At 43.2% G+C, this 136,645-nt stretch overlaps 17 protein-coding genes, 1 long non-coding RNA gene and 1 other non-coding gene across 34 annotated transcripts; 13 read left to right on the top strand and 6 right to left on the bottom strand.

The window, feature by feature from the left end:
• Positions 1–5,515: 5,515 nt before the first annotated feature.
• Positions 5,516–5,654, bottom strand: LOC127769083 (small nucleolar RNA Z247). The gene has a single exon (XR_008016653.1). It is a non-coding gene; the product is annotated as a small nucleolar RNA Z247 (small nucleolar RNA).
• A 22,129-nt stretch (positions 5,655–27,783) lies between these two features.
• Positions 27,784–29,921, top strand: LOC127765871 (uncharacterized). 2 transcript variants are annotated; one of them, XM_052290836.1, is made up of 2 exons: positions 27,784–27,921; positions 28,084–29,896. In XM_052290836.1, the coding sequence occupies exons 1-2, from the start codon at positions 27,879–27,881 to the stop codon at positions 28,767–28,769; spliced, it is 729 nt and encodes a 242-aa protein (XP_052146796.1). In that variant the 5' UTR covers positions 27,784–27,878; the 3' UTR covers positions 28,770–29,896. The 2 variants fall into 2 exon arrangements, with proteins under 2 accessions (XP_052146796.1, XP_052146797.1); XM_052290837.1 differs by having other exon boundaries at positions 27,801–27,915; positions 28,084–29,921.
• Positions 29,922–40,167: 10,246 nt separating this feature from the next.
• LOC127766949 (uncharacterized) lies at positions 40,168–46,322 on the bottom strand. 3 transcript variants are annotated; one of them, XM_052292129.1, is made up of 14 exons: positions 46,126–46,322; positions 44,426–44,548; positions 44,242–44,343; positions 44,020–44,150; positions 43,667–43,936; positions 43,326–43,504; positions 42,183–42,226; positions 41,915–42,004; positions 41,711–41,827; positions 41,496–41,620; positions 41,147–41,419; positions 40,916–41,049; positions 40,698–40,784; positions 40,168–40,602 (listed from the first exon to the last, which is right to left on the bottom strand). In XM_052292129.1, the coding sequence occupies exons 1-14, from the start codon at positions 46,169–46,171 to the stop codon at positions 40,485–40,487; spliced, it is 1,839 nt and encodes a 612-aa protein (XP_052148089.1). In that variant the 5' UTR covers positions 46,172–46,322; the 3' UTR covers positions 40,168–40,484. The 3 variants fall into 3 exon arrangements, with proteins under 3 accessions (XP_052148089.1, XP_052148090.1, XP_052148091.1); XM_052292130.1 differs by having other exon boundaries at positions 40,698–40,781; XM_052292131.1 differs by having other exon boundaries at positions 41,915–41,998.
• A 4,643-nt stretch (positions 46,323–50,965) lies between these two features.
• On the top strand, positions 50,966–52,872 carry LOC127769011 (uncharacterized). Its single transcript, XM_052294690.1, has 4 exons — positions 50,966–51,107; positions 51,701–52,193; positions 52,302–52,500; positions 52,593–52,872. The coding sequence occupies exons 1-4, from the start codon at positions 51,017–51,019 to the stop codon at positions 52,653–52,655; spliced, it is 846 nt and encodes a 281-aa protein (XP_052150650.1). The 5' UTR covers positions 50,966–51,016; the 3' UTR covers positions 52,656–52,872.
• Positions 52,873–61,201: 8,329 nt separating this feature from the next.
• LOC127769012 (uncharacterized) lies at positions 61,202–62,886 on the top strand. Of its 2 annotated transcripts, none has more exons than XM_052294692.1 (5): positions 61,202–61,322; positions 61,429–61,644; positions 61,743–62,116; positions 62,213–62,405; positions 62,486–62,886. In XM_052294692.1, the coding sequence occupies exons 2-5, from the start codon at positions 61,633–61,635 to the stop codon at positions 62,528–62,530; spliced, it is 624 nt and encodes a 207-aa protein (XP_052150652.1). In that variant the 5' UTR covers positions 61,202–61,322; positions 61,429–61,632; the 3' UTR covers positions 62,531–62,886. The 2 variants fall into 2 exon arrangements, with proteins under 2 accessions (XP_052150652.1, XP_052150651.1); XM_052294691.1 differs by having other exon boundaries at positions 61,424–61,644.
• A 5,089-nt stretch (positions 62,887–67,975) lies between these two features.
• LOC127769013 (DNA-directed RNA polymerases II, IV and V subunit 8B-like) lies at positions 67,976–73,446 on the top strand. 5 transcript variants are annotated; one of them, XM_052294698.1, is made up of 9 exons: positions 67,976–68,301; positions 68,824–69,075; positions 69,427–69,525; positions 70,105–70,369; positions 70,934–71,318; positions 71,470–71,557; positions 72,089–72,246; positions 72,440–72,543; positions 73,082–73,446. In XM_052294698.1, exons 6-9 carry the CDS (start codon positions 71,485–71,487, stop codon positions 73,191–73,193), a joined length of 447 nt encoding a protein of 148 aa, XP_052150658.1. In that variant the 5' UTR covers positions 67,976–68,301; positions 68,824–69,075; positions 69,427–69,525; positions 70,105–70,369; positions 70,934–71,318; positions 71,470–71,484; the 3' UTR covers positions 73,194–73,446. The 5 variants fall into 5 exon arrangements, with proteins under 5 accessions (XP_052150658.1, XP_052150657.1, XP_052150655.1 ...); XM_052294697.1 differs by having other exon boundaries at positions 67,977–68,301; positions 69,440–69,525; positions 70,934–71,279; XM_052294695.1 differs by having other exon boundaries at positions 67,977–68,301; positions 70,944–71,279.
• A 1,848-nt stretch (positions 73,447–75,294) lies between these two features.
• LOC127769010 (probable glucan endo-1,3-beta-glucosidase A6) lies at positions 75,295–77,707 on the top strand. The gene is made up of 2 exons (XM_052294689.1): positions 75,295–76,678; positions 77,511–77,707. The coding sequence occupies exons 1-2, from the start codon at positions 75,295–75,297 to the stop codon at positions 77,549–77,551; spliced, it is 1,425 nt and encodes a 474-aa protein (XP_052150649.1). The 3' UTR covers positions 77,552–77,707.
• A 711-nt stretch (positions 77,708–78,418) lies between these two features.
• On the top strand, positions 78,419–87,237 carry LOC127769009 (probable acyl-activating enzyme 16, chloroplastic). The gene is made up of 18 exons (XM_052294688.1): positions 78,419–78,839; positions 79,374–79,565; positions 80,172–80,286; positions 80,446–80,533; positions 81,289–81,500; positions 82,134–82,252; positions 82,428–82,577; positions 82,971–83,038; positions 83,356–83,461; positions 83,666–83,824; positions 83,960–84,013; positions 84,086–84,166; positions 84,982–85,119; positions 85,575–85,734; positions 85,946–86,025; positions 86,294–86,436; positions 86,778–86,835; positions 86,918–87,237. Exons 1-18 carry the CDS (start codon positions 78,603–78,605, stop codon positions 87,008–87,010), a joined length of 2,253 nt encoding a protein of 750 aa, XP_052150648.1. The 5' UTR covers positions 78,419–78,602; the 3' UTR covers positions 87,011–87,237.
• Positions 87,238–88,208: 971 nt separating this feature from the next.
• LOC127766462 (uncharacterized) lies at positions 88,209–88,882 on the bottom strand. Its single transcript, XM_052291498.1, has 2 exons — positions 88,673–88,882; positions 88,209–88,549 (listed from the first exon to the last, which is right to left on the bottom strand). Exons 1-2 carry the CDS (start codon positions 88,770–88,772, stop codon positions 88,209–88,211), a joined length of 441 nt encoding a protein of 146 aa, XP_052147458.1. The 5' UTR covers positions 88,773–88,882.
• A 617-nt stretch (positions 88,883–89,499) lies between these two features.
• LOC127768052 (RGG repeats nuclear RNA binding protein C-like) lies at positions 89,500–92,586 on the top strand. The gene is made up of 5 exons (XM_052293563.1): positions 89,500–89,749; positions 90,417–90,912; positions 91,006–91,183; positions 91,278–91,484; positions 91,627–92,586. Exons 1-5 carry the CDS (start codon positions 89,605–89,607, stop codon positions 92,500–92,502), a joined length of 1,902 nt encoding a protein of 633 aa, XP_052149523.1. The 5' UTR covers positions 89,500–89,604; the 3' UTR covers positions 92,503–92,586.
• Positions 92,587–93,189: 603 nt separating this feature from the next.
• Positions 93,190–98,611, top strand: LOC127768234 (uncharacterized). Of its 3 annotated transcripts, XR_008016566.1 has the most exons (6): positions 93,190–93,676; positions 93,915–93,971; positions 94,237–94,354; positions 96,116–96,206; positions 97,691–97,849; positions 97,925–98,611. It is a non-coding gene; the product is annotated as an uncharacterized LOC127768234 (long non-coding RNA). The 3 variants fall into 3 exon arrangements; XR_008016564.1 differs by having other exon boundaries at positions 97,691–98,611; XR_008016565.1 differs by having other exon boundaries at positions 96,315–98,611.
• A 5,912-nt stretch (positions 98,612–104,523) lies between these two features.
• On the top strand, positions 104,524–106,672 carry LOC127768228 (pirin-like protein). 2 transcript variants are annotated; one of them, XM_052293764.1, is made up of 7 exons: positions 104,526–104,904; positions 104,998–105,163; positions 105,276–105,325; positions 105,416–105,483; positions 105,579–105,641; positions 105,781–105,884; positions 105,975–106,672. In XM_052293764.1, exons 1-7 carry the CDS (start codon positions 104,754–104,756, stop codon positions 106,459–106,461), a joined length of 1,089 nt encoding a protein of 362 aa, XP_052149724.1. In that variant the 5' UTR covers positions 104,526–104,753; the 3' UTR covers positions 106,462–106,672. The 2 variants fall into 2 exon arrangements, with proteins under 2 accessions (XP_052149723.1, XP_052149724.1); XM_052293763.1 differs by having other exon boundaries at positions 104,524–105,163.
• A 361-nt stretch (positions 106,673–107,033) lies between these two features.
• On the top strand, positions 107,034–110,294 carry LOC127768231 (uncharacterized). Its single transcript, XM_052293766.1, has 10 exons — positions 107,034–107,332; positions 107,419–107,578; positions 107,730–107,791; positions 108,147–108,306; positions 108,386–108,506; positions 108,963–109,044; positions 109,134–109,246; positions 109,428–109,506; positions 109,591–109,641; positions 109,922–110,294. Exons 1-10 carry the CDS (start codon positions 107,105–107,107, stop codon positions 110,003–110,005), a joined length of 1,140 nt encoding a protein of 379 aa, XP_052149726.1. The 5' UTR covers positions 107,034–107,104; the 3' UTR covers positions 110,006–110,294.
• Positions 110,295–110,963: 669 nt separating this feature from the next.
• LOC127768232 (uncharacterized) lies at positions 110,964–112,033 on the top strand. Its single transcript, XM_052293767.1, has one exon. The coding sequence runs from the start codon at positions 110,964–110,966 to the stop codon at positions 111,870–111,872; it is 909 nt and encodes a 302-aa protein (XP_052149727.1). The 3' UTR covers positions 111,873–112,033.
• Positions 112,034–113,029: 996 nt separating this feature from the next.
• LOC127768233 (uncharacterized) lies at positions 113,030–113,507 on the top strand. Its single transcript, XM_052293768.1, has one exon. The coding sequence runs from the start codon at positions 113,140–113,142 to the stop codon at positions 113,485–113,487; it is 348 nt and encodes a 115-aa protein (XP_052149728.1). The 5' UTR covers positions 113,030–113,139; the 3' UTR covers positions 113,488–113,507.
• A 128-nt stretch (positions 113,508–113,635) lies between these two features.
• LOC127768229 (ALBINO3-like protein 1, chloroplastic) lies at positions 113,636–119,721 on the bottom strand. Its single transcript, XM_052293765.1, has 12 exons — positions 119,322–119,721; positions 118,492–118,602; positions 117,698–117,772; positions 117,216–117,276; positions 116,962–117,035; positions 116,773–116,877; positions 116,235–116,342; positions 115,734–115,837; positions 115,218–115,436; positions 114,566–114,707; positions 114,387–114,479; positions 113,636–114,250 (listed from the first exon to the last, which is right to left on the bottom strand). Exons 1-12 carry the CDS (start codon positions 119,655–119,657, stop codon positions 114,146–114,148), a joined length of 1,533 nt encoding a protein of 510 aa, XP_052149725.1. The 5' UTR covers positions 119,658–119,721; the 3' UTR covers positions 113,636–114,145.
• Positions 119,722–123,528: 3,807 nt separating this feature from the next.
• Positions 123,529–126,806, top strand: LOC127766908 (GDSL esterase/lipase At3g48460). Its single transcript, XM_052292082.1, has 2 exons — positions 123,529–124,176; positions 126,057–126,806. Exons 1-2 carry the CDS (start codon positions 123,580–123,582, stop codon positions 126,567–126,569), a joined length of 1,110 nt encoding a protein of 369 aa, XP_052148042.1. The 5' UTR covers positions 123,529–123,579; the 3' UTR covers positions 126,570–126,806.
• Positions 126,807–126,891: 85 nt separating this feature from the next.
• LOC127766906 (serine/threonine protein phosphatase 2A 57 kDa regulatory subunit B' theta isoform-like) lies at positions 126,892–131,560 on the bottom strand. Of its 4 annotated transcripts, none has more exons than XM_052292080.1 (5): positions 131,352–131,560; positions 131,026–131,257; positions 129,423–130,811; positions 127,404–127,778; positions 126,892–127,322 (listed from the first exon to the last, which is right to left on the bottom strand). In XM_052292080.1, exons 3-4 carry the CDS (start codon positions 130,614–130,616, stop codon positions 127,419–127,421), a joined length of 1,554 nt encoding a protein of 517 aa, XP_052148040.1. In that variant the 5' UTR covers positions 130,617–130,811; positions 131,026–131,257; positions 131,352–131,560; the 3' UTR covers positions 126,892–127,322; positions 127,404–127,418. The 4 variants fall into 4 exon arrangements, with proteins under 4 accessions (XP_052148040.1, XP_052148041.1, XP_052148039.1 ...); XM_052292081.1 differs by having other exon boundaries at positions 129,423–130,814; positions 130,942–131,257; positions 131,375–131,560; XM_052292079.1 differs by having other exon boundaries at positions 130,942–131,257; positions 131,375–131,560.
• A 499-nt stretch (positions 131,561–132,059) lies between these two features.
• LOC127765366 (exosome complex component RRP41-like) lies at positions 132,060–136,340 on the bottom strand. Of its 2 annotated transcripts, none has more exons than XM_052290249.1 (7): positions 135,951–136,340; positions 134,775–134,853; positions 134,004–134,106; positions 133,782–133,920; positions 133,365–133,453; positions 133,124–133,273; positions 132,060–133,043 (listed from the first exon to the last, which is right to left on the bottom strand). In XM_052290249.1, the coding sequence occupies exons 1-7, from the start codon at positions 136,102–136,104 to the stop codon at positions 132,957–132,959; spliced, it is 801 nt and encodes a 266-aa protein (XP_052146209.1). In that variant the 5' UTR covers positions 136,105–136,340; the 3' UTR covers positions 132,060–132,956. The 2 variants fall into 2 exon arrangements, with proteins under 2 accessions (XP_052146209.1, XP_052146210.1); XM_052290250.1 differs by having other exon boundaries at positions 132,069–133,043; positions 133,782–133,902.
• Positions 136,341–136,645: the final 305 nt, after the last annotated feature.

The following is a 136,645-nucleotide window of genomic DNA, read 5'->3' as shown; positions in this document are numbered from 1 at the left end:
AATAAATGTCTGTAAATTCATGAAGTAATACCATGTAAATCACCAGAGAAGCACAGAGGATGTGAAGAACATGAGGAATAAAAACTTGATGGAAAATAAAAATGTTGTAGTATAATGGTACATAAAAATATTACATTAGTGTGACTCTGTTGTGGATGGTAAAGTCAGGAAACCATTCTCTTGACAGTACACAAGCTGAGTATCACCTTTGCGAATTGCATGTCATGGATTGGGGAATCTAATCTCTATTCTGGACTCAGCCTACCATGGCCATGTGGTGGTAGTGCTAGGCTCCTTTCGTCAAGATGGGCACATTTCGAATTAACCATCCATTTACTTCGACGAAATAGTTTTTGTGACAGAAAAAAAAGGAGCTTCAAAGAAGCAGCAATATTCCAGCGCCCGATAGTTCCCACTTCCTAGCCAGATAAAATTAGAACAGAATAAAAAAACAGTAACGTTAGAGAGTGATTTGCTTCAGATACCTGTGATATTTCTTGGGTTAGAGAGTGGCAATTCTCTGTCGTTCCCTGCACCACAAACAGAAAAGGAGCTGTCAGTTTGCATATCCAATTCCCACTTCAAGGACCAAGAAACCTGAAGTATAACCAATCCTCCTTTTCAAGTCAACAAATAGGTCATGTGTTGATATATTTGATAAAAAAAATCTCTATCTTTCGTTTTCTTGGAAAAGCTGTATACTCTTTGATAGCTTATTGCGTGTGCTCTCAAGGAAGAAGAGCACTACAGGAAGTCATTCCTTGATATTGATATTAGGTATGCCACTCATGGGTGGCATGCAGGCATGGCATCAGCTACATTTCTGCAGTCAAAGGTCAGATCAGGATGTTATTTTGCCAAGAAATACGTAAATATAATTGACAGAGTGTGATGTTCCTGTAAATTTCTAGTTGGTGGACAGGTCGGGTAGACATGGTGTTATTGGTTGCAGTGTTCAACATTTTGGTTTATTAAAATGCACCCTTTAAAATGTACAATGCATCAACTTCTGAATGGATAGTAATGCAAAGAGTCTACCAGTTTGGTGTTCAGACCTTAGGGGATCTAGCTTTGCTAATTTTTTCAGGTATGTTTCAACTCTCCCACAATTCAAGTAACCACTATGTAGGACGGAAAAAAAATCTAAATATAGTACATCATAAAAGGATACCAGAGCCGACATCTTAATCAAAAATGGAAGAATAATACATGTTTTTGAATTTATGCACACGATACCTATAAAACTAAAATAAACACCATGCCTGAATCCTGATTGCCAATAATTGAAGTAAATAGCTGATATAACATAAGTTCACTGGCGCATGTATCAAATTATTCACACAAGGGCAATCTGTGACAAAAGGTAGACATAAACTTATCCCTATAAAAAAAGTAAATACTTAGTTTTCCCGGTCCCCTCATTTCCACTTTGGTTTACAAAGTCTGTCCAACCTAGATAAAGCAACAAAAATTTTGAGATGTCTAGTTGTCATGATAAAATTTTGCACGACAGGAGAGATGTCAAATCCATCAACGTTTTATTACCTTCATGGAGCTTAATAAACTTGTCATAGGTTGAGTACGCATGCCTCTCAACACATTCAGAAAAGCGGTATGTATATAATGAAGAAGTTTGGGAATCTGTGGATTGAACGCCGGCCTTCTCAGGTCCAGGCGGTTACGTGTTGATTGATAGCACACGAATCGGTGCGAGATTACATGTATATATAGCACACCATACCAGCCGTGATTATCTAACAAATTAACAATTAACTGCATCCTAAAACACAGCCGGCATAGTATCCTATATTGTTACAATACGGACTCAACATTTCAGGTAGTTCAACACTCCCCCTCAATCTAAACCATAAAGGTTAAGATTGTATCTAAATACAGCTAGCTGTTTTTCATTCAAGGGTTTTGTAAATCCATCTGCAACTTGATTTTGTGAAGGAACATACTCTATTTCCAACAATTTCCTGGATACTCTTTCATGAACAAAATGATAGTCTACTTTTATATGCTTAGTACGAGCATGAAACACAGGATTAGCAGAGAGATACTTTGCTCCAATGTTATCACACCATACCTTTGCTGATTTTGGTACTTCTATCTTGATCTCTTTCAACAGAGTTTGCACCCACATGATCTCAGCTGTGACATTAGCCAAAGCCTTATATTCTGCTTCTGTACTTGATCTTGACACTGTAGGTTGTTTACGTGCACTCCAAGACACAAGATTAGGCCCCAAATAAACAGCAAAGCCACCAGTGGATCTCCTATCATCTAAGCAACCTGCCCAATCAGCATCAGAGAAACCACTGACAAGTAAAGAAGAAGACTTTCTTATCTTAAGACCAAGTCCAGATGTTTGTTGCAAATATCTCAGAATCCTCTTGACTGCAGCCCAATGAACTGTAGTTGGAGAGTGTAAGTACTGACAGACTTTATTAACTGAGAAAGAAATATCTGGCCTAGTTAGAGTCAAATACTGCAATGCTCCAACTATGCTCCTATAATTGGTAGCATCACTAGGTCCAAGAACATCTCCATGATGTATTGAGAGTTTCTCAGTTGGTGACAGAGGCGTACTCACAGGTTTGCACTTATCCATATTGATTCGCTTCAATAGATCTTTTACATATTTTTCTTGAGATAACAGAATACCATCACATACCTTTGTTGCTTCTATTCTTAGGAAATAATGAAGCTCTCCTAAGTCCTTTAAGGCAAAAGACTTATTTAGGTCCTGCAAAAGAGCTGTGGTGGCATCTGGCATAGAGCTAGCAACAATTATATCATCAACATATATAAGAACAAATATAATGACATCACCCTTGCTGTAGAAGAACAGAGATGTATCAGCCTTGGAAGGCATGAATCCTAGCTCTTGCAGTTTTGTGCTTAGCCTTGAGTACCATGCCCTTGGTGCCTGCTTAAGACCATATAAAGCCTTGTCTAACTTACATACGTGATTAATCAAGGATTTATCTTCATATCCTGGGGGCTGTTTCATATAAACCTCCTCTTCCAATATCCCACGGAGAAAAGCATTACTGACATCTAGCTGTCGAAGGCTCCAACCTCTAGAGATAGCAATAGACAAAATAATTCTGATTGTAGTTGCTTTTACCACAGGACTAAAGGTATCTTCATAATCTATTCCATACCTTTGTTTAAATCCCTTTGCAACCAATCTAGCTTTATATCTGTCTAAGCTACCATCAGCCTTTCTTTTAATCTTATAGACCCACTTACAATCTATAATATTATTAGCTTTTTCTGCAGGAACTAAATACCAGGTTTTATTACCCATTAGTGCCTCATATTCAGCATCCATAGCATTTTTCCAATTTTTATCATTTAATGCCTCATGTAAATTTTCTGGTTCACCAGAAACTGTAAAGGAAGCATATTTAACTGTACCATCTGTGTATAACTTTTCTCTGCGGATTCCACTCTGTAAGCGGGTTCTAGGCCGAACTATTTCTGGTTGATGCTGCTCAGCCACAGGAGAGCTCGCGGCTTCTTCATGCGATGCAGAGGATTCAGAGACATCATCATTACCTGCCATCGTCGTGGCAGACGGATCACTCGGCTCGTTCTCAACACGCGTGCCTGAAGTTGCTGCATGCGTGTCACTACCAGACCTGCGCACACACAAGGGCGTCACAGATCCCGGCGACTGCGGCGATGATGGTTGCTGCTCTGACAGCTGCTGCGTATTTGCTTCATCCACCCAGTCCTCTGCACCTATATTTCCTGTATCTTCTGCATGCTCAACAGATTGATCAGGCATTTCATTAGGAGAATTAAACATCTGATCATTCTCAAGTTCTCCCCCTTGATGAGACGTGTGAATAATGAGATCAGAGGGCAAAAGAGAGATCTCATGACGAATACGTGCGCCAGCATTGTCATGCAATTTAGAAAAAGGAAATACAGTCTCATCAAAGATGACATCTCTGGATATATTGGATATATAGATTCTACCAGAAGCAACGTCCAGACATTTATATCCTTTATGGCGGTGGCTATGACCAAGAAATACACATTGCTTTGAACGATATTGGAGCTTATGTGCATTATAAGGACGAAGATTAGGCCAACAAGCACAACCAAACACTCTAAAGGATGAATAGTCTGGTGTTTGTTTGAAGAGACGTTCCAGGGGAGACTCAAACTCAATGACTCTACTAGGAACCCGATTTATAATATGAGTGGCAGCAAGAAACGCTTCATCCCAATATTTGAGCGGCATACTAGCATATGCTAGAAGAGATAGGCCAACTTCTACGATGTGCCTATGTTTTCTTTCGGCAGAGCCATTTTGTTGATGAGTATGTGGACAAGAGACATAGTGAGATATACCTATTTTCTCAAAAAAGGAATTGAGTTTCTGGTACTCTCCCCCCACAGTCAGTTTGCATGGAAATAATTTTACGATCGAACAAACGTTCAACCAAATTCTGAAAATCATGAAATTTCTGAAAAACTTCAGATTTGTTCTTTAAAAGATAAATCCAAGTGAACTTACTATAATCATCAATAAAACTGACATAATATTTCTTATTTCCAACAGAAACTGGAGCAGGACCCCAAACATCAGAAAACACAAGTTCCAAAGGATGACTCGATATACTCAAAGATTTAGAATAAGGTAACTGATGGCTCTTGGCCTTTAGACATGCATCACAAACCGACTCTTTATTGGACTCATCTAGACAAGGTAATTTATTCTTGCTAATGACTCTGGAGATAATGGGTGCTGAGGAATGACCCAAGCGACTATGCCATCTCTCAAAGGATGGCGTGACAGCACAAACTACTTTTGCAGATGATGGAGGAGATGCAGATGGAACTGGATAGAGTCCTTTTTGGCGTCTCCCCTTAAGAACCGTTCTCCTCGTGGCCTGATCCTTGATCAAAAAATGTTTTGAGTGAATTTCAAGAAACACAGAGTTATCGGCAGCAAGCTTATGTGCGGAAATAAGATTTTTATTGGCTTGAGGAACATGGAGAACATTATTCAGATGCAATGGGCGAGTAGGGGTATGAACTATTGAACGACCAATATGTTTAATCTCCATACCTGAACCACTCGCCGTGTGGATTTGATCATGTCCTTTGTAGACGTCTCGAGCGGTGAGTTTCTCCAGTTCCGAGGTGATGTGGTCGGTGGCGCCGGTGTCAACATACCAGTTGGAGTCACGTGCATGGGTGTGGATGGCAGCAGCAACTAGCTTGTCGTCGGGGACGAAATCTTCATCAAATCGATGCCAACAGTCCGCTGCAACATGTCCGCATTTATAGCAAACCTGGCACAATGGACGATTGTCATAGCTGCGCTGCTGCTGGTTGTTGCCGCGTCCACGACCTGGTGCGGCGCCGCGCCCACGAGTTGCGCCGCGTCCTCGCCCAGGGTTTGCGCCACCACCCCGTGAGCCACCACCGCCACGTCCACCTCTGTTCGCCATGTTCGCCGTGGCCTGCGCCTGCCTCATTGCTAACCTGTTTTCAAAGCTTAAAAGTTGTGAGTAGACTTCCGCAACCGTGACAGGTTCAACCCTGCCAACAATTGTGGAGACAACGGAGTCGAAATCTTTGTCGAGGCCGTTGAGGATGTAGGCGATCAGTTCTTCATCATCCAGTGGTTTTCCGGCTGCTGCAACTTCATCTGCGAGGGTCTTCATCTTGCCGATATATTCAGAGATCGACGAGTTGCCCTTCTGTAGAGTCATCAGCGCCAGGCGCACGTTGAGAGAACGCGCGCGTGTCCTGGACGTAAACATGTCGTCCAGGGTTTTCCATGCTTCGGCCGCCGTCTTCACAGCAGCTACTTGCGAGAGTGTCTCTCTCGTCAACGAGGAGAACAAGAAGCCGAGGATCTGCTGATCAGCAGCGAACCATTCATCATAGTTCGGGTTGGAGGTCTTGACTTCCTTTCCATCGACGGTCTTCGTGATTTCAGCAGGAGGAGCTGGGTTTTTCCCATTGATGTGCCCCTCAAGTCTGGCGCCCCGAATTGCCGTGAGCACCTGCGCCACCCAGAGCCCATGATTCGCCTTGGAAAGCTTCTCGGTGACCTGAACTCCGATCAAGGGATTGGAGCTCGCAGCGGAGTTGGATGTAGATGCCATCTGGGTGCTCTTTTCAGACGCAACCTCTTCTTCAGATGACTCGGATGCAATCTCTTCAGATTCAGATGCAGAATCGATTTCTTCTTCCGATCGCTCTGATACCATGAAGTGTTGGATATGCTTTGGATCGGTTTGGCACAAAGTGGAACTACAAATTAAAATAGGTTTGGATCATACCTTGATCTCCCGGAGTTCCCATTTCTCTGTTGTTTGTTCTTCTTTCTTTTCCTCTCGTTTGGAAGCACAGAGAGGAGAGAGATGTGCTATGGCTCTTCCCTGTGTTCTCAGTGGGTTGCTAGATCGGGTAGCGAGAGAAATCTCTTAGGGTTTAATACTTAGGTGTTGATTTCTATTTATAGCCACTGCACACAGGGGGAACCGACACTAGTGGAGGCGGTAAATCCCCCGATCAGGGACTTTCTTGAAGGGGCGATCACTGTAGCGTTTGCCCTAAAAAATCTTTCTTGCCGACTTTGGTTTAGCCGCAAGATCACATTTGTGTTCACACTAACATTCTCCCCCTTGATCGTGAGGCTAAACTTATAAGTTTATTTCTCAATAAAATAGTATACCAAGACAAAAGATTACAGTGACCAATATAAAACATCACAGAATCCAGTGACTATAGCATACCATTATATTTTAAAACAAACTTCTTTAATCTTACGAGCTCTTTGAACTTATTACATTAGGCTTATACAAACTTATGGACTCACTTTTCAATAAAACAGTACATCAAGACACTAGATTACAGTAGTCAATTAAGCACCACTGAACCAAGTGACTATGGTTCCTATTTAATTTCAAAATGAGTCCGCCTTAGTTTTATGGGGAGTCAATGCCATATAGGTTCCTACTTATTCCAGGATCAAAGGCTTTTCTACCAAACCCATGCCGGCAACATGTTCTTTAAATACAATGGGTGGTAGGCCTTTTGTAAGTGGATCCGCTAACATCAACTTAGTGTTCATATACTCAACGCTTATTGTCTGATCCTGGATCATTTCTTTCACAACATGGTACTTGATATCAATGTACTTGGCAGAAGCACTTGATTTGTTGCTACTCGCATAGTATACTGCTGGTTTGTTATCGCAGTATAATTTGAGTGGTTTTGATATGCTGTCGACCACTCTTAATCCCGGGATAAATTTTTTCAGCCATATTGCCTGTCCAGTAGCTTCATAACATGCCACATACTCAGCCTGCATTGTCGACGATGCAGTAACTCTTTGTTTGGAGCTTTTCCACGATACAACTCCCTTTGCAAGGGTGAATATATAACCTGACGTGGATTTCTTATCATCAACACACCCTGCAAGATCAGAGTCCGAATAACCAACAACTTCAAGGTTTTCAGACTTTCTATATGTGAGCATGAGGTCTTTAGTGACTTGTAGATAACGCAAGGTCTTCTTAGCTAATTTCCAGTGTTCTAGACCTGGATTAGATTGATATCTGCCAAGCATCCCGGTAACAAAAGATAAATCAGGGCGAGTGCACACTTGTGCATACATTATGCTTCCGACAGCTGAAGCATATGGTATTGACTTCATCTGCGCAGCTTCATACTCATTCTTAGGACATTGGAACTTTCCATACTTATCACCCTTCATTATAGGAGCAGGCGAGGCTGAACAATTATGCATATTATACTTCTTCAGTACCTTTTCTATATATGCTTTCTGAGATAACCCCAAAACACCATTTGATCTGTCTCGGTAAATCTCTATACCCAACACATAAGTGGCTTCACCGAGATCTTTCATTTCAAACTTAGAGGCCAGAAATTTCTTTGTTTCCAGTAGCATATTTCTGTCATTACTGGCTAAGAGTATGTCATCAACATATAATATTAGGAAGATGAACTTACTCTCTTTAAACTTAGCGTATACACAGTCATCCTTTTTATTTTCTTTAAAACCAAATTGTCTTATGATTTGGTCAAACTTTAGATACCACTGCCTTGATGCTTGCTTTAGTCCATAAATTGATTTTTTTTAGATGACATCCCATATGTTCTTTTCCTTTCATAACAAAACCTTCTGGTTGTGCCATGTATACATCTTCATACAGATCACCGTTCAGGAATGCCGTCTTAACATCCATTTGGTGTAATTCCAAATCATAATGAGCAACTAGTGCCATAATAATTCTGAATGAATCCTTAGTAGACACTGGAGAAAATGTTTCATTATAATCAATCCCTTCTCTTTGTGTAAATCCTTTTGCTACAAGCCTTGCTTTGAACCTTTCGATATTTCCCTTGGGGTCACGTTTAGTCTTATAGACCCATTTGCAGCCAACTGTTTTGGCTCCTTCGGGAATTTCTACTAAGTCCCAGACCTTATTTGTACTCATGGATTTCATTTCGTCTTTCATAGCTTTTAGCCATTCAGACGAATGTTCACTCTTCATTGCTTCTTTAAATGAGATGGGATCATTATCTAGTATAGGCTCATTCACCTCTTCACTCATAGGTTCATTCACCTCTTCATTCATGTAAGTGACATAGTCACTTGGAATCGCTGACTTTCTAACTCGTTGTGATCTTCTGACGGGCTCGTTATTTTGCTCATCTATCACAATCTGGGGCTGCTGAGCATCCTCATTATTCTCATCATTTGATACACTACTAGAAGTAGTTGCAGGAGCTTCAGCAGGTGTTGCATCATTATTTCTTTCTATTGAAGGTGCAACATGAGTATGTGTTGAGAAAACGGGTTCTTCAATTATAGGCATTGGAACATAATTCCGCTTCTCTTCCAGAACAACTTCTCTGGGTGTCATACTCCCCTTGATTATGTCATTTTCCAAGAACACAGCGTGTCTTGTCTCAATGAACTTTGTAAACTGATTTGGGCAGTAGAATCTATATGCCTTTGACTTATCAGGATAACCGATAAAATGACAACTGATTGTTTTGAGGTCTAATTTTCCCATATTTGGATTGAAAACTCGTGCTTCAGCAGGACAACCCCACACATGAAAATAATTTAGGGTTGGTTTCTTCCCAGTCCATAATTCAAAAGGTGTCTTAGGGACTGATTTACTGGGAACCTTGTTAAGAATGTGTGTAGCTGTTTTAAGAGCTTCCATCCATAACTTTACCGGCAGAGTGGAGTGACTTAACATACTTCGTACCATATCCATAAGAGTGCAATTACGCCTTTCAGCTACTCCATTTTGCTGGGGTTCGCCCGGTGCTGAGTACTGGGCCTTAATGCCACTTTCCTGTAAGAACCTCGCAAAAGGTCCAGGAATTTGACCATAAGTAGTATGTCTACCATAGTATTCACCACCACGGTCAGACCTTACAATTTTGATCTTTCGATCATGTTGATTCTCAACTTCTGCTTTGAAGATTTTAAATTTGTCTAATGCCTCAGATCTTTCTTTGATTGGATAGATATATCCATAACGAGAGTAATCGTCGGTGAATGTTATGAATGAATCAAATCCATCCACTGTCTTTTCATTAAATGGACCACAGATGTCTGTGTGGATAATTTCCAAAACTCCCATACTTCGATTTGCACCTTTCTTGATTTGCTTGGAATATTTTCCTTTGATGCAATCAATGCAGTGATCAACATCTACATCTGAGAAGTCCAAAGGATAAAGAATGTTTTCTTTAATGAGACGCTCAACTCTCCCCTTCGAAATATGGCCCAAACGATAGTGCCATAATTTCGAAGAAGTCTCATTATCGTTATGTTTTCGTTTGGTACTGATATTTGCATTTGAGGAGGAGTCCACATTATAGGTGGCATCGCACACAGAGATTTGATAAAGTTGTTCCCGTCCAACGGCGAGACCAACCTCTTTATTATTATGCATAATTATACATCTATTGTTTCCAAAAGTACAATAGTAACCACCGTTATCTAAACGTGAAACTGAAACTAAGTTTCTTTTCATAGAGGGTACATAAAGAACATCATGCAGCTGAAGTTTGAAGCCAGTATGAAGTGTGAGAGTGAAGTCTCCAATAGCCTCAACTTTAGTTTCAACTCCATTAGCAACTCTAATTCTTCTTTCCCCTCTTCTTAGGGTCCTCCTCATAGCGAATCCCTGCAAGGAATTTGCAACATGAATTGTCGCTCCTGAGTCAATCCACCAAGAATTGGTGGCATAATCAATATTCAGGGATTCATCAACAAAAGAAATAACATCAGTACCTTTCTTACTGAGCCATCTCATAAACCCAATACAGTCTTTTTGGCGGTGTCCACTCTTTCCACAAAAGTAGCACCCATCCTTTTCTTTTCCCTTTTCTTCTGTATAGGGATTTCCTCCAGATTTATTCTGCTGGGATTGACTCGAAGATTGCCCTTTTTCTTTAAACTGAATAGGCTTAGGCTTCAAATACTCCTTAAATTTCTTATACTTTTTCTTCTCAGAGTGTTTAAATAGATTTGCATGGTCAACTCTTTCTGCCTTAAGCCTTTCCTCTTCTTGTACACACATGGCTATTAATTCATCAATGCCCCACTTGATCTTCATTGCATTATAATTGATTGTAAATGGAGAAAACTCCTGAGGCAGAGATGACATAATGAAATGGACAAGAAAACCTTCAGAGATTTCCATTTCCATTGATTTAAGCTTAGAAGCCATGTGACATTTCTTCATAATATGTTCCCTCAGATTTCCAGAAAAATCATATCTTTCATTAACCAATCTTTTAATAAGAGTGGTGGCATAAACCTTAGAAGAGCCTTTAAACTGCTCCTCAATTTTAGCAAGATATTCTCTGGCTGTCTGAGTATCTGGAACTGCTCCTCTTATTGCGTCAATAATGGAGCTTTTGATAATCATAAGGCATTTACGGTTTGAAATATCCCATTTTGCCTTTACTTCATCATATATCCTTTTTAGGGTCTCATAATTCTCATTTTCCGGTCTAGGTTCAACCGGAGGATCATTATGGAGGGCATAATCAATATCCAACAGAGCTAGAGTAATTTCCAGCTTTTCTTTCCATGAAGCATAATTACTTCCATTAAGTTGTTCAATATTTCCCATTATTCCGGAAATTTGTGAGGCATAAGATGCTGCATAAGAGAGAATCAGCAGCTAAATAAGTATCTTCTTTTATTGATCAAATCCAAAACAGCTTTGGCCAGAGAAGGAAATGAACAATAAAATTTTGTGAATAAGTATATTAATCAGCTTTGGCCAGAATAATAAATACAAACCACAATTTATTAATTTGTTTAAAACTCCTTTTATTAATTCAATCAAAACAGCTTTGGCCAGATTTGAATTGAATTAATAAAATTTTGTGATCAAATAAAAGTCAATCAGCTTTGGCCAGAATGACAATTATTTGTCACACTTAATTATAATATTTATTTCTAGCGGAAATAAACTTCATAATGCATAAAACAATAATAATTTTAACTAATAAATATAATATGATCATAAAATAAATAAATAAATGAAAGAGAATTTTATCACATAACAAAATCACTTATTATTCTTATTATCATTAACTAAAACATAATAAATATCTTCAATGTTTAAACACAAATATCATAATCATAATTATAATTCTTTCAAAAAGAAAATTTTAATTGTAATATTATCTCAGCCCAATCCTTTTAATTAGGCCCATTACTATGCAGCCCACATAACCTCCTTTTTTTTTTCCCGAGCCAGGCCGCATTCGGCCTGGCCCATCACAGTCGCGCCGCCCTCCCGCCTGGGCTCCAGGCCCAAAAACCTGGGCCTGGGCTGGCGTTCGTCGCCTCCCGCGCGGCCTCGTCAGCCCGCGTCGGGAGTGAGCCGATCCGAGCCGTCGATCTGATCGGACGGCCGAGATCACTCCCGCGCGGGACAAAACCGGCGCGGCGGCTGCCCCCGCGTGAAACCCTAGCCCCATTCTCTCCTCCTCTCTTTCTCTCACACCCGCGGCGACCGTGAGCGAGACGACGACGGCGGCGAAACGGCTCACGGCGGGAGTGGTGATGGCGCCGCCGAGCCTTGCTCGCCGGGGCTGCGTGCCGCCATAGCTGGCGCGCATCCCCGTCGAGCGTTGCTCGACGGTGCCCTAAGCACCCGCCGGTCGCTCGCACGAGGAAGATCCGCGGCGGCGATGGCGAGACGGGGCGGCGACAGCTACCTCAGCGAGGCGGCGTCGGCGAGGAGGAGGAGCCGGGCCGGCACGGCGGGTCGCGAGGCCGCTCGGGGACCAAGTCCTCGGGCACGCGCTCGCCTCTTATTGCGTCGGTGGCGACACGGAGGTCGCCGCCGGCCACCATGCCCTTAGGTAAGCCCGCCGCACTCCTTTTCCCCATGATTTTAGGGTTAGGGTTTCATGATTTGGGGGAAATTTTGGGGTCTTACTGTAGCTAGGGTTTCGGTTCTTGGGGATTTGTCTGAGATTTCCATGAACTTTTGCTTCCCCTTTTTCTAATTTCTTCAAGCCGAAACCCTAGAAGGCCTAATTCCATTTCTTATGCTTCGGGATTGCATGATTTGGGCTTAACTCAACTTTAACAGAGGGATTTGGGCATGAACACGAAGAACAATTTGAACATGAACACTTATTGAGTTCCAATTTGAGGCCAACCCGGTGCTCTGATACCATTGTTGGATATGCTTTGGATCGGTTTGGCACAAAGTGGAACTACAAATTAAAATAGGTTTGGATCATACCTTGATCTCCCGGAGTTCCCATTTCTCTGTTGTTTGTTCTTCTTTCTTTTCCTCTCGTTTGGAAGCACAGAGAGGAGAGAGATGTGCTATGGCTCTTCCCTGTGTTCTCAGTGGGTTGCTAGATCGGGTAGCGAGAGAAATCTCTTAGGGTTTAATACTTAGGTGTTGATTTCTATTTATAGCCACTGCACACAGGGGGAACCGACACTAGTGGAGGCGGTAAATCCCCCGATCAGGGACTTTCTTGAAGGGGCGATCACTGTAGCTATTGCCCTAAAAAATCTTTCTTGCCGACTTTGGTTTAGCCGCAAGATCACATTTGTGTTCACACTAACATGAAGAAGTTTGGGAATCTGTGGATTGAACGCCGGCCTTCTCAGGTCCAGGCGGTTACGTGTTGAATGGTAGCACACGAATCGGTGCGAGATTACATGTATATATAGCACACCATACCAGCCGTGATTATCTAACAAATTAACAATTAACTGCATCCTAAAACACAGCCGGCATAGTATCCTATATTGTTACAATACGGACTCAACATTTCAGGTAGTTCAACATATAAGATAAACAATTCCAAGCGTTATCATTACATAAAAGGCATGGAAATAAAAATGAAGTGTTTTACTCAATAATTGGCATAGGTGCACACTTACATGCCATTCTTGGGCTCACCATGTACATCGCATGTCACGGTCGGGATTACGTATCGTCGCAGAGGGCGTGTGGTTCCGCAAGCGTCGCCGGGCGGAACGGCGGAGTAGCGCGCGGAAGCTGCGTGCCGGATGACTACAGTGCGGCGATTGGATGAGTTCAGATTGTTAGTCTGTTTATCAGTTTGTTAGCTTGTTTTTAGCACATTGGTTAATTCGTGTACGCCTATTTAGAGGCACAGTTTCGGTGGAGTTTAATTAAGCAGATTCAATCTCTAGTTCTCTCATCTCCTATTCTCTATTTGCTCATCCCTTGCTGTTCATCACGGGTCGTTGTTCCACCAAACCCCCTCGTCCACGTCTGCCAATCACACATTCATATCCCATACGTTCTTACGCCGGGGCTCGTGACAACTTGGTATCAGAGCTCATGGCAACGGACGAATCCTCCACCAACGCAGCCACCGTCGCAGCCGCAGCTGCGGTCGCAGCTCCGGTCTCCAATGCTGACATCGCCAAGCTCCGCGAGTCCATGGCCGACGTACTTCATGGCATGTCGCTCCTCGCATCCAAAAGTGACTTGGCGGATCTCAGCCGCTCAGTTGCCGTCGCCTCATCTCGCCTTACATCGCTGGAGCAGCAGGGTGCTGCATCGACCTCAACTCCGCCGCGACTCGGTGGCGACGGAATGTTCCGGCGACCACCACCACCACCACCACCACCACCACCACCATCTGGCTCTCCCCCACCACCACCACCACCGCCGCCCCCGCCGCCGCCGCCGCCGCCTCCGCCTCCTCCACCGCTGTTCACGAGACGGTTTCATGCGCCCCAGGACAACAGTTCTGGCACAGGCGTTCCTCGCTTCTATAAACTGGAATTTCCCAAATATGACGGCAAAGACGATCCCCTCAATTGGTTCAATCATTGTGAACAATTCTTCCGAGGACAGAAGACACCGGATGGTGATCGTGTATGGCTGGCCACGTACCATCTCACCGGTGACGCTCAGGAATGGTATTTTCACTACGAGCAGCATCACGGACCCCCAGATTGGTACGCCTTCAAGGAATTGTGCCATGCCCAATTTGGGCCGCCAATCCATCGCAATGCCCTGGGCGAACTGAAGCGGCTATATCAGGCCTCCTCGGTGGCTGCCTACCAGACAAAATTTCTGGCATTGGCAAGCCGGACGACGGAGCCGCTCACTGACTTGCAACAAATCCAGCTTTTCACGGCCGGGTTACGGGAGGAACTCGCCATCGACGTCGAGCTGCATCAGCCGGATGATCTGCAAGAAGCTATGGGCCTTGCCCGGGCCTATGAGCGCAAGGCATCGCGTCTCTCTGGCGGCACGCGCCCGGCGCACCGCGCCCCGTTCCGAGCTGGGCCGGTCGCTGCACCGGCGGCAACCACATCAGCCGCACCCACTGAGGCCTCGCCGGAGAACACGACCCGACAATTCCGTCGTCTCTCACCGGCGGAACTCGCGGATCGCCGGCGGCAAGGGTTGTGCTACAATTGCGACGAGAAATTCGTGCGTGGTCACAAATGTGCTCGTCTGTTCTACATCGAGTACGACGACGCCGCGTCCGACGATGACACCGCCGACGGCGACATAGCTCCGGTCCTCGACGAACCACGTGTGTCCCTCAACGCGCTCGCCGGCCTGGACGGGGCCAACACAATGCGTCTGCCCGTGGAGATCGCCGGCGTACGTGTGGTCGCGCTCGTCGACTCCGGGTCGACGCACAATTTCATCCACACCGAGTTGGCGCGTCACCTCCGTCTCAACCTGTCGCCCGTGCATCATGATCTTCGCGTCGTCGTGGCAAACGGCGACCGTCTGATTAGCCCGGGCCGCTGCACCAACCTCCGTCTCCGCATCGAAGGGGAGCTATTCACGTTCGATTGCTTTGCCCTCGACATCTCCACCGTCGACATCATCCTCGGCACCGAGTGGCTCAGTACGCTGGGGCCAATCCTCTGGGATTTCCGCAATATGCGCATGGCTATTTGGCGCAACACGCATGAGGTCACTCTGTTCGGCCTTGCTGACTGCCGGCCGCCCCATTGCGCGCTATTGGACACAGAGGACCTGCTGCCTCGACTACTTGATGATTTCGCCGACATCTTCGCGGAGCCGCAAGGCCTGCCTCCTGCTCGACCGATCGACCACCGTATCCACTTGAAGGCCGACATGCAGCCGGTGGCGGTCCGACCGTACCGCTACCCGCAACTACAGAAGGGCGAATTGGAGAAACAATGTGCGGCCATGTTGCGCCAGGGGATCATCCGCCCTAGCACCTCACCGTTCTCATCACCGGTGTTGTTGGTGCGCAAGCAAGACTCCTCGTGGCGTTTTTGTGTCGACTACCGCGCACTAAACGCCGCTACTGCCAAGGACAAATTTCCCATTCCCATCGTCGACGAGCTTCTCGACGAACTCCGCGGCGCGCGTTTCTTCACCAAGCTGGATTTTCGCTCGGGCTATCACCAAGTCCGCATGCACGACGCCGACATCCACAAGACGGCGTTCCGCACACACCAAGGCCACTTTGAGTTCTTGGTGATGCCATTCGGCCTCACGAATGCGCCGGCGACATTCCAGGCCCTGATGAACTCGGTGCTTGCCCCCTTTTTATGCCGCTTTGTCCTCGTCTTTTTTGACGACATTTTGATCTACAGCGCGACGTGGACCGAACACCTTCAACACGTGCAAGCCGTCCTCCGCGCCATCCGCGACAACAAGCTGGTACTCAAGCGCTCGAAGTGTCGATTTGGCGAACGCCAAGTCCAGTACTTGGGGCACACTGTCTCGGCCGAAGTTGTCGCCATGGACGAACACAAGATCCAGGCCATCGGCGCGTGGCCACTGCCGCGTTCCGTCCGTGCCGTCCGCAGCTTCCTCGGCCTCGCCGGCTACTACCGCAAGTTCATCAAGGACTATGGCGCCATCGCCGCCCCACTAACAGCCCTCCTCAAGCGGGAAGCCTTCCGGTGGTCGCCGGAGGCGGACACGGCTTTCACGGCGCTCAAGTCGGCGCTCTCCTCCGCTCCGGTCCTGCAACTCCCGGATTTCACCAAGACGTTCATTGTGGAATGCGACGCCTCAGGCTCGGGAATCGGCGCGGTGCTCCATCAAGGCGCTGGTGCCCTGGCCTTCTTCAGCCGGCCACTCGCACCACGACACGCCGGTCTCGCCGCTTACGAGAGGGAACTCATTGGGCTAGTTCAAGCAGTGCGCCACTGGCGCGCGTACCTGTGGGGACGACAGTTCATCGTTCGCACAGACCACTATAGCCTCAAATTCCTCCTCGATCAGCGCTTGTTCACCATTCCCCAGCACCGGTGCGTTAGCAAGCTCATGGGCTTCGACTTCACCGTGGAGTTTCGGCCAGGACGGACCAACGTGGTGGCCGACGCCCTGTCACGCAGCGACGAAGAGACGACGTCCACGCTCATGGCACTCACCGGGCCGGCGTTCTCGGTGTTCGACGATCTGCGCCACGAGATCGATTCCGACGCGTCCGTCGGGGCGCTCCGGGACAAGGTGCTCGCCGGCAAGCTGGGCGCGACGTGGGAGTTCACGGATGGCCTCCTCATCAAACAGGGCCGCGTGTTCGTTCCAGCAACTTCGCCGTCCTTGCCGGCGCTGCTGGAGGCAGCCCACACGGGCCATGAGGGCGTGGAACGCACCCTTCATCGCTTGCGTGCCGACTTCGCCGTGCCGAACGCCAAGCGAGCAGTACAAGACTTCGTGCGTGCATGCGCGGTTTGCCAGCGGAACAAAGTCGAACATCTCCATCCGGCGGGACTCCTTCAACCTCTGCCGGTGCCGACGCAGGTATGGGAGGATATCTCCATGGATTTCGTCGAGGGGCTGCCGCGCGTCAACGGCAAGTCGGTGATTCTCACTGTCGTCGATCGTCTGTCCAAGTATGCACACTTCCTTCCACTCGGCCATCCGTACACGGCGACATCCGTTGCTCAAGTCTTCTTCAACGAGGTGGTCCATCTACATGGCATACCGCTCTCCATCGTCAGCGACAGGGACCCGGTGTTCACCAGTGCTTTCTGGACAGAGCTATTCCGCCTCGCTGGGGTCAAGCTCGCCATGAACTCGGCGTTCCACCCTCAGACGGATGGGCAATCCGAGGCGGCCAACCGGGTGATCGGCACGTATCTGCGGTGCCTGACGGGTGATCGTCCGCGCCACTGGCTCCGATGGCTACCGTGGGCGGAATATTGCTTCAACACGGCGTTCCAATCATCGCTCCGCACGACGCCATTCCAGGTGGTCTATAGCCGGCCGCCGCCCGCGTTGCGCGCTTATGATCGCGGTTCGACGAGGGTACCAGCTGTCGACCAAGCGCTCACGGAACGCGACATGTTTTTGAACGAGGTTCGGGAACGTCTGCTCCAAGCACAAGATTATGCCAAGCTCTTCTACGACGACAAGCATCGGGATGTGGCGTATGGTGTTGGCGACTGGGTGTGGGTGCGCCTGTTGCATCGTCAAGCGGCTTCTCTTCCAGGGTTCTCCAAAGGCAAGCTGTCGCCTCGTTACTACGGGCCGTACAAGGTGCTGGAACGCATCGGCGAGGTGGCGTACCGACTGCAGCTTCCGGCCGGCACTCGCATCCACGACGTGTTCCATGTGGGTGTTCTCAAGAAATTCCATGGCGAACCGCCGGAGACGGTGCCTGCATTGCCGAACATGGAGTACGGCCGTGTTCTGCCTGTTCCCCTCAAGGCGGTCCGTGGCAGGCTTGCTCGTGGTGTTCGGGAGGTGCTGATTCAGTGGGATGGCAAACCGGCGTCGGATGCAACATGGGAAAATGAAACTGATTTCAGGCGACGGTATCCAGCATTTCAGCTCGAGGACGAGCTGTTTCCGAAGGACGGGAGAGATGTCATGGTCGGGATTACGTATCGTCGCAGAGGGCGTGTGGTTCCGCAAGCGTCGCCGGGCGGAACGGCGGAGTAGCGCGCGGAAGCTGCGTGCCGGATGACTACAGTGCGGCGATTGGATGAGTTCAGATTGTTAGTCTGTTATATATATATATATATATATATATATAATATATATGTGTGTGTGTGTGTGTGTGTTTTTATCTATACAACGGATTTACTTCAAATGACATGCTAAAGTTATCTTCGTTTTGTTCTAAGTTACTACTATAATATATGTAAATTACTTTTAGGTTTTACTGAATTTAGTTTTATATATCTAAGAAGTAACTTAGTGAAATCTAAAAGTAATTTAGACATATCATAAAAGTAATTTGTAATTTTTTATCAAAATATAATCATGTGAGATCTTGTTGTAAAGATTTAATTGTTACGAACACAACGGTGTAATCGGATCGTAGATCGGATGAGTAGTTGAAGAGAAAATTGTATTTGAAGTATAGGTGGATGGTGCCTCTTGGTATCTGGTTTAGCACTAGCTCTGTAGTTACGTCCTTTACAAAAACATTATAAACATACGTTTAATTCAAAAACATTCCAAACATACGTTTTGACATGTTTTTAAAGGGAACTTGTTAGCAATTGTTTTTTCTTTGTTTTTCTCTATAATTCAAAAAACATTCCAAACATACGTTTTTCTATAATTCAAAAAACATCCCAAGCATATGTATCGACGGAGTATCGGACGTATCGGATACCGGTGCGGCAAGAAAGTGAAGTATCAGTGCATCATAGATGCTGAGTCATTGCATATGGAGAAATGGAACGTGATCTAATGCTAATTTGCTACAAATCACTTATGGAGGATAATCATAGAGGTTAATAAATTCAGTATGAATTTATAGCTGAGCCTTATTTTTTTTCTTTATTTAATCTAGAGATTAATTAACCAAACATAGTGTCAACTTTTTTGTCCAGAAGCTTCTTGATTGGTCCAATGGATTTCTGTTCTCATAAATGAGGGTCTTGATAGGTCCAACATATATTACATATGTATAGATTCAACGGTGTATTTTCTTTTACTAGATCCATCCAACGGTTCTTCTATTCTGGATGATGTGGCTCATCCTCCATCCAGAAAGCTTGCTGCTTTCACCAATTAAGATTCCTGATGGCCAGTTAGTAATTTTGCACCTTAAAAACCTAAACGTTCTAAATATAAACTGAATGCTTGTAATCACAGTTCACTGCTGGAAATATGTTATTATCAAATCTCAAGGATTTGTTTGATGATAGCGAACTAGATGTACGATGGGGCTTGTTGCTAACTCTTATGTTCAGGTAAGCACTGTTGGAGTTACAGATGCAGGTGCAAATGGCGGTGGCAAGGTGCAATCTCTTCTCCAGGATATCAAGCAGGTATGCATCATTGTAACATCCTCAAATTTTAATCTAAAATTTAACTGCATTATGTTGGTTTTTACTTGAATTAATCAAAGTTTTTTTAAAAAGTTCCTTTTTAACCTTGGTCTTTGGTTCAAGTAATACCCCTTTAGAATTCCTTTAAAACCAACTTTATACCATCCTACCCAAAAACCCTAATTTTTTTAGCAAATTTCTTTCAAAATTCAAAACTTAGAAAATTTCCTTAGATTACCCTAATTCTAGTGAGACATTGCTATAGTGCAAAAACTTAGCAAAACCCATCCAAAGGCCCTAGATAATTTCTATTCCTTTTAGGCAAAATATTCAAAATTTCTGAATTTACTGTTCATCACACTCTAGGTGTTCGATAAAATGGTCAGCCCGACAACAGCAGCCCAACCTCCACCTAAACTTTGGCAAAGTCTAAGTTAGGTCCTTGGGGACCACAACCCTCTAAAACCGTGGCCTCCCCATCAATTTTCCGGAAGAAAATTTGGTAAGACTGAAGTCTTACGCTCCTGCGAATGACTTAATCTCTTGTGCGACACGTGTCCTGTCACAACCGTGGCCACCCCTAGCCGCGCTGCCTTGGCGCCCCGTGCATGCCATCCGCCGTCCAGTGAGCCCCAACCATATACCGCTGCACTAATCTCGTCGGAGGAGAAACCGGGACGGCCGCCGCCGCAGCTTAACACCGCCTGCCGCCGTGCGCGCCCACCCGATGCCGACGCCAAGACCGAGTTTGCTTCTACCGGGGATAAAACGACCAAATTCTGCCACGCGTTTGGGGTAAAAGTCGACAGTCACTTTTCCTTCTCTCAACTCGAACCGAACGCCGCCGAGCCGACTGTTTTACCCCTCGCCGCCGCCGTGCGTCGAGCCCGGGAGGACGCCAGCTCGCCGCCGCTTGTCTTCGCCCCCGGTTAAACCCCACTGTCGTCAGTAAATGTTTGAACATGATGTCCCGCCACTCAATTTGCTCTTCCCTTCCCTCTCTCAGCCCTCTGCCACCCCTGCCATGCCCGAACACCGAGCTCATCAATTGCGTTGATGGCGCTCGAGCTCATCTGCTCGCCCAAGCCCTATAAATAGGACCCCAAGCCCTCACTCATCCATCATCGATTAAGAGTATCACCAACAGTCTACCTATATGATTCCCAAAATTAATTTTGAGGGATTTTAGTTCAAAAATCAGCTCCAACAGATCCCCTGCTCTCCTACCTAAGTTTTGGAGTTCCCTTCCACCGGTTCCTCGCTCCGTTTATATGCGGGCGTGAAAGTCGCTTTCAATCACGCAATCCCACCTCTCTCCTTCATTCCCGCGTGTGGGAGATAGCGATCTTTCTGCGCGTGAAAGAAAAAAAAGATGGAATTTTTCTTGGTAGTTTAACAGACAGGCCCACTTTTAAGTTTTGGGGATTGAATTTAGGTTATCTGTTGGAGAGAGGAGTTTTTTCACTTCCTATTTTCAGTTTAGGAAACCCAAAAACAAATTTTTAGGAGAAAATTATAGATAATCTGTTGGTGATGCTCTAACATCAACCATTACCACACTACCCCCAAAGCCCTGCCTCTCCATTTGCCCCATCAACCACCACTGTCCACCAGTTGAGCACCTTGTGCGCGACTACTTCCCCACCACTCCGCCCAACCTCCGTCCTATCCAATCAACCAAACACATTCGTTGAGTCATGTTCTACAAATCCGAAGCCTAGCCGGAGCCCTGCGTGGACTTTCACCTCGTCGCGTCCGACCGAGCTCCGTCGTCCCTCTATGCCCTGTTTTTGCCGCCGAGGAGTTTTCTCGACCGCATCTCGCCGTTTCAAGCCAACTCGGTGAGTTCTTCCGTTTCTAGCATCTACATACCACCTAGGTTCCATTTTTCCAGTCGCTTTGCACCATTGCATCACCTACACGGCTATCGGCCGAACTCGATCGCCCCCGATGATGGCGCTCACGGCTGCATGCCCTCCACACCTTGCCGACGGTCGGCATAGCCATCAACCCATCCCATGAACCCTAGTGAAGCTTCCAGCACCCATGTCCTATTGTGTCTAACAACCAAATCTAAGATCACCTTCACGACACCATTATACCGCCGCCACCCTAGCCGCTATGCCGTCCACAGATGAAATTGAACCCTCCGCTGCCGCTCACCATCGCCGGAGAACCCTAGCAGCCTCCCCTCTCCGCCCGTACCCACTTTTCCCCTCTATTGCCGCCGCAATCCGCAACCCTAGCGCCGCCGGTCGCAATTGGGGAACGGCTGGCGGTAGAAGAAGAGAAGAAAGAGAGAGACTGGCCAGTGGGACCCACGCACAGTACTCTTTAGTAATTTCCCGGTTTAATTTGAATTCGAAACTTTAGAAGCCCATATCTTTTAAATATAAACCCAATTCTAATGAAACTTGGACCAAAATTCTTCTAAAATCATTCTCTACCTTCTAAAGCTTTTTTTTGCTATTTTCTCATTTTATGTTATTTTGCCCTATTTTTGGATTTCATTTGAATTTCTTTTGAATTTGAATTTTATATTTAACCCTAGGTCTTGAGGATTCTTCTGACTTACTAGATAATATCAATCCATCTCAGTACATCAAGCAAGGCAAGTTATTGTCCACCTCTTGATCATTTTAAGCCTATACTTTACAAATTATTTATTTATAACCCTTCTATTCAAATATCCCATTTTATGTAGGCATAATTCAACTATAGAAACCCAGATAATTTAGCTTTGCTTATCCTTGCTTACAATCTGGTTAAAATGCTTTATACTTAGATTGGGACGGTACATAATATTTGGTTGATTTCCGGGCGGCTAGTACCGTCTCGGTTTCCATATGCATTGCCAAGTACTTGTGACAAGCGAACAAGTACGACCGCAATTCTCGAATGTGTACAGACCTAGATATTATGTTAATTAACAAAGTGGTACATCTAGTTTTTTTAAAGTTCATAACAATACCTTCAGACTTCAGTCAATTATATGCAACTCATAGGATGACTGTATCAAACAAATAATTACTTGAATGTATTTTAGTTGATGAGAAAAAAAATAAGTCAAATATTTAATACATGCAAATATTTATGTTACTATGTTTGGGAAATACAAATAAAATATATGTTTCAAATAAGAACATGGAATATAATACAAATATGAGTGAAACGTGAAAACATAAACATGTATATATATAAGTTTTGTTGCATAGAAATATATGGCAATGTAAATCTTCTAATAAATACTATCTATTATAGGTTTCACCTAAAAAATAAAATAAAAATTAATAGTTCTATCAAATGTATATTTTTTATAGTGCAAATAGAAGAAGTAGGGGGCAATTGCATCCATACCCCCACTTTTAATTCCAACAGCTGTTTTACCCCTACTTTTTAGGGTTTGCAATTTTACCCTCACTTTTAGGGTTCTCTACATGACACTGACATGTGGGGTCCACGTGCTGACTCAGCCAGTCAACAGGGTTGAACATGTCACGTAGGACGAAGCTGTTGGAGGAGTCGATTTGCAACGGTTTTATGAGTTGGAGGACGGGTTATACTTGGTTTTGCATGTTGAGGGATGTGATTCAACAGGGGAAGGAGTGGAGGGAGGCAAAGTAGACTTATTCCTTCACACGTACTGGAGCATCTCCGTGCGGCGTAAGTTCATCTGAGATCCCTTAACTTGTCAAGGAATTCGATATACGTCCTTCAACCGGAAAACCAGATACAACGGATCCCTCAACTGTCAAAACTGGTGCAATATATATCCCCTAGTTGTTTGGATGACGATTTTAGCTGACGTGGCGCCTACGTGACTAATTTGAGTCGGTCTTCATCTGAATTGGCAGCCTCACATCTTACATGTTTGGTTGTGCACTTGTGCATCTCTGCCTGAGATGAAAAAATATGATATATTAGGATTTAGATGGAAGCTGCTAACTCACACTGGTCGGATGACAAATCTTGGCACAATTTTATTACTCCTCCAAAGAAATTAATGTAGTACCCAGTTTTTATAAACAACTGCATACATACAGAAGGAAAAAAGAACAGAAAAATACAAGAAAAAAATAATCACCAAATCGACGAATCTGTCAGAACCTTCAACTATTACTCCCAACTAGTAGCGAATTGATTCAATCAAACAATCCGTGGAAGCCTTCATCAGTGTCTTGGTACATCAGGCGTGGCTGCAGCATGCTTCATTCACATGCTTCATGTCGACGGCGGGCGGCGGCTACAAGGAAGCGAAGCAGGAGCAGCAGGATGAAGGAATCCGGCGAGTCCGTACATCCTCATCGGCGAATCCAGGAAGGAGAAGGCGATTGATTCACATGAAAACGATGGTGGTAACGACTGCAGCAGCTTCGCGAGACGGCTGCGGCGACGACGATGACAACGTCTGCAGGAGCTTTCGGTGGCGGTGGCGACCGAAGTTTCTCGCAACGGCTGCGGCGACAACGCCTGCAGCAACTTTGGGTGGCGTCGCGGGGGAGAGGAGCCGGCGTGGCCTGCAGCGGCAGCGGAGTGTTAGAGCATATGATGTTAGAAACGTACTAGAATAGGATTGATTCGTCTGGATTCATTCCTTATCTTCTCTACATGTACTTCTATATATACCGGCTTCCTGAGGCTCAATACAATCGTCCCACATTACATGGTATCAGAGCCACAGTATACCTCTCTATACTATCTAACATGGTATCAGAGCTAGAGGTCTCGAGTTCGAATCCTGACTGGCGCGTAATTAAATAAAATAATTGCAGCCCACTCCAATATTCCACGCTTGAGACTTGAGGGGATCTCGCGTGAGGGAGAGTGTTGGAGTGTATAAAGTGAATTGTCCGTCTTTCCCTATCAGCTTAGGCTTTTAGGTGCAACTGGCTGGTGCACGCAACGATGGGTAACGAAGATGCATGGTTCTAATTTGTGTGCCTCCATGGCATGCATGCATGGCTGCATCCGGTTAGTGCGTCAGGAGACACGAAAGAGCTGAGCCACTGCTGCTGCTGTTTTTTTTTCGATCAGAGATCGGTTTGCGTCGCCCACGCCGTCGTTTCACCGAGATCAAGGATGTTGTTGTTTTGCTGCCCCAGCCTACAACAACATTGTCGACATCACCGTCTGCCCGTCATCACCAACGTCTTCGCGCCGTGATTACCATAGTGTTTTTTTAAATTTCTTTTTGAAAGGGTCAATTAGGCCTAGAGGGGGGTGAATAGGCTAATTTAAAACTTTATGCGGAAGCTAAAACTGAGTTAGGGTCGGAAAGTCTGATCCACAGTCAGACTATCCGAAAATATCAGATAGTCTGATGTTGGATCAGACTGTCTGATCCACTAAAGAAACAGAACAAGTAGATCTAGTGCACAAACAAGAGTATGGCGCAAACAGCGACTAGATCTATAGCGGCACAAAAAGCAAAGCTAAATAGGGGGAGAAGAGATATCACCAACGATGAAGTTCACCGAGTTGTTCCCGGAGTTCAAATCCTTGAGGGGATTCTATTCTCCATTGAGGAGCTCACTAAGAGCCGGGTCTTTGCTAACCCTTTCCTCAAGAGGTTGCACTAAGCACTCCTCCTTCCACTAAGGGGTATCTCTTTCCTTACGGAGGCGAGATCCGGCATTCACAAACTTCTCCCGGCCAACCACACGTAGATCGGTGGCTCGGGAGTGACACCTAGCCGTCTAGGAGTCCTCAACCTCCAAGAGTAACAAACACCACATAACTCTTGGTCAAACCCTAGTGCTCAAGATCGAGTGAAACACACACTAGGCCCTCAAACACCAAATCCACAACCACAAAGATCCACCACACAAAGAATGAGGAGGGATTTGATTGAGGGAGAAAGAGCTCAAAGATTCAAAGCACCTTAGCACCAAGCTCAACCCAAAGTGAATGTAAATGAATGAGTTGGGTAACTCTAGAAAAGGGTTAGGTGGGGGGTATTTATAGATCCCCAAAATGTGGCCGTTGGGAGAGAATATTTTCAACCCACCTCGGAAAGTCCGAGGTGACATCGGATAGTCCGATGTTTTTGACCCCCAAGCAAGCCAGAGACAGAGAACGAAATTCTGGAGAATTTCGGACAATCCGATCGATTGGATAGTCCGATGCCATATCGGATAGTCCGTTATTTTTTAATCATGAATTTCATCCTCTCACAGAGACTCAAGTTCCATTGAATTTCGGAGTCTCTGTATCATCGGATAGTCCGATCACATCGGATAGTCTGATTTGACATAAAAAAAATCACTCAAGAGGAATAAAAAGCAATTCAACACAGAGAGTGAAGTTCTGAGAAATTTCAGATAGTCCGATGTATCAGACAATCCGACCTTATATCGGATAGTCCGACAGGAGAAGAACAAGAACACTTCAAAAGCAGGATTTTGAGCACTAGTGTTCTACCAATTATATGCATGTGGTATCCCTCTTAATAGTTCGGCATCCTGATACTCAAGAACACAAGATATACATGGATTAGAAGACAATTACCACAAAAGATGCCGCAATGCTTTTAAACTCAAGTTCCATTCCTTTTTATCCTTGCATCCATCTCAACAAAGAGCATTAGTGAACCTCTAATTGTGTTGTCATTAACACCAAAATAAATGAGGGGTCGTAGATGCACTTTCACTTTTTCTTTGCTTTTTTTCCTTTTGGTCGTCGTGTTTGTTGGCTTTTCGCCTGCACCCGCACACTCTCGTGCTTGGCGCCGTGATCCCTGCCACGAAACTATTGGGTGACTTGTGCTGCATCGATATCAGCGACGACAGGCTACTACGACTACGACAACTTCATCTCGACTACATCGTCTACGGCACAAAGGGCTATCATCGATATTGAGCACTCTCGCCGGTTTCTTCTCCAGTCCAAGTGTCCGTGCTGCTCACGCTTGGACTGCGGGGGGATGTTAGAGTATATGGTAGTTAGAAATGTATTAGGATATGATTGATTTGTGTGGATTACTTCCTTATCTATAATCTTTCCTTATCTCCTCCACATGTACTCCTATATATACCGGCCCCCTGAGGCTCAATACAATCGTCCCACGTTACGCAGTATACCTCTCTATACTATCCAACTCGGAGGACGGGGCGTGGCCCGCGCGCACTCGCCGGCCTCCTCCCTCTCCGCACACGCTCGCCGCCCTCCCCGTCCGATGGCTGCCGCCCCCTGCCCTTCTCCCCGCCGGCCGGCGGCCGCCGCCCTTGTCCTTCTCCGCGCGCGCTCGCCGACGGGTGCGCGTTGTGCGCTGCATTCGAGCTGAGGAATGCAAGCGCCGCCGCCGAGTAGATGAAGAAGAAGGCGTATGAAACCTGGTGATCTGGCCCCTGACCTCCACCACTCTCCCGTTCTCCGGCGGCGTCGGCGAGCAGAAGACAGAAAAGAGAGGAGATGACGTGGAGGAAGTGGTGCCCATTATTTTTTTTTGGAACAATTAATTATTTGCTACTCTTATGGATGGTGATAAATGATTTGCCATAGAACCCACATGTCATAGACACATGAGGGTTCACATGTCATAGACAGCGAGTGAAAAATAATTAATTGTCATATCTTAAAAGTGGTCAAAAGTTAAATAACCCATTATTTTAGATTTATTCATTCAACTGACATGTGTGCCCATATATTTTATTTTATTTTTAAAATTGTTAAATTTTGCTTCATATGCCACGTCAATGCCAAATCAGATTAAGACCGAATCGAATTAACCATTTAGGCACCATGCCAGTTAAAACTGCCATCCACATCGTTATGGGACCTATATTGCACCGGTTTTGATGGTTGAGGGACCGTTGTATTTTTTTTGTTTGAAGAGCGAAAATCAGATTTTGTTGACAAGTTCAGGGACCTTGGATAAACTTATTCATCCCCGTGCGCCTTATCCGTCCTGCTCTGGATACCCATTGCGGCCTTCGATTGGCGATCCCGGCCCATCCCATGTTCCCTTTGTCCATATTGGCCACTAGGTTTTCTTTTCTGCGGCTGCCTCGCTCTCTCTAATCCCCTCCTCCCGCTCCCGCACCAAAGAGTTGCGCCGCCTTATCCTTTCGCCGTCGCCGCCGGAGGAGAAATGGCCCGGTCACCTGCTGCTCCTCCACTCCTTGAAGGTGAAGGTGCGTGTGCTGCTTCCCCGTGTTGCATCTTGCCCCATATCTAGTACCTACTTTAGTACTTCTCCTTACATTACTTCCTCTCGCAATCTGTAGAACTCATGGACATTCCGGTAGACCTACTTTAGTACTTGTCCTTATGTTACTTCCTCTCGCAATCTGTAGAACTCATGGACATTCCGGTAGAGAAGAGAGCAAGGAAATCGATGGTCGTAGTCCGTGACGCCAATGGTGAATATTGCAGCGGATGCGTGTTGAAATCAAAGGGAAAGTACACTTACGTGTTGACCCAATCGTCATTTGCATCAGGCAGAGAGGATACCCTCAAGATCTGTTTCTTTGATCAGATCGAACGGGAAGCCTCGGCTTTTGCTTCTGGGGATACGTTCTGTCTTCTTAGGACGAAAAGGCACACAGACTGCAGACCAATCAAGAAGATGCGTGGTCAGGTTATGCCCGAACCTATGGTCGTTTTTGCCCCTTCTTCAGCAACCTCTGCATACCACATCCCAGGCTTTGTCATATCAGAATCAACCGCTGCACTCGACCTTCGACGCAACCATATCAATGGTTCTGAGTGCTACTTCCTGGGAACGTGCCACTATGCCGAGAAGGGTTTCAATGGGCATTGCAGATTAGTGGGTTCTCCGGTCTTCAGCCTAAAAGGAAAAGTTATGGGACTAATCGCTGGGACTTGTGTGAAAGAGCTCAATTTGTACCTTGGTGGCTATGAGATCAAGGTGGCACTGTTAACATCTCATATGGATGGTATGCTGAATGCGATGCTGCCGAAGTCAGATGCAGCCAAGAAGAAGATTGCTTCAAGGAAGAAGGGAGGGAAGTTCCCATAGGCAGCAACGCCCATCCTAAGAAGGAGCAAAGCAAATGTTACAAGTTCCCTTTTTTGTGGCTTGAGAAACAGCAGGCCAGCAGCAACATTTTGGTGATTTTCACCGCAGATTAGTAGCAATCATAGGCTCAAGTAAGATTTTTGGTGACCTTTACTGCTGATTAGCACCATTCATAGACTCAAGTAAGTTCTTTTTTGGTGGTTTACTTGAGCATCGGTATTTTTGAGAAGCAGCAACAATAGGCATAGATCAGATCACTATCATGTGTAGTTCTGAGATTGTCACTCCAACTTTCTTGTCGGCTCTATCATGAGCCATGAAGTATTTTCTTCCTAACAAATATGTTCTCTAAATACAAGTATTCAACTTAGTTCTATTTAACTCGTGAAAGTGGAATCTCCTCGTGTGGTTGATAAGACATTCTGTGGCCCCTATGTTGCGAGTTATTAAGATTTGTATAACCCTTTTTCTCATCTACCACAAACCATCCCTGCTGTTTATCCTCAGCTTCTTCAACAAGAAGCCTTCGCCTTTCTTTCTTGTTATTTTCCCAGTCTCCCAGAGACAGCTGCCTGCACTTTATGCAGAAATAATGTACTGACTAAACAGATACAAAGAGACTTACATGGTAATCCTCCATTTCTATCTCATATTGCTCAAGTCGTCTAGTGTTTCCCTCTTCTCTCCATCTGGAAGAGGGGAGTACATGTTGGCCATTGCTTTCTTTCTTTCTTTTTTTCAAATTAGTCTTTACCTTCTCGAACGCCTCTGGCTATAAGAGAAGTCATTCTTCCCAAGATGTTTGGTGCATTCCTAATTTGCTCGCCATAGGGAATACAGAGATTTTTGGATTGATTCGGTCGCCACCAATGTAGTGAGATTGTTTGTAGCATCACGAGTCGCTGCGAGGCTAACGATGACAATTGACAAAAGATGAGATAATGAATGAAATCGATTTAACTTTTTAGTAGGGACTCCTCCATGGCTCTCCTAAAATATAACGAAGAAAATTTATTTAACTTTCTGTTTTTCTGTTGTTTCTTTGAGGGATTAAAGATAGAGTGAAAAAAAAAGAATTAGAGCATCACCAAGAGACTATGAAAATTCTATCCCTAAAATTTAGTTATTAGGATTCCTAAATAAAATTTGAGGGGTGAATATATTGATCTATCCAAGAGAATACCTAAAAATGACTCCCAAAACATAAAAAAGTGGGCCGCATATGAACTAATCAAGATAAATCAGTTTTATTTTTTTTGTCCCGCGTGATCTTGATCGGCCGGGCGCTCCTCCCGGCGTCCACCCGTTGCTCAGCAGTAGCATATACAAGGACAAGCAGCATAAATAAGATGAGCAAGTAGCAGCAGCATTCAGATGATCAGATCAATAACATCATTAGCATCATCAGCATCTAGCTTCCAGATCAACATCATCAGATTAGCAATATCAACATCAGTTAAGCACCAACAAAAACCAGCAAGCATCATCAACAACATTTCCAGCTGCATTTATCAGCAGCAACGAACTATCAGCATTTAGCAACAGAAACACCAGCATACAGTAGCAGCACATTTAGCAGCAACATCCAGTAGATTATTCAGCACCAGCAGTAGCAGGAACAATTTCAGAATAGCTAAATTGATTTGATGGAGGAACTCTCCATCGACAAATTAAATCCGCTGAATCGTAGACACCGTGACCAGTCGCCTGGTCGTCTCTGATGGTCCTGGGCGGTCGCCTCACCCTGTTGTCGCCTGTGTGTTCTCGGACGACGGCGAGCGGCCGGTACAGGGAGGCGTCGAGCAGACAATATGTCAGGCGGCGGTGTGGCGTCGTCCGGACAGCGGCCAAATGGTTGAATCGGGATGGCGGCGGGACAAATCGAGGATGCGTATGAGCTTTGGGGAGAGGCGACGGATGTTCAGGTATAACAGAAAAAGTCTATTTTTGGTCCCTCAACTCTGTGAGCTGTGTTTAAATGGCTGGAAAATAAGTCTATTTTGTATACCTCTTGTCTTGGACCTTGCCTTATACGATTATATAAGTCTATTTGGCATCACTATACTTTTTTGGTATATCTCAGTATAGAAGATGGAATTAGCGATATTTTTTTGTTTATAAACTCCCCCAGTGGGTGGTTAATCTCAGGAATGGCGATTTTTGATACGATGCCCAGAGGAAAGTACGGGTTCTTCCGATAAACAGCCTTCAACGAAGGTGGAGGGACAAAAACCTCTTCTAATGGAAGGGGGAGAGGGCTCACTGCAACATTGGAAATACTATTCTATTTTGGCTTCCTTATTGCTTATGTTGTCAAATTGCCGATTATACCCCTACATACGTGGTTACCAGATACCCATGGGGAAGCGCATTACAGTACATGTATGCTTTTAGCGGGAATCACATCACGAAAATCTACTCTGGTTTAAAATCAGGAATAATTTGCAATAAGCAGTAGGTATTCGTTTTTCTTTCTAGTTAGTAAAGAACTTTTGGATTCTAACAAAAAAATTCTAGTAATCAGTAAACCCGCAACCCCACGGTTATGAGCCTTGTCAGCAACCAAACTGTTCTATCCTGTTAAACTAAAGAGAGGGGAACTAGTGGATAAAAGGGAAGGGATATAACTCAGCGGTAGAGTGTCACCTTGACGTGGTGGAAGTCATCAGTTCGAGCCTGATTATCCCTAAACCCAATGTGAGTTTTTTCTATTTTGAGTCCTTCCTACTTTTCCATTATGCCAATGTGAGTTTTTTCTATTTTGAGTCCTTCCTACTTTTCCATTATGCTTTTGTAGGATTTTTTTTAGTTGATGGTTAGGTTAATTCACGGATCATCCCCTACTTTTTGGGGAAATTCGTTTATAAAGGATATGGAATAAGAATCGTTCGAATTTTTTTCTTATTTTATTAGTAGTCTTATAGTAGTATTAGATTTTGCATTTTGATGAGCCTCGTTTTGAGGAATTCATGGAATAATCCATTTTCATGGAATAATGAATTAAGAAATAAAGGATATGAGTCTACCGCTTACAAGAAAAGATCTCATGATAGTCAATATGGGCCCTCAGCACCCATCAATGCATGGTGTTCTTCGACTGATCGTTACTCTCGATGGTGAAGATGTTATTGATTGTGAACCCATATTAGGCTATTTACACAGAGGACGAGAAGAAAACAATATAAGATAAGGGACAATTATGTAGAAATAGCGCGATAGGCACGAAGTGAGCATTCCAGTGCCAAAGCAGATATAGCGGATCCTGTATACATGGATACAGTATATAGAAATATATCGAAAAGGGATTTGTATTTGAGATGTTTCTAGAGGTTAGTGAGTTCGGAGAAAAAGAGGTATTTTTGTTCATGGAACATTGATAGAGAAAAAAGACGACTATCAGATTTGAACCGATCTTTCTTTAATTTTGTTTCACTCCTGTAAGAAACTCTTGTAAGAAAGAGTCTTTCTATTCTTTCTATTTCTATATAATTCTTTCTATTTCTATATAGTAGAATAGAAAGAATAGAAAATAGAAATAGAAAGAGCGGTGAGAGCAATTCATAATCGCTACTAGAAGCGACCCATGGTTAAAAAAGTTCTATACATAACAACTTTAGATTTTCTTCCGCGGAGCTATTCCCAACATATCGCACATTTTCCATTTGTTTTATACTCTTTTCTTATTCTTAGTTCTTAAAATAAATTTTATGCTCTTTTGAAACATTTCGCGATAAGACAAGAGTTTTTTAACATATTATATATATATTTTTTAGACTTTGTTTTAATAATATAGAATATATACAAAGGTTTTCTATTTAAATCAATTTATATTTCAAGTATACTCTCCATATACAGATATAAGGTATGGGGGCCTATCCCCCATATAAGATGGGAGGATAAAAGGAAGGGAAAATTCAATCAAATAGTTAATTAAAGTATTCCAGAATTGACAACTACAATTCGAGAACTCGCAGCAGCTCCTTCAAAGTCAGATATTCCACTTGCTAAACTCACTCGTGTAATGACTTCGATTCCATTAATTGGAACTATTCAAACAGCATGAAGCTATAAAGGGGGTTCTATACCCGATTCATAACTAGATGAAGCTATAAAGGGGGTTCTATACCCGATTCATAACTAGAAAGCTTCTCTGGTCCTTCACGAACCGGAGCTAAAACAATTCATTTAGAGTTACTTAATAGCCTATTTCTTATACCATATCTCTATCCCGTGAAATTCTCGAGCCGAAAGATGGATGCATATGCTATGTTTCATTTTGCTAAATGATACTCCCTCCGTCCCATAATATAAGGGATTTTGAGTTTTTGCTTGCAATGTTTGACCACTCGTCTTATTCAACAAAATTTGAAATTATTAATTATTTTATTTGTGACATACTTTATTATCTATAGTACTTTAAGCACAACTTTACGTTTTTAATATTTGCAAAAAAAATTTGAATAAGACGAGTGGTCAAACGTTGTAAGCAAAAACTGAAAATCCCTTATATTGTGGGACGGAGGGAGTATCAATTAAACGGTGTATCAATTCCATAAATTGGATATAGCAATAAATAAATCAGCAAAATTCTTTTATTTTATTTGATCGGGCCTTGCCGGGCCGGCCCACCGTGCCGAGGGTGCAGCCCGGCACGGCCCGGGCTGTGTTTGGACCGGGCCAAAATTGCGGGCTTCGGGCCGGGCCGTGGGCCTTGGGCCATATGGCCATCTATGCCATGAGGGGAGTCGTCGGCATGACGAATCAAGCCCTCGGGGCTATGATTTCCGTCCGGTTTTCTGGGAAGATGTGGTCAGCAGCGGAGCAGCTCGATGCAGCTGCGGTGCTTATGGAATTTGCCCTTTCATTCCGGTAAGCTGCAGTGGAGATTGGATGGTGGCATCGGCGGACGACCTCGACCATTTCACGAGCTTTGCGGGAAGAAGCGCGTGAATAGATTTTGGTAGCGAGCCCTGCCCCCTACAACTACAAGACGAGAGCGAGAAACGCGGGATGGGAGTGGCTAAATTTTGAATGACGTTCAGGAATACTGATGGAGCATGTTTTTTTTGTTTAAAATTCCTAAACTTCTGGTATCGTGAATAATTTAGCCAATCTGTTGGTGATGCTCAGTAAATGAACGAAATGGCTGGGGACAAGATTGGATAAGTGGTTGGGCGGGCTATAGAAGTTCTTATATTGTGACTTAGTATGGTGTAAATTTGTAGCCTGTACGTGTATATGATGTATTTTGGAAGTATATATGACCATTTACTATAAATTGTAATTATGAGTAGTTTGCAACATCATCGTAAATGGCACTGTACCCAGATGTGTAGAAGCATGCTTTAAGATGTGCAAAAGTGCGGTGGATTTATTAAAAGGAAAAATACAAGACACATACACATACGGTGGGACCCACTGTGGTCATTCTATTTTCCCGTTTCTCCTCTCTCGTTTTCAGGCGGCAACACGCGGCTGGATCCCGTAGTTCCGACGAAAGAAATGGTCCACGGAAAAAGGAGCCGCTAAAATGGAGGCAGCCGGCACCGGCGCCAACCTTTTGCACCTTCAGTCTGGCGTCGATGGCGAGCCGAGCTAAGCCAGATTAGAGCATCTCCAATAGATTGACTATTCCACTTTTTAAGTTAAAATTTAGCAATTATGAACAAAAACAAGCTCCAACAGTCTTGCTAAATGGATAGCTAAGCCATATGGCTGGCCAAACTGGCTCCCTCAATAACCAAATTTGGCCAGTCCAAATTGGCTTGCCAATCGTGGCCCCACTCTCTCCCTCCTCTCTCTCTCCTCCCGCACTCTCTTCCTCTCCCATCAGTTTCGAGCACCACTGCCATCGTCTCCGGGCATCGTATCCGGCGGCGCGCTCATCAACGATGTGCTCACCGACGACGTGCTCCACGCGGTGCTGGCGCGGCTGGTGCCCGAGGCGGAGCGGGACGCGTTTGGGCTCGTGTGCCGCCACTGGCTACGGGTCTAGAGCTCCGATCGGTGGCGCCTGCGCGCGCGCCCCGACCCGGCCATGCTACGCTGCCTCGCCGCGCGCTTCCCCGGGATCCTCGAGCTGGACCTCTCCCAGTCGCCGTCCCTCTTGTTCTACTCCGGCGTCATCGACGACAACCTTTGACGTCGTCGCCGGGGGCTTCCGCAATCTGCGCATCCGCGCTCTGCAGATTTGCAAAGGTACGACCTTAATCTCTGTAGCCGTCTGTTCTGCGCTGCTTGTTTGTCTCGATTAGCAATTGGGAATTCGGATTAGAAAAAGGGTACTGAAATTTATGGCTTCCCGGTTCTTTCCATCTGGTAGATGGCAGAAAGGTGAACTTCTTTTTTGTTCATGTTTTTCTTGTCTCTGTTAAGCTTGTTGAAATCGAGATCGGTATATTCTTCTTTCTTCTCAACCTGAGTGCATTTGTTCATGCTTTTCATTCTTTTCTAGCATGGCATTGTGCTGATATCTTTCTTGTATCATTTCAGTTTTGTGAATTCAGAACGTAGCTGATGCATAGCTGCATACGGCGACGAGGGAAGAGCAGGATGGGGAAGAAGGGGCCGGACCCCTCTTCGGCGCCGGCCGCCTTGCCTCCATCGTCGCCGTCGCCGTCGACGTCCTCCTCTTCCGACGCCATGCTCGCTGTAGCCATCTACGTTGGGGGAAAAGAGGAAGAGGATTGGAGGAGGGAGAAAGAGGAAGGAGGGACGAGGGAGTAGAGGCTGACGCGTGGGTCCCAGTGTCATAGATTCAGAATGAAGGGTGTAGATGGAGAGACTGGAGTGATAAATGAGTTTGGCTTGACAATTCAATTAGAAAGCTGGTTATATACGTGTTTGGAAATTCCGATTTAAAGAGACTGTTGGAGATGCCAACCAAAGGCGCGACATAGGGCGAGCCAGATCAGGTCCTGATGGAAGACGGCATCGACACATCTGGCACCGGCTGTGTTCGGATATAGGATGTTGGGAACTAAACTCCCTGCACTGAAAACGGAGTGATTTATTACCGCGTGATTAATTAAGTATTTGCTTTTTTTAAAAAAAATAGATCAATATGATTTTTTTAAACAACTTTCGTATAGAAATATTTTGCAAAAAATACACCGTTTAATAGTTTGAAAAGCGTGCGCGAGGAAAATAAGGGAGAGGGTTGGGAAAATGGGATTGCAAACACAGCCTATAGTCTTCGTGTACTGTCCATGTCCGTGACGATCTGTTGCTGAGAGTTGCTTCCGTTTTACTCTTGTCTTGCGTTCGGTGGAGTCCTGATGTAGGTAATGACTGGGTTTTTCGTAGGGAATTTCGGGGATTTACGGATTTGTTTGTTTGTTTCTGTTTCTTTTCTTTCTTTTTTTTTTGTTTTGGAACTTCGGAAGAGTCCAAGGATATGAAAAATCCGTCCGTGCAGAGCGGAATTGAGGAAAGGAGGGAAGTTATCGAGAATCCTTCCCGTCGGCGTCCGAAGCCCGAGGAAAACAGTTTTCCTATAAATCTGTCGTCAAATTTTTTACTTAAAATTTGACGTTTTTTCAACCTACCGATTAGCATCTGATTAGGGCAAGGCACTGATAACTAAGTGAGTGTATGGTACGCATCTTTAATTTTTTAGCTTTGCCACTGTATAGAACGAAAGTGATTGAACGATAATACTACTTTAATACGGGTGAGAGATCTCCCGTGATGACTATTTCGTATGACTGGCGGTGTTTTAAAAGTTACATTGAAGTTACATGTAAGTTACACTGTAGTTATATGTAAGTTACAATGTAATTACACTATAATTGTATAAAGTTTCAGTCCTATATAACTAAAATTACATTTGTAAATTTAGTTGATATGACATGTAAGGATTTAAAATATAAAATTACAGTCCTATATAACTAAAACTACATATGTAAATTTAGTTGATATGACATGTAAGTGCACTATAATTTTGATAAAAATGTTGAATAAGTAAATTTGTATTTGTTATTTTATTTTGTAGTCCGTTGGATATAAATCTAAGTGTAAAAAAAATCTGGGTGATTTCTTGTTAAAAATCACCCGACAAATGTATAGGCAGTCCCGAGGAAAATATCGGGCATAATTAATCTGAGTCGTACTTTCTCTGACTTAAAATATATAATTGTTTACAGCTGGCTTAGCCTGCTATTATACCTGCTCTTATTGATCTGAGTGAGTACGTATTTTCTCTGTCTTAAAATATATAATTGTTTTTTAGATCTTGACACGGTCTCCGAGATACTACTTTAACTAATAATATCTATAAAATAAAATATTTTAAATAAAAAGAGTTGCATATTACGATAATTTGTTTAATGATAAATTTAGGAACATTAATTTTACATGATTGATCTTTTTTTATTAATAATTAAAGTTAAAAATGTTTGATTGAAACGGATGGACTATACAAGCAATATATACTCCTAAGCAGTTCTAATATTTATAGTCACTCTATATTTTCTAAAATTAAAAAAATTTCGAAATCAATAATAGTAATAATTATTATTATCGACTTATATATGGTTTGGAGTTCTAATTATGGCATATTTTGTTTCCATGTTTTTAAAAGACACATTGCCCGTGTATTGCACCAGTTAATGTTATTGTGGATAAGTTTGACCACAAAGATATGTTTGTGTAATGATGCTATTGATGTGTGGGCTCGATGATTGTGCACGGGGACAACGAACGAAAATTTATGTGACAAATAGATATAAACTGGAATCATAATAGGGTATTATATTATCCCTGTTTGTATGTTAAGTCATTAATTAGTTTACATTTTGTTTTATTTTATGAAAACCAGCATAAAATGAAAAAAATGGAGGGAGTAATATTTTTTTCTCGCAAATATTATCTCGGGAAATATTGAAATTGAAGAAAAAATATAATGGGAAGGTAGTACTTCCAACTCCAACTTATTTTGATCCATTGCTCTAGGCGGTTAATCTTGATAGTGTTGGCATTTAGCACGAAAACAAGCATGTTTAATTGTTAATTTTGTAGCCATACGTCGACATTAGGCATCGCAGCTTAGAGTTGTCAATGCATCAACCTTAGATCCGTTTGGCTACTCCAGATCTCAGATCCACACTAAATTTAAAATTTGCATGTTAAATAATCCATCTAATTGTTACGGTATCACATATTCAGTTCCGTGAATTCGTGAAGCTAGGAACATACAACTTTATAAAATTTTCTATCTGAAGTCAAACACAACCTTATTATTGCAAATATTTTCTTCTCTAAATAATAATATTGCCAAGCATGTAGCTGTAATTGATGAATTATTGGCACATTAGTAAATTGGCTAGGATTTTTTTTCAGCATTTCAATTGACATTAGTGTATTAGGGTGTGTTTAGTTCACGCTAAAATTGAAAATTTGGTTAAAATTAAAACGATGTGACGGAAAAGTTAGAAGTTTGTGTGTGTAGAAATGTTTTGATGTGATGGAAATATTGGAAGTTTGCAATGGATTATATGCATAGACGGTCAGACTCATACCAGCTTTGGATGAACTCGGATCGTCTGACTTACCAAAGAAACGTCACGGGCGTGCAGTTCTGCCATATCTGCCGTCTATTTCATCCTACCGCTCCTGCTTGTTCTCTCCTTAAGCACATGCTCATTAAGCCAACACACTTAAACTAACAAGTAAGAGTAACAACCGTAAGCTCCGCCCGATTAGCAATTTATTTCCATTGAACTCCTCCCGGGCTCCCGGCACGCTTGCTGCTCTCCCTCCACTGAGGTGACGGTCTCTATCGCGCTCCTCTCCCTCTCTAGCGCTGTGCCGGCTAATTAATGAAAAAAAAAACAAAAAATCAGGAAAACGCGTGAGGGGAGGGGCACGAAAAAAAAGGAAAAAGCAAAAAAAAAGTGGCGCAAAAAGAAAAAAAAAACGCCGCGCGTCCCTAGCAAGCCCCCAAACTCCTAGCAACACTATCTGTTGGTTGGTTGACCATAATTGGTTCACATAAAATTATGCCAGTTTTTTTTTTCTATTGCACTTTTTATATGAAATCCAAGTAGTTAATACTAAGGCTGTGTTAGTTTCCATAAGTTGGGAACGCAGCTGCTGCGCACGGAAAAACATAGAGGTCCGATAATGCATAAAATAATTAAGTATTAGCTAATTTTTTTTATCAAAAATGAATCCATATGATTTTTTTAAGCAACTTTCGTATAGAAACTTTTTTTATGAATCCATATGAAACTTTTTTGCAAAAACACATTGTTTAACCGTTTGAAAAGCATGCACATGAAATACGAGAGAAATGGGTTGGGAACACATAGAAATGAACTCAAGCCTAAAAATAGATAATACAAGTTGACTAAAAAAGAAAATAAACTATTGTCTACATGTAATATGCTTAAGACATACTCTCACCGTTTCATATTATAAGTTATTTGACTTTTTTCTTAGTCAAACTTTGTTAAATTTGACAAAGTTTATATAAAAATTACTCCATCCATTCCATAATATAAGACACAACTACTTTTTTTTAGTTGTTCCGTAATATAAGACATGCATTATGCATATAATTAACTAGAACATCTTCCCCATTAAATTATTACTTTTTTAAATCCTTCACTCTCAACATCTCTAATTTTATTGGATGCATGCATTATATTTATTAGGGTAATTCAAACTAGAAGATGTTAATAATTGTTTCTTGTCTTTGGGTTAAGGGTAGTTGTATGCATGTGCCTTATATTTTGGAGCGGAAGGAGTAGCAAATTACCTCCGTTTCAGGTTATCAGACGTTTTAACTTTAGTCAAAATTAAACTGCTTCCAGTTTGATTAAGTTTGTAGAAAAAAACAATATCATTTTCAACCCAAGACAAATTTATTATAAAAATATATTCAATTATTGATTTAATGAACCTAATTTTGTATTATAAATATTACTATATTTATCTATAAACTTGTTTAACTTTAACCAAAGTCAAAACGTCTTATAACCTAAAACGGAGGGAGTACTTTCATTTAATCTCATATTGAATATATTTTAACAATATGTTTGTTTTTGGTAAAAATACTAATATATATTTTTTTATAAACTTAGTCAAGAAATTTGACAAAAAAAAAGTAAGTAACGACTTGTAGTATGAAAATGAGGGAGTACATTGCGCATGCACGATTACGATTACAAGTAGTAATAATGAGCCAATATTTAATGAAATCTGTCCATGGACTGAACCATGAGGCCCACAGCAATTATCTGAGTTTTAATGAAACCCGTAGCAATTTCAAGTACACATTGCTAGACGACCATCTCATGAGCATCCCCTGCCACCCACCCCTTATATTTCCACACACACACATAATGCACAATATCGGTTTTACTCGTGCAGCATCCACAAAGCGAAATTCAATACGTTTCAAGTTGGAAGTTTTGGCACTTCCCGTCCTGCCAAATACTTTGGGATTTTTTTAAAAAACAAATAGGATATATCCAAGATAGACACGCTACTTTTACTTAACATTGTATTTAACATCTCAGCATCACCATAGCCGAATGTTCTTCAACTCCCAGTGCGATACACACCAAAACAAAACACGGCAAGGGACATGTAGTAACATTACAGGGCTACTTAACACGGCAAGGGACACGTAGTAACATTACAGGGCTACTAGAGAGAGAGAGAGAGAGAGAGAGAGAGAGAGAGAGAGAGAGAGAGTAGAACGAACATATTCTACCGGTAGCACCATCTTTCACCATTTCTGTATGTGCACTGGTATTCACAGCCCTCTGGGGGTTCTTGCTCTTCCACATCGTCATGAGGACGCCAATATGGCAAGGGCACAGGCCACCTGTATGTAGTTCAATATACGCAATGTGATGAGGATTTTGAGACGTAACTTGGCACTGTTATATATATATATATATATATATAATATCAGAAAACCTGTTTAGCTTGACACTGCCATCTCCAGGGATTTTCCAGCCAGGCGCATCAGATGGATCACTACCATTGCCAACTTCAGCAGCACTACTGCCAAGCACACCATTGAATTATATTTAGCAAATCTTACAGCCAAGTCTTTTTTTAAAAAAAAAAATAACATGAAGACATCAGATGGCAAGCACTTGAATAACCAAAAGAGAGAAGAAATCCGCAAATACCTTTCATTCTCAAAACATGCCAGAATTTTAAGAATTACATCCCATGGCATGTAAGGGGTTCCTATTTTTTTATCATAGAAGTTCATGCCAATAACTTTCCCATCCAAACCAATAAGAGGTCCTCCGATTCCAGCCTACGTTGAGTGACATGGACAAATTGTCATTTGTAATCAATCACCGTGTATAAATAGACAAGAAATTTTAAATCAACAGCTAGCTAGCGGTACATACCTTAGTAGTTTTGCATGAGGAACGTATAAGGAAATTGCAATCAAGTGTGCCAGTCCAGTCAACCAAATCCCCACATACAGCCATTATTTTGCCTGATTCGAAGCAACGCCCTAGAGCTGCTACTTGAGGTGGACACTCATTGTCAAGCTTCATATTTGCTGGACGAGCATGGAAATCCATGTCGTTGACACTGACTAGAGCAACATTGTAGTGTAAACTATAATGCTGTAATGTCCCTTGTCTGCGTTGTTCGTTTGGAAGCAACACTTCAATCTGCAAATAAATTAATGAAGTGAGTGAGACTTAAACAAAGAGCAGAATAAGTAGGAGCTAATTAATTAGCACCCACCCTCAAGTTTTCATCAATCTTGTTTCTGTCACCAGACTCTGCAACCAAGCTCGCTGATGTCAGAATAATTGTACATCCCTTCCATTCTATAAAAAAACCCGTGCATGCGAAAAATCTCCTTTCTCCTGCACACATGCATAGTTTTGATTATTGTTTATTAGTGAGGACCAAATGCAAATATGAATAGCACATTATATTATTTAGTGTAAAATCACCTTTGAATGAAGCAAGTGCAACAACACTTTGATGTATGTCACAAGGAAACTTTTTAATGACTTCACCATATACAAAGCCAAAATTCTCCTCAAAAGAATAAGCCAATATCAAGCCATCTGGAAGAAGATACATGGTAGAATAGTCAATAGTGTACAAAAGGTGTGGTGCGCAATAAGTTAGCAAATTTACAAACATCGACTCACCATCTAACACGTTTACTGGTGGCTTGGGATAACCCAAGGAGTTTAGATACTCAACGTGTTCCTTATCGAGACCACCTCTATGAACTGGTGCTGCACAAGGCCAAATGATTACTGATTAGCACTGAAATACACTACTATTAGATGTGATAAGTTCATATAAAATAGAAACTTCAAATGTAAAAGCTAATCCCGCACCACCAGTGAGAACCTTAAAAATAGATACATTACAGATAACCACAATATATGCAAGGTATGGCACTATGCTCACCTTCTGGATGACAGTCAGATAGCTCACCCGGTCCCTCTCCATCCCTGCAGAAGAACAACAACCCAAAGGTAAAACAGGTCATACCAGTGCATTAATATGCAACACAGTACAAAAACCTACCACGGTAGCATCATAGGCAAGGGTAAAACAGAGAGAGAAAAGAGGATCCCAAGTTGTGTGGGTTTGTACCCACATTTCAAGAAAACAAGGGGTAAGTTGAGCATCAAAAGATCACCAGAACTGTGAAATATCATAATCCCTTTAGTGTGCACATTTCCTTTAAATTAGACAAAACAGGCTTCACCAATGGAAACAAGAAATATGACTAATTTATACAGCAAAATTATTATTGGTTCAAGTGAAAAACGAATGCACGCTGTCATCTTGTCACCTTAGGCGAAAAGAGCAAATGGGGAAAACAGGCGTGCATCTGACAAATATGAACTAGCCCACTAGTCCTACCTCTCAATCAACCAAACAGCCCACAGTGCTCATTCACCTCCGTTTGCTTCTTCAAAAACCATAAATCAGACAAGGACGCATCAAGGCGTTATCCTCTGTTCAGCAGCACGGTTCTCTCGTTGTGTGCCACACATTGCCCCTCTACTATTCCCTCAGCACGATAATGACAACCATGCATGCCCCTATCCCTTCTCCTTTCCCTCTAACCTAGCCAGACCAAGCTCGCACAGCTGCCAGACCGAGCTCACAGTGCTTCCTAGGAGGGCAAAGCAGTAGCTTTTGGACCAAGCTCACTGACAGGCGAGGAAGGTGGCCAAAGGAGGCAGGATGAGAAGCTCAGCTTAGCCTATTCATCCTTTTTTTTTTCTTCCTCACTGTTTTTCCTCTAGAGTGAGCACTTGTGTGCCCTAGCACCTTGCACAGTTGCACTTAAGACCTAAAAGGGGAGGAGGGCTTGTTTAACACTTTTGACTGCACTGACTGTGATACACACAAATGGACGTCAACTGCCTTGGTACAGGTGGCTAAGAACCAACAGCTATTGATCCAGATCATTGCAGAACATATAAGAGCTCATATGTGTTTGCATGCAAATCAGCCTACTGTATATAAACTCATGTAGGGTAAGAGGATAGAAAAAAGTGGGTGAACCAGCGAGAGGCAAACATCAGTAAGGCATACCTGACTCTTTTCAAATTTTGTAACCGTTTAAGAATCCTGTTTTGCAGGGTTGGCAAATAATGCTTAAAGATAATGAGAATTGACATCCATGACAGGATAAAGGTTGTATCCATAGCCAAAAACTTATTCATGCCAACAAATTTCCCATCAAAGTCAAAGAGAGGTCCACCTTCCCAGTCCTAACACAAATATAAAGTGATGGTCAACAAGGGTTACATTTCAACAAAACAAAGTGATATTGAACAAGAGTTGCATAGAAAAAAAAAAGACCATTTTTATAGGCTCTGATAAAGTTTAGTGCATATGGTAACAGAAAAGTGTCAAAATGTGTGCGAGTGTACCTCAGCCATCACCGAAATGTCATGACAAACTTCAGATCTGTTTGAATTATGATGACTACCCACCATCACACTTTTGGTAATTAATCCGCCATACTTGTTACGCGATACAGCTACTAGCTTCTTTTTGGCATACCTATCCTTCAAATGTTCGGAAAGTACAACATGAACATCAAGAGACTCCATGGTGTAGACAACAGCAAAGTTCTTGTCTAAATCATATTTTGCCAAATAACCCTTGTACACTTCATTGCCTTCATGGCGCACTTCAATCTATAATGACAAAGCAAGAAACAAGTCACAAATATCCTAAGCAAACAAGCGAAAATTAGTAAAGGATGATTAGCAGCACCAACCTTTAAGTTATCATAAATTTCTTCAGTATCATAGAAAGCTCTAACCAAACTAGCCGAAGTCAGAAAAATTGTACCAGACCCCTCCTGGCAACTGATAGCTGTGCCTGAGCATGCATATATCGGTATGTTTCCTACACAAGATTGCAGGTTAAACCATTTATAACCGGGGACACTATTAAAATATAAATTTGTGAATGTATGTATAACGGTAACATATATCACCATCAGACAAAGCCAGAGAAACAACGCTTTTAGACAATTTTGATGCAACTTCAGCGCTGAGAGTAGCCCAGACATCTTGAATAGAGCCCGAATGTAAGTCGCCTGGTTTAAAACACCATAAAACACGTGTTAGTTCTCAAATAGAGGTGAAAAGAAGGTATGCATATAAGGGAAGCCAGTGGACCTGAGATCAATGACTTGGTTGTCTGTCCCCCCTTACTGTGAGCAGCCTTATTCTTGGAGCTTCTTGAGAGAAAATGACCAGCCCTCCTCCTAATTTTCCGCACGTGCCCAATGGCTGAATTGACTGAATTAAGCAAAATAAAAAAAAGTGTGGTGTCATAAACAGTAAAGAAACACTGCAAAACCATGCATCAGAGCTCTAACGAAAGGAATGGTAGCGGGTAATAATACAGGTGGATTAATGTCAAGGTTGATGGTCCGGTGAAGTTGCCAGTTCCTTAGTCCCTGCATATAGTTGGACAAGACGGAGGTAATAATAGGCTAGTTGGTACAAACTTGGATCGGCCAGGCAACCAGGGTAAAACAGTTGGCTGCTATTTCAGGCTAGCTTTGGGTGGTCTGTAGGAGCTAGAAGTTTGCTGTCTCTCTCTGTTTCCAGGAGTGGTGCTGGAGTTAGGCCCTGTTTGATTCAGCTTAGGATTATTATAATCTGGATTATTAGGAGTAAGCTGAAACAAACAAGTAGATTATTATGCTAGATTATTATAATCTATAAGCCAGATTACTATAATCCAATAATCTCCTCTAGAGGAGCTTTTTCCAGATTATTGAGTGGATAAAGACCCACTACCCTTAGATGCCTCTAATAATCTAGAGAAACAAACAACTCGTAGCTTATTTTATGTCAGCTTATTATAATCTAGCTTAGAGTAATCTGATTTAATAATCTAGATTACAATAATCTTAAGCTGAAACAAACAGGGCCTTAGATGTTAGTGAAATGTTTCAGAACTTGGTTGTAAGCTGGAGTGTCCCCAGTGTGCGGGTGCGTGTGTGAGTTGGGTTTCTGATTGTGTTAGGCTTTCTCCGATATATAATGATCTCATTTCTAAAAAAAAAAGTTGAGGCTAGCACTCCACCATGCCCATAGTTGAGCAAGCTTTTTCAGACATTAATCCCTGTGGCTTTGCAGTGAAACAGGAGGACGTGCAATCAGTGGTCACATAGGAGTGTACAGAGCAGCACAGCGGAGAGCAAAGGAAGTGCCAGGCAGATTCCGTGGCAAAAAGAAGGCTGGTCGACAGCTGAACATACATCTGGTTCATGTTCATCCGTGAAACTAACTAGTATGAAGTAAATTAAATGTTCAGCCTGTGGCTTATAAGTATTAAGGTAGATCCACTTGTGTAGTGAGTTTTATATCTGAGCATTAGAATGGATCTGGATGCTTGTATGGGTGCAGATTGCTTAGTTGTAGTTTTGGGGGCTTTATTCTTTTCCCCTCCCACTCCACCCCGCTTTATCCTTTTCCCCTCCCACTCCACCCTCCTAATCGTAATCGTACATGCAAGAACTCCAGACATAGGGTAATTAGTTTAGAGGCCTTGGCTTCAAATTCTATGAAAATTTTGAAACATATGATGCCTAATAATAACTAAAATTGATGAATTCAGCCCTAGGCCTGCCCATCTGCTGGCCCCGCCCCGGCAAGGCACGACGACTACACCAAGAAGGAGACGGGTCTCCTTCTGCGACGAACCAAACGACGTCATCCAAGGCCAGCCCCAGTTTCCCCGGTTCACCGTCGGGCTGGGTTAGGTGGAGGACAAGCGATAGGGGAGACGAGGCGGAGGCGGCGATGGGCGACTGTTAGATCGATCGAGGAACAAGGGGAGACGAAAGTAAAAAAGAACAGCTTGCCTGGTGAACTCCAACTCTCTTTGGGGGAGAAAGGTAGCTGCAACATAATGTCAGCGTCCTCGATCTGTTGGGCCTTGGGGTGAAGGAAGGCGGCAGCTTCCGCCGCCGCCGCTTTTCTTCGACCGAGGAAGACGAGGAGTGCCTGCGACGCGGCGTCAAGTGGATCGAAGAAACCCTAGACGCGGCGTCAAGGTGATTACTAGTAGTACTGATTTGGAGTACTACTAGTCCTAGTACTAGTTATAGATGGCCAAAAGGCTCGCCCGACACGGCCCGGCCCAGACACGGCCCAGCAGCCATTGGGCCGGGCACGGCCCGATCGGCACTTCGTGCCGGGCCAAGCCGGCCCATGGGCTGCACTTCCAGCCCAGGCACGGCCCACCAGCTGTCGGGCCGTGCCGTACCGGCCCGTAGGCATGGGTGGTCCATCGGGTCTTTTTTAAAATAAGTCTATTTTTAGTTCCTCCTCTTTGGACTTACATATGTATAGCTAAAATAAGTCTATCTTTCTTCCCTCCTCTTTGGGCTGACATATGTATAGCTAAAATAAGTCTATTTTTCGTCCCTCCTCTTTGGGCTGACATATGTATAGATAAAAAAAGTCTATTATAGGTCCATATTTTTTCGTTTATGGCATATAATATGTCTATTTTTACTCTCCTATTTTTTTTTGTGTATCGGGCCTAGCTACCAGCCCATCGTGCCGGGCCAGCCCAACGTGCTTGTGGAGAGGCCCAGGCACGGCCAAATGGTTGGGCCGGGCCAGCATGGGCCCGACCACTATCGGGCAGTGCCGTGCTTGGGCCGGGCCAAAATGGAGTGCCATGGGCCGGGCCATCGGGCCTCGGGCCTTTTGGCCATCTATAACTAGTACAAGTCTATCACCGGTTTGGTTGGCTTGCTATCTTTACTTTACCAAGTCCACCACCGGCTGTTTTCGTTTGGTTGAGTTGGGGAACTCATCCTCTCGGCATGGAAAACACAATTTTCTATGATTAATTAAGTACTTCATCCGTTTCACATTGTAAGACTTTCTAGTATTATCCATATTTATTTTGATGTTAATTAATCTAGACATATGCATGTGTTTGATTCATTAACATCTATATGTATGTGGGCAATGCTAGAAAGTCTTACGTTATAAAACGAAGGGAGTACTAGCAAAAGTGCCCGTGCGTTGCAACAGGAAGCGTACAGATCAGAAAAATATGCAATTAGTTAAAATACAAATTTGCTGCAATATTTGGTATTTTTAAGTAGGTATGTGTATAATTAAATAAATTTACAAGTAAAGCAAGTGTGAGAAATAAAATGTCATGGTTAAATTTATTTTTATTAAATTCTCCATGATTAGTTACGCTCTTTGGAATTTTATTGAAAATTTCAAAGCTTAATTGCTAATTTTAATAATACAAACATCATTTAACAATTATTTAATCGGAAAAAGAAAGAAAATCCTTCCTTTTAGGTTTGCAGGTTTGCTTAGAAATAAAGACATTTAATAACTATAATTGTAATATAATTGTAAATGCTTCTAAAAAAATAAAGTACTAAAAATGAACTTCTTCTCTTTTTCTTCGGCTCGAGGGACCAAAAATAGACTTCTTTCCGGCCCTTGCCGGTCAGCCCATGGCCTTTTGCGCTCGCGCGGGCGCGCTTCCCCTCCCCAGGCCGCAACCTAGGCTTGGGCCGGAAAAGTGGCCTCGCTCTCGATCCCTCTTGGGCCGATTTCGACCCGGCCGACTCTGGCCGTCCGATCTCTAGGGTTTTGATCGGACGGCCGAGCGTCGAGATCGAGGAAACAAACCCCCCCCTCTCTCTCCCCTCGGCCGCTGAAACCCTAGCCCATTTCCTTCCCTCCCTTCTCTCTTCGTCGCCCTCCCCTCCGCGCCCCGATGCTCTCTCCATCTCTCTCAACCTTCCCCCGAGTGGCGGTGTCGGCGGCGCCCTTCCCCCCGAGCGGCGGCGACGGTGCCCCTCCTCTCGCGAGTGGCGGCGGCGCCCTTCCTCCCGCGAGCGGTGGCGACGCCCTTCCACACCACCGGCAGCGGCGGCGGCGGCCTGTCGGTGTCCCAACGGCGGCGACGCTCTCCCTTCCGCCGGATCCAGCAGGGGGAAGCCGCCAGCGGCCAACTGTCCCGGCGGCGGCGACGGCGACGACCTCCTTCGATCTTTTTTTTTTGGATTTGGATATATTTGTGTACATGCTTTCTCTGATTTTATTTGTGTGATTGAACTCCGATTGAGATTTTTTTTGGGTTGATTGAATTCCGATTGGGATTTTTTTTTGGGAGGAGGGGCGACGGACGAGGTGACGAACGGAAAAATACGGGGACAACGATGATGTCGTAGTGGCGATGCTCAGAGAACGCTCTAGAGCAGCGAGGGCGTGGTCCACGTTTCCGTTCAACTGCTGCATGGAATGGGACGAAATTAGATGGAACAGAGACGGCAATCGTGGCTCATCGGCGCTGGTGGCGGTCGTCGTCTTCACGGCCGGCGACGAGGTTGAGATGGAAGAGGAGGGCTGAAGTTCTCCCCTCAGTTTCTTCAACTCAGGAGCGAACATGAAAGGGGAGGCGATGCAGCTGGGAGGATATAAAGGACCGGTTTAGTTCCCAAATTTTTTTCTCCAAAAAAGTCACATCGAATTTTGGACACATGCATGCAGCATAAAATATAGATAAAAATAAAAACTAATTGCACAGTTAGGAGGGAAATCACAAGACAAATATTTTGAGTCTAATTGTTTCATGATTAGTCATAAGTGCTATAGTAACCCACATGTGCTAATGATGGATTAATTATGCTCAAAATATTAGTCTCGAGATTTTCAGGAGAGTTATGAAATTAGTTTTTTCATTCATATCCAAAAACTCTTTCCGATATCCGATTAAATATCCGATATGACACCCAAAATTTTCTTTTCGCGAACTAAACCAGGCCACGTGTTCGGCGTTGGGCACGATGAGGCTACGCGTCGGCACCGCTTCCTTCTCGCTCTACTATCTTTCTTTCTGTGTCTTTTGGTCGGCTGGAGATGGTGCACACAAGGGAAACGACCCAAGGACCAAGGTGACTGCCAAGTGGGTCCAGGGCGTGAGAAGGATGGGTAAGCAAATCACTGAACATATACTGTTTGAGTGATTTTCAGGATTTTCTTCATTTATTTTCGTCCTCACTTCTTTGTAATTCAATAGTTTAAGTTAGGGGGCTGATAAAATAGTGTGGATTTTTGTGATGATAGTTCTAAGTGTCTAGTTTCCATTTTTCCAAGTTGCACTAAAAAAATTCAGGGTATATTATTCTCAGGAAAATAAAGAAAAGAGGCTTGTTGGAGCACTGTTTGAATTTATTTTAAGGTTTAAACTGATGAAATAAATTCTGGAAAAAATATATTGTTGTATGATAAATAAACTAATATTTGAATAAATTATGTTACCTGTACACATTCATGTGAGTTAATACATATTTGAGTGATGCAATGTTTTTGCCAATTAGGGTTTTAGAAATAATCCATTGTTTGACTGCTTTGGTTGATTTGTTTGAGGTATCAAATGTAAAGATAAAATTATGGCAAAATTGAATGTATTGAGAAGAATCCACATTAATTTAGGGAGGAAGAGAGGGAGAGAGATTGAGATAGAGAGGAGGGACGTGCGGCACGGGCATGACCGGCAGGACATGCACGACGCGCTGCTAATGGTGCTGCCTAACTGACACTAGGCGTGGTGAGGGAGCGATGCATGGGGATAGGGAGAAAGAGAGATGGAAGGACTGACATGAGGTTTTTTTTTTTTTGACCTACCACGTTGTTTTTCTTTCCTATTGATAAAAAGGTATATTTTAATGGATGCGATTTCTAGCAGCAAGCATCAGTGTTTTGACAGTGTATTTTTTTTCCAAAGATTGTCTTTTACGTGTTTAGGAGCTAAAATCGTAAAGTCGCATTGTCTTATTGTAAAATTTGCCTAATTACTTACTCCCCCGTTTCAGAATAAGTCAACCTAAGATATAATGGAATATTACCTAGTATAACGAATCTAGATAAAAACATGTCCAGATTCTTTGCACCAGATAATATTCCATCTAATTCTAGATATGTTTATTTTGATATGGAAGGAATACGGTATTTGCTGTATACCGTTAGATATATTTATTATGGGATGGAAGAAGTATGTTGTAGAGTATTTGTATACCATTACATATGTTTATTTTGGTATGAAAGAAGTATGTTGTAGAGTATTGGTATGCCGTTTAGTAATAGTTACTACCTCGGTCCCAAAAGGAAATTAGCTTTGAATATGATGAAGCCATTTTTTATATACAGAGGTAGTCCAGTAAGTAGTAGCAGCAGCTACCGAGTACCGAAGTTGAGAAGTGAAGTGCGGCGGCAATGGAACAAACACGGACGCCAAGAACTCAATCTGGTTCGTCAAGGTTGGATCTGCTCAATTTGCAAGAACAAAAATCTATGAAATGCATGTAAAAGATCCGAAGACATTTGTCATATGAAAAGGATGTTTTTAGAGTACCTTGGGCCAAAAAGTGCACTTGTGAACTATAGAACATAATATTTCTAAACAAGTAGGAGGGGTTTTGTGCAAACGAAAAGAAAGAACTCCAGCGCCACAGCGGAGCTTCTTCACCAAATAGGAAAAAAGGGAGGTCAACACCTTTTTCAAAATCTGCTGCATATGAACGTTATGAACGTAAGTGGAAACCACGCAGAGAGGAGAGAGCAGAGCTGAGCAGCTCGTGACCATGGTGACGGAAGAGAACTCTCACAGTTTTTAATGCAGTTCTACTCCACTTTAGCTTCCCCTTCCTCTAGCTTGTTCTTCCTCCCCTCTCCTCTCCTCTCCTCTCATTTCCACTCCTCTCATCAACCATGAAACCATTCATGAAACACCTGGCACGCCTGCTATGTCTACGTACTCGAGGGCGGAGGGGCGCAGACCGTCAAAGGCATCGCCGCCGTGGTACGCTACCTCTCCCTCTCCGCATACATCATCTTTGTATATTATATCTTGCTGGCTTGATTCGTATGAGCAATAGTGTATGTTTTTCTTACCTGGTTTGATTCGTATGAGCAACAGAGTATATATTTCGCATTGTTTTTTTTTCTTTTCAAGAAAGATTTTTCTTTGCTTAATGTATTTTTTTTCTCTCTCTACTATACATATGTTTTTTTTTTAAAAAAAGAAAAGATTTCGTTAGGGCGAGGGCACGCGGATTAGTGGAAATGGTTTAGCTAGGTACGTTCGACCTATCCTATAAGCCACTGCAGCCAAGCGAGACCTCACTGCGGCCGCAGCATATGCTTGGTGGTCGTGGCGACGTCTGCCTCGCGCCCGACCCCGACTTGTAGCAGCCGCGCGCCTCGATCGATCTATCGCGTGGACTAGCTAGGTGCCGCGCGAGAGGGAAGTACCTCTGGTCGGCGACATTGCGCGGGTTGCGGGCGTGTGCCGCTCGATCGCAGTTTCCTCAGTTCCATCCAATGTGTCAGTTCCCTTTCGATTACTCTTGGGTTCCTTATTTTAACCAAATTAGTAGTTCATTTTCTTTTTAGGTCTCAATTTGAATACCAATCCACCTCAAGTCGATGTGGAGCGTGCTCGTCAACATCGGCCCAGCATTGTTATCGTTTACCCTGTCAAAGTGATTGATGGCCGTCGAGTCGTTATGCATGGTGCGGGCTCTGGATTTATCATCAGTTCTACAGCAGATGGCAAGTGCATTGTACTCACATGTCGCCATGTGGTCAAAGGAAGCAAGGGCTTTGACCCAGCTACGGATTTGCTGCGTATTAGGTTTCTGCAGGGTGTTGAAGAGGACATGCAAGGTCAATTAATATTAGAAGATCCATTTTTAGACATTGCCTTCATCTTAGTTAGTAACATGCCAATTATGCTGCCGGCGTTGCGTTTTGCCCCGGGAGTGGATTTGCCAGTCGGCACTCCTGTCTTCCTCCTAGGAAACTGCTTTCTGGAGCAACTCCCAGGCTGCGATATTCAAACTGCAATTATGCCAACAATACCTACTGTATCCCCAGGTGGAATAAGGTATATTTTGTACCTCAGTTATTTTGTTAGGAGAATTAAACTTATCTTCGTTGAGCTGTGTACTAATAAACAAAAAAATCGTGTTTTTTTTCTTTAATTGATCTGCAGTGCACCATGCAAAGTGGAATATGGTCCTCATATAACAAGAAGAGAGATTCAATTTACATGCCCAAACAAAGCAGGTTACTCTGGAAGTCCCCTCCTGCATGAAGAAAAGGTTATTGGAATACTAGGGCATGGCGCATACCAAGCATCACTTGCAGTTTGCACTGAAAATTTGATCACCTTTTTGGAAACGAGGCTTGGTGTGAGTTATCCTTCTCTAAATTGTAGGCTAAAAGAACTATTTGTTTAATTGTAGGCTAAAGTAAATTGTTTATTTATTTTAATCTTTTTCAGGTGGACGAAGGTACGATCCCTGTTGAAGACTTGATCCAGATGTTATATCAGTACCGTACTTAGGCTAATCTGTTAGCATGGAGATAAGATCAACTTAAGCATTTCTACACATGCGTCTGTATTATCTGTAAGCATCGAGATGCAGCACTATTCTTTAGAGTGGTGTTAGCCTATCCTTTAGGATCAACTCAAGTACTCCTACATGCTTGGAACTATTGACATTTTAATATCTGCCGCTCTTATTTTGGCGCCTTTGGATATTATCTATTTGCAACTATTGTTGAAGTTTCAGCAACGACTGGTCGTTGGTTGCTTTTGTGGAGAAAATATATTATATGTCATTAAGGGTTTGTTTGCTTCACACCCTGAGAATCACGCCTGAGTCAGGCACGATTCTCAGGCGTCCGATTTTGGTGGTCTGTGGTTGGATGCACCCGTCTGAATGAGAGCGATCAGGTCTCGGCACTATCCAAACACGCCCTAAGTTTGTTATGGTTACGATTTATCACTGCCATCAGCTACTGCACCGTTAGTTCTTTTGAAAAGACATAATAGCCCTTTATTCATGCTTCAACTGTGCAGCAAATCGTAGCTTAGTCCACGCATGCTCTGCATGCTACTGCACCAGGTCAGGTTTAGCTTCTACGAGAGGTGCTTGACTGCGTGTGCGTGGATGAGGAGGGCAGCGGCCTGCGACAGGCCGACAGCATCACGGCAAGAACCGTAGCCATCCTGGAGCCAATATCTGGAACTAGAATTATAACTATTGGATCAAGAAACTATAAATATATAAGACCTGGCTCCACTTAATCATATCTATTATCTACTAAAAGTCCATTAATCTTTCTATAAATGTTTCTAAGCCGTCATGTGGCGTTTCTACAAGCACTCCCGGATTGCCACGTGGCATTCTATAATCTTACCGTCGATTTTCATTTAAATTAGTGGATCTATTATTTTATACCATTATTCTTTATCTATTATAAAAGTTTAAGATGTTTTTGCCACAAATTTTGCGCGTCGTCCCTGATTGTGTCCGTATCCGTATGAGTTCATTGCGTACGCTGGCCAATGCACAAAAGAATCAGAGATCGATTCAAAATCCTAATCGCTTACGGCGGGCAAATCACAAAATCAAAGATGGATTAAAAGCCCAATCGAGCAATCATCACTTTCAAATATAAGAACTACACCAACTGATAACCCCAGAAAAAGAAAAGGAATAAAATTCACACAAATCCATTACGCATCGAGCCGATGCATTGAGCAATTTCACTTTCACTTCAAGAACACAACATGAACACAAGATTTTTGCTTCTGCTCCCGTTCGCCGCCGCCGGGCCGTCGCCTTCCTTCCGTCCCCGCCTCCCCTCCTGCCGGGCCGCCGCTCCCGGCCAAATCTGGCGGAGGGGAGGCGCAGACGCCGCCGCTACCGCCCCCGCCTCCCTTCCTACAGAGGGTGCCGCCGCCGACGCGCGAGAAAGGCGAGGGGAGGGTGCGAGAGAGCCGAGGGGAGAAGAGAAGAAGAAAGAGAGGAGACGACAAGCCCCTGCATGCGCTGTAGCTAGGGTTGCGCTCTCCTGCGCGGTGGAGATGGAGAGAGAGAGCCAAGGGGAGGAGGGGAGAAGAGGAGAAGAAAGAGATAGATAGAGAGAGAGAGAGAATGGACGCCTGTGGCTCTTATCCATCCATACCGACTAAATTGACGAGAGACCAGGGTTTACAAAACCGCGCGGTTACCATGCACGGTAACCTTTTCAGTTTTTAAAACCACGGGTATGTCTCGTGGTTACCACGCGGTTTTCGCGGTAACCGGCGGTTACCGCGAAAACCGCCTTACCGTGGGGGGGGGGTGTGGCGGTAATCGCGCCATAAAAGGTAAGGGGAACCTTGCGCGAGATGCCATCACGGTAGGAAAAAAATCAAAACTCGGCATGTTCTGGTTCCATGAATGTAAATTGCTAAAATAACACTTTTTTTTACAGCGCCGGGGCAGTGAAACGTCCAGTTTTTTGGACGGAGGAATCCCTTCTTTCTGTATAGTTGGTATCCACTAGCTATAAAACTGCTTTGAGAATTAGCCACGTCACCCCAATTAGCTGAAACCGTTAGATCTTAAATCAACGTTTCAAGAGTGCACATGGCACTACCATCTGTGCCAATCAGGCCCAAATAAACAGGTTTCCGTCGTCGGCCCGTTACTAAATCCAGTCGCATCAAGAAAGCCACTTAAAAGAGGAATTGCGCACAAAAAAACGTCATCACTAATCACTAATGTGAAGATCAGAGGTCATCCTTAATTCCACTTATTGATCTCCAATCTCCACCTAATTAAGCCTCTCCCAATTCATCATTATCGTCGACCTCGACAGGCACAGTACGTAGTATATACCAATCTATTAAGTTTGCAATAAAATAATTTTAGCCGCCCTTTACTAATTGCTAATTTTGATTTTATTTGAAATAAATTCTATCAAAGCTGTTTCTATTTATTCCCTTCTCTAGAAGATTGATCCCCGAGCACTCGAGCAGTCAGTCAGTCACAGAAGAGGGACGGAAAAAGAGGAATAAATTGAGTTCTCTTTTGTGCTTGGCTGATCTTGTCTAAAGCATTTATTTTGTTTTGTTTGATAACTTCTGTTGCATTTTGTAAAAATTGGTGCTTGCGGCTTGCGCATTGGTGGATAATACAGTGAAATAAATTCTTTTGTTTAGCGATAGTTATGATGATTGAACAAGCAATTGCAAACAGCTACTGTTGCTTTGCTTAAACTTGCAGTCTGGAGTGTTTTCTTGGTTGCATACTTACATAGCTCTTGAGGGTCAGCACGCAGTAAACCCTTTCCTTTCACTTCGTAGTAGTACTACGGCCTGGTTTAGTTCCCAACTTTTTCTTCAAACTTTTACCTTTTCTGTCACATTAAAACTTTCATACACACACAAACTTCTAACTTTTCTATCACATTGTTCCAATTTCAATCAAACTTCCAATTATAGCGTGAACTACTACTCCGTACTTTTGTAAAGTGCGTTGGACACACTGTGGCTGCTGTAAAGGCACTTGTGTGTAAAAAACATTTCTATGAGTGGGGTACATTTTATTCGGGGATAGGAAACAATAGATGTGCACAGTTGAAAGTTGTTCAAAGGCTTACCAAAACAAGTGCTTCACATTTCTTGGTTCATTTAAAAACTCGAAAGTTGCATATGAAAATGTATCAAAAGTTGTTTTTGCTGGTTTGAGTAGAGAGAGATGATGGATTTGAACTTAGTTGAATTTGACTAGGACAATAACTTGCTTTTGTTTCGTTCAAAAAAATAACTTGCTTTTGTACGGCTTTAGATGGTGGCTGTGTTGAAGCATCAATATTCTGGATAGTGGATACACCATTTGTTTCTCCCTTTTTCCTTAATTACTTTCCTTGGACTCTATTGAATTTCCATTAATAAGTAGTAAGTATTTCCATTACTAAAAGTTGCATGTCACAAGTTGGAGACGAGACGATGGTTATGTAACTTTTTACTAATTATGGATTGAGATTCACAAATAGACTTGAATAAATGAGTTCTCCTTATTTTGGCTTGGTTTCCTCTGCTTTTGTTTGGTGTGTTTTATTTTATCTGAACTACACACTTTTCTGGATGTTATATTCCATTATCTAAAAATTACTGAGCAATTAATGGACATTGGACAAGGTGTGTGCTGCTGTCCTCATCAAATATCATATCGTAAGATATTCCAGTTCATGTTTTTGTACATGTAAGCAGGAGGTCACTTACATTATTGTTTCACTTACAAACGAATCATTGAACAAATGCAGTTACAAGTTACAATGGTGATTAAAAAACGTAAATATTAGGGAATGACCTAATATCAAATAAATAGAAGAGGTGAAGCTTCGAATCCAGGCCGGCTAACCCATCACATTTGGAGCTAGCCAGAAAAGTGGAAAAATACATACATGAAGCAACTGTGAAAAAAAAAAAAGGGGAAATAGTGATGCCACAAGAACTGAACTTTTAATTATCTGACCGTGGAGGCAAAGAGGGGAACGAAAAGAACATTTCTTGTCTCATCTTGATCCAATGGAAACTTGCATGTATATATTCCAAATAAACATGAACAAGATCTTAACAAATCTAGACAAAAAAAAGTTCAGAACATGCTTATTGCTTCATGAGTGTTCACCAGCGTTTCTATCAAAAGAGCCACTTGAAACAAGAAAAGGAACTTATCAATGAAATTCATGATGATGACAATTCGGACTTAAAAGAAAAGAGAAAAAGAAATCCATGACAATTATCTGGCCTTTTCTCTCTCCATCTCTAGACACAAGAACAAACAAACACATGAAATGTAGGGAGGGAAAAAAGGGCCAAAAGTTCATAAACAGCGAAACAAAGTAACATGTTTATCAACAGTTCATAAGAACCTTTTTGCTGTCAAGCTAATCTTCTCCCCGACATGTTTATCAATGGTTCATAAGAACTTTATCATGTGGTTATCAACGGTTCATAAGAACCTCTTTGCTGTCAAACAAATCCTAACATGTTCCTAGCTTCAGCCAGCTAGCTGCCTTCAACCTGATTGAAGCTTCTTGACCTGTTAAATGCGTGGAGCCCACCTCATGGGATGGCATGAATGTGGAGTTTAGTACCACCTTGCTTATTCTAGGAGAGGGGGACCTCCTTAAAAGGGAGGATGCTCTCCTAGCCACTTGAAGCATGTGTAGTGGAGAGAAGAGGGGAAACACGCGCGCGCTCGCTCGCCTGGCAGGGCAGGCGACGCGCGTGCACGACATACGCGTCGAATGGTCCGCAAAATTGGCTCCTCACCCTTGCGCAGATGCAGCCTCCTTTTGCAGTTTTGTTTTGCCGCAAATTCGGATTCATTTTTGTTTTGGAAACGTTCCGAAAAATCCGTTGCGTGCAAAACGGCGTGGAGTCCGGATAAGTTACGCGCGACTTATCCGGTTCGGTTACGCGCAGTGGAGATCGTGCGGGCGCCCTGATCAAGTGACCCTTCTCTATATAAATCGATCCGCCGTCTTCACGCAACACACGCGAAATCAATCTAGGGTTTGCCTCCGACTCTGTGCTGCGCCGTCGCTCGTAGATTACTCCATCCCGCTCGCCGGCGTGCACCTGCGATCGGGAGAGTAGGTCTCCGAAACCTCTGCCTTCGACGTTCTGCACCGGGAGAAGGCGGCAATAAGGTTTTTGGGAAGCGCTTTGCGCGACTGCTCCCTGTTCGTCCGCGACGGCTCGTCTTCCTCTTCGCTCGCGTGCTGCGTGCCTTCGTAGACGCCTGCAATCGCGAAAAGTTCCTGCCGAGTAGCCGGTTTTTCTACCACCTCGGTACGTGTTCAATATGTTGCGCATATTTGATCTGTTCATATTATACTGTGTAGTTTATATGTGTAGATCTAATGATGCGTTCATGCTAGTTTTCATCTGTAATGTCATGATTTATTTATGGAATAGATTAAATCATTATATGCCTATAATCTCAACAAGAAGAAAATTCAAAAGCTTGTTTCACTGTTCTCAGTCCTCATCCACGATAGAAGGATGTAAGCAACCCCCATGAAACACATTTCAGACATGAATTCATTTCGAAAGTAGGGGAAAAAATGGCATGCTCCTCTTTTAGCAACTAGTTGGGTGCCCGTGCGCTGCAACGGGAACAATTAATATTAAATTTTTTTTTGCAATTGACAAACACTCAAATTCTATAATTTGACAATTTGCCCCTAGTTGCGCAGGTCTCCGGCAGCATACAATTTCAAGGCGATAAGTATACATGTTGTAAATTAAAATTAAAATTCCTAGGTGTAAGGAAATTATCACCCTTTTGTATCTTGAGGTTTATTCACATGCAAGGCAGCATAGTTCAATAAGCCATGAAGATGCTTCTCTCTTATTATAGAAGTTGTTTCTAACCTAGTTATTAAGTTCACTTTGTCACTATGCTCCTAAAATGATCAGTCCTGAAGTTATTGTTTACACTTCAGCAATGCTTATAGATGTTTAGTTGATTACAACTTTACTTTTAGTCCACAAAATTTGGCATCCATGAAAATCTGCTCTCTAATTGAGCTACTATATTAATTGATCATTTGTTATAAGGCTAGGCTAACTTATTCACTTAGATGACTGAGATTTCTTTTGAACCAAGGGTTGGCATTTCGTGGGCATGATGAAAGTGAAGAGTCTAACAATAGAGGGAATTTTATTGAACTTTTGAAATGGCTTGCTAAAAATAATGAAGAAGTTGATCGGTTGGTCTTGAAAAATGCTCCTAGAAATTGCATCTTGACTTGTTCTAGCATACAAAGGCAAATTATCTAATGTTGTGACGGGGAAACTACTAGGCGGCTCATTGAAGAACTTGGTGATGATCATTATTCAATTCTAGCTAATGAATGTAGTGATATTTCACATAAAGAACAGCTAGCTCTTTGTTTGCATTATGTTGACAAATTTGGAAGGGTATGCGAGCGGTTTTTTGGAGTAGTTCATGTAGCTAGTACCACCTCCGCTTCACTTAAGAAAGCAATTCAGACTTAACTAACTGATCACCACTTGACTCTTACTCAAATCCGTGGTCAAGGATATGATGGGGCTAGCAACATGAAAGGAAAGATTAATGGGCTGAAGACATTGATTTTGAAAGAGTCTCCTTCTGCCTATTACATCCATTGATTTGCACATCAACTTCAATTGGTTCTTGTTTCTTTTGCCAAGGGAAATGATGATTGTGTATGGTTTTTCACTCAAGTCTCTCACTTGCTGAATATTATTGGCTCCTCTTGTAAGTGTCATGACATGCTTAGAGATGTTAGAGCTCAAAAACTTGTGGAAGCACTTGAATTGGGTGAAATAGAAAGTGGGATTGGATTAAATCAAGATATGGGATTAGCTAGGCCTGGTGACACTCGATGGGGTTCTCATTTTAAAACTATATTGCATATTATTGGTATGTATAGCACAATTCGGGATGTACTTATAACTCTTGGTAAAGATCTCACACAAAGAGACGATTGGCCAAAAAAACATGCTATGGTTGGGGCTTTTGAATCATTTGACTTTGTTTTTAGTGCTCATTTGATGCTTGCCATTCTTGGATATACAAATGAGTTGTCTATGTCTTTGCAAAAGAGAGACCAAGATATTGTGAATGCAATGACACTAGTAACTTTGGCAAAGGGAAGAATGCAAAAATTAAGAAATGATGGTTGGGAAGAATTCTATGAAGGGACTGTTCTTTCATTTTTGCACTAAGCATAGCATTAAAGTTCCACTCTTAGATGAGAAATATGTGCCTCATGGGAGATCTCCAAGATTTTATCTGGACCAAACAAATGATGATCATTTCAGAAGAGAAGTTTATATTGGTGTTATTGACAAGATTAGCCAAGAGCTTAACAATAGGTTTGATGAGGTTAATATGGAGTTGTTGATTTGCATGGCTGCATTAAACCCTTCTAATTCATTTGCTTCTTATGATGCACAAAAAGTACTTAAGCTTGCCAAGTTTTATCCTAAGGACATTTCAAGCATGGATATAATAAGACTATAACTCCAAGCAGCGAATTTTATTGAAGACATGAGACAAAATGAAAGATTCAAAAGCCTACAAAATCTTGGTGAGCTCTCTGTTAAACTTGTCGAGACAAACAATGTCCTCTATGATTACGCCTATTTGCTCCTTAAATTGGTATTGATCCTACCGGTGGCAACAACAAGTGTTGAGAGAGTGTTTTCTGCATTATGTCTAGTGAAGAATAAGCCGAGAAATTGTACGTGTGACAAATTGTTGAATGATTGTTTAATCACTTTCATTGAAAGAGAGGACATAATTAACACTTCCATGGGTACGAGAGCTCGTAGAGTAGAAAAGAAGTAGTACTGTAATCCTCTACTTATGTAATATTTTTTATATTTGGACTATTACTGTTATATTTTTGCAATTTTTTTGACTCAAATGCCTATTTTATCGGACTTATGATGTTAGAGATATTATTGTCATATTTGTGTCTGAGCAAAATTTGGATATGTATAAATTGAGTTCGTGGTGTCAAAAAGTTTTGGATCGTGGAGTAGGAGCACCCAATGAAAAATTCATGGAGCCGCCTCTGTATATATAGGGCCTGTTTGGTAGAGCTCCAGCTCCTAAATTTAGCTCTAGGAGTTGGGTATGTAGTGGAGTTGTGGAGCTGCCTAAACCCAGCTCTACCTCTCTAGTTCGGGTCTATTTGGTAGAACTCCAACTCCTAAATTTAACTCCAGGAGTTGAGTCTGGAGTGGAGTTGTAGAGCTACCTAAACCCAGCTCCACAACTCTAGTTCATTTTGTGAAAGAGCTCCATTCCCAGTTTTGGTGGAGCTGAGACTGTTTGGCTGAGCTCCAGCTCCAGGGGTGGAGCTGGAGCTGTGCCAAACAGGCCCTTCATTTTGAGAGAGAGAGCTCCACCCAGCTCTGCTCCCATTTTAGGTGGAGCTGAAACTGTTTGACTGAGCTCTAACTTCAGGAGAGGTGGAGTTGGAGCTGGAGCTGTGCCAAACATCCCATATATATCCAACTAGAAACCCTACTCTAATTCCCCGCTCCCCTCTCCTACCCCAATCACACAACGGCGGCGGCAGCGCAAGCGGGTGGCGGCGGCGCGGGCTGGCGCGAGCAGGCGACGGCGCGAGCAGGCAACAGCGGCGGCGGCAGCGCAAGCCGGTACGTTTTCTCGCTCTCTTCTATTCCTTGCTCTCCAGATCTCATCTCCCAGAGCCGCTCTCTCCAGATCTGCCAGCGCTCACCGCTCCTTCGCTTTTTAGTCCAGATCTGGGAGCAACGCCGCCGGCCGCCGTCTTGCTCGCATTGCCTGGGCCCTGGAGCTCTTCCCCGTCTTGGTGAAAAGATCCCATCGGATCAGTGAACGGCTACGGTGGCCATCGGGGGTGGTTTCGTACAAGCCCGTTGCCATCTCTACTCCGGCCTCCTAGTCCTAGAAGACGACACTCCCCGCCATCCAGAGCTGCCCTATATGGCAGAGCCGGTGCGAATTTCTCATATTACTTGTAGCATTTTTTAGTCTTACAATTTTTTTTTTGGGTTCTTTTCGAATCCAAAAACCTCCTTTTGCGTTATGCACAGGTTCAATCCCAGATTCGACGCAGGAGTAGTAGAAGTGTTGTTTGTGTTACCGTCACGTACCCACCTGGCGATAAAGACATATTCGGCATAGTTATTGGCCTGAGTTCAAAAAATGCCATCGTAATAACATGCGGGCATTACTTTTATGAGGAAGTTTTAGGGATCGGGGTGACTTTTGAGTATGAAAAAATTCTTGTTGACACAGATCACATTCTATTTAATGCTGATATCGCCATGATCCCTGTTTCCATACCGGAAGGTTTTGATATTACCGATGTAGAAGAGATTCCTCTGTGTGAAACGCTTCCCAGCCTGCATGAGAATATCCATCTCTTCAGTCCTGAATATTGCAGGGTTACTTCTGGGAACATTATGTAAGTCAAGGCAATTGATTGCTTTTCCAATCCCTTCGTTTTTATTATGTTAATTGAATATATTCTAATTCATTTCTGTCGTTTTCTTTTAATCAGCGGAACTACCAGCGATATAGCATTTCAGTGTAATCCTTGTATATCTGAGGACTCCGAATTTGGGGCTCCTCTTCTTAACAACAGTTTCGAATTGATTGGCATGTCTACTGGTTACGGAAGGCTGTACCTTACTGCTATAAGCAGTATCTCAATTGCACGCGCAATTGAGCGAACCCAGGGAAGACAGTTTCAGGTGATGCATTGTCTGATGAGCTCAATTCAGTATTTTGCAGTAAGTCATAAGGTTCCTCACTTTATCTTATCGGATGATAGGGAGTCCAGCATGCCTTGCAACATCTACGAAGCAACAGGCTCTAGAGTCGCATACGCTTTCACCGCAAGATGGATGACTCGGGAGTATTTGGCGGATTGAAACAACGACAGTGTATCTCATATTATTGCTAGTTTAGGTGGTGTTCGGGATGGGTTACTCTGCTAGTTAGCAGTACACTCCACCTATCTATATCTGTCTGCCTGTCTAATCAGTGCTCGTGCTGTTGACTTAGTTTGTGTGTATCTGTCTCTGAGTGAACTTACTCCTACATGTATTAGGATTCTTAACCATTGATGCGTTACGCGTAACTCAGGATCTATGCAGCCTAAAATATATTAGTACAACTATGTTTGTGGACATTTCTTGATAAATAGTCCAAAATTAGTGTCTCATGGCGTCATACCTTCCTCCCAGCACCTGCGCTGTCTATGTTGAAGTTGTTATTCATTTTTTGTCACCTCTTTAAAATTCATAATATTTGTTTTACGCTTCAAATAATTTCAAATATAAATTCTATAAAGTAGTATATTCTATTGAGCTCTACAACTTTATCTCTATGGGAGGTCGTTTTGAATCATAGGCACGAGATTTTATAAAAATAGATATGAAACTTTGTATCAAATATTTAGTCACCTAAATTATCTCCATTTTTATATATAGAGTTTTTCACTTTTGTCTTTTTATTGTTCATTATTTGTTTTCTTCCATAATTCAAAAAAAATTCCAAAGAAATGATTCAACATGTTTTCATAGGGAACTTGTTGGCAACATTTCATGCTATTTGTTGGACAATGCGCAACATTTCATATGGAGTACTCCAAAAAAAATAACTCCTCCATAATTCAAAAGCATTCCAAACAATTGGCGAGGTTTTATGAAATTTAATGTTTTTTAAAAAAAATCATATACTCTACTATTAATAGCCCATTTTGCTTCGGATAAGTTCACTGGAGGTCCCTCAACTTATGAGATTTTCTGAGATCCCTTAACTACAAAACAAAAAATATGTACCCTAAACTCAAACAAACCGTTCGAATGAGGTCCCATGGCAATACCGACTCAAATTTTGTTTGGTTTTGCTGACGTGGCGCTCTATGGGCCCCACATATGCGCCGTTGAGGCGTTAATAGACGGGGACGGAGCGGCGGCGGGTGAGCGCGGTAGTGGGCCTGGGAGGCTGGCAGCGGGCAGTGCTCTTCTTCAGCGAGCCTGGGAGGCCGGCGGCGGATGGAGCGTTGGTGGGTGAGCACGGTAGCGGAGCGGTGCTGGGCGAACGCGACAAACAAGTGGTGGGCGGAACAGGTGGTGGGCGGAGAAGGGGGCCGCACCGGCGGAGGTGGCTAGACGAAGAGCGTGGCGGTGGTGGGTGAGCACGGCCGGCCTACTCCGCCCGTCGCGTCGTCGTCCGAGCCATCCTTCCCCGATCAGATATGGACGCATCTCGGGTAGTCATGTGTTAGCACAAGTGCGAGACTCTCGAGCCCGGGGTAGCGGGGGAGCACGGCGTGAAGCTCGTGGTCCTGCATGGAGGAGTGGACAACAACGATCTCCTGTAGGTTAACAAAGGCTGGAGGAAGGCCGACTGTGTCTAGGAACTGGCAGAGGCCGAGCCAGAGGCGACACAGGGAGGCACAACCGAGGAGATCGATGGGGAACCCCACTCAATGTGCCAGGATCCGTTCACGATGGCGAGTTCACCCAACCTCCTTGGAGGCGAGGAAGGCGAACCAGGACGCGACGATGTCGGGATCCACGGAGGCCAGGTGCGCAGAGGCAAGGCGCGTCGAGGCGACTGGGCCCAAGTGGGAGGCGAGCGCTGCGGTGACAACGCTCGGAGCAAAGAGGGGTGAGAGTTCGCGGTGGAGAAGGTGGGAGGCGGGAGGTAAGAGAGGATAGCGGCGAGGGTTTCGTCCATGGCAGTGGCGGCAGTGGCGACAGAGTGGGGATGGCGAGTTGGTGGGGCCATGAAAGGGAAGCGGTAACCACTACTCCATCCGCTGCTCCCGACCGTTGATGCGCTCGCCTGTCGCCGGCCTCCCAAGCTCGTTGAAGAAGAGTGCAGCCCGCCGCCGCTCCGCTACCGCACTCGTGCACCGCTGCTCTGCTCATAGCCCGTCGCGCTCGCCCACCGTCGCCCCCGTCTATTAACGCCTCAACGGCGCACATGTGGGGCCCATAGAGCGCCAAGTCAGTAAAACCGGGCAAACATTGAGTCGATACTGCCATGGGAATTCTTTTGAACGTTTTGTGTGAGTTTAGGGGTACACATTTCTGGTTTTGCGTTGAAGGGACCTCAAAAAATCTTGTTGCTAAGTTGAGGAACCTCTAGTGAACTTATTCTGGAATAATTTGTCAACGAATCCGATTTTTGTCCTTCAACCAGAAAACCAGATATAACGAGTCCCTCAACTGTCAAACCAATGCAATATAGGTCCCATGGCGGTTTGCACGGTGGTTTTAGCTGACGTGGCGCCTACGTGGCTAAATTGATTCGGTCTTCATCTGACGTGGCATTGATGTGGCATTGACGTGGCAATTTGATTTAGAAAATAATAAAAACTTTGACCCCACATGTCAGTTACACCAAAAGAATGAATTAAAAAATGGTGTGGCCCACGTGGGCCCACATGTCATTCTCACCCTTCTTACTCCTCTCTCCATCTCTCTTCCCTCTCCTCTCTCCATCCTCCAGGGGTCACGAGGAGGTCCGGCGGCGACGCGGGAGAACGACACGGCGTTGGCGGCAGGAGCGCTCCTCGTCTTCGCCCGCGGCGTCGGCGCGGACCCCGCGCGGTGGCTCGTGGAGGAGTTCGGGGCCGCGGCGCCACCCGTCTCCAACGAGCTGGAGCTCGCGCGGCGCGGTGCCGAGAGCTGCACGACCGCGTCGTGGCACCCCTTCCCTGCCGTGCCGTGGCAGCCCGTGCTGCGATCCCTCCTCCGCATGACCGGGCATCCGCCGTTGGCGACGGCAGCCTTGGCATGCGACAAAAGAGGGAGTGCGTGGCGGCCGTGGCGAGCACGCAGGACGGCGCAAAGACGAACCGCGGGGCGCCCGCCTCGGCAGCGAGCGACTGCGTCCACTGAAGAAATCCGACAGCACGGCCACCACCCTGCCGTTGCCGCCGGAGCGCGCCCGCACACGTGGAGCGCGGCGGGCATGTGGAGGGCGGCGGTGGTGAGGTGGAGCAGAGGCTGCATGTGGCCTCGCGCTGGGTACGAGATGAGCTGCCTCCACGCTCGCCTTGCTCTGCAGATCAGAGAGGTCGTACACCACCGGTATAGAGAGGTTGAGAGAAAGGAGTAGCAGGGGTAATTTGGTCACAACACAAAATAAAATAGAGCAAAAACATTAGTATTAACCCAAAAGACCTAAAATAGCATTTTAGTGAACACCCCTTAGTTAAGGATAGTATTTTAATGAATCACTTTGAAGGGATAGTATTCTAGCGAAACCATCCGTTTGAGATAGCAAAATCACAAATTTCTCGCCGGTGCTGCGTGCGAGAGAAAGAGAGGAGAGGGGTCGTGCGCGGGGTGGGGGTGGGTGGGGAGCGTGCGTGGGGAGAGAGGGGAGGGTAAGGGATCCGTGCCGTTGGATTGTATGACTATGATTTGAGAATCCTTGGATTTGATGAATGAAGTATGAAGGATGTAAGCAGTAGTTGATGAATCTATCTATCTATCTATTATTATATTATTAAATGAATAGAAAAAGAAGCCTCCACGTTTGTTCTCATGGCCTATAAATTCTCACATTAATCGGGGAAAAAGAAAATTAGAGTCCATATAGAAATACAATTTAGAAATAGCTGAAATTTGGAATTAAAAAATAAGGAATATTAGAATAGGGGACTAGAGTCCATATAGAAATACAATTTAGAAATAATTGAAATTCAGAATTAAAAAATAAGAAATATTAGAAGAGGAGACTAGAGTCCATATAGAAATACAACTAGGAAATACTGAAATTCGGAATTAAAAATAAGGAATATTAGAAGTAGAGTATAGAGTCCATATAGAAATACAATTAGTAAATAACTGAAATTCGGAATTAAAAATAAGGAATATTAGAAGTAGAGTATAGAGTCCATATCGAAATACAATTAAGAAAAAAAAATAAATTCGGAATTAAAAAATAAGGAATATTAGAAGTAGAGTATAGAGTCCATATAGGATTTTTAAAACTAACTAAAATTGGGAATAACCATAATAAAATTAAAAGTAGAGTTTAGAGTCCGTATAAAAATACAATTTATAAATAACTAAAATTCGAAATTAAGAAAAACATGGGAAGAAGAGTTTAAAATCAATATAGGAATACAATTTAGAAGTAACTGAAATTCGAAATTAAAAATTAAAGAATATTGAAAGATGAGTTTAGAGTCCACATAGAAATACAATTAGAAATAATAAAAATTCAGAAATAAAAATAAATAATATTGGAAGAAGAGCAAAGAGTATATAGAAATACAATTTACAGAAAATTCGGAATTAAAAAAAGAAAATATTAAAATACGAGTCTAGAGTCCATATAGGAATATATATAATTTACAAATAACTAAAATTTGATATTAAAAATAATTAATAACTAACACGTATATAAAATACAATATGGATATTACACATTAGTAGTTTTGTAAAGTTATTGCAAAATTTTAAATTATGTTGTCATTTTAATATATTCGAATAATATAATGAGAAAACATATATACTATTATATGAGAGATAATATAACGATGCTATCCGCACAATCTGTACGGGCCACCATGCTAGTTATAGGGTAGAAGAAGAATAATCACCTATTTAATCTCATCTCTCCTAGCTAAGGAAGAGCAAGGACCATCGGCGAGTGGCCGCGAGCCCGACCTAGCTGACCGTCGCGCCGGCGCCGCACGTCCTGCTTGCGCCACTGTGCATGGCGTCGGGCCATCCATTGGATTGTTCGACTCTATCAGGGATGGTCAGCTGGAGTTCGCGTGCATCAGTGCATGTACCCTTGCCCTCTCCATTCCAGAAAGCAGATGCAGGAGATCTTGAACAAGGAGGAGCAGCCGAGCAGGTGGAGGAGTGGTGGGGACCGGCGCCGGCGCTGGAGCCGGAGCCAATGCGCAGGCGCGACGGGTGTCGCCGCTGCCGATGCCGCTCCCAGGCTCCTCCTCACAACGCCGAAGCCACGGGATGACGCTGGATGAGATCGATTCGATCTGGTAAAACAGATAAAAGAGACAAGGGTATTTTAGTCAGAATAAAAATTAAAATAGAGCGAAATCATTTCTAGAAAAAAAAAAACCCAAAAGGGCGCTTCAGTGAAGCTCCGTTAGTTTAGAATAACATTTTAATAAGACAAGGGTATTTTAGTCAGAATAAAAATTAAAATAGAGCGAAATCATTTCTAGAAAAAAAAAAAAAAACCAAAAGGGCGCTTTAGTGAAGCTCCATTAGTTTAGAATAACATTTTAATAAATAGTATTCCAGCGAAACCATCCGATTGCGATAGCAAAATCATAAATTTCTCAGCGCCGGCTGCCGCCTAACCCTAACCATCGCCGCTCCGATCCTTCCCTCCCCCGCCGCCGCCACAGACGATTCTGACGGCCCGCCTTCGCGCGCGACGCCGCCGGCGCCCCTCCCCGCCAACTCCCCTCCTCCCCTCATCCAAATCGACTCCGCCGGCACGAAAGCGCCCCTCCTCCTCGACCGCGTTCCGACACTGCCGGTGCCCCCTCGCTCCGACCGCGTTGCGCCGCCGTCGAATCCCGTCTCCATTGTCAAATTGATTGCACACTAATTTTGAAATATGGGAGCACATCAGAAGGTACGGCTAATCCTTGCTATGTCGCCAACCATTTCGATTGACTTTAATTTTTTTTTTTTGTATAACTTCAATTTCGTTTAGTTTGGTATAAATCCTGATTGGATCGCCGCCGCCAACTGAGTACTTCTAACAGAATCAAGCATATTGATGCCTGCAACTGCAATGTTTGTGACTTTTGACATTACTTGCATGCTTGACACTCATCCAGTCAGATGCTATTGTGGCTTTTCTGAATTTTGTGATGGTGAAAGTCCCCATGGAACGTTTAGTACTAGCATTGTGTAGTTTGTATTAATGCTATAGAATGCCTTGCTGCTCATGAGTTGCTTGACAAAATGCCTCTAAAGGTTCTATCTGAAATTCTGAACATGTTAATTTGTGTCTCCCTGTAAGTTTAGATGGCAAATTTATACTGGTTAAATTTCCTACAGGAGTTATTAAAAACTGATATTTCACCAAATATTTTTGGGATTCCATCATGCAACTACTGTTTACATCTATTTATATGAATTTTGTTTCCAGGTTCTCATTATGACAGCGGATGGTACACAGATGCAATCGTAAACCTTCTGTCTATATAGTCAATAAAACAGTTTTACTGGATCCTTGAATTTGCTGTTCTGCAACGTGGAGTGTATATAGCATACTTGAGAATCATTGGTTGTCACTGCATTATAGTTGTACATCATAGATCCCATCAAATATTGGATCAATTGTGACTTGCGAGCACATGTGTGCAGCGTGAGCAGTTGGGCTGCAACTTGCCAGGGCAAGGTTAGTTTTTATTGATAGAACATTGAATTATATTTCTCCCTTTTCGTTGATCGTGATGAGATAGAGCTCAGCTGCTAATTTTGGTAAAATAAACTGCATGGTGATGATATCTTTGAAGCTCAGGCACAAAAATTTCATGATGATATGCTCCACTTAAAAATAGTTTAATTTGGGTTGGAAAATTAGGACATTACAACAATTTCTCCTATTACTTTTACTTGGCTGAATATATATGATGGAATTGCTTAGCGGTTAGTGGTATTTAACCTGAAATTGGTGCCTCGGATGATCACAGTATTTTAACCCGAATCAATTCCAATACTCGGATTTCAGATCATTGCTCAATTTCAGATCATTTGTCAAGGTTGGAATTGCTGCGGGATCATCCGAGGCCTCGACACGACATACCCTCGTCTCATTGCTCAGTTTACAGAGTCAAGTTCCAAGAAGGTATAATGCACATCCTGCGATCAAAGGAATGTCTTTGGTTTTTTAATAAAAATGAGTTTGCAGTGTATCAATGACCCTATATACCTGCTTGTTGGAGTATATTAATTCTATCCAATTGTTAATTATATAGACTGGAAAGAAAGTTCTCTTATGTCAAACGCAAGACTCCTCATCCCTGCTCCCGCAGGCCATTGATCCCGCCTGACAGCAAGGCCTAAGCATCGCTCGATCTACTTTTCTTTTTACCTGTGTATATGTGTTTGTTGCGTTCCAATTTGTTGTTCTTTGATTTGATCAAGAGCAGTTTGTCGATGGTTGATATGTTCCCTAGGGGTTCGTATTATAAATCATGTTGCTTTGTTGATCATGTTTGTATTGATCTGTTTCAGGTAACTACATGGTTGTTTGTCGATTTATTATGTTACCAAATGTAAATTATTGTGCATTGCAAAGAGGGTCATCTTTGTTTTAAACAATCTGCAACTTACATTGCATATGCGATGAGCTGTACTGAAATTCCTGACTGTTTTCTAATGATATCCTATGTGTTTTCTGATGATATTTTGTTTATTCTGATAGATCTTTTTGCTGAGGGAGCACTGGCCCTAGAGCAAAGGATTATGTAGATGTGCGGCGCATGCAGCAGCGCAATGGCAGCAAAAGTTTATCATAATATCCTCAATGATCGATCTGAAAAACAAAGTGTGCTGAAATGGTAGTATAAGATAAGAGCTTGACCATGTAGGATGCACTTGGCAAGCCTTACTGGTTCTCAATTTTCTTCTGGACGGATTTGCACATCCTGATAGCATAATCCAATGCTTCTTTTTCCCCCCTTTTTCAGGTTAATTCCAGTGGCCAGTTTGTAGGAATATCTTACATATTATGCCCTATTGATTTCTAACATATCATGGACTTTTGGAAACAAGATAAATGGAATGGCTTATGAATGCACTTTTCATTCACTCTGAACAAATCGCACTGCAATGACGTACAATTTAAGATATCGGTAATTTAAACATAGCCACTTTTGTAAAAAAAAAAAAACAAATTTATCCCTTTTGGAAATATGTGTTTTATTTGATCAAATAATCACTGTTCATGAAGCAAACAATCAATGTTCTTGTTTTGATGGAAAAGAATATATATTTATACAATGGATTTTTGGAGTACAATTGTTTTTTCAATTGGCACGACAAGCATATATATTGGTTTAAATTTAATTTGTTCGATGTGTAGTATGAATATACTTTAAATGGTTTATATGTCCTATCTTTTTTTATTATACAATGGAAAAAACAAATGCTCTGTGCAGAGCTCAGATGGATTTGATGTACAACATTAATTGAATTAAAGCTCAATTACACATTATAGAAATATATTTTTTTCTAACATGACATTTTTAAAGTTATGTGTAGGCACCACGTCATCCAAACAGCCTTGAGACTTATGTTGCACCGGTTTCGATAGTTGAGGGACCTATTGTGTCTTGTATCTGTTTTTTCGGTTGAAGGACGAAAAAAATCGGATTCGTTGATAAGTTTAGGGATCTCGGATGAACTTATTCCTCCTAAAATTCGCGGGAACTCAGAAGTTGGGCTGGACCTGCTAGCCAAATCCCAATTGGGCCTTGCCTTTTCTGGCTTTATACCCAACCCGAGTAGCACTGCTCCGCCTTCGCCGTCTCGCCGCCGTCCTGCCTGCGATAGCCCTGACCTAGGGCGGACGAACTGACGAAGAATCCCACTCTTCCGGTGAGCTCGCAGCATATACAACCTCCTCCGCTATCTCCGGTTGATATTCAATCCACCCATCTCTGCGAAGTAGTCCGCCTGCTCCGCCGGAGCGAATCGAATTTTCTTTTCCGGTCACTTCGGTAGTAGTGGTTTGTGGGGGGATCGATGGCGTAGGGTTTACACTGACTGATCACTTCCTCTGATGTAGGGACGTCAGGGTGGGATGGCCGAGTTTCTCTTCGAGGACATCTTCACTGTCACCAGGCTCGACCCTGATGGCAAGAAGTTTGACAGAGGTGACTAATCCCTGGATTCTCTTTTTTTCTCACTTTCGGGAGAATGGTTTCAAAACCTTGCGCTGCTTGTTATGTGCGATAAATGCTGTGTTAGATGCTAGGATGCCCCTAAACGATTTTCTTTTTATTTCTTCGATGAATTGATGCACCGCGGTATCGTCACGTAGTTGTTTATCTGGCAATCGAGGAGCTTTGTAATTGTATCTTTGCAGCTCATGATTTAGATATTGTAAGCTTATTTACCTATTGATGCATACCTAACTGAAAAGAAAGAACCACTTCATATTTTTTTCCCCTTTCAAACTTACTATGTTGTCAACCAAATCATGTTCTTGCAGAATCATGTGGTTAATTAAGGTAAAAAAAGGGGTTCTGTACTCTAGGATTGCCGCACCATATCATTTGTATATGCGTTAGCTGATGTTTCAGTCAGTACATGCTGTAAATTATATATGACAACCTTTCCTAGAATGTGTTGCTATTTATTTCAAATATAACTTCATTCTTCTTTGTCCTCTTTTGTGGGTACAGTTTCTCGTATCGAAGCTCGCAGTGACCAGTTCGATATGTACATGCAGTTAGATGTTGCCACAGATGTCTATCCTATGCATCCAGGTGACAGATTTACCATGGTCTTGGTTCCTACTTTGAACTTAGATGGTACCCCAGATAGCGCCTTCTTTACACAGGTGGTTCCCCTTGCTAGTAATTTCATGTACGACACTCAATAGTACAAGTAGGCCTTGAAATTCTGTGTAATATCGAATGCTGCTAGTTATGGATGCATAATTTGTATCCACTGTTGCTTGTAGAATTACAAAAGTGAGGCACATAGATAAAACTCCCGGTAGGCAAGTTAACACTGAAGTATCTCCTTTTCAGGCTGGCAGGAAAACTCTGGCTGACAAATATGAGTATGTCATGCATGGGAAGCTTTATAAGATCTCAGAAGACAAAGACACCTCTGATCAAAATGCTAAAAAAGTGTATGATTTTTTTTCCTTGAGATTACTAATGGTAGTCAGACAACTTATCTATGAATTTCTGTCAATAATGCTAATGCCTTATATTGTTTGCCTGTATGATGTCCAACTTCTTCTTCCTGGTACATATTCTTTTTAGAAATATTTGGCCCTGAGATGCCCTGATTCTCGAGAACAAATAATAAATGGGATTCCATATTATTTGAGCTTGTCAAGTGAGCACCTCAACAACTAGCTTGATGTTCTTTATGGCTTTAGATAAAATGTAACCATGAAGCCTTTGCTGCTAGATATGATGAATCAGGACTGTGGGTCTGCAACAGAGTCCTACAAAGGAAATTCTATAAGATATACCAAACATCAAAGGAACTTGATTTCAGTTTTAATCGATCATGATGAATTTTGTTCAGATATGAATTGCTCGACCTCTTCTTTTTTTGAATTTTATAGTAATTTAAATCCCAACACTTTCCAATATCAGGTGGTCTGAATATTATTAAATGCCATGTTGTCTCATGCTGTAATATTGTTTTACTTCCAGGGAGATGTATGCATCATTTGGTGGCCTCCTAGTGATGCTTAAGGGTGATCCCTCCAGTGCTGCGAATTTTGAGCTGGACCAGAGGCTGTTCCTACTTATGCGCAAGGTGTAGAATTGTCAAATTTTTAGGAGAAAATTTATCGACAAATGTATAGGTAGTCCCTTACTTAAATAAATGGGTGAACTACATAATATCCTAATGTTGATGGGCCTTTGTGTGGGTCTGTGGATTTAACCTTACTTCTTGGTGCCTATCGTTAACGCTGTTCTGATCTGCGGGTGATGGAATTTTATTTGTTGTTTGGAAGCTTATCCTAAGTAAATCGGATCAAACTCAGTGGCGTTTGCCTGGGCTTCCATTTCTAGGTTTTGCGTGCTGCATTTGTACAGAATTATCAGGTGATTGTTGCATGGATCTGTATGATTGGATATCAGATTGTGTGAACCTCCATAAGAAAGGTCGATTTTACATGGTATTTTTGCCGGGTCGGCCAAAAAATCGACCAACCGAATTGTATTAATAAGAGAGAAAAAAGAGCCAGGTACATACGACATTATACTGTCGCAGGGCATAGGCCCCCCCCCCCCCCCCCCCACACCAAAAGAAAAAAGAACTCCTAGGGATCAAGGAACCCAGGAGGGAAAAAAAACTCCCACACACTACTCTCTATGCTTAAACACACCAGCTTCCCTCCAAATCAGCACTTCATCTCTAATGGCTCTGTAAACTTGCGCTGCAGTGCAATCTTTGTGTTCAAAGATTCTCAAGTTGCGCTCTTTCCATAACATCCAGCAGACCAACATACATAGGGTGTCAAAGGCCGGCCTGTAGCTTGGCTGAAACAGTTGCCGCACTTGTCGCCACCATTCCGTCAAGTGTTCCCCTTCATCCCCCGGCAAGGAAAAGGAGACTCCGAGCCAGCTCCTTAACATTGTCCACACTCTGTTTGTGAATTGACAGTCCACTAACAAGTGTTGACAGCTCTCTTCCTCATTGTTGCACAAAGCGCAGCTGTCACCGTGCGGCCACCCTCTTTTCTGAAGGTTGTCTGCTGTTAGGCATCGCCCTTTCATTGCCAGCCACATGAAGAACTTTACACGGGAAGGAGCTCTCGTTTGCCAAATCAGCTCGGCGCTGCTTGAGCGCGTGCGGGAAACAAAGAACATGTCATATGCCGAAGCTGCCGAGTAGAGACCATTGATTTTACATGGTAGTTCAGTACAAATGTTGCTTTTTGCTCTCTGGTTCGAAATTTTCTTCTGCTCTCTTCTGTAGTTGTGTTTCTTGCTCTGGTTTAATTTTCAGCAACTGCAGTACTGTTGCCCCAGAGGAGTTGAAGCGGGAGAAATATAACTAGCATGTGTCTCTCATCAAAATGAACTAAATCTATCGTTCTTTCTCATCTATCCATCACATTGTTATGAAAGAAAAATATAACTAGTAGTGTTTTGAACCATGAGACCGCAAGTTGTGCTATGCTGTGCCCGCAAGTTGTGCTATGCTGTTCCCTTTTGAGATTGTTAACCCCTAAGGTTGAGCTCATTAGTCGCACTAACTCAAGAAGATGCATCATGTGCATTATTAATCTTCTGGTAGTATTATAATGCTTCTGCTGTGATTGTTTTAAGGTTTGCAATTGTTTTTCTTCGTTGCTGTTCTTCACCTAATCACGTTTCCTGTCTGCTACATCTCCTAAGACAATGAGTAGTAAAAAAGAACTGGAAGTTTTAATTAATCAGGTTGCTGATAACGTGAGGTCAACTGTCCTCAACGTTCATCGAAACATGAGTCGCATCGATTCTGATTTCTGAAACCTGATCCAAACATCCAATGGACGAAACAGTGGTTTTCTCCTGCCTTGATCGCCGTTGAGATCGGATCGATAGGTTAATACTAATATAAGCATTTTTTTTTTTACTTCGATATAGCTTTTGAGATGCTACTTTTACTAACAATATCTATAAAGTTAAGATGCTTTGAATAAGAAAAGTTGCATATTATGATAGTTTGTTTAATGATAAATCTAGTAATATTAATTTAAATGATTGATCTTTTTAATTTTTAGGCTATTAATAGTTAAAGTGACTTAGTATTATTTTAAAAGTGCTTATATTTTGGGTCCGAAGAGTAATCAATTCATAAACAAGTGCGTAATCCCGCTCTGCCACTGACACTGTGTTACTAAACTGAGTTGCTCCGCTAGAGCTCAGCCATGGCGATGGCATCATCCCGCCTCCCGCTCCAACTCCTCCTCGTCGTCGGCGCCGCCGCGTCGGAGACCGCGCACTTCCTGGGTGTCAACTATGGCAGGCTGGGCGATGACCTCCCGCCTCCGCACCGAGCCCTCGAGCTCGCCCGCTCGGCGGGCGCCGCGGCCGTCCGCTTCTACGACTCCAACGCCACCTTCCTCTCCCCGGCCGCCGCCTCCGGCCTCGTGTTCGTCCCGGGGGTCCCCAACGAGCTCATCCCCTCGCTCGCCGCCTCCCGCCGCGCCGCCGACGAGTGGGTCGCCGCCACGCTCCTCCCCTTCCGCCGCAACCGCCGCCTCCGCTACCTCTTCGTCGGCAACGAGGTCCTCTCCGACCCCACCACCAAGTCCCGCTGGTTCCAGCTCGTCCCGGCCATGGCCAACCTCGAGCGCGCGCTCCGCCGCCACGGCATGCGCCGCGTCAAGGTGAGCACGACGCTCGGCATGGACGCCCTCGACGGCCAGAACGTGTTCCCGCCGTCCGCCGGGGTGTTCCGCCCCGACATCGCCGACGCCGTCGTGCGTCCGCTCCTCGCCTTCCTCGAGCGCACCGACTCCTACCTCTTCGTCGACGCGTACACCTACTTCACCTGGTCGGCGAACCACACCATCGTGCCGCTCCACTACGCGCTGCTCGAGCCATCGCCATCGCCGTCGCCGGCGTACCAGTACCACGACCCCGGCACGGGTCTCTCCTACACCAACCTCCTCGACCACATGCTCGACGCGGTGGTCGCCGCCATGTGCCGCGCAGGCCACTGCGGCGTCAGGCTGGCGCTGGCCGAGACCGGGTGGCCCAACGCCGGCGACCTCGACCAGTTCGGCGCCAACGCGCGGAACGCGGCCACGTACAACCGCAACATGGCGCGGCACCTGGCGTCCGGCGCCGGCACGCCGCGGCGGCCGGGGATGCGCATGCCGGCGTTCGTGTTCGCGCTGTTCAACGAGGACCTCAAGACGGGGCCCGCCACGGAGCGGCACTGGGGCCTGTTCCACCCCAACGGCAGCGCGGTGTACGAGGTCGACCTGACGGGTCGCCGCCCGCCGGCGTCGTACCCGCCGCTGCCGCCGCCGGCGACGAACGACGCGCCGTACCCGGGGAAGCTGTGGTGCGTGGTCGGGGCAGCGGCGGCGAACGAGACGGCGGTGAGGGAGCAGATGGAGGCGGCGTGCGCCGACGAGGCCGCGCTGTGCGCCCCCGTGCGCGCCGGCGGCGAGTGCTACCTGCCGAACACGGTGGCGGCGCACGCGAGCTACGTGTTCAGCGCGCACTGGAACAAGTTCAGCAAGGTGTACGGCGGCTGGTGCTACTTCGCCGGCCTCGCCATGGAGACCACCACCGATCCAAGTGAGTTTTGCTACCGCTCCCGTACTTCGTCTTCTTTTTCTTTGGCGGCAACGTGCCTCTTCTTTTCTTTTTAAAGTTTTTAGGCTACTTTCAGAGGCAGGGGTTAGGTCATCTCCCGTTACGTAGAATGGAACTATTTATTAGTGCACAATTAATTGTGTATTAGCTAAAGTAAATTTTAAAAATAAATTAATATGGTTTTTAAAATAATTTTTCTAATTTTTTTAACAAACAATAGACTGTTTAGCGGTTCGAGAAAAAATAAGAGAATAGAAGTTGGGGATAGGTTAAAAAAACACACCTTTGTTTGGGGACAAGGACAATAGGAGTGTACTAACAAATTGCAATGTATCTATGGTGTGTTTAGTTACACATCAAAATTGGAAATTTGATTAAAATTGAAAGTTTGAAGAAAAAAGTTGTAAATTTATGTGTGTAGAAAAGTTTTGATGTGATAGAAAAGTTGAAAGTTTGAAGAAAAAATTGAGAACTAAACCCGGGCTATAAACAAGTTTCATCTTGCATGCTTTTTTGGCCTTTTTTTTAAGACAAAGAGGACAAAGTCCTCCCCCTTTTCATTAGAGAAACGACCACAAGAGTATGGCAAGTTCTGTTACAGAAATTTAAAACGAAAATAATATTGCAGAGACTGGAGTACTCCAGTTTTTAAGATAGACTGTAGCCGCCTCAATGCTCACTGGACAGTGAAGATGCCATCCCACCAGAGATACTCCATATGTTTTACTCCAGTGTACACTGGCTTGCTTGGATCAGTGAAATGAGCTGCCCTTTTAACTCTTGAAAGTTGAAACGGTGAAATTTTTCTCTCCAGGTCATGGATCATGCAAATTTCCCAGCGTTACTCCAAGCTAATGAAGAGTGTCCGCGCTTTCATCCTAGACAGATGCTGCAATTGTAATCATGGAGCGTTATGAAATAAGCATATGGGACCATGACCATAAATTGGATTCCATATTGTACTGTAGTATAATCAGTTTGTAACAGAACTATCACAACTCACACGGGAGAGAGTTGCTTGCCAATTGAGGCCTTTGATTGAAATATTGAAATTTCACATGAAAAAAGACACCACAATGCTGCAGAAATAAGCACTGCAGGGTTTGTTTTCTTCCACTTCTCTCGCAGGCTGTTGAATAATCTTTTCATGCGTTTTCTTGGCTGGCACTGGTAGTATGTACTGTACTCAAGTTCATGCTTTCAACGAAAAACAACCAAAACCCCACAAAAACTCAAGGTTTCGACTTTCGACGCAGAATGAAAGTATATTCAAAGTGAAATTTCAAAGTCGATAATTTAATTTTTCAAAAGTAAATTTGCTGAAGACCGTCGTGCCACTAGTGTTTAGAATCCACTGTCCAATAAAAAAGGTGAACCCTGAAGTAAAGCGAGCTTAGTTTAACTAGTTAGGTTCATTGTGGTGGAACCTGTCTATCCGGTTTAAGTTTTATAATTGACATGAGTGTTCGTATTTACACATAATTATTTTTTCATTGATAGGTGATACGTGTCAGTGGTAATTTTATCAACTTTAAGATATACCGATCTAATTTTTAGATGTTTTTAGGAGCAGAGTATATATAATGCGTGTGTATATTCATGAGGGAGAGCGTGCGCTTGTTGTACAGTATACTATCAGTGGCGCAAAAGATCCGGATCACATTGAAAGGCTCACGAGCCCCACGCCTCGATCCGTCCATACAGCGACGAAGTCCACGAGGCCCGAGACCAGACAACCCACCTCACCTCACCTCTCCACCCATCTCGGCGTCGTCGTCGTCATCTCCGCCGCTCCACCAATCCCCCTTCCGCTAGTGTGCTACACGTCACTGCTGCTCCCCTCCACCCCAACCCCACCACGTCAGTGGAGACCCCCCCGATCGCCGCCACCTCGCCGCGCCCGGCGATGCTCGCCTCCTCCGCCTCCGGCCAAATGGCGGCGCTCTGCTCCCCCTCGCCGACGCTCCCCACCGCCTCCCTCCTCCTCCTGCGTCGCCGCCGCCTCCGCCTCCTCCACCCACCGCCTTCCGCCGCCGCGCTGCTGCTCCTCCTCCCCGCCCGCCGCCGGGGCCGCCACCACCACCGCCGAGGTGGGGTCCTCCGGTGCGACGCCGCCGCGGCGTCCCCCTCCGCGGGTTCCACGGTCAGTCACTCTCACTCACTCACTCACTCACTGCCTACAACCAGGCACGTCCGCTTGGTGTTCGTCCCGTTTACTACTAGCGGTAGTGTGTCATCTCGTTGCCTCGTTCAGGTTCTAACCTGCTCGTAGCGCATCCGTGAGCGTGATGAATCCAAACGGGCTGTGCTTACTCCGCTGCTATTTCCTTGTGATTCTCGAATGGGTAGAGATTGCGCAAACGCCGCACGATTTATGGCGATCCAGGTGGCGCACCTCGCTAATAATTTGCTAGGTACCCCAGCGGCTGCGGCTCGTCCCCAAGCTCTCAGTCACGAATTCATTTCTAGGATCGTGGCTTCAAAAAGCAAGCAGTAGATTGTGTTTAGCTTTTGCAGGAGCCGTTTTTTTTGCTGGTTGTTTTACTTGGAATTGCTTTGGATTTTGACATTATGAGTATACGTGTGAAATTGTGTCTTCAGTATTGTGCAACAGACAATAATTTTCATATGACGCTTACAACGTTTTCACCAAAACTTTCATATGTCTGCATCGCAGCTAGAAAACCCAGTTCGCAGAAAGTGCTCACCATTACTTGAGAGTGCTCTATTACCTGGTGGAAATGGTTTGACTACGCATGATTGGATGGCAGTTCCAGACATTTGGAGGACAGCAGCAGAAAAATATGCTGACCGTGTAGCTTTGGTAGATCCTTACCATGAACCTCCTTCAGAATTGACTTATAAGCAGGTACATCTTTGAACTTTACTAACGATATTGTTTATATCTGATGATCTAGACAATTCTTCCAAAATAGAAACACCAAGTAGACAATTGTACTATATGGTACTCTTTTCTTACTGCATAGTTACCTGAAAACTTTTGCAGTAAACTGTAACTCTACATGTGCGCTTTCCAAAGAAAGAACTAAGCCTTTATGGTTGACAACTGATAAGAACAAAGGGTCAGCTAAAGTTATCTGCATTCTACATCCATATTCCAGTTGGCAATCCTTTAACAGCCTCATCATATTTTTTCGCTTATACTTATTATAGGCGAAACAACTTATTAGATTAAAAAATAATTTTTGGGCTAAACTTTTATATACGTGTTCTTAGTGATTTAAAAGCAAACGCTGCAAAAAAAAAAAAACTATGGTAACAAAAACCTCAAAATCAACTGTAAAATTAAGTTATAAAATTCAAAATTTCGCTTATGCTTATAAGCTGAAGGCTAAATGATGGGGTTGTATATTCCTTCTTTTAATTATCCGTGTGTGTGTCTGTCAGTTAATGCACTAGTATCATATGCCATTTCACATTTGAGTTTGACATGTTAATTATTGTCTTTAATCAGCTTGAACAAGAAATATTGGATTTTTCTCAAGGTCTAAGGGCCATTGGAGTTGCTCCAGATGAAAAGATAGCCCTTTTTGCTGATAACTCATGCCGATGGCTAGTTGCAGATCAAGGTAATCACCTTTTTGTTTCACAGATATCTGCCTGTTAAATGTGCGCGTATAATCTATGATGCCAGGTTTCTTGATGAGTTGCTTTGACTGAGGTTCGAATACATTATTAGCTATGTAGTTATGTTCATAAGTTTTATTTCACTGAGACATGGAATGCAGGAATCATGGCTACTGGTGCTATAAATGTTGTTAGAGGAACAAGATCTTCTGATGAAGAATTATTTCAAATATACACTCATTCAGAAAGGTGAGTTTTCTCAATTCCTTTTCAAGTATGAATTCAAGACCATTTGATCTAGGTGAACATTAGATAACCAAAATTACGCAAAAACATTAAATGATGCTCTAGGTATTTATCCCTTCCAACCAGATAGCCTTGTGAATCCACTGTTGATTGTGGTACTAATTGCAGAAACCAAATTGATTAATTAGTTTCTGTTTGTAACTGCTGAGCTCGGCACCTTCCGGAATCCAGTACTTGGCATTTTGAAGCCAATCAATCCTTTGGAAGTGCCTTTTGAGTCGTTCAATTAATTCTGTTCAATGGAATGTTGACTTGTTGAGGCATGAATTGAGGGAGGCGTTGACTGTTAAATATTAGGGTATGGGGACACGGCTAGGCGCCCGTATGGGTGATTGGGCGCAAGCTTGATGCTCCTTGCTATCTAGAGGTAGAATTAGAGCTGGATGCCTGGATTGATTAATACACTTTTCTTGGTACAAATTACTCAAATTGGCAACCTTTTAGATTCAACCTGTTTCAGCATTTGAAAATAACAGGGCAGATTTCATTTTGACATGTTCATTGGGCTAAAATACATTTATCATGGTACTTATGCATACATTATAAATCTAGGTATTGTGTGGACCTTTTTATAATCAATATGAATCGTTCGATGATAGTAGTACCATGAGTGTCTTGTGCTTCTGCAATTTAATTTTCATTACACTTTCACGTTTTTACTTTCCATATTATGATATTGTTATTTTTCCCTATCACAGCATTGCACTTGTTGTGGACAGTCCTCAATTCTTTAACCGGCTTGCAGAATCTTTTATTTCGAGGATTAACGCAAGATTTATTGTGCTACTTTGGGGTGAGAAATCATGCCTAAACAGTGAAGTTGTGAATGGAATACCACTTTATGACTTCAAGGATATCACTCAACTCGGACGAGAAAGCCGTAATACATTGCGTCACTCTCATGAACAAGGTATTGTTTAATGTGATCCAATTTAACATGTATAACGAGAATAAATTTACTGACTGACAGTGACAATGTACACAGGTGGTTTCTTAAAAGTTGTTGGTACTTTACTTGTTCAAACATAAATTTCTTCATTGCTGGCGGATGCAGAAACTTATTGGTTTACCAATTAAACATCCAGTACTAGTAAACAATTAATAGATCTGCCAGTATAGTAATATTGACTACCTGTTCTGCATATTCTGGCTGAATGTTTTCTTGTTTGTTTAGTTATATTCAGAGCTTGCAATTTAAGCTATTTGCACCCAGCCACCCACCCCTCCTTTTCCAACAGTGTCTCTTGGCTCTTGGGGCTCTGTTTTTTTTTTTTTTTTAAAGATGAGCACTTGCACTTCTTGGGACAATAGTCATTAACCTAAAACTCTCGCTCAACTTTAATCTTGTGGAAAGTTCTTCCTTTTTACAATGATAATGACATTTCATGCAGTTGTGCTATTATGCTTTACAAGTGCAATTTTGGCTATGCTACATGTTCAACATTCTCAAACATTCAACCTACACCCCAGAAACAGTTCCTTTGATGTTGTCTTGTCAGAACTCTGTGTTATAGTCATAATTTGTTTTATTCTTTTCCTATAGGTCAGCAGGTCGTCTTTGAAACTATTACTCCAGATGATGTTGCTACACTAATATATACCAGTGGAACGAGTGGAACACCAAAAGGAGTGATGCTTACCCACCGAAACCTCTTGCATCAGGTTGAAAGAGCAGTAATATTGATTTTCTTATATGAAAGTAATATTGCAATTTAAACTGCACTTTGCTAAATAACCTCTACTTTGTCTCCTCTTGATGTGATTTCTTATTATGCGAACACCTGAACTCCTGTTCCTCTTCTATCCAAGTAAAGTTTTATGCAATTATGTTTTGCAGATTAAAAATTTGTGGGATTTTGTACCAGCAGTACCTGGTGATAGGTTCCTAAGCATGCTTCCACCATGGCATGCGTATGAGCGTGCTAGCGAGTACTTCATCTTCACTTATGGAATTCAACAAGTTTACACGACTGTCAAGTACCTGAAGGTAACATTTTGGTATGCATAATCATAAATAAGCTTATTATAGTTAGTTGCATAAAGGGCCTTATGATGTCACTAAGGAGCTATTGTGACCATAATTACATTCATAAATGCTGTAGTTTTCTTTAGCAGCTTACTGACGGATAACAACTTTGAGTTTGATATAGTATAAGCATGTAACAATCTGCAGGACTCCAGACCATCTAAGTAGTAATCTTTAGGCAAACCCAAGTATCATAATGGATATGATAGGATTACTTTCGCTTGCCGTATTCTCCTTTCTGGTCACTAGTTTTATTTTCCATTAGTTCCGAAGATGCCAAAGTTGCTTAGTCAATTTCGACTTATCTCTTTTTGCGTCAAAAAAAAATTCGACTTATCTTCTATTTATTGATAGGAAGATTTGCAACGATACCAACCTCAATACATAGTATCAGTTCCACTGGTCTATGAGACTCTCTACAGGTTAGTTCTTTTATTACAATGCTGAACTGCTTCCATATAGTATTCTACATGAATTTGCATTAGAGATGTAACATTATTTCAGCTCACTGATACCCTCAATGTGGCTCCATGCCAAGCACTCCCTGTATAATCTAAGTTCTATTGCCAAATGTTTGTGTTGAATGGCTGTAAGCTCTAACTAATTTTATAGGAAGCACCCAGTCAGTGTAGGCAATGTTCTTCTTTGTTCTTGATGCAGGCATTTTCTTGCGAAATTGTAATGCTTAATGATTGCTTTTTCAATCTATTTTCTGATGTTTCTTCTTCACTTTGTAAAGCTCAATTCAGAGACAGATATCTTCCAGTTCAACTGCTCGGAAATTTGTTGCTCTTGCACTTATTAAGATAAGTTTGCTATATATGGAGGCAAAGAGGATATACGAGGTCTGGACCCTGAGCTGACACAAGCTACTTCATTTTCTTTGCTGCAATTATAATAGTCAAAGATGTTATCTTCCCTTTGTCTCATATATGATGACCTTTTGATCTAGAAATTCCTATCCCATGAATTCTATTTGTAGGTGTAGCATGATTCTTTACCACTAATATCCAAATTTCTTCTTATTTTTCTCCTCTTCCATTGGAAAGGGAACAGTCCTATCGAACAATCCCGTCAAACCATCCTTTATTGTGTATATGGTCAATTGGCTATCTGCAAGAATTGTTGCTGCACTTCTGTGGCCTTTGCATAATCTGGCAAAGACGTTAGTCTACAAGAAAATCCATTCTGCAATTGGGATTTCAAAGGTACTTTACTTAACACCATGTGCCTGTTTCTGTGTTACCTTGATAATCCTTGTTCGAGTCTTGAGTGTGAAAGGAGTTTCCTTAACACCAATGCTGATTACAGATATATTCGGTGAATTCTGTGGTAACTTGCAGGCTGGCATTAGTGGTGGTGGAAGTCTCCCGATGCATGTTGACAAATTTTTTGAGGTAGATGTCTATCATTTAATAAACTTATTTTGTTAAATATTCATTGGCTTCATTAATAATTTGGTCTTCCAGGCCGTCGGTGTCAAAGTGCAAAATGGCTATGGTCTAACAGAGACATCCCCTGTTGTAGCTGCTAGACGGCCATTCTGTAACGTAAGAGCTCCCCGCCCCCCGCCCCCCCTCTCTGCCCCACGCACAAACTCGGAATTATGCTGGTTAGATATTATTTGTGTGCATTGTTAGCATTTTCAAACACAGGTTTTGTCATGAAAAGAATATATTCGATATTGTATTGCCACTGCGTACATGCTTATTCCTGTGAAAACAACCAGAATAAAGAAGTTCATAACCTTTTATAGGAAACTCCATCTTGGATATGTGGTGTGTTTAGAAAAAGGAAAAGAAAAGTAACAGTTTTGTGTATTAGAAAGCATATTCTTCTGAGGCCATTTTTTTCTTAAACAGTAAATCCGGATATTTTTCATATTCTGTTGCAAATTTACTCACCATAAGTGGAAACAAATTCTTGCCAGAGGGCATTTTTGCTTCAGCAATAAACGATGATATTATTAGAAGCCTGCCCTTGGCAGATTTACCCATTATCAAATGTTTTTATCTTACTGCACCAGTAAGCTTTCATCTGGAAGCATACATGGCCTGTGAAATGCATAAAAGGCCTGTGGAATGCATGAAGAAGGGCCAACTTTTGTGGTAGTGTATATTCAATTTTAGGGGAAAATAATGGAGAAATGATATTTTTGTGCTTTATGAACGTTTTTGTCTGATGTGAACTGCATCTGGATGGCGTCTTGAAAACAATCGTCATACTTCTCATTAGTCTGTCAACATACTGTGAGATTATAGCTCCTATTGTATTCCTGGCATATTTGCATGGATTTGATTATTCATACTATTTCCTGTGTAAAGCCTTTGATAACACTAAATATGTAGTTCTTGTCACATTGCAGGTTCTTGGCACAGTTGGCCACCCAGTAAAGCACACGGAAATCAAGGTTGTGGATATGGAGACTGGTGAGGTTCTTCCAGATGGTTCAAAGGGGGTTGTGAAAGTCAGAGGACCCCAAGTGATGAAGGGATATTACAAGGTTCAATTTTCTCAGTTTACTGATACCATTAAGCTTTTAACTATAAATTAAGTTTGAGCAGTAAACATGTTTGGGTCAAGACGAACACAATATTGGGCTGAAATGAACATCAGATTATATATCTTGGTAAGACGTAATGCTGTAGGTACATCATAGTTGTAGCACTGACTAGTTCATATTGGACATAGTTTAGCAACCTGATATATCTTCCATAAAATATTTGACAAAAGGTCAGGCTTGTGGTATTCTGGAAATACCTTTTCTCATAAAAGAGTCACTAAGCTAGTATGAGATGGTGTTGACGGATATCACCCAAACCAAAATGAAGAGTGAGAACCCAATTAGTTCAATCTTATAATCTATGTCAAGGCACCATGCTCAATGAAGTTATGCCATTTGAGTATTCAACTTTATTAGGAATTCCATATTATCGCCTAAAATTTCTGTTATCACAGAATCCGTCAGCTACAAATAAAGTTTTGGATCAAGAAGGTTGGTTTGACACAGGGGATATTGGTTGGATTGCACCTCACTGTCCAACAGGGCCAAGTCGGAAGTGTGGAGGGATGCTTGTTCTTGAAGGGCGTGCAAAAGATACAATAGTTCTCACAACAGGTTAAAGATTGTAATTGGTTTCTGCTTTTCACAATGTAACCTTATGTATTTTCTAAAATATTTTATTGTTTTTATTGTTGATTATGAATATATGGTACTGTGATGTACCACTATTAAACTTAATTTATGTGCGGTTGGAAATCATATATGGATCTTCTTGCCCTTGAATATTTAATTAGAGCTGATTGCTCTTGAATGTTCTGATTTGCAGGTGAAAATGTTGAACCTGCTGAGATTGAGGAAGCAGCCAGCAGGAGTGACTTGATTAATCAGATAGTTGTTGTTGGCCAGGTATGAGATGATCTAAAGAATAGAGATACATATGTATTGTCGTTATTATTACATCTGTCACTTTAGGCTCCTTTATGTGGGTAAATATTTGTTCTTCAATCGGTAAGGAAATATAATTTGTAGAATCACTGGGTCACCATTATTTGAAACTTGTAACCTTGACCACCTTAATTGTTGTCTATGATGGAATTTTATTTGAAGATTGAGTGATGAAAAATATTAGTGCACCAGCAAAATCATGAACTTTATGTGTTTGTTCTTTGCATAGGACAAGCGGCGAATTGGTGCTCTTATCGTTCCCAACTATGATGAAGTTCTAGCAACAGCTAAAAGGAAGTCCATTCTTGATGGGAATAACGAACTAGCCAAAGATAAGGTTTTGAACTTGCTATATGATGAGCTGAGAACTTGGTAAGAGTTGCTTATGCTATTTTTACTTTTCTCTCCTGTTTGTTATGAGCTCTGATTTCTCTTGCCTAATATACTAGAGAGTTTTAGTTGATTTTACGATGGGCCAGAATCATACTGGACTTAAATCTCTCAGTTGACAGACAGAAAGAAATTTTTAAAAAGAAAAGGAGAGAGAGTAGGATTATGGAAATTGCTGTTGATATGCGGGTATTGAAACCTTAGATACTTAGACAGGGGTTTGAGGGATGGTAGCATGGCATAGTCAAGAGGGGGAATGCTTGTAATTTTGAGTTGCCAATTAACTTAAGAGCTGTGTTGAATATTTTGTTGATAAATGCCAGGATGGTGGATTGTTCCTTCCAAATTGGCCCGATTCTAATTGTCGATGAACCATTTACGGTAAGTTTTCACCTAGTACTGGTAATTTGTTAGTTCTCTTCATGCTAGCAAGTTTGACAAAAAAAAATTTTCTTGTATTCAGGTGGATAATGGTTTGCTAACACCCACTTTGAAATTACGGAGGGACAAAGTGACTGCCAAATATCATAGAGAGATTGATGCGTTGTACAAGTGATGTGGAGTGAGCATGAGTACATACAGACAGTAGTTTGCATTTTCTTTGCCTTGGAAGACATCTCTTGAGTAGACAGTAGCTAGAACATACAATAATGCAACCATTTTAAAATTTTTTTGGAGTGAAATGGAATAAGGTTGCTGATTCAGTATGTATAAGCATTATTTCTCCTCCATATCGATGTGATCTCACCACAATATATGCATCGGGAGGGACAATTTGTGGACGATGCACTGTGTTACTGTGACTGAATTTCGTAGAACCGAATTTACTACACCAGTTGTGCTATCATCCTGAGTATCATCCATCTTAAGCACCAAAGGCATTGAGCAACATCACAAGCTGATTGACACTGTTCACCTTGTCGCAACAAACAGAATCGTGCTATACATACGACCCTATCGTCCGACTTCTGTCCGACCCGCCTCATCAGCCAATCACTGCATTCCATATAAGTCTGCTTCTTTCCATGTGGGCCAGGGCGAGCAGCAGCTGAGTGTTGGTCGTACATACAAGTCGTATGTATAGCAATTTCCCAACAAATACCAAACGCCCATGGAGGAGTTGATATGTATGCTGGGAAGTCGTCCTAAAACCTGGTCGTACGATCTATCTATGCAGAGAATATAGGGGCCTATGATAAATAAAGTCACAAAATTATAGAGATTTGATTTTGATTAATATAAAACTGCAGACTTCCCTGTCGTTCTAAGCACTCTGCACGTTGAAAATTAAACATGCGGACATATGAAGCCTTGCTCACTGCTTCTCTGTCGACAAATATAATTAAGGGGCTAGAGGTGTTCGAACCCGCCGTAGTTTCCCTCAAAAAATATAAGGGGCTAGCAGCATCTAAAGATCAGTTTCATCCCTTCCTGACATCAGAGTAGCTATAGCTTTATATGCTTGTATATTTTATTGTCCCTCTTCGTAATATTTCCATAACGTTTTGTAATATTAGACAAAGTTCATTGGGCTGCATCTACACTATCAGATTTTAAGGAACAATTAATAGGTGTTTTCTATAATTTTTTAAAAGGAATTAGAACAGCATAATAATCTTATAGTTTGATTGATTTGCATTACCAAATGCATCTTTTCCAGAAAAAAAAGAAAAGTCTATACAGTATTATACTGATCGTGTTGAATTTACAAAGATGCATGAAATTAACCACTAGTAGTATAATATTTTGGATCATCAGACGGTAGTGGGCGCGGTCACGACGGCGTAGAAGAAGGCAACCAAGCCCGCCGCGACGACCGCCTTGACCATCTCACCGACCACCGTAAGGCAAGGAGACCGGCGGCCACCTCCTGCCGCCGCCGCCGCCGGCGGAGCACCACCGTCGACGTCGTCGTTGGACGCCGCCGCTGCCTGTTGGTTGCCGCTGCTCATCTGCGCGGCCTTCCCCGCCGGCTCCGATCCCCTCGCTGCCTCGGCGTTAGCACAAGGCTCGTCGGCGGCGGTGCTGGCCACCACCACCTCGCCGTCGCCGTCGTCCGCCGCCGCGTTCTTCTTCTTGTTCTTCTTTCGCTTTGCTGCAATTAACAATTAATTACGCGCGCGTCACCTATCTAGCTGATCGATCCAGCTAAATATGGAGTAGTAGTATATAGCAACACAGAGCAATAAGGAATAAATAAATATTCAGAAATAATCACATTTGGACTCGGCGGCGCCGACGGTGCCGGGGACGTGGCCGGGGTCGTCGACGGTGAGGAGGTCCCACATGTTGACGGCCGCCGTCACGCCGTGATTCATGTCGATCGATTCGTCTCCTGATCAAACGATCAACTTCGTTTCACGGTTTCACGAACGCAACTCAGCTGTCAGATCAATCGATTCGATGATATAACGATGTGTTTGCTAGCTAGCTAGGCAACTTGTTTCGATCGATTCGAATCGATCCAGATCGATATATACGTAAGCAACTAATATGCATGGCCAGACCGAGTTAGTTTTACGTACGAAACTATACAGAAACTTGCTGTGTCTTAAGATCCTAATCGAAACCGTGAACAAATGTTGCGCTACTGGTACGAGTAGTAAGTAGTACGGATCAGATTACTCCAAATATGTGTACACTTACGTACACGTATTCAAACAAGGAAATAATCAGATCCGGGGTTTGCAAGGAAAGAGTCAAACCCCTTCTTCCTTTTCTCAAAACCGAATCAAAACACGACTAAAATTTAACTTCGTAACCTGGAGATTATTATGGCTTTGCTTAATTAATTGCACACTGATTACACTGTAACCAACCAACCAACGAGCAAATTAACGGGGCAACGTTTTCTACGCAGCACAATTAACTCAACTTAAGCAAAAGCCGGATCCGATCCGATCACGAGCAAAGGAGGAGGAATCAACGGCGGATTCGGCGTCCTAGTCGAGCTCGAATACAACGGCCCACGAGCGGCCGCGTCGCGCGCCTCCCCCTATATAAGGGGCGCCACCCCCCTCACGCCGCCCAAGGTGCAACGAAGCAACCAACGAAGCGATCGATTCGAGAGTCGATTCGAGAGAGAGAGATTTGGGAGTCGCCGCACGTCGCGAGGGTTTAGGGCCCCCCAAACCCTAGCAGCCGCGAGCGATGTCCAACCCCTTCGACCTCCTCGGCGAGGCCGACGGCGAGTCCGGCGAGGCCGCCGTCGCCATCCTCGTCGGCAAGAAGAAGGCCGAGGCCGATGCCTTCGCCGCCGCCAACCCACAGCCCACGAAGAAGGGCGCCAAAGATGGTATGGTTTCTTTTCTTTTTTCTCAATCCTCTTTTAATCTGGGATTTATCTAATCTATATACACGGCATCTGGTTTTGGTTCTGGATTAAGGCAATCTGGGATTTATTATCTAATCTATATACACGTCGGTGTTTGAGATGAAGTTTGTGTCTAGTTCTAATCTAGATTCGTGGGGGTTTGAATTTTGTGTGTAGTTCCAATCTATATTCGTTTGGGGGTTTGTAGGTACGAGATTTGTTGATACAATAATTAAAGGTGCTCACTTTTGAGGGTTTATTATTGATTGCCTGGGTAGATTGGGTTTATTGATCGACTGAGTAAATTGTCCGCTTTGATTCATCTGGTGTTCTGGATCGATAGTCTACAATTTGAACTGATAATTTAATATTTAATATGCATGTTTCCTGCTCCTGAACTGGCTTAAATACACTATCGCTTGCCTCTCATTGGTTATGTACAATGTTGTATTGATTTCCACGAGCATTTTATACATTGTAACTCCGTTGATTCAATTGCCCTTCTGGTTATGATTATTTATTATACATCACCAATTGATTGACTAATTAGCTTTTGATCATATTATGATTAATCAAATGCCCTGCTGCCTGCAGTTTTGTGTCCAACACGATTTGGATCTGACATTGCATTGTTCTTGTTTGTTTTCAGTGAAGGGGAAGAATAACGGCCAAGAGAATGGCAGTGGAGGTCGGAATTACGATTATGATTATTACAACCGTGGCTATTCCAACAACAATGGTGGTTATCAAAATTACAATTACAATGGTAATAATAGCCATGGTTATCAAAACTACAATTACAATGGTAATGGCCAAGGCCATTACAATGGTGGATATCAGCCTATCCACCAGGGGAACGGCCAGTATCAAAACAATGGGAATTATCACGGGGACTATGGATATGATGGTCAGTATGCAGAGAATTACAATAATGGTCAGAGGCAAGTGTACAATGGGGGTCAGTACAGGAAGAAGAATCTGCAGTACAGGCCTAAAGAGAAACAGTTGTCTGAAACTGCTTCTGTTTGTTCTGCCGAGAACAAATCTGAAGATAAGTTGGACTCAGCCAGTGAAACAGGAAAGAAGGAATCTGTTGCAGGGGATGCTGTTGCCAAGCCTGTTTCTGGACCAGAAGAGTCTACAGGGTATGTTGCATACTTTGTTTTGTTATTTTGAAATAAATTGCCTTTGGTGATTCCTGGAGCCAACCTAATCCTGTAATCCTGTACTATTTCCAGGGATGTTGCGCAAGACAATTCGAAGAAGGATGGAGGTGACCCTGAAAAGAAGAAGGTGCGCAACACTCTTAGCGGTTCCGCTAAGAGGAAGTTGAAGAAGAAGCATGATTCTAAGGTTTCCGGAAAGACTGAGAAAGAAGCAGAGAAGGCAGAGGTTCTTAAGGAAGAAGAGAGAAAGGTTGGTCTCTATATTTTACTTCACTTGTCATAAATGAGGTTCACCGTTAAGTGTTCAAACCCTTGATCGTTACTGACTAATTACTTTGAAATAGGACATGACCCTTGAAGAATATGAGAAAGTGCTTGAAGAGAAAAGGAAGGCTTTGGAGGACTCGAAATCTGAAGGGAGGAAGGTCACTGCTGAAGTGTTTGAGGGCATGCAACTATTGGAGAAAAAGAAGCTTGATGATGAAAATGCTAGCAAGAAGGCTGAAAATGAGCAGCGCAAAGAGCCAGCAAAGCAAGTCAAAGCTCCTAAGGTAACAGAATCTTCTTTACAACAACATTAGAATTAGAATTTAATTTATGCATTTGCAATTAATCCTGAATTAAGGAAAGAGACATTTTAGAATAATGTGATCTAACAAAAGTCCGTAACCTCTTTTTTCCTTAACTTTGCAGGCTATAAACCTCAATGACTTGTTAAAGCCTGCTGATGGACAAGCGTACCGCCCTCGTCCTCCACCTAGGCGTGTGCAGGAAGATGGCTTTTCACAAGGGTACTACAATGGTGGTGGTGGCCCTGGCCGTGGCAATGGTGGTTTCAGGCAAAACAGCCGTGACCACAGCGCTGAACCACATGGCAACGCTAGGGGCAACGGTGGCTACCAAGAGCGCCGTGATATTGGTTACAACGGTGGCTACCAAGGGCGTGGCAATGGTGGATATCAGCAGCGTGGTTACAACGGCAACAACAATGGTGGATATCAGCAGCGTGGTTACAATGGCAACAACAATGGTCGATTCCAGCAAGAGCGCGCGGTTAACTCTGGCAATGGTGGATACAGGCAGGGCGGCTACAGAGGTGATGGTGGCTACCAGCAGGGCCGAGGCTACTCCGGCAATGGCAATGGTGGCTACCAGCAGGGCCAAGGCTACTCTGGCAATGGTGGTTACCAGCAGGGCCGAGGCTACTCCAACAATGGTGGCTACCGGCGTGGTGGTAACCAAGGCAACGGCAGGAACGAGAGCGACTCTATTCTCTCTCCTGCCCACTTCCCTGCGCTGACAGGGACCATCCCTGCGACGCCAGAGAAGGTGCAGTCCCAGTCCCAGGCCTCCTCGTCTCCAGCTCCAGCTCAAGCTCAGCCTCAGGCTCAGACCCTGTCATCGTCCTCGTCCTCAGGCGCAGCTCCGGCTCCTGCCCAAGCCAAGTCACAGGCTCCTCCTCCGGCTCCTGCTCAAGCCAAGTCCCAGGCTCCTGCCCAAGTCAAGTCCCAAGCCAAGGCTCCAGCTCCAGCTGCAAGAACCAAGGCTCCGTCCAAGGCTCAGGCCTAATTCTTTTTTTTCTTTTTGAGAGTTTTTTGAGAGAGGATTTGAGGAAGATCGGAGGAAAGTTTTTGTACCGGATTTTGCATGCTTTTCGGCGTTAATTCTCTCATTTTTTGTACTAGAATTTTGTGCTGCAATGTTTTGCCTTCTCATATCGTCTCAAAATATTACCTCATGTAAAGTTATAACGCATAGCGGTAAAACAGACGAAGTTAGATTTTCAAACATAAAAACAGAGGGAGATAAAAAAAATACGATAGAAAAGGTGGAGAAAAATTACTTAGTCGGATTTTGGAACTCAAAACTCAAAAAAAAAAAAGGGAAGAGGAAGAAGATAAGTCGTAAATTTCACTTTGATTTTGGAACTCAAAAAATAAAAGGATGAAGAAGATAATAAGCATGTTATTACCTACATATGTTACCTTTTAAAACAATATTTTTAGATTAAGCTTTTGTAAGATCATATGACCATTTATTAATGAATCCAAAGTGACATAAATCTAAAGATACCTGGTTTAAAGTAAAAAAATGTTTAATTAATTGAAATCTATACTACTTAAAAAAAGTGGTGGTGGTGAGTCCTGAACGATCGTAGGGTTGAGATTCATCGGAGGATCCTCCCACCAAATCGACGCTCCAAACGCTCCTATCCGTCCACACCATCGCGCTCCAATCGCGCTGCATCCGCTTCTCTCCGCCCTGGCTTTCCGGCTTCCGCGCGCCCGCTCGCTTTTCGCCGTCCTTCCTCTCGCCCGCTCGCCCTCGCCGTCCTCCTCGACTAGCTGTTCCTCCCCGCCGTCCCACCGTCCTCCCCCACCGTCCCGCGCTGCCGCCGCCATCGATCCTCCCCGCCGCCCACGCCGTCCTCCACCAGATCGCTCCCCCACTGCCGCCGCCATCGATCGCCCCCGCCGTCCTCGTCGCCGCCATCGCCGTCTTCCACCACGGCTGAACAGGAGTTGCCAGGGTCGTCGTCCTCCGATCTCCTTCGCCCGAGCCGATCTCTCCACCGATTTGCTCCGACCGTGCCGATCTCCTCCGTGCCACCGTCGGTACTCCCTCACCAATCTGCTCCGCCCACGCCGATTTCTCCCATCCGCGTCGCCATCGAGGGCCACCCCACCAATCTCCTCCGTGCCACCTCTGGAACACCCGCGCCCGCGTCGCCGACGACCTAGAAGTAAGTAGGAGTTGCTAGGTCTGGTTGGCAGCACATACACATTTCATCGAGCAGCGTTCTAGATTTCTTGAGTGCTCTATATTGTGGTTAGATCAACAAGGTATCCATCTGGCATGCAGTTTTCTCATTTGTTGACCATCCAAGTGATTGGACCAATCCTGTATTTTGCAATTTGTGGTGTTAAAAAATTATTATTCAGTTTACTTACTAAAAGCAATCTATCTCTTCTGTCATGCAGATGAGAGGCCTCCTGTGATTTACCTGTAGGATCATTTGAGAATACACCAATCTGCAGGTGCTATACATTCATTCCTCTGTTTTTTCTGCAAATCCTATAGGAGATGCAATTCTGTCAACTTAAGTGTGTATAGTGTGTTGTGGAGTCTGATCGAAGTGCTAAGCATTCATACTCAGTTCTGTGTCCCTCAAACTTAATTTTGTATGTAGATTAACTATCACAGTTGTCTCTGAAGTGATGGTACACTTCTTTTTTTTTAAAAAAAAAAACTTATATCTCGCAAACTGACTTAACCTTTGATATCAAATTATTTAATATGTAGGAAAAAAAAAGTTCAGATTGTCGAAGCAAAGCTGACTGGACACCATGCCAATTGCTATTGTTTACTGCACAATCAAGGAGATTTTTGGCTGATTCTACTAAATTTCTGTTTGGTAAAGGTAATTTCCTTCCATCATGATTACCCCTTACAAATAGTGCAAATGTCTCCTGCATGGATCAATCTTCGCTAAATGGTCTATAAACATTTCTACTGCACCATGCAAAGGGTTAAATTGTAGACATCCAGTCAAGAATTTCTTTCTTTGAACCTACAGTACCTTGGACATACAAGCAGATTTCTCTTTGTGCTGATGTCATGTGCCGAATACTTCGTAACAAGGGAGTTGTGTGGGCTGTTAGGATTCACGTCTCAGTCATTCAGTTTCTATTCTAGATAGCAAAATTTGCTATAGGGCATCCAAAAAACGTGTAATTTCACAATGTGTCTGTGATTAAATTAAACTGATTACTCCAAATAAATTACAACAACCACATCCACGTAGCTTATTAATTTGCTTATGATTACAAATGATTCCGAGCGCCACAGTCAGTCCTACAATATCAGCGTCGGCAGTCCTCTCTGCCCTGGTACAATGCGAGCTCCTTCCTCTTCTTGATCTATCCTCAATTGGACTAAAGTCTTAGAAAAAAATGCAACTTGTTGATCGTGCTGATTAAGGAGTGCTTGAACAAGCTTGCCTAGACGGTGTTTTTCCTTGCTCATCCTGAGAGCCCTGATCCTGAAGGTTCATTCCCTTCTATTACTGACATCATAACTGAAGCTTGCAACAGTTTATGTGTCATATTAATGCCATTGGTATTCAATCCATTTCCTGATAATATAGAATTGCTCTTATTTTCCTTGTAAAATTATGTGCAAGCAGTAAGATTTTAAATTGGTTATTGTCTTCATGATCATTGGATCTTTTTTTTTCCAATGAAGTGTATCAAACTAGAGTAAACTGTTACTCTGAACATGTCAAATCGATCATTTATCTGAATTTATAAAATAGCGTTAACTTCCTTTTTCGTTCACAAATTTCTTGCTTGATATAACGAAATGAACAAGGATGTGAACTACAGTTCGTACACTGAATTGCTAAGAGAAATGCTTGTAACAACATGTATATTGTTGATAATATTAAGGATTTTCAGTAAATACCTAAGCACAACCTGTACTGATTCACTATGCTATGCTAAGGTGCATCCATACATGTATATCGTGGGTGAAGTTCACGTCTCTTTTCTCTGGGATTGGTCACTGATATACCATTATAGTTACAACTGTGAGTTTTTTTTTTATCCTACGTTATCAGTGAGTAGATTCTTCGAGCTTAGGAATCTTTAATATTTCATTTTCTTTTTGGCATGTTTGGATGGGTATTTTGGTTATATCTAGATCATTTTACGTTCTCATTTTCAAGGGAATCTCATAAAGAAAACACATATGTGCTATCAGGGAAGGAGAAAAAAAAAGGAAATGTTCATAAAAGGAATGGCATCTGACCACCCTTTTTATTTTTAAAGCAATTTGCAGGCAATTATGAAATCGATTCCCTCAGTAATTTCTAATGGAAAAATTTTACTTTAGCAAGGGAAAATTGCTTACCCTTTTGCTTAAGATTGGATTCAGTCTAGACACTCATGCAGCCCAAAAAGTTGGCAATTATTTAATTGTTGCAATTATCATGCTCTAAAAACCATAATGTTAATCATACTCTAAAAAACATACTGCTGTTGAGACACTTGATTATTTTATCTGGCCCTCATACATATATGGAAAAGCAAATTTTATGTGTACATGGCCAAAAATTGATTTGGAACTCAGTGTGGCAAAACACTTCAAATGTAGCTAACCTTTTATTACTCTTTATGTGAAGCATGCTGTGAGGATTGTTTAGCTGGCTTACACACATTAAGACATGGATACCAATATTGGGGGCTCCACACCAACATCGTTAACAAGATCATGTGAGTTCTTTTATCGCTCTATTTCTTTACTACTTAAAAAATTCGTAGTGGTGGTGGTGAGTCCTGAACGATCGAATGGTTAACATTCATCGGAGGATCCTCTCACAGGCATCAGCGGATGAGATTTTCTCCCATGATCCACCCGTCGCACCCCTTCTCATCTCCTCGATCCGCATCGCGCTCCCTCTCTCTCCGATCTGTAATTCCACATCGCACTCCCCAGCCCCCCATCCTTCCTCCTCGGCGCGCCGCCTCCTCACCCCACCGACGCGCTGCCTTCCCATCCCGCCCAACCCGCGCCTTCTTCTCCGGTTGTCCTCCCTCCGTATTGTGCTGTCCCTCGCTCCGCCCCCTCCCTCTCCATCGCGCCACCGCCCCCCTCCATAAACCATAACCTCCCTCAAATCCCGATCATCTGCGCAGCCGTCGTTATCGTCGGACCGAGCTCTTCGATCATCACCCTCCGTTGCCGCCGCTGCATCGGACCCATCGGAATGGTGGATGGGAATGCGGACCTCAGTATGGTTGAGGGGTTGGACGAGATGATGGCGGTGGTTGCAGGCGCGCCCACCAGCACGCTCGCTGGAGTGTGGAGAGGCGCGCGCCCGCTGCTGCGAGTCACCGGCGGTGTCGTCGGCATCATCGTCAGCTAGCTCTGCATATTAAAAACATATGAGTTGTCAAGTAAAGTTAGTGCAATGTAATAAGATGTTTTTAATTTACCTATGAGAATCACTATTAGTATTTCCTCTTGCATCAATTTAGTGGAAGATATCAAAAAACAACAGAAGATATTCAAAAAGGAACTATTTGGATGGAAATATGCATATATTGATGGATTATCAACACCTGGAAGCTAATGGTAAATACAATTTATTTTTCTCGATAGCCTAGCAACATAATTTCATTAGGATAAAACCTTTATTCGTACCTAATATATTTCCCTCTTGCTAAGATTTAGCTCAGGGTACTCTTCATTCAATGGCCTAGCCAGATCCATGCTGCATGTTAATTATGACATGGGTTGTGCTGTTTCTTGGTGGAGAAGATCGTTAAGTATCTCCTGGCATGCATGCCGCTGCCATCAACATTCTTTCTTGATGGCTGTGAGCATGTCATATTTTATCTGGTGTTATCCCGGCTGATGAGCATCCCATTCGATTTGTTTTTCTTTGTTTACATTGGTTAAGCTTGATGCATTTTTCAGATCTGCTTCCATGGATCAGTTTGGTCAGGTAGTCTTGTTGCAATGCAGAGTTTTAGATATGAACGGTTCATATACTTCATATCATAGTTGTACACAGTGGTTTGTTCTAATCATTCCCATCTGATTCTTGGGAGTAGCCAAATCAGTGCATGGTCAGATATTAGGAAGGAAGAGCAGTATAATATCTATGTGCAGTTTAGTTCTAATTTACCGGCTATTCTCACATGTTGGCTTTTTTATTGACTGAGATATCATTTTTCTTCTGTTTTCACTGCAGTCCAAATGTGCTGGTCAATTCATAATCGATCAGCAGGCCTGGAATTTGTCTCAAGGTATATACATGGAATAGTGTTCCAATATGAGTAGTGACTAAAGCAGATTAATTTGAATTGTGAACTCTTTTACCAAGTGAACAGAGACTCTGTCAAATAATCAGGTCAGTACTAAAATCCTATTGATCACTATAAAATTACAATCTCATTTGATGTTGCCTTTTTCCTGGTGATCATAGGAGTGACCCCTTTTTTCATGCTTCAAAGGTATATGGTTTTGTATAAAATTCCATTTCTCAGTATAGAAGTTAAAACTCTCATTTTTGTCTGAACTAATAAACTATTGTTCTTCTCCAAGATTTGTTCACTAAGGCTCCGTTCGTTCTGGGGACATAGGGGAGATTTGAGTCTCGTTTTCCGCGCACACGCTTTTTAAACTACTAAACGGTGTGTTTTTTGCAAAAAAATTCTATAGCAAAGTTGCTTTAAAAAATCATATTAATCCATTTTTGAAATTTAAAATAGTTAATACTCAATTAATCATGAGCTAATGGCTCACCTCGTTTTGCGTATCTTCCCAATCTCCTCAATCCCCTTCTCCTCAAACACACCCTAAGTTGCAATTGATAGCACATTTTTACATTTTCTTGGCGCGTCCATTTGTGCCTCCACAGTTGCCTCATATGCTACCACTGACATTTCTTATTATTCATTCCTGTTTCTTAGAGAATTGTATTTATCTGTGCAAAATTGCAACTCGATGTACTGAGGATTCTATAAGCTTTTAAAGATTACCGTGAACACATAGTGTACTGTCTAGAGAATTACTCAGATTCATTTATGTCTAATGGATTGGATTCCATGTAAATTCAGTTGTAATCCTTTAAGATGACTTTCAGTTTTGTATATATATATATATATATATATAGTCTGTTCAAGGCATATAACTTGAAATTTAGCATGTACCAGAAGATTATTATCAGTAGACCCCAAAAAGGTCACACTCCAATTTTGATTTATCAAGTGCATGACCCTTGATAAATTTAGGAGTAAATCCCTTGTATACCCATGAAAACTTCCCTAATCTCTTCTATACCCCCAATTTTACTCGATCCTCTCTATACCCCCGAATTTTCGCTTTCATCCCTTCCATGCCCCTCCCGTTAGGTTTTCTTCATTTTCCAGTTACATGTGATTGAAAATGTCCATAATACCCTTGTAGATGGAGGAGGAACAGCAGGTGCTAGGTAGATTGAAAAAGAATTGAAAAACGTTGACCACACAATATGTGTATTTATGAGGCTAATAATAAGTTTAAAACTTTTATTGTGGTATTGGAAAAAAAATGCAATACATCACTTTCGTTTTAAAAAAATAATAGGATCAAAAAAAATAATAGGGTTAGAAAATCAAAGTGACATTAATTTCCTCTGTACAACAAAAATTGGTACATTCAATAGGAAGCTGAACTTGTTGTGGACAAAGGAGGAAATCCATTGCAAAAATTTTTTTCATATCCATACAAAAAAAAAATTAGGCAGGATGTAAATAAAGAGAGTATCCATATAGAATTTTGTGAAACAAAATAGTCCGGATCAATAAGAGCATCATACATCATCAATCAAATCAGTAGCAACCATACAAAGCACTTCATATCAATTTTATTTTCATCATCCACAAAGAGCACTTCATCAATCTCATTTCCATCATCCATACAGAACAATTCATATCATGCAAAGACCACAATTTCATTTCCATACCTAGTAGTGCAGGAACCAAACCAACTTTCCACTCCATACACAAATGTTGCAAATGACAGTAAGTGGGCAGTACATCATGAGCATAATAGCATAAGGTCCATACCACTACATCATTGCATCATGAGGCATAACACAGCAAACAACAACAAAACCCATCAGGCTCCACATAATAAATTGTCAGTACCAAATAAAACCTAATCAACTAGCCATATATATATATATATATATATATATATATATATATATATATATATATATATATATATATATATATATATATATATATATATATATAATTTAGTCCATAAGCTTTCTTTTGCTCCTAGTGCCCATTGCAGGGCTCTTATTTTTGCTCCTTGTGCCCATAGCTGGGCTGTTTGGAACAGCAGAATATGGTGGCTTTCCCTTTGTCTTGCTCTTGGCTTTTTTCGGTGCAACTGGAGGTGTTTGCTCTCGAAGACATGGCAAGGCTACAATCATATTAGATGGCTCAGGTTGGTTTGAGCCAGTAAGTGATCTTGATCTACAAAAGAGAGTTATGAATATATCGCATAGAGCAGCATAATACCAACAAATTGATATAATTGATCTAATTACTTACCTAACTGATCTACTTGAACTTGAGCTATTGTTCCTTGTCCTACTATCCTCAATGAAATGAATGCTTTGACTGTGAAAAATGAATTGTTATGTACCTAACTGATTATAGAATGAAGTAAAAAAGATTGGCTAACCTAGGAGGATATGTCATTATTGGTGTAACTATTGGAGCAGCCATGATACTAGTCTCTGAGGTTACTTCATTAGTTTTCTTCCTTCTCTTCTTTGGTGGCCCTCTGTCAACAAGAGAAAATATATGTCATAAGGCTTATTAGAAACAAAATGAAAATTTGTAAGAAATATGTACCTTTCAGCAAGCATTGCTGCCACTTGCTCTGGATCACCCTCTTTGCAATTGTGCCAATGATGGCCATAGCTCTTGCAAATTGGGCATTTGTGTCTCCTACTCCTTTTGCTTCCTTTCTCAGTGCAATCTTTGTACCTCAAAGTTCTTGGTCTCCCAGCTGATTTCTTCAGAATGGGTGGCGCCAAGAAGAACCCATGATCAGCTTGTGGCCATTGTGACTTGTCAGGCAATGAAGGGATCAATTTCTCATATGCTGCCCTGAATCGATGCACACTAAAGCAATCATCCACATAATCTTCAAGCCTTCCTCTAATTGACGTGATGAATGCTATAGCATGGATACAAGGCTTCCCCGAAACTTGGAATTCCCTACATGTGCAAGTTTTGTGTTCCAAATTGACAACATGTCTAAACCCACTACCTCCTTTAACCTCAATTTCTGCCTCAAAGTCTCCATTTCTTGTGACCACCATATCTAAATCTCTACTTTTTTCATTCAATTCCTTGACAATATGAGGTAGAATGCGGCCTTCGAATTTCTTACCTATTCTTTGCCTCTTATCCCATTTCACCAACAACCACCGTCGAATCCTCTCCAAGAAGTCATACAAATGTAGTGCTTTCCAATCTTTCACCAAATTGTTGAAGCTTTCTGCAAGGTTATTTGTCACATAATCAACCTTGCAAACTGTAGAGAACTGACTCCTACTCCATAGCCTTTTGTGATACTTCCTAAGGTATGCTACTGCTTCTGGTTTAGCTTCTTCCATGGCTGCCATATGTTTCTCATAGAAGTAAGGGCTCCATGCATATGCTGCAGGCCAAAGGTTATCATCAAATATCTTGCCAGTGAACTTCTTTTTGAAGTTGGTGACCATGTGCTTCATGCACTCCCGGTGTTCTACATTACGAAAAACCTACAAGAAAGGAGAAAGGAGAATTAGCTCATTTTGCCTTTTATTAGAGACGGAATAGAATGAATTTGGTGCATAATAAAGCAATTTACCTCATGCACTGCACTATCTATCCCCTTCCCTGCATCAGTACAAAGAGCCAAGCCTCTTGGAGTGCCAATTGCATCTTTTAGTTGTTGCATGAACCACATCCAATTCTCAACAGAATCTGAGTCAAATATACCCAAAGCAACTGGATACATCCAGTTATGTCCATCTACAGCACAAGCAACTGCTAGCTGCCCCTTAAACTTGCCCGTTAAGAAAGTACTGTCTATAGCCAAATATGGCCTACAACCAGTAAGGAAACCATGAATGCATGGTTTCAAGGCAAAGAATAGCCTTATGAATTTTATCTCTTCAAGAACAGTGTGATGGTCAATGATGAAAAAACTGCCAGGGCTTGCTTTCTCAACTTGTGCCTTGTATCTATACAACATGTCAAAACTCTCTCTCCAACTACCATACAACTTAGTGATAGCAATCTCCCTACCAGCATGCACTCTTTGGTAGTTGATCTTAACCTTATGTGTTTCATGGATCCTTCTTTGCAATTCCTTCGCTCCCACACTAGCATCCTCCAACAACCAATCCTTTACTTTCTCACAAATCCAAAACTTGCTTGCAGCCTTGATAGTCTCACTTCTTCTCGTACTTGAGCATTCATGTGGAAAAGGATTGGTTTTCACCTGAAATATAAAGATATTCAATACCACAATAAAATACATATACAATACTTGAAGAATGCATGCTGTTTTAAATTAAATACATACCATCATAGTGACACCATCAGCAACCACAGATGCATGGATCCTCCAATTGCAGCCTTGAGCAGCACACTTTGCAGTATATTGCCCTGGTTCACTCCGGATAATGTTAAATTCAAACTCCTTTTTTATTGCATGTTGTGCTATTGCCAATCTAAATTCATCAATGTTAGGATATATGCTTCCTACGATCATTGGTGGGTCATTCTTGTCATAAGTTGCGCTAAGAATATTTTCTGGCATCCCATCCAATGCCATTGACTCATCCTCAGATTCATCAACACCATCACCCTCAGATGCATCCTCAGATGTATCCTAAGATGTAGCCCAAGATTCATCCTCGGATTCTTCATTGGCAGCCCCTTCACCTCTAGTTTCATCAGCTTGACCAGCAACAGCCTCCTCATTATCTAAGTATATGCATTCATCATCCACACCAACATGCTCAGCCATAGGAAATGGGTTTATTAAGTATGTGTCTGATGGCACGAGGACATGAGAAGGCAGAGTGCTGCTGCTAGGTTGGCTGAAATCCACTTGAGATGGGGTTGCCAGAGAAGGAGTATCGGGAACACATATGTTTGCTTTAACAAGAGTGTGGTCTAACTCATCAATATTTTCATTCATACCATGTATACAAATAATCATTGGAATCACCTTGATATCAACAAACTTTTCAAACATTTCTAGCATATCCTGGTCAGTTGTGACATGATGAGAAATTTTATGAACCATATCCACATAGCCAATTGTGACGGTTTCATTTGGCCCCCATGGATATGACTTTGCAATATCATCAACAAAGTCTTTGTAGCACATAGCATTTGAGTCTATCATCTTATTGAAAATAAACCAATCATATTTCACCCTAGCATTTTTTCGATCCCCGGCTAGTTTGATTTCCAAAAGATATGTAGTTAAGGGGTCCATCCTGTGGATGAACACAGTAGCTGTCTATCAATCTATGCATCAACCAAAATGATCCCCACACATACAACTACAGCAAACTTATGAATGAGAGCAAGTTAGGTCACTAACCCAACGGGGAGCCATGAAGGAACCGTGCTAAGCCTTGAATCTGCCATGCCCAATAGATGTGCTGCAGAGATGGTGGCTTCAACTGTTTCTCTTACCGACACCAATGAACAACCCACTCCTATAAACAAGAAATCAATCACTCATCAACTGCTACTTTACATAAGCAAGAAGAAGAAATGAAAATTGCTACTTTACATAAGCAAGAAGAAGAAATGAAAATTCCTACCAATAAGGCGGTGCTGGGTGGCGCAGCGATAGAGGGTGGTGGATTTGGCCACACGACGGGAGGACGGTGGACAGCGGCGCCCGCGACAGAGGGCTATGGTCGGTAGCCGCGCGACGGGAGGGCAGCCGGCGGTGGCCCACAGTGCGACGGTAGGGCAGTGGTCGGAGGCGCCCCACCGAGCGACGGGAGGGAGGGGGCCGGGCCGGTGGCGCGCGCGCGGCGGCGCCCCCACCGAGCGACGGGAGGGCCTTCCTGGCCGGCGCGCGCGACGGGGAGGGCGGGGACCGGCGGCGCGGCCTGCGCGTGGAGAGGAGAAAGGATTGGGGAGAAAGAAGGGGATTAGATCTGTTTAGCTAGGGTTTGCACTGCCAGGGGTATTTTGGTATTTTTTGAAAATACTGACAATGTAACACACAGATAACGTTACAGATCAAACAGAAACCTAACGGGAGGGGCATGGAAGGGATGAAAGCGAAAATTCGGGGTTACAGAGGGGATCGAGTAAAATTAGGGGTATAGAAGAGATTATGGAAGTTTTCATGGGTATACAAGGGATTTACTCTAAATTTAGTCATGTGTGTGATGTCCGTGACTGCTTCCCGAAGCACCAACCAATTTTTTTTTTGAGGAAAACATCAACTAACTATGTATCACCTAAGAGGGTAATATTCAGAACTTGTGATCTTAGAAAATGAAACCGTATTCTTCTGTGCCAATGCCTAATGGTTAGAGAAAATTCTTTTCAAGTATACCTGATAGTCTGATACATTAACCATATTCCTTTGTTTAGAGAGGAACATTAGCCACATTCTATCCTCTTCATTTGCCATTCATAATAGGCGAGATGCTTTAATGCATACATTTTTTGCCGTTGCAACACACGGGCACCCAACTAGTTAAGTTATAAAAAATGTAATTAAAAGAAGGGGAAGAAGACATTTTTTTTTTAAAAAAAAAGCGAAGATGAAAGAAATAAACGAAATAAGAGGATACGAGGCGACGGACGTCGATTGCCTAACGCCGACGCGAGGGTGACATCAGGGGAAGGATGACGCAGAGCAGACGTAAGCACGTCGTTGGCACGTTCCAGCTCCATCCATTCCAACCTCGCCCGCGCCGCGCCGCGATTCCGGAAGCAGCCGCTCCCGCGAAGGAAGAAACCAATAAAACAAAGCGTTTTTCATCCACACGTGACGCGAGGCAGAGGCACTACACACACTGCTCTCTCTGTTTTTTTTTGGTCAACCCCAACCCAAGCAAAGCAGCCGCATATCTCTCCATTAATCACCTACCAAAAAAAACAAATTATTTTGTTTTTAAAGATCATTTCCAACAAGAACACCATACCAATCCTTGGTCAAATTCTGCTAGTATTTATCCTCCTAGAGAGGGACATGGGGAGAGGAGTGGATCCACGATGATGACGAGGAGCATGATGAAGTTTTTCTCTCCCTCCTCCTCCTCCGCTATTTATACCACCCTCTCCTCTCGTCTCGCCAGGATCAACGCCACTCGCCACACACCACCACCACCACCAAAGAGCAGCAGAGCAGCAAGATCACTAACCTGTACTACTGCCTCTAACCCCAAATCCAAATCCAAATCCAAGGCCAAGCATCTCCTGCTGCTTCTCCTGATTGTCTCGCTCATCTTGCTTGCAGCTTTCTTGCTGATTCGAGCAACCATGTCTTCTTCGTCTTCGTCGTCGGATGCTGTCGCCGCGGCGGCGGCGGCGACTTTTGAGAAGCCGAGGACGGTGGTGAAGAAGCTCCTGGCGGAGTCCCAGCCCGAGGGCGACGGCGCCACCGTGCGAAGGAGCATCGGCAGGTGAAGGATCATCATCGATTCAATCCTATCTCTGAATCTCTGATCGATTTGTTTTGCCGAATCGTGTTGGGTTCTAATGGATGGGGGGCGTTGACCTCTGTTTTTTCTGCAGGTACGAGCTCAGGAACCTGGATCCTTTCCTCATGCTCGATGAATTCTCTGGTAATTACACAATTCCAATTCACCGGTAGAGTAAAATCGCGGCCCTTTTTGTGCCCGAATGATCTTAATTTTCCCCTTCTGTTTTACCAGTTTCCAAGCCTGCTGGATTTCCCGACCATCCGCATAGAGGATTCGAGACAGTCACCTACATGCTCGAAGTACGGATGACTAAACTTCTTGTAGTTCCATTTCATCTTTTCTTTATGCCCGTAAGGTGTTTGCTGAAATGCTACTCATGGTTTCTTCCATTCAGGGGGCGTTCACCCACCAAGACTTTGCAGGCCACAAGGGCACCATCGGCACGGGAGATGTCCAGGTCTTACTCTACCCTCCAACTAGGGACATATCTTTCATCACTTTCAGAAATTGACGTTTCACCAGAAAAAAAAAGGGTGACTTTGTTTTCTAATTTCAGATGCTGACAATGCAATCTTGATCATGTTTTTGTTCATCAGTGGATGACGGCTGGCCGCGGCATCGTGCACTCGGAGATGCCGGCAGCGGACGGTGTGCAGAAGGGCCTCCAGCTCTGGATCAACCTCTCTTCCAAGGACAAAATGTATACACACCATGATTGATTTGATTTGCACTCCAATTTTGCAAGATTGCATGTTTGCAAATGCTCATTGGATGAACTTCTTCAATGCAGGATTGAACCGAGGTACCAGGAGCTTATGAGCAAGGACATCAGCTGCGCCGAGAAGGACGGCGTGGAGGTGAAGATCATCGCCGGCGAGGCCTTCGGGGTGCGTTCGCCAGTGTACACGCGGACGCCGACGATGTACATGGACTTCACGATGCAGCCGGGGTCGCAGCTGCACCAGCCCATCCCGGAGGCCTGGAACGCCTTCGTCTACATCATCGACGGCGAGGGCGTGTTCGGGAGGGAGAAGGCGTCGCCGGCGACCGCCCACCACTGCCTCGTTCTCGGCCCCGGCGACGGCCTGAGCGTCTGGAATAAGTCCGGCGAGCCGCTCCGGTTCGCGCTCGTCGGCGGGCAGCCGCTCAACGAGCCCGTGGTGCAGCATGGCCCCTTCGTGATGAACACCCGCGCCGAGATCCAGCAGGCCATGGAGGATTACTACTATGGCAGGAATGGCTTCGAGAAGGCCCGCCATTGGAGCTCCACAGCATGATTTCATCATCCTCCCTTCATACCATGACACACCATCACCATACATAATGCTGCTGAGCTGAACATGATGCTGTTTTTAGGCATATTAGTATATCATTTGATTCAGTAATAATAAATAGGTTTATTGTCATAAATTTTTCCTTGATTGGCTGTGTAATAAAACGATATCTGTGCAATGAAAATGATAGTAATATGATTGGATTTTAAATGGAGCTGCACAACAGATTATGCACATGTCATTGACTCATTCTGAAAGCAAATTTCAGAAATATCTAAATATCTCAGACATTAGACAACTTGACAAATTTTCTTCTCCATTTCGAAACATTCTAGAATATCAGCATGTGGATAAGGAATTTTTATTCACCCCAAATTCACCCCCCCCCCCCCCCCCCCCCCCCCCCCAAAAAAAAAGTTAAGAAGATCAGTAAGCCACATGTCAACAAGGCACTGGGTGGCGTGCACCACGCGATGCTGCCGGAGAATGGACGGCCACGATGCATCTCCCACCCAAACCAAATCAAATCCGTCCATCCATTCGCCTCTAGCAAAATAATCCGCCTCGTGCCGCCCGCGTTTCCCTCCCCTCCACGGCCACTCATTCCTCCCTCCCCACCACCACCACCACCACCGGCGGCGGCGCAATGCTGGCGGCGGCGGCGGCGGCTCTCCGGCCAGCGCCCACCACCGCGGCCTTCTCCCCCTCCACCGCGAGGTCCCCGCCACCAACGCTCCTCTCCTTCGCTCCTCCCCGCTCTCACCAGCGATTCCACCTCTCCGCCACCGCCGAGGGCGCGGGCACCACCGCGGCGCAGGAAGGCGCGTCGGCGTCGGCGTCGGCTCCCCCGGTCGACGAAGCGCGACTAGCGCAGGTGCGGAGATGTTTTGTTCGTGCTGTTTTTGGTGCGATGTTGACGCGCGTGTGATCAAGTGAGGGTTTCGTGTTGTTTGGATGTAGTTCGCGGCGGATTGGCAGGCGGCGCGCGCGGAGAGGGACCAGGGGAAGATCCTGAAACTGCAGGTGATACGGGCCAACAGCGGCGGGTTGATCGTCAGGTTCAACTCCCTCCAGGGCTTCGTGCCCAACCCTCTCCTTAGCCCCGCGCATTGGTGTAAAGGTAGTCAGTTTCTCTAGTTTGAGTTGCTTGCAGAATTTGTCCAGATTTTTGAACCAGCTCTAGCTGCAATTGATCGCCGGATTAAGAGGTGATTGCAGCTGTGGGCTACCGTAACTGAACTCATGGTGGATGTATGGTTTTTTCCTTGTAGACCCCAAAAGGCCCATTCAAGATGTTACAAAGGACCTTGTGGGTTCTTCCATTTCTGTCAAGGTAATTAAGAGGCTTCAATTACCTTTTGAGCTACCAATTAGATTATGGTACTATACCATGCAGTAGTACAAACACATGCTGGTTTTGGATCAAAACGCTGATCAATGTTACTTTTAGTTTGCTTGTGTGGCGGAATTTCAGTATTAAACTGGGTGTCCCTCTCCAAGGAACTGTGATATTCTTTAACTTTGCTTTCTAAACTGCATTATGATTTTTTTTCAAGCACATTCTGGCAAAGTTGTATCATTGGCTTCTCAATTCTCTATTACTATGGGTACAATCTAAGAGCGGGCACCAGATTGTAGGATTCGAACTTTACACATTTTTCTTCAGAAACTGAAGCTAATTACTTTAGGTGGTCGAAGTGAACGAGGAAGAAAGGAAGCTTGTCTTCTCAGAGAAGGATGCAAGTTGGTTCACTCATTCTTCTCTAGTCAAGATTGGTGCTATCTATGATGGAATTGTCGGTTCAGTTTTCCACTACGGTGCATTTGTTCATCTGCGATTTCCTGATGGTACCCATTGGCAACACCCCTTGTCATTTTTGTTGGTAAATGTTTTGTTGATTTTCTGACAAAATCTATCCTCAAACAGGAAATTATCATCTTACTGGCCTTGTACATATCTCTGAGGTCTCTTGGGATCTTGTCCAAGATGTCCGGGATTTTTTAAATGAAGGTGATACTGTCAAGGTCATAGTGGTGAACATTGATATGTAAGTATCTAATACTTCTTTACTGTCTTCCTCCACAATTGTCAGCATGTGTATTCGCAATGTAGTTTCTCGTGATCTCATTCCATACTTTTTCAAGAAAGTTTGCAATTATATAATCAATGTTGACTGTACCAATGAAAAATAGCATATGTTTAATTGAATCTAGCGATGGAGAATGGCGCAATACACCTTAAATCTATATAGATTAGGATTTAACGATGCAATAACTATTGAGAACACAGATTGTCTTTAAGGAATACCAAGTTGATGCATTGAAATAGATCACTTATGACTCTTGAGGGCTGATGAATAAAATGAGAGGAGTTTATGATCTATTTTTTTTTCCTATCATTGCTTTCTTCGCAATAGGGCAAATCAGCATATGCTGGAAGAATTATCATGAATCAGAAAATTATGTTACATAATCTGATACTGATGCATTTCCTTCACAAATAGGGAGAAGTCAAGGATAGCTTTATCAATCAGACAATTGGAGGAAGATCCTCTACTGGAGACATTGGACAAAGTTATTCCTTTGGTTAGTTTGTCGAAAGCACGTGTCTTTGTGGCAGGTTATTTAGCTTTGTTCTTTTAAAGGTCAACTCATGCATTAATATTGGTTTATAGGAGGCTGATCAATCACCTAGTGCTGGGATCATATCATCTGATTCATCTCCTTCAGAAGCTGATCTTCTTCCAGGACTTGATGGTATATGTAATGAACTATTGCAAGAGGATGGGTATGATTTCTGTTTGTGTGTTTTTTTTTTTTTGGTGTATGGTTTTTTGATGTTGATGTACTACTTTATGTGCCCAGTAGCTCTTCTTGACTAGAGAACAGTTTTGTTAACCAGGAGGGAACCAATGAATAGGTTTTTACGTTGCAATCTCCATGTTTTAATCAGTTCTATTTCTTCACAGTATAACAGACGTACAGTTTGGGCGCCGAGCATTGGAGAAACGTGTTGTTTCACAAGATCTGGAACTCTGGCTTTCCAGTGTATGATCCAAAATGTCTCCAATTTAACCAGTCGAAGCTCACAAGATAGAAACATGGACTGATGTGTTGGATCTCATTGTGCAGGTGCCAGCTAAGGACAATCAGTTCAAGCTTCTTGCTCGAGCTGGGCGACAGGTTAGTTTCTTCTTGATATAGCACTGTTTTCTTGTTATAAGGAGTTTCATTAGGCAAGGATTGATGTTTAGTCGGTTTTCAGTCCCAACTGAACAGAAAACAAAGGTACATCCTGTAAAACCAAAATATCAAACAAGTCTTCAAAATGGTTACACCGGAAGTCAGTACGACAAGTTTTGTGAAAGATTGTAATGGTTGTCTGATGGGCGTGCCGTTGGAATAATTGTTGTAGTTGTGTGACAGAGTGTAAGTAAAAAATTATAATCCTTTAAACTGGCAGGTCCAAGAACTATATTTGACAACCAGCCTAGACCAGGAGGGCATAAAGAAGGCGGTGCAGAGAGTACTAGGACGTGTTCCTTGAGTTTGGAGAACAGCGAGTATGAGGCAGCATGCCTGTACTCCCCCCAATTTTCTGACCAACCGACTATAGTGAAACCACAGCACGAGCAGACAACCTGAAAAGTTCGTCGTTGTTTCCTCATTCTGATGCTGAGCTTCCTCTCAGCTGGAGACTACTTAACCGAAAATTGTAAATTTTGTCAGTAATACAATGAGTAGGTAGTTATCTTCGTGCATGCATGTACCTATCTGAAACCTCAAGGCCACCTGTATATATATCAGTATTCATCTTCAGTGTCATCAATTCATCATATCTTGTTCTGGTAACTAATAGCTAGATATGCCTTTCTTGTCAAAGCTGTTTCTTGTTCAACATGTAAATCTACTCCGTAAAACTATAAGTCCGTTTTCCCCCTAGAGCGTATGAACCACTTCTTTGTCCCTTAAAATTTACTGCTAATTCTGTACTGCCTGAACCACTTCTTTCTACGTACCTTGTTACATATTCTGTTCTGACTGCAACATCTGTAGGATGGTACAGGCAAGTAGGTGAGATCAGCAATTGTGTAAGCACAAGTACTGCTCTTCTTGCAAATATTTTTCGTTACATATTAGGCTGGGCAGTGACCACTACTGACACAGCTGAATCAAATTGAATGGGACACGCAGATATTATCCAAATTATCCAAAAATGTCACACATTGACTCCCCTAGAAGTCATAGAACTAACTACAATGCATAATTGCCAATGTGATGGAACGCCCATGGTTTCGTGGCATTTCGTGGTGCCTTCTTCTGCCTTGGCTAGTGTCACCATCTTCTCATCGGTTGATACATCCAAAGGCGAGAGAACAAGAAGCCGGCGATGAATCCAAGAAGTAAACAGACAAAATTCTCACACCTATATTAGCTCGAATCCGCCGCATCGAGCAATCTCCCCCCTCGCATTGCCTCCTTCGATCGATCAATCAACGGCGACAATGTCGCACGGCGGCGGCGGCGGCGGCCAGCCGTCGTGCGCCGCGGTGTCGCTCAGCAAGTACCTGCAACGCAAGCTCTGGAAGCGCATCAATGGCGGCAAGCCGAGGAGGAGGAGGAGGCCTGAGGTGCGGTCGGCGTCGGGCGGCGGCGAGGTCCCCGTGTCGGTGGAGCTGATGACTACTAGCTCGTGGTCGTCGTCGTCGGTGAGGTCGCCGGAGGCGGTGGTGCGGGTGGTGATGCAGGGCGGGGTGGTGGAGGCGTACGGCGGGGTGGTGCTGGCGTGCACGGTGATCCGGAAGCACCCGCCGGGGCTCTGCCTCGCCTACCCCGACGTGTTCCGCAACCCGCACGGCGCACGCGTCCGCCCGCTCCAGCCGCTCTTCCCCGGCGAGAAGTTCTACCTCCTCCCGGAGCGCACCATCGAGAGGCTCCAGCGCCAAATCCCCGAGAGCTCCGTCGGCGCCTTCGACGTGGATGACGTCACGTCATCCACGACGACGACGACGGAGGAGGAGGAGGAGGACACGCGGGATTACAGCAGCGGCGCGGCATCGTCGTCGGAGGAGGAGGAGGCGGCGTGCGACGACGACGACGACGGCGACGAGTGCGCCGCGCGGAGGTGGTGCTGCGCGAGGGAGTACTTCGAGGCGAAGGAGCGGTGGGACGAATGCCAGTTCAAGAAGATGGTGGCGCGGGGGCTCGCCGTCGAGAAGAGCACCGAGAAGGAGACGGCGATGAAGAAGAAGAAGAATGGGAGGAGGAGGAGGAAGAAGAGGAACTCCGCCGCCGTGCCGTCGACGGGGTGCAGGACGTCGAGAGCGCCGGCGACGACGAGGAGGACGTGGGAGCCCAGCCTGCCGTCGGTGGAGGAGGAGAGGGAGAGCTCACCTCCATCAGAGAGGGGTTGATGATTGATCAGATTCACCGACCTTCTTCTCTTGCTCCAAATGGTCACCTATTGTTTTGTTTTTTTGGTTGAATCAGCTTCAACTGCATGTCTTGCCCTCACTCCAATAGATCAGGATACGATTCAGGTCGTGTGTTGTGAATTGTGTAGCCAACTGCAAAGTAGAATGGGTTGTGAATCGAATGTTCTTCTCTTCTTTTACGGATGTATCCACATGAAACTGAAGACCTAATCTTTTTGCTTATGCTAACATTTATCAGCCAAAATCTTTTCGCTTATGCTAACACTTATTAGCCAACATTTAAATTTTAAATCTTAAATTTAGAGTTGATTTTAGGGTTTTTTCATCGAAGTTTATTTTTTAGCCTTTGATTTTCGATCACTAAGAGCACCTATATATAAAAGTTTTATTTACAAATTATTTTTCGTTTACAAATATACCGTTTCGACTGTGAAACTAAATTTCCTGTACTGGCCGTTCGGGAAATGGGCCGCACGTAATTGAAATCCTATTCTGGCCCAAACTAGTATGGGCTGGACATGAGTCACGGCACCTTTTAGGCCCAATTAATATGGGCCGCACGTAAGTCCCACTCCCGTTGTTGGGACGCACCCGCACATAACAGAAAGAACATTCAGATCCGGATATCTCTACACCATCCGATCAAGATTACGCGGTCTAGATCGAGTTAAAGCTGGTGCCGGAGGCTCTTTTTCACGGGACACCCTGTGTTAGCACGGTTTATCGTTTATACCCTTCACGAGTTGGATCGTCCGGCCTTTCGCCGCCGCCGACGCAAGCTAGGAGAAGGAAGGCAACGAAGAAGAAGAGGAGGATTGCGCTGCAAAACGTAATGTGGTGTTCTTTTCTGTCAGTTATTACCAAGGGGACTTATGCTTGTGCAAAATCTTACTGTAGGGGATGGGATGAAACGAAATGAAAATCTTGGTCTCAAGCCTTTCATGATGCTGTGATATCTTCATCCCAAATTAGGAGAGAATCTGGGCGAGTCGACGGCCGTGGGACCCGCGCAGCCAGTGTCTCTTCCCGCGCTTTTCCCACCGCTCGAATGCAAAGCACATGTCAACCGCGCGCCAAATTCTCCACCATTCCGTTGCTCCCGCCATCTCCCCCCACATATAACCTCCACAAACTCCCAACGCCTCGCTCATCTCGATCTCCATCTCCAAATTAAACAGAACCATTTTTATAAATTTTAGTTGCTGCTCGTTCCTCCGTTGAAGAGATCGATATCAATATCCGCGCCATGGCCGCCGGTCACCGGACGCTGCTGCTCCTCGTCGCCGTCCTCTTCGCCGCGGCCGCCGTGGCGCTCGCCGACGACGCCAAGCCGACGATCCTCACCCCCGTGGCGAACACCCCGCTCGGCTCCTTCGACGGCGACTCGCCGGCCGACGACGCCATGGACGACGAGGACGCCGCGCCGGTCGGGGCGCCCATCGGCACCACCATGACCGAGCCCAAGCCCGAGCTCACCACCACGCCGGGCGCCGCCGGCGAGGCGGCGGGCGGCGCCAGCGCCGGTTACTCCCTTGGCGTTGCCTCTCACGTCGGCGCCGCCGCCGCGTTCGTCGCCGGCGTGTTCGCCTTCTGAGGGCGAGGATACTGGGAACGAGAGAAACCTCCAGCCTTATTGTGTCAATATATACTGACAATACATACATACATACATACAGCAGTGCTAATTTGATGATGTACAATTTTCGTTTCTTTCTTCATCCTTGTACGATAATGAGCAAACATTGAAAAAGTTTGTCTCGAATTCTTTCATGTAACAGGGCACCGTGCATTTCAAGATTACTGGTAGTTTGCGTAAAATGCTAAATGTTGGGTCGATCAGAATGTGGTCAAAATCAGGCGAGGAAGATATACATTTACAGCCACATTTGCATCTGCATCATGGGGGTCAACAAAATCCTTATTACTTCCTCGAGGACAATCTACAAGCTACGCTCTTCTACATCCTGAGTCTCCTAAAGGCAGAAAAAGCACAATGCTAGGGCATTGTTTCAAAAAGATTATGCCGCCTACTATCTTCTTGTAAGAATCGACTCCTGTAGCTGTATCCTGTCTGTCTGAAGCTCGCAACTAGCACGTATGGTCAATTGCCTATCCTTGGGTGAACACACTGAAGCAGCAGATAGGCATGAATTGGTGATCCTCCATAGGCACATTATAGCAGCAGATAAGGCTAGACCCACCACCACCAGTTTCCATTTACTACACTGCAGATTTGTCCATCCGTCCATTCTCTACACTGCATCTTGTTCGTTCTCTTCGTCCCTCGATTTATGAGCGTCATGTGACGTAGGGTCGATAACTGAAGAATGGCTGTCAGTTGATTCCTGAATTATATCCTACAATATAGAATGGTTATATTAGAATCTAAATACCTTTGATTGATTGAAACTTGAGTCTGAGAGAGCTTTGCTATTTGTTTCTCTACTTTACGTACTTAAAGATGTTTGTTGCCTTGATAAGGACAAAGCATACCTCTTTCATGCTTCCATTTGGTATCATTTCATTTGTACTATGGCTAAGTCCACCATTGCCGTTAGCTATAATTGGTTCATTTTCATGAGATTCCTGTTTTGAGTTTGTCAACAGCACAGAGAACTTCAGTTTCTGAAATAAGTGATAAAACAATCAACAAAATTACAAAAATGCCTCACCTGTTCATCTATGTTGTCTCCAGATGCATCTGAATTCTGTTTTCCATTGACGATGCCAGCTTGTGTGCCTGCCTGTTCTGTCTGTTCCGCTTTTTCCAAAAACATTTTTCTCCTTGACTCTTCTTCCTTTAGTTTTCTAAATCTGAAACTCAAAATGAATAGAATATATTTTAAGTACTCATGTTTTCCCCTAACTTGTGAGATTCAGGAAACTACAATTGGACATTTCCTGCATTTAAATATCAATCACAACTGGACAACTAGATTAGCTTCTACTACCTCCGTCCCAAAATAAGTGCAGTCGTGGATATCCGTGCCCAACGTTTGACCGTTCATCTTATTTGAAAAATTTAAAAATATTTAGTCACACATAAAGTACTATTCATGTTTTATCATCTAATAGCAATAAAAATACTAATCATAAAATAATTTCAAATAAGACGAACGGTCAAACGTTGAACGTGAATAGTGCAAAACTGCACTTATTTTGGGACGGCGGGAGTAGGAATTAACTAACTTTTCATTTACCAAGATACCAACCAAAATCTCTGTTGAATGTCCATTATTGTAAGGCTCATCGATCTAATGGTTTGTGACCACGGCTGAAATAATGCAGGCATTCAACAAGCAATATCTGAAAAGTAGACAGTACCTTTCACCACGTTGTGGTCCACTTGGTTTTGGCTCTTGACTGGCCGGGGGTTTACCAACTTTAGGGAGAGGATCACTCTTAATAGCAGGCTCGGGCTTTCCAAGATTAGTTGATTCTTCTTTAGCGAGCTTATCAATGTATTCTTTGACGGGATTTTTGGCACCTCCAAGCTTTTGAAGCCATACTTGTTGTGCAGTGCTAAGAATATTATTCGTAAGCCTGCAAGAAAAGTATTGCTAATGACAACCACAAACTATGAAAAATTCACCAGTTAATGAAGAAGAAAAATGATTAGGCCTGATGAGAGTTTCACATATGTAAACCAAGTTTTTCATTCCCTCAATAGCCAAAGTAACAGGTTTACAGCGAATTGCATATATTTGCCATTCTAAATAGTGTAGAAAATCTGGCTCTGTTCATTCTAAATAGACCATGAAGAAAGTTATGATGAAGCTCTTATTATTAAAAGAAAAAAATCTGAATAAAGAGAGGTTGAAATCTGTAAAACACACGCACCAATATAGACTTAGTCCAGAAGGAACAGAGAGAGCAAAATAACCAATTAGCAAAGGCAGGAACTTCACTACAGCTTGAGCACCTTGTTGGCTAGGATCATTGTTCTGCAGGACAAATATAGCAATCAGTAAGTTTGAACACAAACTTAATCAGCTATTGGTGTATGTTGGCATGATACAGAAAAAGAAATTGTGTGCCTTGATCTTTTGTGCTTTTTCAGTGGTCCGGATTATTTCCCATGAAGAGGGAACAAATTATAGAGTTCAACAAAATTATTACTGTACAGACTACATATCTTTACAGGTAATCTTCTGGAGATCTTTTCAGAATCTTGAGTTCTATACCAAGAATAATTGAACCCGATAGAAATTATGTGTTTATTCATTAGAAGCACCATACAGATATAATTCAACTGATAAGAAAATTCCCATCGGAGTGTTGAGGACCAAAAGGAATTGAATACAATGGACTAAACATGCTGAAAACTTTGGTAGAACAAACCTGTGGTGGCTGCATTACTTGAGAAGATACATATTGGGAAATAACAAGAAGAACTGGTAAAACAAGGTATGCCAGAGTGTCCGACCAGCCAAGAGGTGGATGACCATCCTACAACATCATCAATTACACTGGAGTCAAGAAAAAAAAAGAGAAGAAAAGAAATGACTCCAAGGTCAATGAAATAAATGTCAACTAACATTCAGAAATGGTCCTATCCAAGGCACTTATATAGGTTAATAGCAAGCAGCATTAACTGTCCGCCGTTAAAATTCCAGAAATAATTAGATGTGCATGTGCTTGATTTTTGCAAACACATTCTAGAACAACCAACGGAGTAGAGATTGTGCACATACATTTAAATCACATGCAATCACAGTTTTCTAATGCCTGCAAGCAGACAACACCGGCTTACAAATGGCCTTAACAACCTGATCACAATTCTAAAAGTCAAATTTTACAATTAGGTAAAAAATTGAAGTTGCACATGAACAAAAGTTGCTTGGGTATACCAGGGAATTATCAAGTTCTGTGTGCTTACCGTAAAGGGAAATAGCCATGATATTCCCTGGCCACTTTGCCGTGCAGCAATTGTTGTAGGGCCAGCCAAAGAAGGTATCCAGAAAAAGCCTTCGGTAAGAAGTCCCTTTCGAACAAAGACACGGATGCATCAGGTGATGCGGATGTTTACTCAACAAAAATAGAAATGACAAAACACAAGCATATCAACCTCATTAGCTACATTGGAGAGAGCTCTGTATAGACCAATCCAAACCGGTATTGTCACAAGAGTAGGCAAGCACCCTGTTGTATAGAAATGTTAAGTCAACGGCAAGTAAAACTAATGCAGGAATGTACCTAAGTTGCTACCAGAAAATGGGTAACAGAAAACCAATATAATGTGAAACTATTCTACAAAGCCTTGCTATGCATTGAACATTGAGGGGCAAACACTGATAGGAAATATATCAAAAATAGTACTACCTGCGAGCGGGTCAACACCTGACAACTTATATAAACGAGCAGTTTCAAGCTGTATCCTTTCCTGGAAAAGATGAATAAATAATTAACCTACAGATGGAAGTGCCTCGGGTAGTATTTCAAATCCATTAATATGATCTACAATGTACACCGTTGTGTTAAATCTCCTGTGTGAAATGGGTAAAATGGTAGTTTGTTTACATGGAGTTTATTTGCAGTATGCACTTGCGTAATAAGTACCTTTCCTACAAAACATTTTGAACAAAATGACCTCATTAGCTGCATGTCTTGGAAGGACTTAGATCTTCCAGTTAATGTGGGCTTCAGTTTATTGCTACATAAATAAGGAATTTACCCCCAATCAAATGAACTGCTAACTAAAATAAATGCAAGACCTTGCCATTAGCCCACAGTGCACACAGAAGATTCAACATGTGAGCATGTTATATTATTGTAAATCAGATCAATATGTAAAATATACCTACCTGATCACCAGCATAACGTTCTTGAATAGCCTTAACTTGAGGTTGCAGTGACCTCATTGCAATTGCAGACTCAACCTACACCAGAAACAACAAATATGAACAAAAATAAAAATTTATGCAGGAATAGAATGTGTGTAGTTTTACTTTGCATGAACATTTATTACTACAATGTAATCCTTGACTGTTATATTTAGGGGAAAAGACCTAATGTCATCAATTGATTTGGGACAGAAGGTGACAGAATATTCTTGCAGGGTGAATAACCATGTGATACACATGTTTGCAGTCAAATGGTTTCCGCATTAAAGTCTCTGTCACAATGTCAGTATGGATTAAGTCATGCATGCATTTATTACTGGCTCCGCTAAGAAAGTCCTGAAAGGAATCACCAATTTATTGGATATGCTTGAAGCTACAGCCGGTATATATAAGAAATAGAACAGTACAGATATGTACCAAATCATCTATAATAATGTGTTGAAAATAGCTACATTATTCGTTCATCTGTGGATCACAATGTATCATAAGTTGGGTTATGGTAAATCTTGTTACTTCCTAAAAATGTGGGTGAAAAGTGCAGGCAAATTATAATATGTCTCACAGAAAGATCTGCCAAAATGAACATTTTCATGGAGTGATATGATCGTAAAAGTAATCTTAATTATGAAAAAAAAAGATCAGAGAGTATCCTTCACCACCTTAATCTAAACAATTCACGATATAATATATAACCACAACCCAATTATACCACTATCTATTCTAACGCAGCAACATGGCAAAAGAAAAAAAATTACCTGCTTCTTTGTAAGAGGAAATGTAGCTGCCTTGACGAGAACTGTTAGAAGGATGATTGCAAATCCATACGGATAAGGAACATGGAGAGCTGACAGACCATCTTTTAAAACCTGCAATAGAAAAAAGAAATGTAAATCACCTGAAAATATGTAGCAAGCAAGGTATAATGTTATAAGAGTAATAAAAAATTTATGCAAACCACAAGATATCCTAGATGCAATGCATAATGGTGGCCACTCATTATGCATAATGGTGGCCACTCACATGCACAAAAATTGTAGTGGCAGGAGAACAGGGAGATAAATTGTTTGAAGATTTGGTGGTAAAACAGCGTTTGCCCACTGTCGGTTAAAGAGTGAAAACAGTTGAAATTAGATAGCATGGAAATTCCGGCCATACTTTTCCGCTGCAAGTGATTTAATTCCCTAATTAGTAATAAGGCACAGTACAAACAGAATATTGAGTAATAATTGTTGGCCATTAGCCAGACAACAAATATGAATGTGATCACTTCATATTTCCCTCTTCCTATGAGGTCTCCACACATATCCTTCAGTTCTTTTTTGCCTTATGGTCCATCAACAGCTATGACAACCAAATCTTACCTAAACTACTTTGGGCATGGATATCAGGGAATCGTGTTTTTGCTTTCTTTTTTTTGTTAAGTGGATGAAAGTGCTGAAGGCATCATAGGTTTTTGCTACATTCTTAGCACAGAAAGGTTCATAGGTGACAGCATCGCACAACACTGAATGGAGAAGGCGCGCGCGCACACGGCAAGACGCTGGAACCAGCTGGATATGAGAACAAAGTCAAGAGTCACGCTCACCTTGAGCACGGTCTCCATGGAGTTGGTGATGCCGGAGAGCCAATCCCCGGCCGCCTCCTTGGTCCCCCCGCCGCCGCCCTGCACCACCTCTGGGGACGCCGAGACGGCCGCATCCGCGACCGTGTAGAGGAACGCCTCCACGCGCCCGAACAGCTCCCCCACCTCCGCAAATCCACCACCACCCCCCAGCGCCGCCACCGGTCGAAGTACGACGCGGCGCGGGGCCACCCGGCGCGGCGAGGCGGGCCGCCTGAAGCCGGCGAAGCCAGCGGGGGCTCGCGCGGCGGCGAGGGCTAGGGCTCGCGGGCGCGCGAGGAGGAGGAGGTGGGAGTCCATCGGCGGAGGCGGAGGCGGAGATGGTCGGAGTCGGAGAGGCGAGTGGCGAGTCCACCTAAACTAGTACTCCTACTACTAGGCGGAGCATTTGGATACGGAAATGAAATTGGGGTGGGACGCGGCACGTGGGCCGGTGGTGCGGGGTGCACGACGCCGCACAAGTCACCGCTATGGTCTATGGTTGTGTGGGCCCACCTAGCAGCGTGGTGGGCCGGGCCTCTTTCGTGCCCGTCGGCCTCCTACGAAATTTTTTTACGCACATGTTTCATGCGAGATCGGCATTAATAATTCCTTTGGGAGACTTTGACCATTCGACACTTTACCTACATACGATAAGATAGACTATCTCCGTTTTTGAACATAAGATCGTGATGTCGACTGTTTGAATATGATGTTTCAACATTTATCCCTTTTTCATTTATTTTATGGACTTGTTTTAACATTATATGTATTTAAATGTGCCCTTTTTCTCTTTGCATTTTTTTGTACTATATGTTTGAATAATATAAATGGTTAAATGTTACCTCAAAATTCAGTAGCATCATATACTACTGAAGCAGACAATTAGATGCTAAGCCAGCAACAGGATGTTGATTATCTAGCGGATATATCATTTGTGTCACGCTTCCAAATAAATGGTAATTCTCTAAAACTTTCTTTATCGATATTGATTACATTGCTTTTTCCAAGCTATTACTCCGTCATCCATCATTTAACTTTCAATCTGTTTCAAATGTGACTTTAAATTACTCTATAGAACTCTCTCTCTCTCTCTCTCTCTGTTTTATATAATTAGTCATTTTGACTCTTCTCAGGTTTGATAAAATTTATAAAAGAAAATTTAGCGATTAGAGGTATCACTATCATTAATATCCACCCCTTTTATGCTAAAATATTACTATATTCCTTACAAACTTCATCAAACTTACAAGATTTAATTAATTAAAAATGACTAGTATATTACGTTTTTGGCGAAGTTTTGGCGTGGCTACAATATCAAGCCGTGGTTTTGTTCTTTCTCCTCAGTTCATTGATCTGCCATGCTTGCTTTTATTGCCTGGTTTGTGCCGGTCTCCGTCGTCCGGCCCATGCAACTCGGATTTATTCCGGTCGACAGAATCGTGAAGGTGATAGAGTAACTAATAACCCAGATTAAATCCGGTCTTAATCTAGAGCTATCAAAGTGCATTGCGAATTAATGCCAACATGTACCAAGTAGTAGTGTATCGACACCGGCGGCTGCTATCGCAACATTATAAACACACAGATGCTTAGCGTGCTCGACTTGTAATATTCGACATCATCGAATTGCAGAAATATTTTGGCGATTGCATCGTCCGCAGCCCATTAGTGTTTGGGCCCAAAAGGCCCAGCTAGAAACAATATCGAAGTCTCCCTTCCGTCTCCGATGGCCGGAGCTCTGCCGCTGCCATAGCACTAGGAGCAAGCTACTACTAGTACTATGAAGCAAGAGTAACCATGTAATGCCATGCCATCGTATGACCCTACAGGATTGCTCTCTCCGTTACAGAGAAAACCAACTATACAAAAGTGGTAATGCTTTTGCTTTTCTTAGGTCACGTTTATTTCAGCTTAGAATTATTATAATCTGTATTATTATGAGTAAACTGAAATAAACAGATAGCTTATTACGATAGAATATTACAATCTATAAGCTAGATTACTATAATCTAGTAATCCACTCTAAAGGTGCTTTTTTTTATTATTGGTTTGCTAACACCTAACAACCGGCTAATAATCCTGAGAAACAAACATCTAACAATTTATTCTATGTCGGCTTATTATATCTAGCTTATAGTAATCTGTCTCAATAATCTAGATTATAATAATCTTAAGCTGAAATAAACAGGGCCTTAAAAAAGGAAGATAGAGAAAACCAACTTATAATCTCTTCTTGATGTACTCACTCCATCTCAAAATAATAAAAATGCTATATACCGGAATCCCGTGTCCACCGCTCGGGATGGGATCCCCTCACCTCGCCCATGATACGTGCGGCAAAGAAGACGGAGAGCAAAAATCAGTCCAATGCAAAGCAACAGGACAGAGAGCAAGACGCATGCGATATCCGTCAAGTATCAACTGATACCTATCGGTACCATTTATCAGTTGGTATCTGATAAGTATCGGTCGGTACCTATAAGGTATCGAGATCTTATACCTACTACTCAGTATCTCGTTCAGATGAAATTTTGTAGTATAGCTACCGTCTAACATAAATAAATCTAATATAAATTATGGTTATATCTTTTTTTTATTTTAAGGCGAAAAGAGTAGTTCAAAAAACATTGACGAAGAGAATACTTCAATGTGAGTATGACCTCCGGTCTGCTCTTGGTAAAAGGTGCCTGTTTAGATGATACTAAAACTTTTAAGGCCCTATCACATTAGATGTTTGGACACTAATTATAAATATTAAACATAGACTATTAATAAAACACATTCATAATCTTGGACTAATTCATGAGACGAATCTATTGGGCCTAATTAATCCATGATTAGCCTATGTGATGCTACAACAAACATTCTCTAATTATGGATTAATTATGCTTAAAATTTTATCTCGCAAATTAGCTTTTATTTATATAATTAGTTTTGTAAATAGTCTATATTTAATAAATATAGAGACTAAAGTTAAGTCTATGATCCAAACACCATCGAAGCAGATCTGAATTACGCGTACCATCCTAGTACAACGTCTGATTTTGGGGTGCAATGCTTCCACCTAACAAATCGGCATGGTTATGGTGCACACGCATTAGCGAGCCATGAGTTTCCGAGAGTATAGTAGTACTGTACTAGTACTGGTACATTAATTAAAATGACTCCACTAGTCCACTTATTAACCCCACACCACCATCTGTCAGTCTCATGTTGGATTGAATCCCCACACGGCACACGGCGTGCACTAATGACACTGCCTGCGATTGTACCATCCGTCTACAATTACTGGTAGGTACTTCTACTTACTATTCCTGATCCAGAGCCTTCCACTGTCAGAGATAAAAGGAGAATAAAAATGGTGAAAAAACTGAAGAAAAAAAATATTATCAAGAAGGCCGAGATGGTTGACACAACTAAAAGAGTCGTCCAATCCTATATATTCCAGTCGTATGTATGTACTGCTATCACTAAATAGGATTCGTATCACGCACATACTCCTAATTAGGCGTTAAGGACGATGATATATTATTTGGAGTGGTACAATATACGATGGGTAATACCAATTGGGTAAGTAGTCGTAGCAGAACTAGTGTACGGTGTTATTACTTGTTTGGGAATTATTCAACGACCAACTAATTATCTGCGCGGGTAATAAATGCAGTGAAGTTTCTTGGCACACTTGCCCTATACGTACCCCTTTGAATCGCAGGAATGAGAAAACATAGGAATAGAAAAAACGTAGGATTTTGATAGGAATGTAAGTGTAAAACAGAGGATTGCAAAACACAGAAAAAACACATGAAATGGTCGTTTGATTGGACCGCAGGAAAAATTGCAGGAATTAGAGGGGAGATAAAGACTCAAATGAAAGTTTCCAAAAGGTTTTACCTCGTGTTAGAATTTCTCCAAAACTTGCATGACATTAGTCAATCCATAGGAATTTTATAGGATTACATAAGATCCATTCCTTTGATTCAAAGGGCATTCCTATAGGAATAAAATCCTCTAAAATTTCTATGAATTTACTTTGAATCAAAGGGGCCTACATGATTTTCATAGATTTTTAATCCATTTACATGGTCAGGAGTAATCTAGAAATTAAATTACCTACGGTTAATTCGAAGGTGGTTCACCTCACTCTCTATAAGAAGCAGTGGAAGCGGAAACACACTGAAGCACACAGACGAGTGTGACTGACATAGTATATAGCTAGCTAGCTCACTCGATCTCGCCGGAAATGGCAGCTCGCCGTAGTGACGTCATCCTGCTCCTCCTCCTCCTCATCGCCGGCGTCTCCGTCCCGGCGGCGGCGTTCGAGACGGTGTACGCGTTCGGCGACTCGTTCACGGACACGGGGAACACGCACTCGACGACGGGGCCCTACTCCTTCGGCTACGTGTCCAGCCCGCCGTACGGCGCCACCTTCTTCCACCGCTCCACCAACCGCTACTCCGACGGCCGCCTCGTCGTCGACTTCCTCGCCGACCGCCTCGCGCTGCCGGGGTTCCTCCCGCCGTACCTCTCCCCCGCCGCCGCCAACGCCACCCACGGCGTCAACTTCGCCGTCGCCGGCGCCACGGCCATCGAGCACGAGTTCTTCGCGAGGAACAACCTCAGCGTCGACATCACGCCGCAGTCCATCATGACGGAGCTCGCCTGGTTCGAGGCGCACCTCCGGCGGTCGCCCGCCGCCGCCAGGGCCGTCGGCGACGCGCTCTTCTGGGTCGGCGAGATCGGCGCCAACGACTACGCCTACAGCTTCATGGCCGCCACCACCATCCCCCAGGACCAAATCCGGAACATGGCCATCGACAGGCTCACCACCTTCATCGAGGTATATATATATACATACATATATCTCATTAATTAATTAATTGTTTTTTCTCGGCCTTTTGGCCCTGAAAAGAAAATTAATTGCTTATAGTTAAACAAATTACACAAAGTGCTAAGCTAGGAGAACAAGACAAGACAAGAATTTAGAGGTTGTCCGATGCGGGTCCAGGATAGTAATTACAGTGACAGTAAAATTATAAGTCGATCGGTCTAATACTAATTATAAGTTATATAGTTTATTAAAATAATGGTAAAACTCTTTTTTAATATAGGTGTCCTTAGCCATTTAAAAACGAATGCTTAAAACGTAAACTTATATAGGAAAACATCAAAATCAAGTTTTAACACCTAAATTTTGTCGATAGCTCGTACTCCCTCCGTCCCGAAAAAAATGAATTAGCATTGGATGTCCAAATTCGTAATACTAGAATGTGTCACATCCAGTACTAGGTTGGTTTTTTATGAGACGAAGGGAGTACTCCATTCATCCAAAGGTACAAAGTATTTTTTTCATCACTAGGACGAATAAGTAAGACCAATAAATAATTAACGCATTCATCATGCACTATATACATATATTATATCTGGTTAACAATTTAATTTAGCATATAACGACTAGAAATAGATTTTAGAGTTTTGAAAAACTAAAAAAATAAAATATGAATTAGACTTTTGGATGTACTAGAGAGGAACATAGGAGCTGATATTAGCTAAGAGCATTAACTAATATTTTCACCGTCTCATAAAAAATAATATAGAACTATGTATCTGAATATACTTTTTATCTTGATACGTTGTATTAGAATGTGTTATGTCTATTCCTGGATTTTTTTTTTAAGGCCTAGATTCGTTTTTTTTTTACTAAGCGAGTAACTATAAGGCCTTCGATGGTTCAGAAATTAGAACCCAGCCTGTCCTAATGTATCTACCCCTGTCGGTGCATTTGCTACTAGCATGACAGATCAAGAGCATGGCGACCCTGTAGCTGCAGCCATGGCGACCCTGTAGCTACAGGTCTGCAGCCGCATGCAGAAGAGTAGATAGATCAGGAAGCACAGTGACATCTCTTTAATTTTGCTGTCCCTGTTCAGCTTGTTTGCAAACATTTACTGTACTGCTTATGGGAATTCCCTGCTTATGCTGCCATCTTCAGTGTGCGAATACATTAGTTCGTAGTTCGTACTAGCCGGAGTATTCACCGAGCTACAGCCTACATGCGATTAGGAGTACTTAGTTGCACTGTTCATCTCAAGAATATGGAGTTAAGTCGCTGAACATGATGTTGGCAGGCTACAGTAGACGCTTTGATGACTGGAATCAATCAGCCAACCAAATTTGATGGCCACCAAAATTTGACGGCCACCATTTACTGCCTTCTTTCTCCTCCTAGCACACTATACTCTCAAATTCTGAATCCATACCAAGTTTGAATGCAGCTAGCCGGACATGCATGTGCATTGATCTACTACTTATTCTGAATACTGGAAAAGTAAAAAAAACAAACTAATAACAAACACAAAAGAGCACTAGCAGTATTCTCTCTCTTTTTATGCTGTTATTTTAAAATAGTTTTCTTGTTTATAATTAAGTTGTGATTTTGTAATTCGCAGCCATTCAACATACAATCTAAGTATATAATAATTGGTTTAAAAAAACACAAATATTAGGGAATGACCTAATATCAAATAATTAGAGGGGTAATGCTTCGAACCCAAATCGTCTAGCCCACCATATTGTGGAGCTAGCCGGCAAGTCGTCCAGCCCACCAAATTGTGGAGCTAGCCGGAAGACCGCTTGACGTTTCTCGTATAATTGGTTTTACCTTACCTTCTGTCCTTCTTCGAGAGATAACAATAATTGGGGAAATTGGATGCATGACAGGCATTGCTGAAGAAGGGGGCCAAGTACATAATCGTACAGGGGCTACCTCTAACCGGTTGCCTGCCACTGACCATGACGCTGGCCCGCCCGGAGGACCGCGACAACATCAGCTGCGCCGCCACCGTCAACCAGCAGAGCCACGCCCACAACCGCCGCCTCCAGGCCAGCCTCCGCCGGCTCCGGCGGCAGCACCCGGCCGCCGTCATCGCCTACGCCGACTACTACGCCGCCCACCTCGCCGTCATGGCGGCCCCGGCGAGGTACGGCTTCACGGAGCCCTTCAAGACTTGCTGCGGCGCCGGCGGCGGCGCCTACAACTTCGAGATCTTCTCCACCTGCGGCTCGCCGGAGGTGACCACCGCCTGCGCGCAGCCGGCCAAGTACGTCAACTGGGACGGCGTCCACATGACGGAGGCCATGTACAGGGTCGTCGCCGGCATGTTCTTCCAGGACGGCAGGTACTGCCACCCGCCGTTCAGCACCTTGCTCGCCAGGCGGAACAAAGGCAATTAAGCAAGTGATCATATCTTTTCTGCCATTAAGCAATATTGATCAGTGTTGTTGTCTCTTTAGTAGCTAGGTGATAATTGATCAGCATTGCCATTGAAGTATTGAACTGAATTCTGAGCAGCATCAGTATTAAGCTCTTCATTCTTGAATCATTTTGTGACTTGTGTCAGCCAGGCATACCATGTGCCATTATTGTCGACGACAGAGCATTCAATAAGAAGAAACCTAGAGTTTTAGGTGAAGTTTCCACTTACCAGCTCTTGGCTTAATCAGTTTTGAGCATCCTCTCTTGGATACTGCTCCATAGTAATAAGATTAAGTAAGCTGCACTCCACACATTCTTTGAGCGATATTTGTTCATATTGTACTCAAGAAAAAAATTTCTGTTTCCATTTACAACCATGAAGGCCCATGCCAACTGGAGAACAACGATGACTCATTTTGAAGGACTAACTAACTTCTATCTACTGACCACCAACAACCATTTGCTTCCAAAACAAACACCCATGGGAAGATTGCAGCACCAGCTGAAAACAAATTGCAAGTTCGCAACCAACTTCGGACAAGGTTAAAGGATAGTAAAGCAATTAACTGCAGATCTCAGCATATCAAAAGCCAAGACTCAGGATTGAGAGGTGATTGCTGGTACTCTGCGTAACCCAACTGGCTTCTCAGATCTTCCATCAATATGCCCGCCTTGATATACCTTGTCTGTACAGTTCAATCCTGTACAATGCTTTTTGAATCTCCAAGGACCTAACAAATGAGGTGGATTCATACATTAGAAGCCACTACCTCAAACTTGCAATGCAACCAAAAATTAGTAAACTTCCTTACCACTTGAACAATGCGCTAGACAGCTGAAGATTGGCGAGGTAAGGTTCGAGAGACAAGCACAGCTGCTCCACTCGTTGCTTTTGCTGATGCCATCTCTTCCAGGCGCTTCCATGCGACTTCTTGCTTCAATTTTGTCTCCTTCTCTTTGGCTTTTTCATCCTCGTATTTCCGCTGACACTCATCATATACACCAACATCATGATCGGAGAACAATTTCCGAACATTAAGTGTGAGGCTTTGCACAGCTTGGTTCCAGTGCCCATTAGCATTTCTCTCGAGTGCAGGGAAGATGATAGGTAAGATCACCCTACTATTTTGTTTGATCAGATTCTCGATATGATCATTGTTCCACAAAAACAATGCTCTCTCAGCAACCTAGAAGTAGCATAAGCACTATTAGATAAAATCCATCAACCAATATGCGTATATCATGTTTCTGCTGCTTCAATATAATTTGCATTAACAATTCCCCGCAGGAAAAAAAAGGATGCACTGGTAATTATGAAATATTGCACAATTAAACAAAATTTGATGTGCTAAATTGTGAATCCTCATAATAGCAGGGAGTGATTAACTGATTACAAAGAACCAGAAACAAAATCCTGCACTTAAAAGCAGATTTGAGATGTAAGACAAGGGCTCTATTGAAATAAAATGCAAGTATACCCTGTGTGTTGGGTCAACTCTCACACTGTTAGGTTTCCAAACTCCACAGCATTTTTGGCATAGTCAAACAAATAGTTATGGGAGACTCATGCCTGAGCATGCGGAATTAGCCCTACAATATTTCTCCACTCATAACATAACAAGAAATAAACAATGAAAAACAATTTCTATGTAACAAGATTCAGGGAAGACGCATAACAGAACTAAAACTCTATACAATTTCAAGGTAAGTTTCCAAATGAGCAGTGTAAGCCATTAATAAAAAAAAATGAAAAATACACCAGGACTCTATAAATGATCACTGTTTTAGTCAATCCTAACTGTGAGCATAACAGGGCTCTAAAGATGAATGCTGTTTTAGTCAAACCCTACTATCTATTTGAAGGGCATAAGGAGTCAGATTGTTTTCTATTTCAACATACAAAACTCCATCATACCTTAGGAATTGATAAGAAAAGTCACAGATGAAAGATCAATTGCCCTTCAAGTTTTTGGTTGGTAAGTAACATATGAATATAAATCCGTACTGATAGCAGTGTCAATGCATTGATACACTAAAGTAGCTCGTGGCTAGACTAAGAAAGTAAACCATGAGAAAAAACACTCCGAGCTACAGCTTATAACAGCCAGTTATGCTATTCTTTGACGTGGTTGAGAGGGATTTTGTTTTCCATGCCTCTTTTTCACTAAGGACCCTTGGAAACCCAAGTCCACCCAAAGAGTAACACTAATTGATGGTTAGCACATAACAAACATTTTTCACTAGTTTGAAATTTCAAACGGCACAATAATATATAGGAAAATAACTTTCAGAAATCCACTCAGCAGCCTACGGTGTACACGAGAACATTTGGTAGGATTAGCTTTTGCGAAAGATTGGCTGCTCACCAGTTCTTCAGTCTAATTATAGAGTGACCAGCCCTTAGCTTGTATTCTGATTTACCACCAAACAGTAAGTCACTTAAAAAAGAAAGAAGAAACAAAGTCCCTACAAATAAAACTAACAAATATTTGGACAAACGAAATTATCATGACAGATGATTGGAACTTTGTAAATGATAATTCACTACATTCTGATATTCTATTATAATGCTGAGCTGTATAGTTCTAACTTCTAAGTGAATACCCAACAAAGGGTAATTAAACTTAATAAACACTATATGTAGGCTAGCTTAACTTGAACAGAAACAAAATGTGCAAAATGAGACGGTTACCATGCAGGAAATGCATCTGTTTCAGTTTTAACATGATAAACTGACGAAAGAAAATTACATTAAAGAAGAAATGGGGGTAAAAGGTGGAATGAAAAATGAAGGGGAAAGTTTTTAATGACAGTCACGCAATTAATGTTACCTGGAAGTGAGAACTGTTTAGACAATGTGCAATCTGACGGAAAAGAGGAACCATGCATTTCTGAAACTCTGCAGGTTGTGTAGCCTCTAATATCTCTTCCAACTCTCCCAAAAACAAGACCTCCTTGGAGCTGTTTGTGATTGGCCAATATTTCAATAGGCCCCTGATAACAGTGTCTGCGAGTTTGCAGTCTTTTTCAACAAATTGTGTAATGCAGTAAGACAACTGTTGATGGTACATCCCAATGCACTTTGGCTTATGAAGTGGAATCAGGGCCCGGACAAGGAACAACTTATGCTCCTCCTTAAGTGGCAGTGCAAACCCATTTATGATACTTCCTAAAATCTCCAATAGTTCTGCAATTCCATTGTGTTTTTCAGTTTCATAGATGAACTGGTAAAAGATGTTGTTGATTGCCTTCCTTATAAATGGTCGATGTACCATGAACTTTCCGTAGACACGGTGAAGTATCGTCTTGAGGTACTCCCTCTCCCTAGGGTCCTCCGAGTCAAAGAGGTCAAGTAATCTCAGGACAAATGAATGATCGATGTATCTTTTTGCCAACTTGGCATCGGTCTCTGGAGACTGAATGAACCTCAAGAACAGCTCATAAACAATCTGCAAGTGTGACCATGCAGGATCCATCACAGGCTCCTCATCATCCACATCGAAGGCTTCAATCTTATTCTCTCTGGGCGGGGTAGTCAGTGTCCTGAATAAGTTTACAGAAACCATCCTTGTGATCTCTTGCATAATTATCTCCGGAAACTTCCCATTGGCTGAGGCAATATAGTCAACAAGTTCCAACAAAGTTTGCCTCTTTACTTCCTTCTCCTTTACACTCTTTGTTGGATCTGTGAAGTCAAATGTGGCACAGCACAAGTTCAGTTTTTTTACGAACAGGTTATTCTTCTCTGTGTTGGGCACATCCTTAAAGCTTGGCAACAGCTCAACAGTCGGTTGTACCGAATTCCCGTTCACCCTTGAGTTTGCATTCCCAACATGCATGCCACTCCCATAACTAAGCCCAGAGCTTGAGATAACCGGTGTCTGGCTACTCAAATTGGAGGACCTTTCTGCACCTCTTGGACCCAATGGTGGATTCGGCACTGAGGGGCTTGACCTGCCAATAGGGTCCTTGTCTCCGGATTTGGATGGCTTCTTGGGGAACCGTCCAAGGATTTGCTTGATCATGCTATCACCCAGCTTAGTCAAAACCAACCAGCAGTAGCTCTCGGGTGCTTCTGAAACAACTTTTCTCCCGACTCCAATGTGGCAATTGGTATTACTGAAAAGTAAACCCTAAGTCCATTTCCATATAACGGGGATCTCTCATCCAAACGATGAAGCTTTTTGCAGAGCTAGTGCACCAAATGGAGCCACTCTGACCTGCTTGAATCAAATTGACAAGGAAAAACAACAAATCACCCTAAGATCGCTGAAGAAAAACAACGCCTAGCTATCCACAGGATCACATGACAGTTGATCAGAGGACGGGGCTGAGTAAAACGCGCTCTACCTCTCCATCGCCACTCCAAATTTTGTTGAGGAGGTAGTAATGGGGGGCTTCGCCGGCTCATCGATTCGGCGGGAGGGAGCTCACCTAGTCGGCTCGCTGGCGGTGGTGCTCCGCGGAGACCTGGCAGCTCGGCGACGGGAGCTGTGCACTTGACGGGGACCTCCTCATGCGGCGGCGGCGGATGGCAGGAGCTGGAATACACAGAGACCTCCGAGCCACCGGCGGCGCTCAGAGCAAAATCAACTTCTCCCCAAATCCGCCAGAGCAAAATCGGCGGAGGAGAACGAACAGTGGCGCAGCTTCCGCCGAGGAAACCCTTGAGATACACACAAGCGAGCGCCGCACAAGTCAAATCTCCAATAGCTAGCTAGCTAGCATCACAAAGGGGAAGCGCGCGAGCGAACAGTAACCTAGGTTCCAAGCCAGCACGCACCTGTGCTGTGATCCTCGGCGCCGGCTCCCGCGGCGGCGGGGAGGGGTTCGTCGTCGTCGTCGGCGGCGGCGGTTGGTGGCGGCGGCGGCGTCCGTTGAAGGAAGCGGTCGCACGAGAAGAGAAGAGAAGAGAAGAGAGAGGCTTGGAACTTGGAAGACCTTCTCCTCGTTTTGCTTTTTTTTTTTCCTTTTCTTTTTTTTTCTCCTCTCCCTCTTCGATCGAACAGTTTTTTTTTTCGAAAAGAAAATAATAAATAAATAGATGGAAAAAATGGTGGAGAAGGGTGTTGGTGGCGGACGTGGCACTGTGCGTGGTTTCACTTTCGCTTTAAAAAATTCCGTGGGCTTGGGGGGGGGGGGGGGGGGGGGGGGCAGTTGGGGTTCGCTTTTGCTCATTGCCATGCAAATGCAAATGCTTTGCTAGGCTGTGTTGTTGTTAAGTGCTGTTGATGCTGTTGTTAATCTTTAAGCCGTGCAATCAGGAAAAGGCCCTTGCCACCTAATGTGTGAATGATGAGCCTGTCTCACATGTTGAACTAACTAATACTCCTGCTACCACTAACCAATGCCCATCACATGATGGTTATATGTTTTGAGTTAGGATTCTCTCTTCTTTTTTTCATATATGCAATTTGCAACCAGTGATAAAGTCATTAGTTTTTGTCCTCAACTCGTTAATTTCTGTACGGAAAAAAATCATTCGTACTCATAACTCAAGTGTCACTGTTCTATATTTTGGTAACTCAAGTGTCATTGTTCTATATTTTGGGATGGAGGTAATACTAACTAAATACAGTGTCATGGAGTACTATTGATAGAAAACATGAAGGTATACTGTAATTTTCGTTTGTCAATTTTTAACAAAGCTTGACAATTCTAGATGCCATTCGAAGTACAGGAATAGTTGTACATCAAAATTATTAACCAGCAGACTGATCCCAAGGGGGATGATGACAACCTGCCAGCAGAGATATTTAAGTCAACAAACTGAGGCATATTTTAGGACATACAAAGGAACCACCTCAATTAGATTGCTCACACATATGAACAGCAGCAGAGAACCCTTCAAAGCAAATTTCAGTTTCAGGTCACGCTACGATTGCCACCAAGTTTGCAAATAAAAAAGGACTTACATTTCTACCTCATGGTTAACATCAATCTTCCTTATTCCCAAAATTGAGGACTCTAACATGGGCATCCTAGGAGTTCCTACCACTGGTACTCCTCAAGGAATCTTCAAGCTGAGGTGAGAGGTTTCCTTGTTTCTTTCATTCTTTTCAATTGATCCTTATCTCACATGGAACCATTTTCAAAATATTAGCTATGTCCTTTAGATCCCACAATAAGCTAATTTTGCATTCTTTTATGGCTTCATCTATAAAGTATTACCATCAGGAGTAGTACAAAACAACATACAGACAATGCTACTTTCTCTCTGAACAATTAGCTGCTTTGCAAAGGAAACAATCAGCATATAATCATGTAGTCCCGCAAACATCAGGCATCAGCCTCCCTTGCCTACAAAATTTGTACAGCTAAGGATATCTGTTTGAGCTTGCAACATCCTGCTGCTAAAACTTTATTCACTCAGCCAAGCTGGAAGCATCTTTCAAGCGCTCCCGAAGTATGTCACAGAGCTTACTGCAGGCATCCATGCAGAGCTCCACCGCCTATTAGTGGAAGGAATCAAAATGTTATTAATTCATAATGTTTTAGTATCATGTGTTAATATAGTGGAAAAGACACACACGTTCGTGATTTTGCCATCAGACCACTCTCCAGTAAGAGTTAGCTGCGTGATCTCCTTGCGGGCTGGCATGTACGCCACCATAAGGCTGCCGTCTTGCCATGCTTCCTCGTCAGAGGTTGGATCAATGATTATGTTCTTCCCAAAACAGGACTGACAAAGAAGCACAGGTGGATTGTCTTCAAATTCAAATGTCGAGTTTTAAGTACACACATGGTAAAGGAGAGAGAATGTGAGGCCATACCACAGATACTGATGTAACAAGGTCATACATCATGATTCCAGCATCAGCCAACGCAAGACTAGCACAAGAAATAATGATGGGAAGATCACCTGAAATCAAAGAAATAATGATGGGAAGAATGGAAGATCACCTGAATTTCCAGTATGAACGAAAGTAGTTCAATTCCCATTTGCAAGGAAATAAAGTTCTGTGGAATAACTCATGATGATATGAAGGCTTCTCTCAAAAACATAAGCAAGACACATTCTTGTGTGCCATCATATTATACCTTGTTCACAAAGTTAAAGTGCAGGTCATAATTCTTCCTAAAATAAGTAAATACGGATTATTACAGTAAAACAGCCTGAGCATATCAAATGCAGCAAGATCAATATTAATATGAAAAGGCAGAGATCAAATTCAAGGATAGTATCTTACTGCCACCAGACTCAAGAACCAAGGCAAAAACATCTACAGTGGTCTTTGGAAAAGTGTGCAACATCACTGCGCCTTCCAGAGCTTTATGAAGCATTGCGGAGTACTCCTTGTTATCTGTTCCCTGGAACAAAGATGCAAACTTTCAACACTTATTTTCAAGCATAAATGGTCCAGTAACAAATTTCTCCAAAGAGACAATGGAGAGCTAATAAAGCAGCAGACCTGCCCACGTATAGGGGTGGCAAATGTTGTGTAGCTCACATTGCAATTGAGTCTACCAGTATCACTGTACAACATTGCTTTCTTGCTTTCTCTCGGTCCAAACCTGAGAAAGTAATAATCAAATAAACATGACCAAGCAATCGGAGCAATAAGACAATTTCAACAGGAATATACAATCTGATAAGTTTTGACTGACAAGATACATGAAACTGATGTAATATGAAGCTAGGAAGTACATGTTAAAGGTCAGCCTCAAGGCCTTCAAACTATCGTTGCGATTGCCTTTTTTTTTTGGGTTGCCCCTTGAGAAAGGGTAAGCCATAGAGACAAAACCCTCAAAAGTCATAAGAGCACAAATTTATAAAATGCTGATAAATGTTAGCTGCTAAACTGATAGATGTATAAAACATACTGATACATGAATCCAAGCTGATTATGAACTGTTCTCAAGAGCTTAGTAACTTTTAAGTGTATTTCAAATTCAAAGAAAGAAGTTTGAAGTGTAAACATATTTCAGTTGACCTTAACTTGCTAATATTTGGTCCCACAAATGCCAAAATCTTTAAAAATTCAAATTTGGAATGATGTGTAGGAGGATAGATTGGGAATATCATAATGGAAACTGTTAATTATGTTTTAGTAGCAAGTTGAGTTTATGAGACACCTTTCACATTGGGATCTAATGAAAGATATGTTCTTTAACACTTGGAAACTAAACCATAACGTACTTACATACATAACGTGATTGTATAAAAATGCAACTATACTTACACTGACACAATGACCTTTGTCTTCCCAAATTCCGCATAAGCAGATCCTGATGCAGCGGTTGTTGGTCCTGTTTGCATAACTGCAAACAAATCAAATTTATTATTGGCTCTGAGCAACAGATGAGTCCCACTAGTTTCAAGCATCAAATTCCAGTGATCATAGAACAATTTGCAGTACCATTGAGGTTAAAATTAATACTTACAAGGAAGAAAGAAATAGAGGTAGTGAAACACAGTTTCAGGTAATATATCAAAGAAGGTTCTGCAATCATGTAACATGGATCATAATATTCATACATGAAAAAAATTCGTTCTTCCTTCAAGGTTGGTAGATGCATACTGTAAAATCCTATATAAATTCAAGTTTTTTTTTTCTAAGCTTGCATATAGTAGTTCTGGATGTTGTACTGCCCTATTGCAATCAGAGGCACATGACATAGGATTTTACAGCAGCGTTTGCTATTACATAATTAACATCAGCATGGAAGAAAATAACAGATTGGTATGTATTAAGCAACAAACACCTCAGAACATTAAGAGAAATTGCGTCAAGCACATGCTTTCGTTTATTGACAATCACACACTAAATGAAAGTTCAGCAAGGAAACTTCAACTTGTGAAAAGTCTGGAACATGAGCAATATGCACTTAAGCTTAGAGAGGTATAACAATTTGATTTCTCGCTCAAATTATTTTGGTCACATTCTATTTGTAAATCTACACTTGAGACCTGACTGTTTTGTGGAGTGCTCCAGCTCAGAAAACCAACAAAAGGTCTTCCTCAATACCCTGCTCAAACAGAGAGCGCAATGTCGTTCTATTTTCCTTCGATTACGTCAGTGCCTAAGAGTCTAAAGCATGGTATATTCACAGTAGGACGATGACTTGAACAGTAAAAGAAAACATTTGACAGTGGGAATGTTTCGCCCCACAACACCATCATCAGCATCCTTGCTCTGCCACTGAGGACATGGAACTACCGTTGTATGTAAGACATGTGTGTACTACTCAGGCATAACGTCGAGCACCTAAAGCGCAGACCAGGCGATGGCAGAAAATGTTGCTTAATCGGACCCCTGAGCACGAATGGGGGCGTTCCATGGAGATGAGGGTCGGCACTAAATCAGAGCAAACAGAGAAATCGGAGCAGGTTGAGAAGGTGGAGGAGGAGGATTTACATGCAGGACGGCAGTCGTGGAAGGAGCGGCCGTCGGCGCGGGGCCAGTCGGCGTCCTCGGCGAGGTGGCGCCGCAGCTCCTCCTTCCTCTCCCGACGCTTTTCCCCTGCGGCAGAAGCCGGAGAGTAGGTCCCAGCGGTGGCAGCCGCCGACATCGCCGGGAACTGGGTGTGCGTCGTCGCCGTCGGCTGCTCGAGCTACCAACCAAACCTTAGCAGGATCGGGTCTCTGAGCTCGGCGTGCGTCTCTAGATTCGAGAGAGACGGGAGGCCGGCGAACTATGCAGCGAGGAGACGGTGGCGGTGGCGGTGGCGGCGGCGGAGAGCGTGGCCGTGGCCGCGTCGGCCTTCCTCAGCGGCGCCGCTTTCGGTGGAGCGATTCGGGAAAGGGTTTGGGACGGGAGTGGCTACTGGCTAGGGGTATAGTGGGCTAAATGGACCGTGCTAAGCTGGGCCGGACCGACCACGACGGTACTGTATCCGGCCCAGTCATGGCAAGGCACGCTGGCCTGTGGGCCGTGTTTGGTCCGACGCCTCCCCCCGTGGGCCGGCACGGCACGGCCCGTCTGGTCCATCTATTGTTTGCTACAAATTTCCTATTTTTCCCCATTTTCATATATTACTCTTTTTTTTCCCTATTTCCCTTTACCATTTCCCCTTTGGACTTTGGAGGACATTATGATGTTGGTCTAAAGTC

Source organism: Oryza glaberrima, chromosome 3 (assembly GCF_000147395.1).
Source record: "Oryza glaberrima chromosome 3, OglaRS2, whole genome shotgun sequence".
Lineage (NCBI taxonomy): Eukaryota > Viridiplantae > Streptophyta > Magnoliopsida > Poales > Poaceae > Oryza > Oryza glaberrima.
Note: the sequence above shows the minus strand (reverse complement) of the source record. Positions and strands in the feature narration are given on the sequence as shown.

Excerpts from the sequence above, each read along its gene's own strand:
- LOC127765871 (XM_052290836.1), top strand. The coding sequence starts at position 27,879 with ATGGCCCGGTCACCTGCTGCTCCTCCACTCCTTGAAGGTGAAG. Across the intron at positions 27,922-28,083 it reads TCCACTCCTTGAAGGTGAAG|AACTCATGGACATTCCGGTA; the intron begins GTGCGTGTGCTG and ends CGCAATCTGTAG.
- LOC127766949 (XM_052292129.1), bottom strand. The coding sequence starts at position 46,171 with ATGTTGCAGCTACCTTTCTCCCCCAAAGAGAGTTGGAGTTCACCAG. Across the intron at positions 41,828-41,914 it reads ACCAGTAAACGTGTTAGATG|ATGGCTTGATATTGGCTTAT; the intron begins GTGAGTCGATGT and ends ATCTTCTTCCAG. Across the intron at positions 41,621-41,710 it reads TGCACTTGCTTCATTCAAAG|GAGAAAGGAGATTTTTCGCA; the intron begins GTGATTTTACAC and ends GCATGTGTGCAG.
- LOC127769011 (XM_052294690.1), top strand. The coding sequence starts at position 51,017 with ATGAAACCATTCATGAAACACCTGGCACGCCTGCTATGTCTACGTACT. Across the intron at positions 51,108-51,700 it reads TCAAAGGCATCGCCGCCGTG|GTCTCAATTTGAATACCAAT; the intron begins GTACGCTACCTC and ends TTTTCTTTTTAG. Across the intron at positions 52,501-52,592 it reads TTTTGGAAACGAGGCTTGGT|GTGGACGAAGGTACGATCCC; the intron begins GTGAGTTATCCT and ends AATCTTTTTCAG.
- LOC127769012 (XM_052294692.1), top strand. Across the intron at positions 62,117-62,212 it reads GTTACTTCTGGGAACATTAT|CGGAACTACCAGCGATATAG; the intron begins GTAAGTCAAGGC and ends TCTTTTAATCAG. Across the intron at positions 62,406-62,485 it reads CCCAGGGAAGACAGTTTCAG|GGAGTCCAGCATGCCTTGCA; the intron begins GTGATGCATTGT and ends ATCGGATGATAG.
- LOC127769013 (XM_052294698.1), top strand. The coding sequence starts at position 71,485 with ATGGCCGAGTTTCTCTTCGAGGACATCTTCACTGTCACCAGGCTCGAC. Across the intron at positions 71,558-72,088 it reads TGGCAAGAAGTTTGACAGAG|TTTCTCGTATCGAAGCTCGC; the intron begins GTGACTAATCCC and ends TTGTGGGTACAG. Across the intron at positions 72,247-72,439 it reads ATAGCGCCTTCTTTACACAG|GCTGGCAGGAAAACTCTGGC; the intron begins GTGGTTCCCCTT and ends TCTCCTTTTCAG.
- LOC127769010 (XM_052294689.1), top strand. The coding sequence starts at position 75,295 with ATGGCGATGGCATCATCCCGCCTCCCGCTCCAACTCCTCCTCGTCGTC. Across the intron at positions 76,679-77,510 it reads GGAGACCACCACCGATCCAA|GTCATGGATCATGCAAATTT; the intron begins GTGAGTTTTGCT and ends TTTTCTCTCCAG.
- LOC127769009 (XM_052294688.1), top strand. The coding sequence starts at position 78,603 with ATGCTCGCCTCCTCCGCCTCCGGCCAAATGGCGGCGCTCTGCTCCCCC. Across the intron at positions 79,566-80,171 it reads CAGAATTGACTTATAAGCAG|CTTGAACAAGAAATATTGGA; the intron begins GTACATCTTTGA and ends GTCTTTAATCAG. Across the intron at positions 85,735-85,945 it reads TACAATAGTTCTCACAACAG|GTGAAAATGTTGAACCTGCT; the intron begins GTTAAAGATTGT and ends TCTGATTTGCAG.
- LOC127766462 (XM_052291498.1), bottom strand. The coding sequence starts at position 88,772 with ATGAATCACGGCGTGACGGCGGCCGTCAACATGTGGGACCTCCTCACC. Across the intron at positions 88,550-88,672 it reads CGGCGCCGCCGAGTCCAAAT|CAAAGCGAAAGAAGAACAAG; the intron begins GTGATTATTTCT and ends TGTTAATTGCAG.
- LOC127768052 (XM_052293563.1), top strand. The coding sequence starts at position 89,605 with ATGTCCAACCCCTTCGACCTCCTCGGCGAGGCCGACGGCGAGTCCGGC. Across the intron at positions 89,750-90,416 it reads GAAGAAGGGCGCCAAAGATG|TGAAGGGGAAGAATAACGGC; the intron begins GTATGGTTTCTT and ends GTTTGTTTTCAG. Across the intron at positions 91,485-91,626 it reads AGCAAGTCAAAGCTCCTAAG|GCTATAAACCTCAATGACTT; the intron begins GTAACAGAATCT and ends TTAACTTTGCAG.
- LOC127768228 (XM_052293763.1), top strand. The coding sequence starts at position 104,754 with ATGATGACGAGGAGCATGATGAAGTTTTTCTCTCCCTCCTCCTCCTCC. Across the intron at positions 105,484-105,578 it reads CAGTCACCTACATGCTCGAA|GGGGCGTTCACCCACCAAGA; the intron begins GTACGGATGACT and ends TCTTCCATTCAG. Across the intron at positions 105,885-105,974 it reads CTCTCTTCCAAGGACAAAAT|GATTGAACCGAGGTACCAGG; the intron begins GTATACACACCA and ends TCTTCAATGCAG.
- LOC127768231 (XM_052293766.1), top strand. The coding sequence starts at position 107,105 with ATGCTGGCGGCGGCGGCGGCGGCTCTCCGGCCAGCGCCCACCACCGCG. Across the intron at positions 107,579-107,729 it reads CCCCGCGCATTGGTGTAAAG|ACCCCAAAAGGCCCATTCAA; the intron begins GTAGTCAGTTTC and ends TTTTCCTTGTAG. Across the intron at positions 109,045-109,133 it reads TGGACAAAGTTATTCCTTTG|GAGGCTGATCAATCACCTAG; the intron begins GTTAGTTTGTCG and ends ATTGGTTTATAG.
- LOC127768232 (XM_052293767.1), top strand. The coding sequence starts at position 110,964 with ATGTCGCACGGCGGCGGCGGCGGCGGCCAGCCGTCGTGCGCCGCGGTG.
- LOC127768233 (XM_052293768.1), top strand. The coding sequence starts at position 113,140 with ATGGCCGCCGGTCACCGGACGCTGCTGCTCCTCGTCGCCGTCCTCTTC.
- LOC127768229 (XM_052293765.1), bottom strand. The coding sequence starts at position 119,657 with ATGGACTCCCACCTCCTCCTCCTCGCGCGCCCGCGAGCCCTAGCCCTC. Across the intron at positions 117,773-118,491 it reads TTCCTCTTACAAAGAAGCAG|GTTGAGTCTGCAATTGCAAT; the intron begins GTAATTTTTTTT and ends TTTCTGGTGTAG. Across the intron at positions 114,251-114,386 it reads CAAATGGAAGCATGAAAGAG|GATATAATTCAGGAATCAAC; the intron begins GTATGCTTTGTC and ends TCTATATTGTAG.
- LOC127766908 (XM_052292082.1), top strand. The coding sequence starts at position 123,580 with ATGGCAGCTCGCCGTAGTGACGTCATCCTGCTCCTCCTCCTCCTCATC. Across the intron at positions 124,177-126,056 it reads GGCTCACCACCTTCATCGAG|GCATTGCTGAAGAAGGGGGC; the intron begins GTATATATATAT and ends GATGCATGACAG.
- LOC127766906 (XM_052292080.1), bottom strand. The coding sequence starts at position 130,616 with ATGATCAAGCAAATCCTTGGACGGTTCCCCAAGAAGCCATCCAAATCC. Across the intron at positions 127,779-129,422 it reads TAAACAGTTCTCACTTCCAG|GTTGCTGAGAGAGCATTGTT; the intron begins GTAACATTAATT and ends TGCTACTTCTAG.
- LOC127765366 (XM_052290249.1), bottom strand. The coding sequence starts at position 136,104 with ATGTCGGCGGCTGCCACCGCTGGGACCTACTCTCCGGCTTCTGCCGCA. Across the intron at positions 134,854-135,950 it reads CCACGACTGCCGTCCTGCAT|TTATGCAAACAGGACCAACA; the intron begins GTAAATCCTCCT and ends ATTTGTTTGCAG. Across the intron at positions 133,454-133,781 it reads GGTTCTTGAGTCTGGTGGCA|GTGATCTTCCCATCATTATT; the intron begins GTAAGATACTAT and ends CTTTGATTTCAG.